Genomic DNA, 144,179 nt, shown 5'->3' on the forward strand with positions numbered 1-144,179 from the left:
ATTTGGACATTAAGTTGGAAGTTTCTGAGAATGTTAAAAGGGGAAGATCATCTGACCAAAAGGCAATATATGCACGCTACTACGAATACCACTATAACTGCAACATTTGCTACTACTGCTACAACTTCTATTGCCAAAAGGCAGTATATGCACGACACTACGAATACCCCTATCACTGCATCATTTGCTACTACTACTACTACTACTACTACTTCCATTGCAACTGCTTGTAAAGGCGATACGTTAATACTACGGCTGCTACTAGTACTACCACTAAAATTACTAATACTACCACTAGTAATACCAATACTACTGCTGTGACTACTATTACAACTATGCCTAAGGATATGAAGGTGAAAAATTCAAGAATGTTTTTTTGGGGGGGGGGGAGAAGGGGAACTCAATGACAACACACTATCTGTACACAGGTTGTCAAAAAGGCGTAACAATAATATCTTAGGAAAATTTTGGTGTCTAAAGTTGAAACTGACGGGACTTGTTTTTTTTTGGGGGGGGGGGGTAGTGCTGAACTACCCAAAAGCAAAAAATTGCATCCTAATGATACCACTTCTACTCGTATTAATGCTACTATTATCACTATTTTTACTGCTGCTACTGCCACTAAAGATAAGGCTACTGCTACTACTATTAATTCTACTGCAACTACTACTACTGATGCTACTAAAACTAAGGGTATTAAGGCGAAAAATTTAGGAAATATTGAAATTGTATGGAACTAAATCAAAACTCACTATGCCCACACAGATTGTCAAGAGGACGTATCAGAAAATGCTTCAGGAACGGTGGATTTTCTCAAGTTTAAACTTTCAGTGTGTGCTGAAGGAGATGTCGAAGAAACCAAAGGTATATGCGCATACTGCTACTAATCCTACTGCAGCAATTACTATTGCGCAAGTGAAGACAATTAAGGTGAAGCTTTCAATGAGTATTTAGGCAGAGTTTGACCTAAATCTAAAAGTTCTAGTGCCCTTTGCCGTTTTGTTCAGCGTAGTAGAATGGTTCAGTAACTATGTCTCTACAAATATTGGGTATGTTCACCCCCCACAATTATTTAATTTGCCCATAATTCTTTAAAACTAAATGTTGCTTTAAAACTAAATCAAAAGGCACTGTGTGTATGGTTGCCTCCAAGACACCTCAGAAACATATCAAGAACGATTGAGGGTATTAAGTTGAAACTTTCGGAGCTACTACTAGAACTACTTCTGCTCTTAAAAATTGAAATAAATCAAAAGAGTGTAAGTGTATCCAGGTTTCTAAAGAGCATAAATAGAATTTTTAGGAATTATATTAAGTTGTTTTTTTTCAGATCAACTTGAGGAGGTATTTAACTTAATTTAAACAATACTATTTGCGTCAGGATTAAACATTGATGAAAAAGTTTCTCCAACATACAAATAGCAAGCCCAACTATGGATTCTTATGAAAAAAAAACGAAAAGAAAGAAAAAATTCCACGAAAAAAACTATACCAATAAAAAAACGAACAGAAATTAATTTAAAAACTTTTTCCACAAAACAAGTTTTTCAAAAAAAAGTAAAGAGCTCCATTAAATCAAAAATGAGCAAAAATAAAGTCAAATAATCTTCTAAGCGTAAAACCACCACAAATCACTATCAATAAATAAATAAAACTCAAAACGAACAGAAATTAAAACAAATAACGGAGTCAAACTCAAAACCAGCAAAAATTAACATGAGTAGGGCTGACAACCCCAATGACCTCTCAGGACCAAAACATAATTTGCACTTTACTGATAACAAAACACATTTTAAAGGTTTTCACTTTTCTGACTTTATTAAATTATTTTTTTTTAGCTTTAAGGGATAGATATCAGTATATGTAGGCTCTATTAAACTAACAATCCATCGTTATTTGTTTTTTTCAGTAAAGTGCAAATAGTGTTTTTTTGCTAATTTTCTCTGTCTCTGTTTTCAGCGTTTTCATATGTTTGGCCTCTTCACTGATTCTATTTTTTCAGGCAAAGTCGCTAACAGTGACTTTCGCTAATTTTCAGCGCGAATAGTATTTTTTGCTAATTTTCTCCGTCTCTGTTTTCAGCATTTTCAGCTGTTTGGCCTCTTCACTGATTCTATTTTTCCAGGCAAAGTTTCAAACAGTGTTTTTAGCTAATTTTCAGTGCAAATAGTGTTTTTTGCTAATTTTCTCTGTCTCTGTTTTCAGTGTTTTCAGCTGTTTGGCCTCTTCACTGATTCTATTTTTCCAGGCAAAGTCGCTAACAGTGTTTTTCGCTAATTTTCAGTGCAAATAGTGTTTTCTGCTAATTTCCTCTGTCTCTGTTTTCAGCGTTTTCAGCTGTTTGGCCTCTTCACTGATTCTTTTTTTCCAGGCAAAATTACTAACAGTGTTTTTCGCTGATTTTCAGTGCAAATAGTGTTTTTTGCTAATTTTTTCTGTCTCTGTTTTCAGCGTTTCCAGCTGTTTGGCCATTTCACTGATTCTATTTTTTCAGGCAAAGTCGCTACAAATGGAGTTGCATCTATATATATTTTAGATTTGACCTATTCTTATCGCGAAGGTGATATCTAGAAAACAACTTAAGTCCGATCGCAGATTACAGCCGTGTAATAGAAATTTATCCCTTGATTTCTGACATTAGTGACGGGACTTTCCTTAATGACAATATTTTCCTTTATAAGCCTTATCCTATCCATTAGTCCTGTTTTATGAAATTCTGTAATAGGAGCGCAGATCTGTAGGCCTAGTGTTAAAAATGATGTTTATTTTCTTCAGTGACTTTTACTATAACCTACTGAAAATTTTCTGACTCTTTTTATGTCCCAACCTCCTCTGGTCTTCCACCCCTGTCCCTTGCTGGGATTGCTCTGGTCAAAAGTTCTCCTGGTGACGGATGTTCTTCGCGAACTGGCTAGCAAAGGCGGCTTAGCTTCCCATCTGATGTTCGCCGCTATAGCGGAAAGCCTGCTACCGGAAAGCTGATAGGCCGATATTCGTGGGGTAAAAAATATAAACAATAAAGATCCCCCAGAGTTGCTGGCACACAGGGCGTAGAATCGATGTCTCAGTTGCTCCGCCCTCTTGCACGGAAAAGTAGCAAACCTAAAGACTATTAATTGGCTAACTCATCAGCAGCGTAAGAATATCCTCAAGTACATATTTACGTGAGGTTTAAAGGTAAAGAAACATCATGTGCCATTTGAACGATCCAAGTTGAAAACGGGATGGGAACAGACAAAACACTGGTCGCTATAGGTCTAAAGCTAGAGGTTAAACTGAAGGAATTATCAGTTTAATTTTATTTATTATTCAAATGATCAATCCTTGGTGAGAATTGTCTTTTTTAAACAAACTTTACTTTGCATGCCAGGTGCCTAATTATAAAGTAAGTCTGTGCAGCATCTGGAAGGTAATCAATGACATATGTCAAAAATGAAAGTAAGTAAATTAATTACCACCTTTTATTTCAAAATACTGATAGGAGTCTCATTAAGTGCTCTGATACTCTAAATTTATGTAATATTTAAAAGGTTAATTCTGGTGCAGAGCAACACTATTCCTTTCGCTGTTTTATTGTGATCGGTGGTCTCTAGGGTACTCACTGAAATCAGTCCTTTGGCAACGGGACGGGTGCTCCCTGGCATCTAAAATGGGATGCTAATGTTGGAACCCAAAAGCATCTAAAGCTCGGATAATAGTTTGTTAGTCCTGGTGGTGTAGAAAATGCCGTAGAGGTTTGACCTCCAGAATAGCTCATTTTTTCTATGGAAGCAAACAGTTCAAAGATGTGTTTCATAGCCTGGTGAAGAGAAAATAGTCACAAAGTTGTCTACTCATTCATGACATTGTGGATTCACGAAATGAGCCAACCCTTATAAAGCCATATTCGCTTGAAAATATCGCTTTGAAAATGTTCCTTCAAATAAGCAAGCTTGTAAAAATGAAGAACTATAAAATAGTTTGCGTGATATTATTTAATTGTACTGTTTTTAGTGCAACCGTGTTTGCTGCTTGGCAGAAACAAATGTTTAGTATTTATGGTTTTACTGACTGGGCTATTGGGGCGGGGGGGGGGGGGGGGGTGCTACATGCTATACATAAAAAAAGATTGGTCCATAGTTTCCTTCCATCAACTTTATTGACTTCTACAAAATAGTTTGCTTAAGCATAGCCTACTGTAAAAAAAAAAACAAACAAAACAACAACATTTCGCCCAATTAAGCCCCAATAAACAGGTTTACGCGGACAAATGACATTTTTAGCTCTGGTCATCCATCCTGGAAATCCATGAGGCTTAGTCGGCCTTATCAAAGATTAAATAAAAAAAACAAGTTTTTTAAACTGAAAGTAAGGAGCGACATTAAAACTTAAAACGAACAGAAATTATTCCGTATATGAAAGGGACTGTCCTCTCCTCAACGCCTCGCTCTTTACGCTGAAGTTTTTTATTGCTTTAAAAAATAAAGTTGTGAGACAGAGTCAAACTTTAGCGTAAAGAGCGAGTCGTTGAGGAGAGGACAGTCCCTTTCATATACGGAATAATTTCTGTTCGTTTTAAGTTTTAATGTCGCTCCTTACTTTCAGTTTAAAAAACTTGTTTTTTTTATTTAATTTTTGAACGTTTTTGAATAAATGCAGGTTTTGATCTTGGCTCACCGTACATGAATAATAAAAAAAAAAATTCATATTAATTTAATTTTATTTAGTTAAATGGATTTCTCGAAACTTTTTTGATTTTATTTACGAACGTTTTTATTAGTAATAAATATACGTATATGAAAGGGACTGTCCCCTCCTCAACGCCTCGCTCTTTACGCTAAAGTTTTTTATTGTTTTAAAAAATAAAGTTGTGAGACAGAGTCAAACTTTAGCGTAAAGTGCGAGGCGTTGAGGAGGGGACAGTCCCTTTCATATAAGGAATAATTTCTGGTCGTGTTAAGTTTTACTTTCGCTCCTTACTTTCAGTTTAAAAAACCTGTTTTGTTTATTAAATTTTTTTAAGTTTTTTTATAGATTCAGGTTTTGAAATTTGCTAAACGTAAAAGAATAATTAAAACAAAATTTTAATATTAATTTACTTTTATTTATTTAAATGGCTTTCTCGAAACTAGTTTAATTATATTTACGAACGTTTTTATTAGTAATAAATATACGTAACTTACGAATTAACTTACGTAACGAAATTCTATATTCATATATTTTTAATTTGTTTATTAGGGGGTTCGCCCCCTAGTCAATACCTTGCTCTTTAAGCGAAAGTTCGAATTTTGTTCCAATTCTTTAAAAATGACCGCTTAATCACAAAGGCAGTTAATTAGAATAAATAGCTCTTATGAAAGTACTAAGAAATCTTTGGCTTAAAGAGCGAGGTATTGACTAAGGGGTAAACCCAATAATATATGTAGTATTTTCTGTTCGTTTGAAGTTTCGATGTTGCTGCTATTGCAGTTGAAATACTTGTTTTTTTATATTAAATTTCTGATCTTTTTTTAAATAATGCTGGGAAGTCCGGCGTCCCCTTTATAGCAATGTCCCTTCCCCCGTGAAAACTTCCTTCATGGAAAGATCCTCCCACATACCCCCCGATCCCCCCCTCTCCCACACGACCAGTAAAAATCTCCCCTGAAAATGTATGTATACTACCAAATAGCGCAGAGTATATGTTATCAGTGGGTAAGATTATTAAGTTTCAGCCCTCGCTCTGGGCCTTTAGGGTGATAAGGTCATTCTCAAACACAAACTTATTATATTTTCGAACATTTTTAACAAAATGGCCATCTCAAAATTTCAATCAGGTGACTTTGGGAAAACATTGTGCGTGGGAGGGGGCCTAGTTGCCCTCCATTTTTTTGGTCACTTAAAAAAGGCACTAGAACTTTCAATTTCCATTCCATTGAGCCCTTCCACTATATTCTAGGACAACTGGTTCGATACGATCACCCCTTGTAAAAAAAAACAACAAACAAACAAACAAATAAACACGCATCCGTGATCTTTCTTCTGCCAAAAAATGCAAAATTCCACATTTTTGTAGATCGGAGCTTGAAACATCTACAGTAGGGTTCTCTGATACGCGGAAAACGATGGTGTGATTTTCATTAATGTTCTATAACTTTTAGGGGGTCTTTCCTCCTGTTTTCGAAAATCAGCCAAATTTTCTCAGGCACGTAACTTTTGATGGGTAGAATTAAACTTGATTAAACTTCTATATTTGAAATCAGCATCAAAATTTGATTCTTTTGATGTACCTATTTGTATCAAAATACCGTTTTCTAGAGTTTCGGTTAACATTGAGCCGGGTCGCTCCTTACTTTCAGTTCGTTACCACGAACTGTTTGGTATGTACTATAAACTTAAGAGTCACGTCATGACTTGTGAAGGTCTTACTGACAGTTTCTATACGTCCACGGAAGTCTTTCGAGGATGTTTCCTGTCTCCAGAGCTTCGTCTGACAGACAAAATAGTCCATGCCGACGAAATCCACAAAATAGCTGAAACGCCTGATGATCTACAAGCTATGACATCCATGAAGTGACTAGCTCTTTTGCAATAGCCGTAAATTTATCAAAAAAAGACTATTTGTTTCTCATGAAGACCACTTGAAACAATTAAGCCGGACCTAAAACTTAACGGAGAGAGTATTCAGTGGTTCGGCGAGTTTCCCTGTCTTAGCAGTCTGATTACCACTGACGCTTACCACCCACAAGATATGAAAGGGAGCTTGGCCTTGAGAGTTCCAGTCTCAAAGTTCTCATACTCATATAGCGTACAAGGATGTGTCCATGCGGCTTAAGATCCGACATCTTGATCACCCATACCACAATCCTCTCATATCAAACATGGACGCTGAAGGCAGATGATCAGTGTTAGACCTTAGTATGTGAAACCCCAAGATTAAGTCAAGACAGTAGTAATGAGAAGCAAAATGAAAAGCAAACTTCATAAGCATCATTTAGCGTCTGAACCGTGTAAAGGAAATAAAATTTTCTCTGTAAGTCTCAAGTTCGAAAACTCTGTATCTCTTCTATATTTCTTAGAAAACATTTAAAATAAAGTCAAACCAGAATTCTGAATGATTGTATTTTCTGGAATTTCCTAAACGTTGAAGACCCGGTTGAAGAAATAGCCTAAAACAAGTAGATCTGTGATTTATTTCATAGGGAGGTAGCAGAGGGAGGAGGGTTTCTAGAATCTTGGCATTTGTACATCGATCAGGATGGATTATCATAGGGAGTAGGGAGTAAGACTCCTTTGATAGGGAGTAAAAGCTAATGTTTTAAGTGTGTCTCTTATGGTTCCGGACCCGACAGACTTCTATGGGGTATGGCCGGGAAAAGGAGTAGTCTGATACCTTTTCATCTGGATGCCTAACCGAAGACCAAGAACCAAGATGAACCAAGCCCCCAGGATTAAGTCAAGACTTGAAAGTGAAAATTAAGTGTCCTAGCTGCACATAGATCTTATATATCTTATCTGAACTCTGTGGAGGGGGATGGAGGTAGACCGTTAAATCCTTATCATTAGAACATCTAAAAAAAGCCGTTTTAGGTAAACAAAGGAAGGTGTCCAAGTAGTAGGGCGTTTTGTGTTTCCATACACAATTTATACTTTGTGGAGGGAGGGTTAAGGTCTCTAAATTGGTTCCACTAGGACACACGATGGACAGAAATGGAATCAGAAATTCTTTTAGTCAGGATGTTTGGCCAAAAATGTCGTCAGACATAAAATATACTTGGTGAAAAATGTCCTATTTAAATTTTTTGAAATTTATATTGGATAAGAACTCTATGGGAAGCGAAGAAGGTAGGCTCCTAAGTTCTTGTCATTGGAGTATCTAACAAAAGCGGCTATTAGATTTTGATTAAAGTTTGCAAGAGTGAGTGTCTCAGTTGTCCTTTTTGTTTTTACGGACACAGTTCATCCTTTGTGGAGGGAGGGGTAAGGGCCACTTTATGCATGTCACTAGAACATTTGAAAAACGAGATGATTGAATCTCAGCCCAAAGTCTTGGGAAGTCAGAGCTAATGTTGTTCTTATGTATTTTTTAGATCAAGAATTGTTCCAGATTTTCTAAAATTAACAATAGAACTATAATTCTATCAAACCATAAGAAATGAATTAGAGGACAAACCTTTAGCTTAGTAGGAAAATTTGAAGCACAAATTTATTAACAAAACTTATTTGGTTGCCATAGTTTCCAAGACTTGAAAATATAAAGTTTCCTTCGGCGCTTTCAAGCCGAAGCGCTTTCTCCCTTTTTCAACTGGAAAACAAAGACTTATTCATATAAGCGAAAATAGCATACCGAATTGATACATTCACTAATAAAATAGCAATGATATATAAGGTAAATTATGATTAGAATATATTAATTAACAGTGCAAAAATGAATAATAAATTTATAACTACCTACACTATGCCTAAAAGTCGTAGGTTACGTCCATAGTTTCGAACAGCCTCAAGTTTAAGCCAAAATGGCACTAAAGCTTGCAATTTTGGATCAAGTAAGCCCCCCTCTCCCATGTTTCCGTGACCCATCCTTTTATACGAAATGACTTGCCAGAAAATAAGATCCTTTGCTTTTTACTTGACGCTACTGCTACTTATATTTCTTCTGCTAGGTCACCGCTACTGCATTAACCATGATGTGTAAGTCCTATAAAAATATGACACTTTCAAAATCCAATAGTCGTTTATCACTGATAATTTGACATTTCCATTATAAGAATATGGCACTTTCAAATCCAATAATCGTCAATCACTGATTAAATTGCCCATGCATATCCGTGAGCATAGGCCTGGTAAATAATCAAGCGTTTAAATATATAATTCAACCAGGTACATGGGATGTATTTTTATCTGGGAGGGGGTGGGCCGGCGTGACATCCACTTACAGAGGATGTTATGGAACAAACTGTGGACACAAATAAAATTTCTCTAACAGTGGGTTCGATCAGAGGATTCGATCAAACAGTTCGTGGTAACGAACTATTTGAAGGAGTGACGCGGCTCAATATTAACCGAAACTCTAAAAACGGAATTATTATACCAATAGATATATGAAAGGAATTGACTTATTATGATGATTCCATATGTACAATTTCTTTGATAGGTATTCAGTGTTACCTATCAAAGACTACGAGCCTGAGAAAATTTGTCTGATTTCCAAAAAAGGGGGACTCTCATTCCTATAAGTAAAAGAATGCTTGCAAAATCAGGGGCCTTAAAATTTCATTATCTTTTTAATCAAATTTCGCAGTCAAACTGCAGATTTGCAATAGTTCTTGATGATAGATAGTCCCGTGGGAGAATTCACTATTGGGCCCTTTGTCTTTGAGACATTCAGCCGACGCTGAGGTTCGAAAACTGATTTTAAGGTATCGAATCTTAAAGAGAAGAAGACCTTCTCCTGCGAAAAAAAATATGTTCCCCCATGAACCAAAAGCCCGAACTTTGCTCATTTTGTCTATAATTATTTGAGTGTTAGCAAAGAATGAGAAACAGTGTCGACATTTTTGTACTGAATTTCTTGCATCTTATGTTTGCAGAGACATAAAAAGTCGCATTACCGCCATCTCCCCTTTGTTTGTTTTTCTATTAGGTTTATGAATAAGTACATATACATTGTTTGCATTCATATATAAAGACAAGGACATTCAACCTCCAGAAATTTTGAAGGACATGATTCCTTTCAAAATACGTGGGCCATAAGTTCAATGTTTCACTTCTAATAATATCGATAATTTTGATATTAAGTAAAAAAAATATCAAAGAAATAAATCAAAACATAATGTCCCCATGGAAAGTAAAGAACGAATTCTGGACTATAAGTGAGCATAACCTAGCCTATGTAAGTTATTAATTTAAAAAGACAAGTTTTTTCAACTGAAAGTCAGGAGAAACATCATCAAAAACAAACAGTGACATCAAAACTTCAAAAACAAGGAGAAACATCAAAACTTAAAACAAACAGAAATTATTACGTATATGAAGGGGATTGTCCCCTCCTCAACACCTCGGTCTTTACACTAAAGTTTTTTAGTACTTTAAAAAAGCTTCTTATTGTTCTATTTAAGCATCCATTTCATTTCTGGAAAAATTCTTAAAGAATTGGGACACAATTCAAGCTTTAAAACAAAGACCAAGGCGTTGAGAAGGGGGCAATCCCCTTCATATACGTAATAATGTCTGTTGGTTTTAGTTTTTAGTGTTGCTCCTTACTTTCAGTTGAAAAAACTTGTTTTTATATTTGATTTCTGATCGTTTTTTAAATAATGCCAGGAAATCTAGGCCCACCACCAGGGATAAATCCCCCTCCCCTCAGAAATATTCTCTAGAAAATTCGATCCCGTTTAAAATTTACCCTGCAATTACCCCTAACAATTCCACGCGTAAAACTTCCCTCCCAATGAAAAATTCCCACGTGGAAAAACCCCCTGCAGAAAATTTGCTCCTCCCCCCCATACGAAAAGGTATACTTACTTCCCAATAACAAATACTGTGCGTAGGTACTGGGGAAATTTTATACCTTAAAGACCTTTACCCTGGGACTATAGGGGGGGTAGCTTTATATTCAAACGCATAGTTATTGGGCATTTCAATAATGATGAATAAAAGGGCTATCTAAAAATTTTGATCGGACGATTTCGGGAAAAAAGGGGGCGAGGGAGGGGTCTTAGTTGCCCTCCCTCGTTACTTAAAAAGCGCTCTAGAACTTTTAATTTCCGTTCGAATGAGTCCTCTCAAGAAATTCTAGGACCACTGGGTCGATACGATCACACCTGGGGAAAAAAACAAACAAATTAACAAATAAACTCACATCCGTGATCTTTCGTATGGCAAAAAATCAACAAAATCCCACATTTTTGCAGATAGAAGCTTGAAACCTCTACAGTAGAGTTTTATGATACACTGAATCTAATGGTATGATTTTCATTAAGATTCTATGAATTTTAGGGGGGTTTCTCCCTTTTTTCGGAAATCAGTCAAATTTTCTCAGACTCGTAGCCTTTAACCCTTCATGGCCCAAGGGGGGGGGGGTACAACTGTATCCAAGGGTGTAATTTTTGTTATTTTTGTACGTTTTTTGGGAGATAAGCGCAATTACTTTTAGGACTTTTATTTATTTATAATCACGCACAAGATACATGTAGTTATAACCTATACCGGTCCTTAGGCCACTCCCAGCGGACATAGGAAAATACGGGTTCCAGTCCTTATAGGCCGGTGAGAGCGGATATAATATTTTGACTGTATTAGACACTGTCGGTTAGGAGCGTCCAAACATACATCACTGTCCTCATGTGTTATCACTCCATTCAGGTTGCAGGCTTAGAAGGTTATAGCTATAGTCAGACCGCTACCCTAGAGGCCTACAACTCCAGGCCCTCGTGCTCTCGCTGGCATGTCACTTGATTTCTAGCAGTAGACAGCGGAAGATAACTATATCGACAGTACTAACCTCGTCATATAGATGTAGGCTCTATTTAGTGTTTATTTAGCTATTTACATTATATCAATCAATCAATGAGGATTTAACGTCCGGTTCCTCACCCGAAGGCGATGTCAGGGGCGTCATCTCTTTACCTCTCTCTGTCTCTGTCTGCTCTCTCTCTCTCTCTCTCTCTCTCTCTCTCTCTCTCTCTCTCTCTCTCTCTCTCTCTCTCTCTCTCTCTCTCTCTCTCTCTCTCTCTCTCTCACTCTCAGTGTACTGCCTAACGGCCGGTCCATGGCATATAACTTCTCCATTTTACTCTTTTACTCTATCCATTGCTTTTTTTCAGATTAGCAATGAATAAAAATCGTACATATAGTGCAGCGGAAGCACTGCAAATGTTGAATTTGGCAGAACACAGAGAGATAGGCAGAACACAGAGAGATAGAGACAAAACTGTAAAAGGTGTATCAGCATTTAGATAATAGGCATATTAACAAAATTTAGCTTTCAAACGATGTATTTAGCCTAAGAACTGTGAAAAACAAATGGGGTACAATTAAGTGGCATATATTTGACTTTGGGTTTTGAAAGGTTAATGGATAAGACTAAGCTTAATGAGATTTATATATTTGAAATCAACATAATAAGCCGATTCTTTTGATACATCTATTGGTATTAAAAATTCCGTTTTTTAGAGTTCCGGTTGGTATTGAGCCGGGTCGCTCCTTACTTACAGTTTGTTACCATAAACTGTTTGATCAAACCAAATATGATAGAAATTACTATGAATGAAAATTATGAAACCTGAAACGGACAGATGAGCTGGAAATCTGTGTTAACATTTGTAAAGACAATAGCTTCAAGAAACATTACGGCTGTCGTGCGCTCTTTACTAGGTTACAGCTATGCTTTTTTCGGCGTGTTCTACTAGTCATGTTTGTAGCAGTATCGGAATCATCAGAGCGAAAAATTACCCATAGTAACCGAAAATTTAATTTGAAATAAATTGGAGATCGTGACTGAATTTAAGAAACTTCAAAATGAAGCTAATCTGCTTCGAAGGTATTATATTTACAAATACTATGGAGAGAAATTGAAAATAATAAAAGAAACACTAAAGTTACATGGAAAGTAATTGAGGAAGCGCTAAACGTAGATACGTAGAAACGTAGATTGAAAATTTGACTAGCCTGAAAGTTAATGATAGCGTAATTTTTGGAAGTGAGAAAATTTCTGAAGGTTTTAGTGACTATTATCCTAAAATGGGGGAATCAGTAAGTGGAGTCCCATGAAATAAATTAAAATTAAACCGTATAACGAACTGAATTAACAAAATTATTGACGCTTTTGAAGATGAAATTGACCAAAATGGCGAATGTCTTTTTTTGGTCAACCGAAAGTGATCTTAGCACGTATTTACACTCGACAGTGTCCTGTGCACCTTTAGTGACCTAAAAGGATAACAGCTGTCAAAATAACTGCCATATAGTCTGATGCTTGCCTTTTTTTTTTAAATTGAATATGTCCAAGACCAAACTTTATTACACCACGGTGCGTGATCTCATGTTTCCCCTCTAAGTTTGTAAGCCCTCAAGAAACTTGACTGAGTGCCTATGCTTCCCCCATCACCTGCTCCGGGTCTCTCAATGACGAGCTAAAGAATTCTTCAGGTATCTTGAGAGTTTCTTTAAAAACTCGCTTACTATTTCAGTTACTATTGACCGTAATTTTCTCCATAATAAATCGCAGCTGTAGCTTCAAACATGATATTTTCTTCACTGCTAAGGAAATTGGATCTTGCCGTCTGCTCCTTTTTTAGTAGTGATATTGGAAAATTGGCCCGTGGCAATAAAATGAACTTAAGAGCTAAGGTAGTTTTTTTCTTCGTTTAAGACGGATGAATAATCCAGAGTGAATTAAGCTTAACACTTGACATGAGTTTTTTCGTAAAAAATTTCATTCACCACATAGGGACCAAAGGCCCCTTAAACATTCCGTACAACTTTCTAGTAGAAAGCTGCGCATGTTTTGGTATGCTTATACCAGAATCAAAACTCTCAATCTATGTGATTAAAGAAGTAAAGTGGGCCATTGCCCCCCCCCCCCCACAGCTCCTACCCCTCCTAAACCGGCACTTTAGAAGAAAAATATGTCTGGTGCACCTAGTTAGATAGCAAGCGTTGTAAAGAAGAAGGCAAGGGTTGATAGTCTGTGTGAGTAGCACAGACCAACAGCTGCCCAACAGCTTTTTAGCAGAAAAGTGGGCATTTTCCAACTAATTTGATTGTGCCTTGTTTGAAGCTATTCGAGCCACGATTTTTAATATGTATCACATGATGAATAAAGTGGGCCTCTACCATCTTCCATACTCATTCCCCCGACCCTTCTGCTACTGACTGTTTAGTCGAAAGCTAGGCATATTTATCTTCATGGAAGCAGAATCACACAAGGCTGTTATTCTGTACGTTTGAAAAGTAAAGTGGGCCCGTCGTTTCGGCCCACAGCCCCTCGTCCCTCCATCCAGTAACGTTTTAGAACAAATTTCTAGTGTATGTTGCTTTGGCATTATTTGTATTATTGGAGCTATAAAGTGGGTCACGGGCCCTCCGACATTTACCACTCTGTTACTTCTACCACCTCCCTTTTTGTAGAAAGGTGGCCATTTTGCACCGTGTTCGATTTGGAATAACGCCAGGAATATCATTTCTTCCGTTGGAGGAGGATTTGCCTACCAGGGCATCTGCCTTTTTCATTTTCATCAAGATTTTATAGTACCTAAAACTTCAAGATATCTTCTACAGTTATGAAATTTCCATTATTCACCAGTTTCATCTGAATATATGTTATTACTGAAGCTGAGTTTAAAACCTTAATAGGGATCTTCAAAATATTCCGTGAAATATTAACTTAAAGTACTTGCGAGAGTTTTTTGGCAAAATAATAAAAGTGATCGATACCATGGCAGTCCAAAGGTCAAACAAAAACACTAATAACTAGTATTTGAATATTAGGAAAGGATATTAAACAGCAGTATTCAAATATTTGTAGTTTTTTTTGCAATATTTTTTGTAGCAACAAAGAAAACAAATTATCGTCATCTTACCATGCTCGTTCAACTATTTGTTTCTGTTCTTTGCTGCACGTTTATACTATTTACATACATTTGCAATGGCAAGGGCACTTAACCTTCAGAAATAGGAATGCCAAGGTTTTTTAAGAATTTTCACATACGCCATTTCGACTGCAGGAATTAAAAACTTAGTATTTTAATAAAATAAATTTCTAGGACAGTGCTGTAAACTTTGGAGATAGGTTTTTCTTGGTGAAAACCAATAATTAAGATTCTAAATATATGTCGGAGATTCGTATGTGTAATCCTTCACATGGTCACTTCAACCCGGAATAACCCCACAATCTAAAATGCAAACATTGCAAATTGTCAACAATCAACAACCCCACTTCTTAGAAATTCTCTTTATCAGGGGTTTACAGTTTGTCAAGTGGCCACATGTGTATCCGAATTTGGGTTACCAATTTGGATTATTTGAGCAGTTCGAATTCTGTATCTGTCCTCGCCATATGTACATTCACTGTATTATATGTATGAATAAACATTTTATACTCTAAACATAATCTATGTGATGGTTAGAGGTTCTAGACATCCTCCACCGGTAGAACCCAGATAATAGGCCAACGCTACCATAAGGCCCTAAAGAGAAGAAGTCTCACTGTACAGAGAAATAGACAATTCACAGAGAGGTGAACAAAGAAACTTTACAAAGTGGTGGCAGCGGTTTTTTTTTGCCGGAGAGGATTGCAGTTAACATTTTCTTTTGAGGCCCGTCACCTACAAGATTGCAGTAAACATTTTATTTTGAGGCCCGTCACCTACAGTGTCGTCGTTCCAACTTCAGTTCCAGGTTCCAGTTCAGTTCCAGGTTCCAGCTTCAGTTCCAGGTCCAAGTTCAGTTCTAGGTTCCAGCTTCAGTTCCAGGTTCCAGTTCAGTTCCAGGTTCCAGCTTCAGTTCCAGGTTCCCGCTCCAATTTAAGGTTCCCGCTCCAGATTCCAGTTTTTGAAAAAAAAAAAAGGGAAGAACGTCGAAGGACAATTTAAGAAAGTAAGTCATGCATGTTAAGTTCGCACTAGAGTAGGAAATCTATTAGGAGTTTTGAATAACGATCTTACCTTGTTTTTACACCGTTGAATTAATTAATTTGTTTTACTAATATTTTTTTTCTCGTTGAAAATGAGCGCAATTCCAATTTTAGATCCTTCGGATCCTGAATTTGAAAAAGATATTGCTTCATCCTTTTTCAAAGGAATAAGAAGCAAAGGTTTAAATATCCCTTTTAATTTTGATTCTTCAAGTCGGGATTATAATCCCACTTCAATCGTAAAATTTTTGACTACTGTGGATAATTTAATAGCCAAAGAAAACGCCACGGTACGAAGTAGTGTAAATATGGGGGATAATTCTGAGGATGATATAACAGATAAAACTATTGAGGATAAGAACAAAAATGAGAATTTGAATCAAAGAGTAATTGGGTCAGTAATGGATCCCCTGGGAAATATTCCAGTTCTTGAAAATGCAAAATTTATAAAACCTTTTTTAGCCAATTGAGAAGGGTAAAAACATTGCTAGGCTGGTCAGACTCGCAGGTGATAGATGCAGTACCGCTTAGAGTAACATGGCCATTACTTAATTTTTTTGAGGATAGAGCCTATTTTTGAGGATTGAGGATTGGAGTAATGGATAGAGCCATTACTCCAATATTATAAATTTAGAGGAACTTGAAAAGGAAATGACGCAGGCATATTTACCAGGAAAGATAGCTGGAAAAAAATTCAAAGATTTAGCTGAATTGAGGCAATCATCCAATGAAACAGTGTATCAGTTTTATAAGAGGGTGGAGATTGCCACAAAATCACATCGATCGGGGTATGGCGGATTAGTAGGTTTTTCTGATAGTATAGGCCTGGATCTTTCTACTGATGGCTCGAGACTAAATATTAAGAGATATTTATTAGAACACCGGGATGATTATAATTCCCTTTCTGAACCGTATAAGATAGCGCAGTGTTTTGAAGTTATTGAAAATGCAATTGGTGAAGAAAAGCAGGAATTTTTATCAGCCGCGGTAGATACTGAATTTCGGTGGACAGGACAGAATGAAGAATTCCGTCAGAACTGGCCTGACGTAAAACATGACCAGGGGAGGGGAAAGTATTTTAGTGCAGGAGATAGGGGTCAAAATAGAAACATAGGTAGAAATTTTAGGGAAAAAAATATTTATAGGAACTCAGATTTGAGTAAAACCTTTGGTGATATTTCCCTTCGAGATAATAGTGTTGTTCCCGCCAATAGACAATGTTACAACTGTGAGAGCTCCAATCATTTAGCGGCCAAGTGCCCCAGTAGAGTATGCAACAGTTGTGGAAAAAGGGGACATAGTGCCAAGTTTTGTTACAAGCGGAATTACAAGCATGAGAGAGGTGCCTGTTTTATGTGTGGTAGTTTGGATCATAGGGCCTATGAATGTATGAATCGTTTTCAAGCTCAATCGTCTGGAGCCTCCTCTGTGAAGCCGAGTATGTTACAGGAAAACTAGTAGGCCAGATTGACCAAGAGGGAGCGATTTCTGGCAAAGTTGAAAATTCCCCTCATTGCGAATATTTTTGTTATATGGGATTAGGTGAAACTGAGTACCCTATTATGAAAAAAGTTATTGTGAATAGTATTGAGTGTCAAGCTTTCGTAGACCCTGGTTGTCATATATCTTTGATAGATGAAAGACTTTTTGAGATATTTGACAAACAAAAGGTGAAAGCTGAGCCGTCTTTGGCTAGAATAAAACCCATTGGTAGAAATTCAAAGGCAATTCCTACTTCATTAAAAGTAGCTTCGGATGTTACAATTTTTGAAGGAAATAATTCACGAAAAATTTCTTGGGAATTTTTGGTGGTCCCAGGCTTAGGCTATGATGTTATTCTTGGCTGGGATATATTCCGAGATAGGCTCAAATCTTGATTTCCAAACTAATACATTGACTTTCTTGAATGGTGAGAATGATAAGTCGATTAGTCTGTCATTTTCTGGAAGTATAGTAATGCCCAAGAAAATAATTGTAGACCCATTCTCAATAAAAGCGGTAGAAGTTCTTTTTAGGTCAAAAGAAGGGATGCCTTTACCGGATGGGATAACGGTCATTACAGAACCTGCTGATAAATGTTCTGAATTTTTTTATGCGGCCTCTGTAAAAGTTGTAGAGGATAAGGGGATAATTTTTATTTTTAATAATAGTGAAATTCCTTTAAAGTTGAACCGACGAGAGGTAATTGGCAGTTTTATTGAAGTGTCCGATGATGTAATTACAGCCTACAGAGCTGAAATTATTAATAATGAGGGAAGGGTTGATGAATTTGAAGATAGGACAAATATGGAAAACCCTTGGACGGATGCAAACCTTTTAGAGAAATTTGACCTAAAATATTTAAATCGAAAACCTGAGTTGTGTGAAAAATTGAAAGATTTGCTTAAAAAGTATAAAACCATATTTTCGGTCCATGCATATGATATAGGTCAGAATAGCCTGATGGAGTTTAAAATAGATATTGACAAAAGTATACCACCGCCTAAACCTAAGTCCTTTAATTTACCACTGAAAATGCAGGAGGTTCTGCAACAGCATAGTTCTGCTATGACAAAAGCAAGTATTATAAAAACCGGTAGAAGTAAATATTCCTGCCCTATATTTGTTATTGAAAAAAGCTCAGTGGGAAAAATACCCCCTAAGCAGGAGTGGACTATGGAGAATACGAGGGTTATCTATGATTGCCGGGAGATTAATAAATTAGTCAAGGACAGTGCCTGGCCCATTAGGAGGATCCAGGATGTGCTGAACCAACTTAGCTCAAAAATAAATTTTAGGATTTTTGATTTAAAACATGCCTTTTTCGATGTATCATTGACAAAGGAAAGCCAACAGTATTACTCATTAAGCGGACCAGATGGTGTACAATATGTGTATCGTAAACTACCCCAAGGTAGTAATGTGAGCCCCAAGGTGTTTTGTCAATGGGCCTCAATTTTATTTCAGTCGGAGATTTTTCATTCTATTATTTCGATGTACATTGATGATTTGGTTGTGACATCCAAGGGAGATGAAAGTGAGCATCTTCGAGATTTAGAGAAGGTCTTTTCCAGATTGTTGGAGTGTGACGTGAAGATAGGCGTAAAGAAATGCAAGTTTTTTGTAGAAAATTTTGAGCTGCTGGGTTTTTCTGTTTCTTCTCAAGGTATTTCACCTCTAGCTAATAAACTTGACAGTATCCAAAAGATAAGTAGACCGCGTAATGTCAGTGAGCTACGTAGCTTCATTGGCTTGGTCAACTGGTATAGAATATTTTACTTTAATTTTGGGGAGTTGATTTACCCTTTGAATAAGCTTTTGAGGAAAGGAGTTCCGTTTGAATGGGGCCCTGAGCAGGAAGAAAGTTTTTTAAAGTTAAAACAGGAATTAAGTAATCCAGAAACAATATTTTTGTCATTCCCAGATTACTCAAAAATCTTTTATATTGCAGTCGACACAAGTGCAATCGCTTGCGGAGCATTGCTTATGCAAAAGGATGATCTTGGTCGATTTAGACTTATATCAACCTTCAGTAAAGTTCTTTCTTTAAATTTTGGGAAAAATGGATAATATGTCAAGAGAATTGTATGGTGTTGTCCAGGCAGTTAAGTACTTTGAGTACTATATTTGGGGCAGAGAAACACATCTCTTAGTTGATTGTAAAGCTCTAACTTACTTAAGAAGGAGTAAAGATCATTCCTCTAAGCTATATAGAATAGCTTTAATCTTAGATAACTAGTTATTCCATTGGTCACATTTGCCTGGAAAATATCACCCTGTAGATTTACTATCGCGTCCGGAGGTAATTGAGGAATGTCGCCCATTAAATTTTACAGAAGAAGAAGCAGAATTTGTAGCAGCTGGTGTTGAAATAGACTATTTAGGGTTGGAATTGTCAGAGGTAGCAAAACTTCAAAGAAAAGATCCCGAATTACAGAAGGTCATCAAGTACCTTGAGTCGATAACTGAGAATTTATTAGGAACCAACGTAATGAGGCGTTGTGTCGAGAGAGATGAGGCTGGTGAAGGGGCGGACGACGGTCGACCGACGGACCAGCGGTTAACGGGTTCAGAGGATCCTGGGAAAGGAAGGTCTGAGCGGTTAACGGGTTCAGAGGATCCTGGGAAAGGAAGGTCTGAGCTCACATGGGCGAAGAGAAAGGTAGGCGGTGGATCACCGAACCTCGAAAACCCTGCAGGTTTCGTACCAGATGCAAAATAGTCGACAGGGCGGAAAAGAGTCGTGCCAGAAGTCGACAGGGCGGAAAATAGTTCCGTGCCAGAGAGGAAAATAGTCGACAGGGCGGAAAAGAGTTCCGTGCCAGGAGTCGACAGGGCGAAAAAGAGTTCCGTGCCAGGGGGAGTGACAGATAACAATTTTGTGTCTTGGCTGTTGAAAATTTTTGACAGCCTGTTTCTGAAGGAAGGTGTTCTTTATTGTTATCCGCTAGGAGGCGTTGGCAAGGACCAAGGGTACCCTAGAACAGCTAAAATAGTCTTGCCAAGTGTCCTGGTAGATTCGGCAATAAAACTGGCTCATGATCACTTACTCATTGGTGGTCACATGTCTATGAAGATGACATTAGATCGAGTGAGCCGTATCTTTGTATTTGATAGAATGAGTGCAAGAGTTCGAGTGTATTGCGAGAACTGTAATTTGTGCTTGCGTAGGAATAAAATGCATCAGAAAGTCAAACCTAAGTTAGGAAAAAATGAAGAGCCGAAATACCCATTCCGTGTGTTTAAACTTTTGGTTGTTCAAAATTGTCTTGAGCAACCAGTAATAACAAATAAATCAATATCGGAGGAATCAAGAATTGTAGAATTGGAGTTAGAGAATTGTGGGCATAGGAGAATCGACTCAACATCATCTGTATGCCATCTTCCAGTGGAGACTCCAGTAGTAACTTCTGAAATAATGGAGGATAGCTCCGTTTCTCGCGAATAACCTGAGGTTCAAATGGAGCCTAGTCTAGTTAGTGTAGAAGTAGATAAAGGAGAAATAGAGGTTAAGGCAGGCTCGAGTGGAGAATCAAGTAGTCTTAGGAGAAGCAATAGGAAAACAAGAAATAAACTTCCAGGTTATTATAGAGAGTATTGAAACAATTATAGAGATAAGTAGAGTAAGATGATTGTAGAGATTAGTATGTTATTGCAGTACAAACGGTGTTGGGAATTGATGTTAAGTGAAAATGAGGATGTAGCTGGGTTTTATGCTGATTAACTGGACAGGAGAAATGCTTTCTTTGAAATAGGAAAAATAGAAAGATAAAAATGACAAGCGAAAGATGTTTGACCAACCTTTTTCAAATGATATATTTACTTTCTTTTGATATCTTATGGATAGTAAAATAACCGAATAATTTGGAAAAAAAAAAAAGAATTAAAGCTTTGGTAAAGGGAAAATAAAAGAAAATCTCATTGTTTCTGTAGAATATTATAATGTTTGATTTAGTTGTATGTTCAAATTTAAATTGTTTAAAAAGATATTCTGACAATTTGTAAATTTTTCTAATAAGTGTAGCTATGTGAATTTTATGCAAAATTAGTATGACAATATAAACTGAAATGAAAGTGTCGATTGGGAAAATATTTTCTGGTGTCTTGTTGATTAAGTTTTAGTGTCAGTATTTTATTTTATGTTCTTGTTAAGTGTACCTTTGTTTGAGGATAGAAAATCGTTTTTTTTTTTGGAAAAAAAAAAGATTTTGAAAACCCCGGGGAAAATCTGTAAAATTTTGAAATAGGTTTTTATTGGTTAAAACCAATAATTAAGATTCTAAATATATGTCGGAGATTCGTATGTGTAATCTTTCACATGGTCACTTCAACCCGGAATAACCCCACAATCTAAAATGCAAACATTGCAAATTGTCAACAATCAACAACCCCACTTCTTAGAAATTCTCTTTATCAGGGGTTTACAGTTTGTCAAGTGGCCAGATGTGTATCCGAATTTGGGTTACCAATTTGGATTATTTGAGCAGTTCGAATTCTGTATCTGTCCTAGTCATATGTACATTCACTGTATTATATGTATGAATAAACATTTTATACTCTAAACATAATCTATGTGATGGTTAGAGGTTCTAGACATCCTCCACCGGTAGAACCCAGATAATAGGCCAACGCTACCATAAGGCCCTAAAGAGAAGAAGTCTCACTGTACAGAGAAGTAGATAATTCACAGAGAAGTGAACACAGAAAGTTTACAGTGCAAAAAATGAAAAATTTGCTCCGGATATTTTGACTGTTACCTGGGGACAAAGGGCATAGAAATATTTTTTTTTTAGCCTCTTTACCATCTTAGGTTTATCCATACTCGAAAGCTTTCAAGTTTCTTTTGGTTCTTTCAAAATTACGACGTTTTTATGGCGGTAACATATTTCAATTAATGTTGCAATACTGAACCAGGAAGATGAATCATTACTACTAATAACTCACTGCAGCACCAAGCCGTCTGAATCCAAAACAGCGGCGCTGCTCTTCCTCCTCCATTCCAATCTATTCAAAGCCTCCATCTTTACACCTTCCCGAGAACCCCCCGTTTCCCTTATATTTTTCCTTACGACATCCTCCCACCCCATTTGAGGGTGACCTGCTGTTCGTTTGCCCCAGGCCGGTTGCCCAGCAAGGGCGATCTTGGTCAATCTGTTATCCTTCATCCGCAGAACCTGTCCTAGCCATCGCAACCTTTTTCTCATTATAGCCCAAGGAAGTGGGATTGACCCATATTTTTCGTAAAGCTTACTATTTTTGATACGGTCAGTCAGTCGGGTGCCCGAAACAATCCGTTGGCAATTTCTCTGGAAAACATCTAGCAAATCTTCGTCTATTTTTCAGAGCATTCATGTTTCAGAACCATACTTGACCACTGAAAATGAATTAGCTAAACTAATATTTAAATTTGACAGTGCTTTCCCCCCGAAAAAATGTTTAGTAGAAGAATCTAATAATTCCCAGTTCTTGAACCGTTTGGTGCCATCTATTTTGTGCTTATTTTTTTGCTAATTCCCATTCCTTTTTTTCCAATTTGGCTCCCGCTACTATCAAAAACTACAAATGGATGTCTTTTTAATTACAACGGAATTTCTGATTTTCCTTGTTTTTGGAGATATATATGTTTGTTACGAACAATCAGATCTAATTTTCACTGCCCTTAGTACTTTAACTGGAAATTGCCTGGCCAAGTTTGAGGTTCTCTTTACAACTCGTTCGGGTTGTGAAAGTAACTTCCAACGTAAAGAAAGGTACTTGTGCATTATAGCGACCCCACTCAAGAACTGAAGTTAGGTTAATCCTAATGAGATACACTAAAATATGATGGAGCTATGATACTTTATGAACAAAATTATGGAGACTACAGAAGAAAATTATAGAAAGCAGGCATACTACATGGCTTAGTTGCAGGGGCGTCCCGAGGCTCATTTTATTGGGGGACGATCTTCGTCAATTTTACCGAATCGCTACCTAATTTATGCCGAATTTTCTGCAGAAATCAAGAATTTTGCTAAATTTCTGCCGATTTTGCAAAACTTCTGCCAAATTTTTGCCTTCAAAACAAATGAGTATAATATCAAAAGAGTATAAATTCGTGTTGTGTCCACTGATAGGAGTGAATCTCCAGCATTTCTATTGTGGGGGGGGGGGGGAAGAGGTGTCCGTATCTAGATAGTCAAGGGGCATGGGATATAAAATATTTTTTTCTCCACATTATTGAGGGAGCAACTGCCCCCCCAACGACACCCCTGCCCACTGAAGCACTTTTTTGTTTCTGGAAACACCCCCTTATCCTGGAAAAACCTAATTGCCTCTTCTTCAGTCCTTGGTAAATCCCAAATCTTCATTTTAACATCAATGGTCAGACACTATTCTCTATCACTACACATAACATGTCACAAACTAAATGAATTTCATCCATTGTCGGAGAAACCAGTTCTATTAAGATCAAGAATTTGAGTGGGGTCGCTATAATACACATGTGCCAAAAAAAGATAAAGAAAAGACAAGACCAGGAAAATGATGGAGATTTACGAAGCAAACATTTTTAAGAAGTTTGGGTGTTTTGACCAAACAGTATTTCCAATGTAATTCGTTTCTTAGCTTATTACTGCCTAGCTATGCTTCGACACGGCTAAGGCCTTTTCCACTAACGAACACAATTGTAAAATCACAATGTGCATTGTAATTCTGCCGCTCTAGGTCATAAATAATCCAGATCATGAAAACAATGTTCCTCTGGCAATCAGGACCGTTAGTTCATAATCTAGGTTGTGATTTCAATAACGGCGCTCAAAAAGAAAATTTTTATTATTCATTTTGCCTGGTCGTCGGTTTAACAACAACCTTGTTGTTCGAGTTTGCAATTCGACAATCATGTTTTATAAACTCCTTTGTTAAACTGTTAATGCAAAATCGATCTTGTTTTCATAATCTGGTTATGTTATGGTTGTTATGATCTCATTGTAATCTGGTTGTTATGGTTTGATTCTTATTTGTCTGAAAGTGTTATTTCTACTTATTTTTGAAATGATACTTCTAATAATTGAATATTTTAAATCTTATTATAAAAGTACTAAATATTTTCGAATTCGGAAAAAAACAACCACAGGTTCTTTTGTGATAAGAAATTTCGCTCCCTGCGTATGGGATATAATACCGGCTGCGATAGAAAAGCAATTCATCAGGTAGCCTTCAAGGCCACAGCCAAAAGCTTTTTTCTTGCAAAAGAATAGAATTTATGTGTGTGTTTTATGTAAGTAGGGTGGTTGTTGTATATGTGTGGATTTAGTATTGTTACCATGTAGAATAATGTAAAATAATATTATTTTTTTGAATATCTAGAATAGAAGATTCCCACTTGCTCCCAACAATTCCTTAGTGGTTTCCTTAGCAGGTGCAACAAAAATGCTCAGTATTTTTGTTTGTTAAATAAACTTATTTATCTATCTAATTTTGCATTTTTCTAGTTCCTCAACCACCTTCAGTTTAAACATCCCCCATTTCCTCTCTCCCTTAAAGCTCCAAACTTTGTTTCAATCTTTTGGTATGACCTCTTTCATCCTATTTAAGGACGCCATAGTCCAAGATGAATTGCAAAAAAATACAATTATACATCTGTAAAATGTGACCTAACAATCTCAGCTTGCCATTCGTTTTAGATCTAGACACCAAGGCCGTATCCAGGGGGGGGAGGTTACCTGGTTTGAACCCCCCCCCCCCCCGAAATTTTTGACCGACTCAAAAATAAGTCGAAAATTAGTAAAACCTAGGTAAAAATCAGTAAAATTAGTCGAAAAATGAGTCAAAAATTAGTAACCCCCCCCCCCAAAAAAAAGGTCAAAAATTAGTACAACCCCCCCTGAACAAAAATCCTGGATACAGCCCTGCTAGACACTATCCTTGAATTTTTCCACATTTCTCGAATTTTTCCTCGATTCAAGAAATTACCAATAGAAAATTGGTTTCTCCGGAATCTTACCAAAACAAACTTTCATAGACACCCAAACGCTAACACACACAAACAAAAAAAACAAACAAAAAAAACGAATCGTCATTTTCCTTATCGTTTCTTATCGCGGAAATTTTGGCAAATTCTTTTTTTTTGGGGAAGTTCGAGCTAGTGGAAACAATGGCACTAATCTAGATACAGGCAATTTAAACAGAACAATTTTGTATAGATCTTCCTGTCAAACCAGGAGAGTTGCTTTCAAATCCTTAGGACAGAATTAAAACAGAAAAATAATTTTGAAACTCACTCTAATAGCAATCTTCGATTATAATCGTATTCCTGTCTATTTTGGCTACTGCTGTATTGTAGCTACTGTCTCAAATCAGTACCAAATAAATATACAAAAAAACGTAAGAATACAAGATATTTTGTATCACGACCAAAGTCGTATCCAGGGGGAGGAGGTTGACCCTCCTAGAGAAAAAAATTGTCCGACTCTAGAAACTAAAATGCAAATATAAACAATTTATTGATGCATTTTCAATTTAATTTTGCCCCCCCCCCTCACAAAAAAATCTTGGCTACAGCTTTGATTACGACATATTCAAAGCCAAATCCGCTAACTCCAATAGTTAGATTTGATAAACTGTGCCAAAGCAATTAATTGATGAACAGTTTGATTATTCATTTTTTTTCAACAATTAATTTATTCAATATAGATTTTTCCTTTTTAAGTAGTTTTGCCGATAAGTATATTTTCCAATCTAGAAATCTTACAATAGTATTTGTTCAAAAAAGATTTCCAATAAGGGAATCTTAAACCAAAGATTTTTTTCCGAAAAATATTTTTTCCAACAAATACATTTTCCTACTGGGATTTGTTCCAAAAAAGGACTTTTTCCAGCAAGGAAATTTTATAACATGATATTTTTTCCCAACAAGGAAAACAAGAAATGGTATCTTGTATAAAAAATCTTTGTTTTAGAAACCAATTTGACTAACTCTATCCTAAAATGATATTGAAATTTAATAATAGTTTATAATTGAGAGATTCAAATTGTTTTATAAGTCAAAATATAAATAAATAAAAAAACATGTGATCAAAACTTACAATATGTATTCTTTCCTAATTTCCCCGTTTCCTTTTTGTCGATTTGACTGATATTGAAAATGACTTGATCAAATTAAACTAAACCGTCTTAAACTAACTTAGGACCAAAGTAAGCCTTCTAACGCTAAAAAAAAATCTGCGATTGCACCAATGGCGATGCTCAGGGGCAGAATGTTTGGGGGTGTACCGACAAAACTTGGTTTCCGTCGTTGGTGTTGTATGCTCAACCACCGCTGTTACCATGTCAACCATGCTACCATGTCAAAGATAGTAAGTAATTTAGTAGAGACCTACTTTCAATTTTACCAAAATGTACCTTTCTCTGAGATTTAGATTATGAAACGCAGGGTTGCATCCGCAGTCTGGATTGTTAGAGTTCAACGTTTTTATTGAAAAATCAGCCAAAAATTTATATTGCCGATAGCCAAAGGATCATAGATTTTAATTTCATTGTCGCGAGACAATGAAAACTGCTAATGATGCTCTATTGCGTCTGCTTTTTTTTTGCGTCGTGTAAAACAAACAAAATTCGATAAGAGCATAGCAAACAGCACATTTCCGCTGAAATTAAAATTAATGTCAATGCCTCCAAAATTTATTATAATTCTCACGACTACTAAAGTGTCAGTTGCAAATAATAAGACCACAAATAATGAGTAATGATGTGAATGGTCTGTGAATGACAAAGAACAAGGAACTATTATAAATTTTTTAATTCATTGGCGAAAAAAGTGCCGAAAATGAGACTTTTTAGTCGGGACCAAGTCTCCCCTCGGTTTTTTCTTCCCAGCTATTGAAATCTAGTTCTTAAATACTTACACAAATAAAGGTTATTTCGCTATAGCTTAAAGCACTTTTTTTAAATAGAGGGTTACGCGGTCTACTAGGTTACTTTTTGCACACTAAAGATATCAAGCCGTGGAGCCGAAGCAAGTCTGAGGCAAGGCCGTATTCGGGAGGGGGTGGGGATTAGGGGGTTTACCCCCCCTGAAATTTTTGTCCGACTCAGTGTAAACAAATTTGTTATGTGTTCTTTGTTTTTTTTGTGACCCCCCCCCTCCAGAAAAAATCCTTTTGTACCCCCCCCCCCCTAGAAAACTTAAAACTTTAAAGAGCATAGAAAACTTAAAAGAGCAGAAACTGGTGATAGTTTAGGAAAAAATCAACAATGTCATCTAACGTTCCGTGACTTTGTTTGACCCAAAGACTGATAGTTCAATTGAAACAAATTACTTAAATAGACAAGAAAATCTTCACCAATAGGCAATTAACATGTAAATACAAAATTCTTCCAACGTTCGGGGACAACGAATCAGGGGTGTCAATTGGAGCTGGCATGTTGCCGTACTATATTATGAAATTTAGCTCTTTCTCTGGTATGTTTACTAAAAAATTCTTTTTTTCTTGGTATTTTCACTGAAAAATTAAAAATAAACAAATCCCCCCCCGTTTAGATTTTGAAATAAATTGATCTCCCCCTCCTCCCGTATTTTCGTGAATTGGTGCCACTGACCCTAATGCTGTCGAAGTTTCAACGTCATTTTCGCAAAATAATATATTTAGAGAAAAAAACACATCGAGCAATTATATTGAATTTAATTAAACTTTAAACTTTATTAAAAAAAACACCGTTTATTAATTTAACCAGTAGGAGCCCAAGAAGAAACAAAGCTCTGAGGACGGACCGCTAAACAATCAATATCAATAAATTCAATTAAATAAGTAAAACAAGTATATATATGTATATATAATATATAAATAAAACACGCATCAAAAATCAATCTATCTCGTCAAAAAAAAAGAAGAGAGAAATGGGCATATAGGTAGATTCTTACATATAAATGCCCCTGAGATTCGTCCAAAGGACTTCCTTCCCGTAAACCCCACGTAAAAATACTCTTATCCCCTTTCCCCTCCCTGCATTAGTCTATGGGTTGGACTTTTCTATGACTAGAAACGTATATCACTCCTAGTAGTCAGTCCGCTGTATCAATTGCTGCTACATTTGTGAAATTCCTTAAGTGTAATCCCTAACTTTAAAGTGTAAATCATCAAGACTTTTTTTCCAGGCGCCACTTTTGATTTTGTGCGACTGTCCTAGTAAAAATTATCATGAGTAATGCTGACAACCCCCATGCTTTCTCAAGACTAGGACATAATTTGTAATAGTATTAGTCTAAGAGTGAAAGTTTGGTCGACACATCCTCTTCCCTTTAAAACTTTATCTTAAGCATCTGTAAGACTAAAAAGTATCATCATACCTGTGTTATTTCTGGCATCTCTTGCACCCCAGACAAAATCTTGATTAGCACCCCCAACCCTGTCTCCCAAAAAATTTCAGCCCATATTTTAATTTATAAACAAAATTTTCATTTATTAACAACGTTTTCCATTTGTTTAAATCTGACTTTTGTTACTTTAGTCTCTGCAAAATTATTAATTATTTCATCACAATTGATTACTTCTAATTCTCCGTATTCTACGCTCATTTAAGTTTGATAAACAACCGCTAATTACTGCCTCTCTCATTACTAACCGCTAATAAACAACCGCTAATTACTGCGCATCAAATAATATTTGATGCGCAACTCTTACGTTTGCGAAGACCCCTTCATCTCTATATTGCACAATTAATTCTAAAAAAAATAAAATAAATTAAATTGGGGATACTTACTTTTATTTTCAAGAAACGGGGATGAAGAAATGAAAAAAAGAAGAAGAAAAATTGCGGATTCAATTTGCTTATACTTGCTGCCAACTGCGCCATCTACTTTATTTTAATAAAAATAAAATTTCAAAAAAAGAAAAAAATGTTATATATACTATATGCGATAGTAAATAATCGGATTAACGACGCTTCTTGACTACTAAGGTCCCTGCGTCGGTGCTGCAGTGTGTTCCTAAAGCCGGGTTCGATCTCTGGGTACAGTATTACCAAGGTAAGGTCAAACCCATTGTGCCACTGCAGGACAAAAAAAGAAGAAGGGGAAAAAAAAATTACAAAATGATTATAACCATTTTTTATTTGAAATTTGGGCCTCTAAAATTTCTGCTCCCGGAGCAAGTGCCACCTTTGCCCTCCTTAAAGCCTCCTCTGCATCATACTAAGTTCTTTGCTTCCTACAGAAACTAAGCTAATACCTCTATAATTACCACACTCACTCTTATCACCTTTCTTATAGAGGAAAGTGTTTAAGAATCGCAAAAGACCTTAAGGGATATGTTCGCTTCGAATGAAAATTTTATTACAATCTTGCAGCTCTAACTTGCACAAAAAAGAACAAAATACTTATATCGTTGGGTTCGTTAGTTTCAGATCTATCCCCTCACTTCACATCTTGAGCAAAATCTGTTGAAAGGAGGGAGGGGGGACAGGGAAAGAGGGAACTTAAAAATATGGGGGGACCCATGACCCCCGGCCCCCCTGGATTCGCCAGTGGCTAGAATTATGATTCTACTTTGACTTTTTTAAGGTGGATCCTAAGTGTTTCAGAATCGCAAAAACCCTTAAGGAATATGTTCGCTCCGAATGGAAATTTTACTACAATCTTGAAGATCTAACTTGCACAAAATGGACAAAATACTTGTATCATTGGATTGATTAGTCTCAGATCTATCCATTCACAAGCCAGAATTCTGATTTTACTTTCACTTTTTCTAGTGTAGATTCTAAACTTGCTTAAAAAATAGGGAAATTGTCCTTTTTTCAACAATTTTCAACGCATTATCAATCTACAATTCGGCAGATTCACCAAAATACAATTCGGCAGATTCACCAAGCCAGAATCAGGGGCCGATCTTGAGCAAAATCTGTTGAAGGGAAGGGGGACAGGGAAAGAGGGAACCTAAAAAATATTGGGGGACCCAGGACCCCCGGCCGCACTGGATCCACCAGTGGCCAGGATTATGATTCTACTTTGACTTTTCTAAGGTAGATTTTAAAGTGTTTAAGAATCGCAAAAACCCTTAAGGAATATGTTCGCTCCGAATGGAAATTTTATCACAATCTTGAAGATCTAACTTGCACAAAAAGGACAAAATACTTGTATCATTGGATTCATTAGTTTCAGATCTATCCATTCACAAGCCAGAATTATGATTTTACTTTCACTTCTTCTAGGGTAGATTTTAAACTTGCTTAAGAACTAGGGAAATTGTCCTTTTTTTCAACAATTTTCAACGTATTATCAATTTAAATAATCCTGTACACCAAATTTCAAAGATATAATTTGGTAGATTTACCAAGCCAGAATTATGATTCTACTTTGACTTTCTAGGGTAGATTCTAAACTTGCTAAAAAAAATAGGGGCGACGTATTTTCAATCTAAAAATCCATGTACAGCAATCTTCAAAAATATAATTCGGCAGATCGATATAGTTGAATGTCAGCTATGGAATGATATCCAAATTGTCTTTTTTCGTTGATATATGAAGACCATAGGAGATCAGAAAAATAACATACATAAAATTACCCAAGGAACATAAACCTTAATTAGCCGTAGGAAATAAAAACTTACTTATAAGGCTCCCGATAATCTTCCATTGGCAATGATATTAAAACTTTTGGTATAGAACTGCCGCCCACCCGGACACCACTATGGGGCTATGCACACAAAAAAAAGTAACGGAACAAACATTTATTTTGATAAAACAGAATTGTCTAAATAAAATATGTAAGAAAATACGATATAAAATGAATTGTGAGAAAATCATAAATACGCTTAATAGAGTAAATAGGCACTTAGGCTAAAAATGGATATAAAATGACATACATGCTTAGAAGAAAAAGATATCCGAAACAAAGTAGACAATAGAAAGGAGAAAAACAAGCTCGAGAATAAATGTTAAAAGTTTCATTTACGAGATGAGTAGTCAATTCTTTGTTTTAAAATAATATTTAAATAATAATTATTGTTTAATTTGAAAGATAATTAAGAATTAAATATTTAAATTATAACTAGTTATAAATATTATAATTATAATAACTGTTATAATAATTTTAAAATAACATTTTATACATATTGAGATTGAAACTCCTAGCTTTTAAATACAATGGGAACAAAAAATAACTTGGAAAAACACTGAAGAGTAAATAGAATCAAATTAAAGGGCTAATAAGGGCTTCAAAGTTGCACAACCGGTTTTCCGAGATTTTCTTCCGTTAGAAAACTAAAGCGACTGCTTTGCTGGATACCAACGGCAGAATCGATAAGACTAATTTCCTCAGGTCTCCTGAAAAATGAAAAAAAATACTAAAAAATACTACTACTAACAACTTATGAGATCGAAGAGACGCCTGAGATCAACACAATTGCAAACATAAAACTGATAACATCATTCCTAGCTTCTAACAAAGCTTGCTCAAAGCTTTTACCTTTCAACTAGTAAAAAACTGGAGCTGCGGGGGATCGAACCCCGGGCCTTTCACATGCAAAGCGAACGCTCTACCACTGAGCTACAGCCCCTTGTAATATGATGTAAGCAAAATATATGTAGAGTATATAAGAATATAAATAATAAATTCGACCTTGTCAACACATCAGCGGCGTAATTTACTATGCGTTGACTGATGTGTTGACTAGATCGAATTTATTACTTATATTCTCTTATATATTCTTTTGCACTATATTCTTTAGGTACTGTTCAATTAGCTGGAACCCACGCGATATATTGTATAGGGAAGTTGCTTAAGAAACTAGTCAAATGGGTGTCTTTCAACAGAGAATTGAACTGCAAACCGTGGTTTTTCATTGCGTTTACAATATTTAAACTTTTATTTTGTTGGGGTTTAGGGGAAAAAAGGTACCTAGGTTAGGTTACAAATTTAATATATGCTATGTTTTACCCCTCATCCCCTAATGTGCAAATATATAGCTCAAATTTGGGTAAATTTCTACCAAATCATTTTATTGAGTTAGGAATAAAGTGAATACACCATTCGATGCCTTTTTTTATGCTGATTACGAATATAGGCTACTAATCATTTATATTGGAAATGAATTTCAGCCCCCTATATATGCCAATTCACGGTATAGCTTATATTTCTACATTTGGGGGGTGGGGGCAAATTTTGTTTCTGATTTAAATGGGAGGTCAGTTTAAACTTTACCCCCCCACCCCCTAATGTCGAAATGTATACCCGGAAGTGGCATATAGAGGGGGGGGGGGCTAAAATTCATTTCCGATAGAAATGATTATTATATTCGTAATCAGCATAAAAAAAGGCATCGAATGGTGTATTCACTTTATTCGTAACTCAATAATATGATTTGGTAGAAATTTACCCAAATTTGTTTCTAAACTATTATATTTTCATCATATTTTATTTCATTAGCATTAACCAAACTTGACTTCTTGCGTGGGTTCCAGCTAATTGAACAGGACCATCCTTTATACTTTTTTTATTTTAAACGCATCAAACATAAGTTTTTATGCATTTTATTACGTTTTTACAAGTCAAACATTTCCACCCCTCATTGGGCCTTCGGGTAAATACAGTCAGTTCTGGTTCTTTTGTTGCCCCTTAGGGCGTCTGATCGACATTTTGAGGTACGTATTTTGAACTTTCTCTTTGGCAACTCAATTTTGCGTGTGGGGGAATTTTCTGTGTGTGGGGGGGGGGGAGGGATCTTCCACGGCGGAACTGTTCGTGGGGAGAATTTTCCTGGGGGGGGGGGTAAACGACAGCTTCCGTCTTGGAGAAATTCAGCCTTAGCAACTTTGGTCACGCTATATAATACGGCGGAAATTAGATACGAAACTGTATTATTTATTAGATGCGAACTGTAATGAATGGCATTACACACTTGCTTCAACAGATGGTTTAAGTGTATGCGCGTTTTCAGCCTTCCGATTTGCTGCGGTCTTTGATTTTACCTTTTTTCAATTGTAATAAATTTATTATCGCTTATAAAAACTAAAATAAAGTAAATATTTTTATAGCAACTATAGTTATGAGACAAAAGAATATAGGCAACTGAAGAGAAATAAGACATGGCTTCCATAGGAGGGACATCAGCTGGTGTAGTACAATTGTGAATTGATTACCACAATTGTGATACAAGGGCTCCAATTAGCAGTGGCTGCATTTCGTGAACTGAAGCTACAATTACTTGAAGATAGACCCTCTAAGTTTTTTTTTCTTTTTAATCAACAGTTAGGCTTCAATTTTAATATAAAACTCAAGTTTGTCCTCTTTAGTCTGTTTTTATAAATTGAAATTTATAAAAATTGTCATTTTAAATTTTGCCCCAGCAAAGCCTGTAGCAAAACTTTATCTCTTTCAATTGGTTATCTGTAAGTTCTAACCAATCTAATCCGAGCTAATATTCTAGCTTATCCACATTCTCCCCCAGCCTATTAATAAGAAACCCAAATAATTCTCCCCAAACTTCCCTAAGGTCTTGGCGCGTCTTTCTCCGTACCCTTCTGGAAAATAAAAAGGACATTTTTAAAACATGCAATGACTTCAGCAAGATTATATACCGCCATTTTAACGTCTGCCGCTTCTCAGATTCTAGTCGTAATTTCAATCCTTGCATCCTACTCTTTAATGCCCATGCCTTTCCACCATCAACTTTTCTACAGATTGAAAAAGTCGAATGTGATACGTATCATCGTATGGAGGACATGCATATGAATCGAAAACATGATCGAACTCCCACGGCCTCAAGCATTCCCAACAGGATCCATGACCACATTTGCAAATCATCTTATTGAAGCCTTCTGCTCTTGAAACCGTTCCAAAGCACTTAAAACAGGTCATGGTCTTCCGTCTCTTCCAGGCTAGGGTTTCTGCATCGTCTTCGAAACCCGCCATAAAGCGGAATATGGAACAAGGTATATCGACAAAAAATAAACCTTACATCATTTTTTTCAACCAGATCTGCAAATTTTAATTTTTTTCGATGCGTAGTTGTTACGATCTATGTCATTTCTGTTTAATTTTGACGACGAAACAATAAAAGTGTCTTTGACATCATTCCCCCCCCATATCTGCCAATTTTTGTTTTTTTTGACGCTGCGTTGTCATGATCTATGTCATTTCTACTTCTTTTTGATGATGAAACAAAGTTTCTTTGAAATTATATATTTTTCCACCAGATCTACCAATTTTTGTTTTTTCGACGGTGTCGAAGTAAGAAGTTTTCGAAATTTTTGACGTGGTAAAACAATCCTTTGCATCATTTTTGTCCAACAGATCTGCCAAATTTTGGGAGGAAAAATTCAAGCTGTATGCTTCCAACTGTTTCTCATAAAACAGGTAATAAAGAATCTTTTTTGGCAAGTTCAAACTCTTCATGCATCCATATAAGCATACTCTCAAAGGATCAGTATCTTCCCTGATTTTATTTGGACATGTTTCTTTTAATATTTTTCATTGTGCAAAAGGGCATTATTTTTCTTCTAATTTTGGCTTTTATTGGTTTGTTTTGACGTTGACTCTCGCGTTGTTTGGTTTTCTTTATTGTTTTTTATTGTTTTGTTTTAGACGTTGACTCTCCGCGTTGTTTGGTTTTCTTTATTGTTTTTTATTGTTTTGTTTTTGACGTTGACTCTCCGCGTTGTTTGGTTTTATTTATTTTTTTATTATTGGTCTTTTTTTTACGTTGTCTCTCCGCGGTGTTTTGTTTTCTTTTTTGTTTTATTATTGGTCTGTTTTTGCCGTTGACTCTCCGGGTTGTTTGGTTTTCTTTATTTTTTTCTTATTTGTCTGTTTTTGACGTTGACTCTCCGCGTTGTTTGGTTTTATTTATTGTTTTCTTATTGGTTTGTTTTTTGACGTTGACTCTCCGCGTTGTTTTTTTTTTATTGTTTTATTATTGGTTTGTTTTTGACGTTGACTCTCCGCGTTGTTTGGTTTTATTTATTGTTTATTATTGGTTTGTTTTTTACGTTGACTCTCCGCGTTGTTTGGTTTTCTTTATTGTTTTCTTATTTGTCTGTTTTTGACGTTGACTCTCCACGTTGTTTGGTTTTATTTTTTTTTTTCTTTTTTGTCTGTTTTTTGAAGTTGATTCTCCGAGTTTTTTGGTTTTCTTTATTGTTTTCTTATTGTTCTGTTTTTGACGTTTACTCTCAACTTTTTTTGGTTTTCTTTATTTTTTTATTTTTGGTCTGTTTTTTGACGTTGATTCTCCGCTTTGTTTGTTTTTATTGATTGTTTTCTTTTGTGTCCTTTTCTTAAGTTTACTCTCCGCTTTTTTTGGTTTTCTTATTGTTTTTTATTGGTTTGTTTTTTGACGTTTACTCTCCGCGTGGTTTGTTTTTATTGATTTTTTTCTTATTAGTCTGTTTTTGACGTTGACTCTCAGCGTTGTTTGGTTTTCTTTATTGTTTTTTATTGGTTTGTTTTTTTACGTTGACTCTCCGCGTTGTTTGGTTTTCTTTATTGTTTTATTTTTGTTCTTTTTTTGACGTTGACTCTCCGCGTTGTTTGGTTTTCTTATTTTTTTATTATTGGTTTGTTTTTTGACGTTGACTCTCCGCGTTGTTTGGTTTTCTTTATTTTTTTATTATTGGTTTGTTTTTGACGTTGACTCTCCGCGTTGTTTGGTTTTCTTTATTGTTTTCTTATTGGTTTGTTTTTGACGTTGACTCTCCGCGTTGTTTGGTTTTCTTTATTGTTTTGTTATTGGTTAGTTTTTGACGGTTAATCTCCGCGTTGTTTGGTTTTCTTTATTGTTTTTTATTTGTTTGTTTTTGACGTTGTCTCTCCGCGTTGTTTTGTTTTGTTTATTGTTTTGTTATTGGTTTTTTTTTGACGTTGACTCTCCGCGTTGTTTGGTTTTCTTTATTGTTTTTTATTTGTTTGTTTTTTGCCGTTGACTCTCCGCGTTGTTTGGTTTTATTGATTGTTTTCTTATTGGTTTGTTTTTGACGTTGATTCTCTGCGTTGTTTGGTTTTCTTTATTGTTTTTTATTGGTTTTTTTTTTGACGTTGTCTCTCCGCGTTTTTTGGTTTTATTTATTGTTTTATTATTGGTCTTTTTTTGACGTTGTCTCTCCGCGGTGTTTGGTTTTCTTTATTGTTTTTTATTGGTTTGTTTTTTACGTTGAGTCTCTGCGTTGTTTGGTTTTGTTTATTGTTTTGTTATTGGTTTTTTTTTGACGTTGACTCTCCGTGTTGTTTGGTTTTCTTTATTGTTTTCTTATTGGTTTTTTTTTGACGTTGACTCTCCGCGTTGTTTTGTTTTATTTATTTTTTTCTTATTTGTTTTTTTTTTACGTTGAATCTCCGCGTTTTTTGGTTTTATTTATTTTTTTTTTTTTGTTTTTTTTTTTTCGTTGACTCTTCGCGTTGTTTGTTTTTATTTTTTTTTTTATTTTTGGTTTTTTTTTTTACGTTGACTCTCCGCGTTGTTTGGTTTTCTTTATTGTTTTTTATTGTTCTTTTTTTGACGTTTACTCTCAGCGTTGTTTGGTTTTCTTTATTGTTTTATAATTGTTCGGTTTTTGAAGTTTACTCTCCTCTTTTTTTGGTTTTATTTATTGTTTTTTTTTTTGTCTGTTTTTGACGTTGATTCTCTGCGTTGTTTGGTTTTCTTTATTGTTTTCTTATTGGTTTGTTTTTGACGTTGACTCTCCGCGTTGTTTGGTTTTCTTTATTGTTTTTTATTGGTTTGTTTTTTGACGTTGACTCTCCGCGTTGTTTGGTTTTCTTTATTGTTTTCTTATTGATTTGTTTTTGACGTTGACTCTCCGCGTTGTTTGGTTTTCTTTATTGTTTTCTTATTGGTTTGTTTTTGACGTTGACTCTCCGCGTTGTTTGGTTTTCTTTATTGTTTTTTATTGGTTTGTTTTTGACGTTGACTATCCGCGTTGTTTTGTTTTCTTTATTGTTTATTTTTGTTCGTTTGTTTTTGACGTTGACTCTCCGCGTTGTTTGGTTTTCTTTATTGTTTTTTATTGTTTTGTTTTTGACGTCGACTCTCCGCGTTGTTTGGCTTTCTTTATTGTTTTTTTTATTCCTTTGTTTTTGAGGTTGACTCTCCGCGTTGTTTGGTATTCTTTATCTAAACACATTTTTTGGCATTTTCCTTGAAATGTTTCTTTTTGCGCTGAAGAAGGGAGGCAGTTGTCCCCTCGAAATATTCGCTTGGTTTTTCAGTATTTTCGTTGGCCTTCAAACACCCCATTTTTGATCGTTTTCCTATATAATTTTTTATTAGAGGGGTGGGGGTGGGTATTGCGAATGATTCTTAATTTCTTGACGAAAGATGAAAATGTGAGCTCTCGTCTTTAAGGAGGAGAGGATGGTTGAATGTTTAAGAGGAATTCACTTCAATTTTTGGCACAATTCTAGAAGAGAGGCTGTTTGCTATCTTGGAATGTAGTTGATTTACGTGAAAATCTAAATTATACCCTGGAAAAGTCTTTCAAAGTGTCTATCTCTGCACAATCCCTCTCCAAAGGGCACTGACCTTTAATGGCGTTGGTGGCATAAAATTGAAACTTTCAGAAATAACTCTACAGCATAAATGACGTCCAAAAAAGTATTTTTCAGCTTCATATCTTTGCTAAATCCAAACAAAAATAGACGAGAACTTCTTAAATATCACCGAATTTTAACATAAGTTTTCATGCCTTAAAAGTAAAAGTGAACTTCGGAGCTAAGACTTTACGAGCTATGCACGACCAAACTACGGTCATGGATGAATGCCTTGAAATCCCATCAGCCTAAGGCAGCTGCAATGCTACTTCCAACTTCGAATTTGTCAAAGCTGTAAGACCCAGCCAAACGACGATAGTAAAAAAAATCATGAAAAAAAGACAAAAATCGTGTTATTTCATACAGGACCCCAATAATAACAGATCAACATATCCGCACCTCTGCGCAACCCTGCACACACAATGCAACTTGATCTTATTCTAGTGTACTCTCTTAATTCAGTGTTTGGAGATATAACAAGGGGAAAGTAACAATATCAAAATTTTACACGGCCATCATCAAGTAATTCGAAATCTGGGCGTTTAATGCAGGGAAATTAACAATATCAAAAGTTTGCACGACCATCATCAATTAACTAATAGCACTACCTACCTAGCTATAGAGGACATAGACTTTCATGAGGAGACAGAGGGGGAGGGGTTTTAACTTTCCAGCTAAATCTAAGAGTTTAATAGTTTAATAATTCTATAATTTAAATAATTAAATAGTTTTATAATTTAAATAATTTAAATAATTTAATAACTTATTTTAAATAAATAATTTAAATAATATATTTTAAATAATTCAATAATTTAAATTAATAATAATTTAATAATTTTTTAATTATAATAATTTAATAAGAGTTTAATAAGTTAGCTTTCTAGCTATATCTAAAGAGTTCACCATTTTCTCTGGAATTTTCAATATGTTTAGATAGTTCAGCCTTTTATACATCCTTGCGTGTATACAGAACCTTTTTGTTCCAATTCTTTAAAAATGACCCCTTAATCACAAAGGCCGTTATCTAGAATAAATAGCTCTTATGAAAGTACTAAAAAATCTTTGGCTTAAAGAGCGAGGTACTGACTAGGGGGTGAACCCAATCATACACGTAATATTTTCTGTTCGTTTTAAGTTTTGATGTTACTCCTTATTTTCAGTTGGAAAACTTGTTTTTTAATATTTAATTTCTGATCTTTTTTTAAATAATGCTGGGAAATCCGGCGCCCCCTTCATAGCAATTTCCCTTCCCCCATGAAAACTTCCTTCACGGAAAGATCCTCCCACATATATATAGCGTATATATGCGTATATATATGCATATATATGTGTATATATAGAACCTTGCGTATATACACAACCTTCGTAGTCCGAGTTTCTTACATTACTGCTACCCTACATAAAAAAAATTTGACTTACTGGCCCCTCTTTCTTGACAACGCCCCAGCAATGGTGGCTCGTATCATATCTTTTGCAGCTAGTTTCCACACCTAGAAAAAAAAAAGTGTAAATAAAAGCAGGTGTTTCCAATTCTTTGCGCAGACAGCCTTGGTTGTGCGAAAAAAGGCTTTTGAGGGAGGGCTTATTTTAGAAAGGATTTGAAATTTGTTTATACAACTAACTAATAGGGTATACCCATATATAAGGAAGTTACCTAGGACAGTTTTATCCGTGCCCTTTTTTCTATAAATAGAGGATACTCTAATCAAGAGGATTCTGAGGGTACACAATGTTTCGAAGCCTTAAAAGGTTAATGAGAGAGGAGAGTGACATTAACTGATATTTTTTTTTTAATTCTATTTTTCTGATATTTGAAAAAACGAAAGAAAAGCTATTGACGTACTGTTCCCTGAGACGAACTTGTTTTGTACATAAAGAATTCGATTAATCGAGAATGTTATAATACACAAAGTGGCTTAGACTCACTTCTTAATAACTAAATAGCCAAAGATAGATTTTCGTGACTATTACTGATTAAAAACAATTTAATATGCATTTTCATTTCCATTCGTCTTTATTATCGTCTCCATTAGAGAAAAAAAAGGAAAAAAGATTTTAACAATGGGCATCTTAGGTTTTGTACAAAACAGTTATTGGGGTATAGGGTATAGGGGTATAGCTGCATAAGACAGTCTTGTTGCTCCTGTTTTTTTTCCTGCCAAGATAATATTCTAGTCAAGAAAAATTTTCCGAATATAAAAAGCCGTAAGTAAAGAGGAGAGGGTGATTTTTAACAGTCAATTCTTTTTATCCCGTTTTTTTATATTCCAAAAATGGATAAAAATAACTATTGGTTTATAGTAAGCACGCAAGAGGATTTTTTTCGGACTCGGCCCAATAATAACAAATAATATCAGGGGGGTGGGGGGGGGGGTGGTTGGTGGTGGAATACCTTTTTTTTATAATTTGGAATAGAAGTGCCTAGAAATTAAATAAAATTTTGCCTTTCAGGGGGAGGGCGTCGATGTGTATCTACTGCATATGACCTGGTCTATAGCTACCCAAAATAGCCTTACCCCTTATTTTATTCATAGACGTAGAGAGCACTTTAGTCGAGAACGTATATGAACAACTTGGGCTCAAACTGTAGGCTGTGTGAAGAGTGTGGTTCAATCCCGCTTTCTAGGGCTATAATGATAGAAAGGCTAAGATAGATAGGGCACGTTCCGCGGATGAAGGATGACAGCTTGCCAAAGATTGTCCTTTTCGGCCAACCGTCCAGGGCTAAACGGAAAGAAGGTCGTCCACGGTTGGAGGGAGAGGATGTCGTAAAGAAAGATTTAAAGGAAATGGGAACTTCCTGGGAGGATGTAAAGAGGGAGGATTTGAACAGATAGTGATGGAGCAGGAGGAGCGTACCTAGCTGTATTAGCCTCAAGCGGATTGGTACTGCAGTGAGTTGTTAGTAGTAGTAGTATTGGTTCACAATATCGGCTAAACTGGCTTATATACATGGTCGCTTAGATTGACTTCTTAGAGACTAAAAGAAAAGATTAAATTATCATTTCGAAAGACAGCTAAACCCGTTATTTTTTATTCTCTATCTCCTCCAAACATTTTCATCTCATAAATACAGAAATGCCTTCATCCGTGTTCTTGTTAGGGTTAGTTTGTTTTTTTCTTATCACTATGAATAAAAAATCACAAAAGAAAAATTACAGCAAAAACGGTTCTTCAGCCAGTTGAAAAGACAAGAGCAAAATAACAGTAATGTTTGACCTGCATCAAAACACGGAGTCTTCGGCACGGATGATAGCCAAGAAACGGAAACGACAATAAGTCAAAACGTAGAACAAGAAGAACAAGACAAAAAAAGAAATAAGGAAGAAAAAAGAAAAAAAACAAGAATTGGAGATTGAAAAGATAATAATAAAATAACAGAAGATTCACCACTTTCTAAATGTGACAGAAATTACTCAAATTGCAAATTTTTTTAACATACGGATTTGGAGCGGTATGTGTGTGTGTGTGTGTGTGTGTGTGTGTGTGGGGGGGAGGGGGGGGGGTAACTGTTGCAATACTTCTTTCCGGTATTTCTTCCTCTTACTGTGTTTGTTCTATCCCAATTGATTGGTAGAACGGGCCTCAATTAGTGATACCGAAAGGAAGAAAAAGAAGAAGAAGAAAAAATTGGAGCGAAAAAAAGACAAACAAAGACCAGAAAGTAGCAATATAATTTTTACTCACCCCCCCCCCACCCCACCGAAATATGCATTTAAAAAAATATAAAATTTGAGTTATCACTATCGGTTCTCGGCGTTAACCCCCCTCCCCCCCCCGTCGGAAAATAAGGCTTTCCAAATATGAGAATTTTATTTGAGTTTTTTTTTTAATTTTCCGTAGGGAGAAGAAATTTTGGTACTTATGTCTTATACGCTAGTCACAAAAGTTTACGCTGTGTAACACTTGAGCACAAACCGTTTTTTTCGTTAGTTTCTTTCAACTTAGCACGAGACAAGACAAAGACAAGTGACAGAATAGATGGTAAATGTATAATTTGGGCTATATATTTGCATATTAGGGGGGGGGGGGAAAAGTATAGCGGGTCTGCATGCAAAATGCAGACCCGAGGTTTATTTTTTCCGAGTTCCCATGAGGTTTATTTTTTATTTATTTATATGATTGCATTTTTTTCAATATATACGTAGTAAGTGAGTAAAATATTGAGTCCTGCCGCAAACAAATCTGGATAAATTTTCACGCGGTAGGTCTGTTTGATATGATTTTTTTGTCAATATTGGTCTTTAATAAAAATGAATTTCTCTCTCTAAAAAAAATGTGTTAGGTACAATTATTCTGCATATTATGAAGTAAGAATTGTTTTCTTGCTTACCAAATAATTTACCCCCCCCCTTATGTGCAAATATATAGCGGGGTAAGTGGGGTGAGTATTCAGATTCTGAAAAAGACTAATACACACATTACTTACTTCTTTTGGCAGGAACCAGACGAAGAATTGCCCTGCCTGGCACTAATGGACTTTGGAATTACGTCCGACCACTGCTTCGATCTGTCGGTTGCAGCTTCCCCAGTGATCTTCAGCTAATCTCTATCCCATATCCTACAATGCCTACGCATGGTACTACTGGCTCGCAGATTAGGACGTTTCGACATATCTTACCTTTGGGTCCGCGTAAGGTGTGGCCAAGAAGTTTGATGCGACGTCTTTTGATCATAGAGGATAGCTCTTCAGTCTCCTCCATAGTTCTTCTCTGACAAGGGAACCAAAAGCAGCATGATATCAACGAAAGCAATAAGTAATAGTAGGTGATACCTGTTGTACTGTTGGTGGATGAGCCGGATCGGAAGTGACTGCTCCAGACAGCCCCTCCCTGGTCTGTAGCCTACCTGTTCAGGACGGATTAGTTTGTTACGCACATCATTAAATCTATTCAAGAGAACGACGCAGAAGATTTTCATTGCATGGTCAATTAATGAAATGCCTCAGTAATTTCCGCAAACAATCTTGTCCCCTTTTTTGTAGACTGGAACGAGGACTGATACTTTTCAGTCTTTTGGGAAAACTTTTGTTGTCTAAACCTGTACAAACACGTCGGTTAGGCGGCATAATAGGGTTGGCTAAGCCTTGTACGTTTCACAAGGGATTCCATCATCTCTTGATATATTTTTACTCTTCATACACTTAAGTGCTTTTAGTACTTCCACGATACTCGATGGGTCCAGATTAATCGTGTAATTCCCTAGCAGTACCCGAGAAAGGAGGCAGATCACGCGAGGCTTTGATGGGGTTCAGTAGCTCAGAGAAGTGTTCTCGCCAGCGTTCCAATTGTTCTTCTTCGGATCGGATGATTGCCCTGCACTTGTCTTTCAGCGTATCAGCTGTTGAAGGGGCTTTTCCCGTTGCTTCTTTTAGCAGTTCAAACACTTTCTCGCTATTATGATGTTTAGCCGCATGCTCGAGCTCATTTGAATCTTTGACAAGTATTGTTCTCGGCCCTATATATACATTCCTGGAACTTTTTTAGGGTTTCTTGGACACTTCTATTTATTTTCAGACTTTAGAAATTATTAATGAACTTAATTAATACAAATTAATAACAGTTGATACAATTAAACTAATACAAATATCAAATTAATTACCTTTACTAAAATCGCCTCAACGCCCCGTATTTCTATATGTGTGCCATCTGTCTCAAATAAAGACTCAAAGGAATAACCAGTTACTCTCAAATGGGAAACCAAAAAGTTAGCCAGAGTTCTATCTTCACCAGATAATGTTTCAACAACTTCTGAAGCCTCATTTCTTGTACAAATTTGAACTAGAAAATAAAAAAAATACAATAAGTCAAAAATTCTTTTAATTTCTATGAAGGTAATTAACAGTGCCATAAGAGTTCACCAATAGAGATACGTTGGCCATGTACTACCGAATGCTGCACTCCACTGACAACCGTCGGGTACACGCCGTAGATGGAGACACCGTAACACTATGCACCGAACACAGCAGACAGATCTGCGGAACTTAAACACCCCAATCCTCAGTGGGAGGAAATACTGGCAGTAGCAAAATTGTGGGAAGATTAGCAGCTCCTTCTTAATGACCTGGGTGTCTCTTGAGGTACAGGGGGTCTAAGGTAAGGTAATTAACGTTGCTTATTACATACAGCCTATATAGGGAACAGGCTTTATATAGCCTAAAAACATATATACTCCAGGATATCATTTTGAAGCTCTCTCAGAGCCAATGTGGATCCCGAAAAATTTAACGTGTTGAATAAGGACATGTAAGCGCTACGTTACTTCTTTTCACGCTGATTTGAAAGCATGTATATTTAGAATTGGGTAGATTTTGGGTAAGACTAGGGAGGCACACAAAATAATTGGGTGGAACATAGTAGGGAGGATTTTATTTAGGGGGTGGGGCAAGTTTGCCACAGGCAAAACAGTAGGCAAGTTATCCAGAAACATTTGACAATACTGAAAGGGAGATTTCGAAGGGTAATATTCTTGTCCTTGAAAAACTGATAAATCTAAAAACATCGTATTTATTTCGAAGAAATTATGTTTAACGTGGGTAAATAGCCAAACAAGCGGGAACTTCACCCGGGGGGGGGGAGTGTCCGTCAAAAGTTAAAATTGCAGATACAAACCATAAGAAAGCGAAAAAATCATGCATTTAGAAAAGGCTGAATTAATATCGTTCAGATATTTAGTTGTTTTAAAATTACACAATCCTTTTAATATTCAATAATTTAAGACACATCGAAATTGCCATTTTAGCATTCAACTGAAAGCAATACACGAATAGGTGTATTTTCGCATTTTTCACCAGTCAATGAATTCCTTTCATGCCAATATACATAATTGCTTTCAACAAATTTTGAAATTTACCACCAATGCATTTAACATTGATGACATTATTTATTATGTCGTTTGAACACATTCGCACTATGATTTTTTATGACATTTCACCTGTGACAGTTTTACCAATGGAAATAATTCCTTTCATGCCAATATATTTAATTCCTTTCGACAAAGTTTGTTATTTACCACTTAACATTGATGACATTTTCCATTATGTCATTTGCATATATTCTCACTATGATTTTTTACGATATACATACATACATGCGTGTATTTAAAAACCCGGGGCCATATACACAAAAATAAATAAACAAAAAACAATAAGGAAAGAACAATAACACTTAACAAATTTCAACTACAGCTTCTTTCCGCGCCATCACACTACTCTCTATAAAACAACCTAACGCAATAATTAGGTCCCTCGAAGTAGTCCACAAAACACCCGACAGCAGCGGTACATCCCCATGAAAAAATTTATCCCTAAAATTCACCAAACTTTGGCATCTACTCAGAAAATGGTCCACCTCATCCCCAAACTCCCCACAGAGGGGGCAGGCACACCTACTTCCCGAGCTATCCTCATCATAAGACTCACAGTATCCTTTACGCAGTGGTATGCAATTTGCCAGCGCCTGCAACTAATACTGAAGGGTTCTCCACGGTAGATTCAGCTTCAAATAAAACTCCTCTCCATACACATCTTTAATCTGTCTATAAAAAATGCAGGCTATTAAACTTTTCCAGACCCGTTAGCCAAACCTGAATCTCTTGGTCCCGAAGGCGCGATGCAAACTTACCGAGAAAATCTTCAGGTTTACCTAGAGGACCCTGCCTGATAACTGCGACATTTTTACCAGTACATATAATTCCTTTCTGTGAATTGAACATACTCCAGGCTATCACAGAGTGAAACAAATGACCAGCATCCATGCTAAAAATAACAAAAAGTATTTTGCAGAAAGTATCAGGCAGAACCCTGCCTGATAACTGTGACATTTTTACCAGTACACATAATTCCTTTCTGTGAATTTAACATACTTTAGGCTATCACAGAGTGGGACCAATAACCAGCATCCAGGCTAAAAATAACAAAAAGTATTTAGCAAAAAGTATCAGGCAGAACCCTGCCTGATAACTGTGACATTTTTACCAGTACACATGATTCCTTTCTGTGAATTTAAAATACTTTAGGCTATCACAGAGTGGGACCAATAACCAGCATCCAGGCTAAAAATAACAAAAAGTATTTTGCAAAAAGTATCAGGCAGAACCCTGCCTGATAACTGTGACATTTTTACCAGTACACATAATTCCTTTCTGTGAATTTAACATACTTTAGGCTATCACAGAGTGGGACCAATAACCAGCATCGAGGCTAAAAATAACAAAAAGTATTTTGCAAAAAGTATCAGGAAGAACCCTGCCTGATAACTGTGACATTTTTACCAGTACATATAATTCCTTTCTGTGAATTTAACATACTTTAGGCTATCAAAGAGTTGGACCAATGACCAGCATCCAGGCTAAAAATAATAAAGTATTTTGCAAAATTGATGTAAGAATAAAATATAGGACAAGCTTAAATCGTCAGTTAATTATGAATTGAAAAGCTAATAATTAACCCTCTTTCCTTCTCCGTAATTGTTAATTTTTTACCGCAAAATTTTTCATAGTAACATTCTATTATTTTAATTATACAATTTTTTAATATTATTTAATTGTAATATCTTGCATCCTTTTTCCAAGAGCTTACCACGCAATATTTTCTTAGAGGGAGGAGGCAAGGAGTAAAACTTAGCCTGTAAGGAGTTTGGATTGTCAGTTTATTACCAAAATAAAAATCAAAAGTCTAAAAAGGTATGAATAAACTAGAAACTGGTTTCTATTTTTTTCAAGAAGATTTTTTAGTTGTTTAAATTTTTTCTACTTCTTGAGTACAGCCACTGGTCGTATTTCGTTTAAAGTCCCCAAACTCAACTTATTTTTCACTGGAAATTCAAAACTGTTTAACCAAAATGCCCCAGAAAACGTCACGCTACAACAACTACAAAACACCCATGTAGAACATGTACTTTCCCTCTTTGTTTAATCAAAGTTCAGATCCAATAATGATAATTAGAAAAGCAATGTGAGCAAACAAAAAACCTTTTACAACGGTCAGCAGACTTATCAGGCATCTTTTGTGCGTTCATAAGGGCATTCTCGAATCGTATATTGTCTATATATGTAATTTCTATATACAAATTTACCACCAATACATTTAACATTGATGACATTTTTTATTATGTCATTTGCATACATTCTCACTATGACTTTTTATGGCATTTCAATTGTGACAGTTTTACCAATGGATTAAATAAAAAAAACAAGTTTTTTTTAACTGAAAGTAAGGAGCGACATTAAAACTTAAATTATTTTTTTACTATTAAATTATTTTTTTACACAGTTATCGACATAAAAAACTTAAAGACATTAAATTAAAAATTATTCCGGATATGAAAGGGGCTGTCCCCTCCTAAACGCCTCGCTCTTTACGCTAAATTTTTTTTATTGTTTAAAAAAGTAAAGTTGAGTGAAAGAGTCAAACTTTAGCTTAAAGAGCGAGGAGTTGAGGAGGGAACAGTCCCTTTCATATCCGGAATAATTTCTGTTAGTTTTAAGTTTTAATGTCGCTCCTTAATTTCAGTTAAAAAAAACTTGATTTTGTTATTTAATTTCTGAACGTTTTTGAATTAATGCAGCTTTGATTTTGGCTCACCGTAAATGAATTATTAAAACGAAATTTGTATATCAATTTTACTTTTTTTGGCTAAATGGCTTTCTCGAAATTTTGTTCAGACGTAATTTACGAATTAATTTACGTAACGAACGTCTATATATTCGTAGGTTTTTATTACGTATATCAGGGAGTTTGCCCCCTAGTCAGTACCTCGCTCTTTAAGCTAAAGTTCGAATTTTGTTCGAATCACAAACTCCTGAATCACAAAGGCCAATTAATTAAAATAGATAGCTCTTTTGAAAGTACTAAAAAAAAACTTTAGCGTAAAGGGCGAGGTACTGACTAGGGAGAGAACCCCCTCATATACGTTATAATTTCTGTTCGTTTTAAGTTTTAATGTAACTCCTTTTTTCAGTTGAAAGAACTTGTTTTTTTTTATTTAATTTCTTATTTTTTTTTAGAATAATGCTGGGAAATCCGGCGCCCCCTTCATGGAAATTTCCCTTCCCCCAAGGAAAAATCCTCTATTGAAAGATCCTCCTCCGTAACACCCTCCTCCGACCCCTTCACCAGAAAAAATCCCTCCTGAAACGTCTGTGTACTTCCCATTAACCAATACTATATGTAAACAATGGGCAAAGTTCATAACTTGCAGCCCTTCCCCCGGAACTGTGGGGGATTAAGTCATCCTCAAAGATATTTTAAATATATTTTCGACTATGCTGAATAAAATGGCTATCCCGAAATTTTAACTGGGTGAATTCGAGGAAAAAATAAGCGTGGGAGGGGGCAAAATTGCCCTCCAATTTTTTTGGTCGCTTAAAAATGGCACTAGAAGTTTTAATTTCCGTTCGGATATGCCCTTTCACGATATTCTAGGACTATTGGATCGATACGATCACTCCTGGGGAAAAAAACAACAAAAAACAAACAAACAAATAAACTCGTATTCGTGATCTTTCTTCTGGCAAAAAGTACAAAATTCTACATTTTTGCAGATAGGAGCTTAAAACGTTTATAGTAGGGTTCTCTGATACGCTGAATCTGATGGTTTGATTTTCATTAAAGTTCTATGACTTTTAGAGGTTGTTTCCCATTTTGTTCGAAAATAAGGCAAATTTTCTTATGCGCGTTACTTTGATGGGTAAGAATAAACTTAATGAAATTTATATATTTGAAATCAGCATAAAATTCTGATTCTATTGATGTATCTATTGGTATCAAAATCCCGGTTTTCAGAGTTTCGGTTACTATTGAGCCGAATCACTCCTTACTTACAGTTCGTTACCACGAAATGTTTGATATAATTCCTTTCATGCTGTTGGGGTTCATGCTGTTGGGGTAAGAGTCAAAAGTGAGTATGTAGCCTGACAACACTAAACGAATCTACAAAGCTTTTATCAGTAACTTTCAGTATACAACTAAAATTATCTTAAAACATAAGCGTAAAACTAAATATTTTTTAATAACCGCGAAGTAATTGAACAGCATATAGAAATATTGGATTGATTTATCAAGCAGCACTTTGCTCTCATCAGCTATAATACCAATAGTGGGTAATATACAATCTTAAATTGTAAGAAATATGCTTTAGTTTTACTTGAAATGAAGATCAAATAAAACATAATATGAACTCTGGAAATCCGATTATTTCTCTTTATACAACAGTAAATTTCAAGCTATGATACAAATTCTAAAGTAATATACAGTCCTAATACTATCAAGATGGCTTTGCTTAGAACTTGTGTACAAACTAATCATGACAACTCTTGTTTGTTGTGATTTTTGTTCGTTTCAAACTTGATTTGCATATTCAATTTAAGTTTAACTCTTTTTAAGATTTACTTACTTATTTACGTCAATACATTTTGTATGTTTGTTTGTATTGATTGTTTATTTAATTTCTTTTCGTTTTAATTTTCATTTATACTTCAATAACAAAATTACAGTGAAATAAATTCTTGAGCTGATGTATCTTTTAACAACTATTTTGCTAAAAAGCAAAATTGCAAATGATAGTTTTTTTAAGGTTGGAAAATTACAAATTTACACTTATTTTTCAGTAATGATTGAATAGATTTTCTTTTTTTTTTAGATTGCTGTATGGAGAGCAAGCCAAATATTTTGAAGGTGTTGTTCTATTTTGTTTTATCTCGAAACCTTTGAGGAGTTTGACTTTTATGATGCTTTCTATTAGCGCATAAAACTGCTTTTTTACTTTCTTTTTTTAAATCATCACCCACGCCCTAAAGCTGACTTGGTTAAGACCAGTGTCGTGCAATATTCAATATTGCAATATCAATATTGCAATATCAATATTCAATATCAGTACAGGAAACTAAATATCGGTATCGAATATCAAAACGTTATTATAGGCAATGAATACAACATTTGAAAAATATTGAATGTATACGAATAGGGAATATAATAACGCGCGGGAGATTTAAGAAAAAAAATTGTCCTGTCACACAAGCTGTGAATGGTGCTATTGTAACACTTTAAACACATTATTACAAGGGACTCTTTAAAAAAATTTGCTGGAAACATTACATTAAATATATACTGAACACTTTTAATGCATCATTTCCAGCCATTTCATCAAGAAGCTCGAAAGTAGATAAACCTTATTTCTTCTTTTTCTTCAGCTAATTTCGTTGTGTGAAATTAATTTTAAAAGTATATTGGTTATGGTGCCTAAATTTACTCCAGAGAAGCAACGTTCTGGCGGCGTCTCTACATCGTTTTTTTTCAATCCTTAGCGACGTTGAGTTTGTCTGAATTACTTGTAAAAAAATAAATAAAAATAAAATAAAAGAGAAGGTTTCCGCAGCCTAATATTTTAAGGGATAAATATCAGCATATGTATATTAAACTGACAATGCCCATTTTTTTCATTAAAGTCATTTTAATTTTTTTTTTTTAGTAAAGTAGAATTTATAATCTGGCTTTTAGAGAGCATAGGGGCTTAGAACCTTTCCACCCCTGTTTCTTTTCCTTTCAGATAAATGACCTGTTTTCCTTTTCTTAATTACATTTGCTTATAGTATAATTTCAAAAGACAGGTTAAATTCCCGTTACTAAGCGATAATGGTTTTGCAATAGGGAAGCTTTGAATCAAGTTTATTTTTATACTTCCTGGTTTGGGAGTCATTGAAAAATAAATCTAAGAGTTAGAATTGGGTTTGAATGGGGATGTAGCTGATTGGCTGGGCCAAGCGGAGGTCCACCCATACAAACAGTGCTGTAAAAATTATTATTATGTTTTAGTCTATGTTTTGACCCCGTTTGGGGAAAGAGTGCGTTTTGACCCCGTTTGGGGAAGGATCTTTCTATGGTTGTATGTGACCCTTTTGGTAGAATACAAGTAAGGTATTTTCTACAAACTGTGTACTGGTTTCCGTAACCCAGGCAGGGTAGGAATAGATCTACGAGGTATCGTCATTATTATATTGACAGGGAGGTTTGTTACCTCCAAGGAGAGATTTAAGAGATTTTCAAGCCCTAACCCAAGGCGGGTACATTTGGCTTTAGAAAGTGACCATTTGACCACTCGATCGCGTTATCATACCCTGGGACAGGGAATACTGTAAATAGGGTAGTACCAAACCCGATATTTGCAGAACCGTTGGGGTAAGAGCGGGAATCCCACTAATATTTGGGCCGACAAGGGGTTCTCCCCTTCGAGTAAGTGGCATAGCAACCCTTTGCGCCATTTTTGCATCAATAAGTGGCGACACCAGTACTTACACCCCAATAAGTGGTGCCAGCGGTAGCTAGCACTACGAACACATGCCAATATATTTAATTCCTTTCGACAAATTTTGACATTTACCACCAATGCATTTAAGTTTATTGACATTTTCCATTACGTCATTGCATACATTCTCACTGTGATTTTTTACGACACAATAACTGTGACATTTTTACCAATCCATATAATTTCTTTCTGTGAATTTAACACACCTTCGGCTATCACAGGGTGGGACAATGACAGAGTGGGACAATCGAAGCTGGGACAGATCCAATAATGGTAATTAGAAAAGCAATGTAAGCAAACGAAAAACCTTTTACAAGGGTCAGCAGACTTATCAGGCATCTTTTGTGAACACACAAAAGATGCCTGTTCACAAAAGATGAACATAAGGGCATTCTCGAATTATATATTTTCTGTATATATATATAATGGTTTGATATTTTTATTTCTATTGTTTTAATTTTAAATTTTATCCCTTTTCTGTTTTAATTGGTTATGTTTTAGAATATTTCTGTCTTTAATGCTGATGACGCCTAGCTTTATATCCATTATTGTCGTCTTTTCTTTTCTTTCTTTCTACTTTCTTTCTTTCTTTTCTTTCTACTGGTCACAGACCCGCTGTTTTGTTTTTCTCGAAATTTTTCACTCTTTGTTTTGCTAGGCATCAGAACAAACTTCAAAGATTCAAGTGTCGTAAGAACAGAGTTGCAAACTTCTTCGGGCGTTATTTCGTTAATGCATTTAACAACTGACCCTTTTTGTGTTTTCTTTGTAATTGTGAAAGCAGCATAATTTAGAGTTCATTTTTGAGTCCAACGATAACTATTCAAATAACGAATACGAGTAACGCTGAAATATTCGCTTAGAATTTATTCTAATTACTACTTTCGCATAAAGTCCTAACTAAAAAAAAAAGAAAAAACAAACTCTATTTACTCAGTCCAGCCAATTTTCCAATTTTTGAATATAAATTTATAGAATTTCAATCTTTGTGTAATACTAGAATAATAAAAATCATGAATTGCTATATGCACCAACATGAATATCGCTCTTTTAGAAGGTGCAGGGGGGGGGGGGGGTGATGGTGGAGCTCTCTAATTTTAAAGATGGTGTTATTACCTCAAATGCTTTTAATTTAATTTATACAAAAAAAAAAAAATTTTTGATTATTCAATCCATCCACCTTATTCGTACCTTAGACTACGATTTTCTAAGATTTTTCTTTCGGGTATTTCAAAATTACCATGTTTGAGTAACTTACAAGACTGGGAACTGGCGCTAGTGCCGACAAAAAAAAACTCTCAACGCCATTTAGCGTTTGGCAAAACTTAGCATTTTTTCAGAGATATAATTAATTTGTGTAGTTGGTAAACTTAGTGTAGCAACAAGTGTCTAATCTCAGTTCCTGATAGAAAAATGACTACAAAACTTAAAAAATGCCAAGTATCGCCGAACGCTAGATGGCATTGATGTTTTTTCCGACACTAGCGCCAATTTCCACTCTTAAAAGTTATTCATGCTCTTTGGGCAGTAACATATTCTCTCCAGTGCTACCACGTTGACCCGTGATATTGAATAAGTAAAATTGATAATTTTTAACTCATTAACAGAAAATTGATTCCAAAAGGCATCTACATCTTCTTAAGCTGGTTGGTGCTATATGTTTTAGCTTATTTTTGGCTGATTTTTCATCTACATTTCTTTTTTTCGAAATTTGGCGCCAACTACTACCACAAATAGCATAACTGCATATGCAGTTTTTTTTTAATAAAAACTGAACACTGATTTTTCCTAATTTATTAAGATGCGAGCAATATATTCTTGTGCAAGTTTCCACTGAACCCATTCAAATAATGGGATTTAATTTTCACTGTCCTTGGAACGTGAAGTTTTCTTTTTATTCTAGTATGAGGTTTTTTGTTCCTCAAATTTAACTGAGTCTCAACTTCTTAAATCCTTGAAAAATACCAGGAAGCAAATTAGAAGGGATAGACATTACCCTTTGGCTTGACTCTTTTGTCCATCTCATCGGTTCCAGTTACGTCAATTATTTCTTCTTCAATGCCACCATATTTTTGGAAAAAATTTATTTCATCTGGAGCAACTGTCAGGGAGCTAAAGTTTTTAACGCCTTGGTTGTCCAATTTCACAAGCAGACCTACAAAGAAATAGGAAAAAAAAGAATGAAGCAAAATACAGTTTAGAAAAAGAATTTAAAAACCAACATTTTTATTGGAGAACTTCCCTAGGAAATTTTGATATTTTAATCTGAAAAATCTTTTGATAGCAAACAATTTTTTTTAGATTGAAGTTTTGAAATAGAAATTATACTATCACATTCAAAGTACTTTTTTGACTAAACTTGAAGATGTCTTTATCTTGATGTGCTATCTTGCGGAGATGCTTTTAAGGCTGCTTTTAAGATTTTAAGGGTGTAAATTTTGACGGATTCCAAGGGGCAAGATGCATAAGCAAATATATCCAAGATCTGCACTAGATCCTTGCATTTACTAAATTTATTTTTATTTAAATTCTGATCATTTAGATAATAGTGGGAAATCCGACTCCCCTCCATAGAAAATTACTTCTTCCCACAGACAATTCCTCTAAGGAAAGATATTCCCACGCAAAATTCCCCCCCTCCAGGAAAATTCCTCTCAGACAATTCCATTCTAGCTGAAAACTTTCACGAAAAAATTTCTTGTGGACGGTTCAAGGTGAAAATGTTTTCTTAGCTTACCTTCATCTGAAAAAGAATTTAATTTGAAAAGATTGTTTTTAAGATCTTGCCGGAAATTCCCTCCTCCGTGGAATAGTTCTACCGAAAATAACCCGCCCCCTAGTAGAAAGTTGCTCCCGCAGAAAATTCTCTCTGGAGAATTTATCCTGTGGAAAATTCCCCCATGGTGAATCTCTCCGTAAAAAATCGCCCTCCTACGGAGAGATATTCTAGACAACTCAAACCCGTAAAAATAACCCCCCGGACAATGTCCTTTAACATCTCCACATTAAGATGTGTTATTTTGGCAATAGTCCTCTCCTTGTTTATAAACATAGCTTTATGTTCACGGTAAACATACTCACGGTTCTGCAAAACAACCAATTGCTAACAACCCAATTAACCCATATTTGCTCAAGAGAATATATTATTTCGATTGAATTCTTTCAATCTTTCAATTTCTTTCAATTTATGTATTCTTTCGATTGAAGTTTCGAGTTTGGTCATCAAATTTAGAAGTTCAATTTAAGGCATTGTTCTTTTTTTCATAATTGATTAAAAAAAATTTCCAAGAAAGAGGTTCTTCCAAGAACGTAAAGGCCATATTAAACTTAAGATGAGCAGAAATAAATTCAAAGAGCAATTCAAAATCAAAACGACTAGAAATTACTGCTAAAAATAATATGAAACCCAAAACAAACAGAACTGAAATAAACAGTCATAGCAAACAAACACACATCAGGTACTAATATAAATGAAGAAATAAATCTTAAAACGAGTAAGACTTAAATTGAATATGCAAATCAAGGTTGAAACGAACACAAATTTCTACAAAAAAGATTTTGGGTATTGCCTCCTTCATTTACTATAAAAGTCTGAAACCTGATGCGTCATTGTATGCTTTTTTTGCTGTGATTGTTTATTTAATTTCTGGTCCGTCTGAGTTTCAATTATTCTGGCAATTTATTTCTGATGATGTTAGTTTTAATATGGCCTTTACTTTTCTTTGAATAACTTCTTTTTCGGAAAATTTTTCAATGAATTTCTCTTCATTTTTGATTGTCAAAGTTTCAATTTATTTCAACACCCCCCATTTCAAAATCAATTTTTTTTTCAAAATTAAAGTTTCATCGAAGTATCAAAACAAATATCAAAGTAACTAAGTAGCCTACCGGAGTAAAAAATATCAAAGTAAACAAAGTATCAAAGTAACAATAAGCAACTGGCATAGCTTACACCCCTTTAACCGGGGGATGGGGGGGAGGATAAACCCCAGAAGCATAGTTATTTGGCCTTTAGACTATTTTGAACACAATGGTTATTTCAAAATTTTAACCGGATATATGTGGGGGAAAGCGGTTGGGGGTTGGTAGCCCTTATATTACTTTTGACTCTTAAAAAGATACTAGAAACTTCAGTTTCCAATCGAATGAGCCCCCCCCTAGAGTCAAAACGACAAACCCTTACACAAAAATCTTATATGGTGGCAATGGGCAAGGTGCACAAGTTAAAGCCCACTTTTAGCCCACTTGCACTATATAATTTTAAATTCTCCAATTATATTTTTAACTATTCTTGGAACCTAATTAGGTTTAGCTACAGATTAACTTAATGTTCAAACTGTATTACTGGGAGCTGACTCTCCTGAGCCCTCCCCCCCCCCCCTTTTACATTAAAGCTTAGCTTTTTGTCCTATTTTGTTTGTAAAGAATGACTACTTAAATCGGAATAAGAAGTATTTTAAAGTCAAATAAAACTAAAGTCAAATAAAACAAAAGTCAAATAAAACTAAAGTCAAATAAAACTAAAGTCAAATAAACTGTAAAGAGCAGGGAACTAAGGAGAGGGCATGTCCCCTCATATACGGGATAATTTCTGTTTGATTTAAGTTTTAATGTCAGTCGTATCTTTCATTTGAAAGAAATTGTCTTTTTTTTTTATTTCTGTTCACCTTTAAAAGTATCAGTACGGTAGCCCTAAATGCGAGGAGGGCTGCTTCCCCCTGAAGCCCGACCCTGTAAATTACAGTTCAACTTTCGTACAATAATGTTATATATATATATATATATATATATATATATATATATATATATATATATATATATATATATATATATATATATATATATATATATATATATATATATATATATATATATATATATATATATATATGTATATATGCCTAAAATATAGATTTTTTCTAAAGAAGGGAGATCACAGGTTAAATCTGTAATCATCTGAATAGTCACTTACTTCATAAGACAAATAAGATATTTTATATTTTGCAGATAGTCCCTTAAGGGTTATCACATACATAATGAATTTGTAATTGTACCATTTGATAAAGCTAGCAATAATTTTGCCATAATTTGTCCGAAACTCTATTGTGATATTTTATCAAAAGAGTTACAAACAACAAATACATACGAAAAGGCTCATATAGAGGAGAATAGTTTAATCGAAAATATAGAAGACAGAATTTTGAAAACATTCAATATAAAAATTAATGATAATGATAAAAAGTTTCCTTTCTTATATTGGACGGTAAAATTTCATAAAAATCCACCAAAACCACGTTTTATTGCTGGGGCAGCGAGGTGTCCAACCAGACTTGCGGCCACTGACCTATCTTTAATTTTAGGAGAAATTAGAAATAAATTTTAAGCATATTGCTCTGGAATTAAAAAAAATTCTAACTTTAATCCATATTGGATTGTTAGTAATTCATAACAAGTGATAGATTCTTTGGCTATTGTTTCAGCTAAAAGATTCGATTAATTTTACTTTAATATGTATAAAAAATTTTCACTTAATTTATTATTAGAAAAATTTAAAATGGTCATAAATAAATCATTTATTTTGTCTAATATCGGATTTTTGAAAATTGATACTTTTAATAAAACAGCCCGATGGACGAATTTCTTTAGAATTACTATTAATTCAAGATTCTATAGCTTGGATAAGGTATGTGATTTATTAGAAGGTGTTCTATTTAATACTTTTTTAAGATTTAATGGTAATTTATATAAACACACTGTCGGCATTCCTATGGGTGAGAATGCGAGTCAATTTATAGCGGACCTGTTTTTAAGTCAATTAGAATATGAATATATGATAAATAAAAATAGCTCAAGCAATGTAAAACATAACCTTTCAAATAACAAAAGATATCTGGACAATCTTTTAGTAATAAATTGTGCAGACTTTTATGAACTTTCAAAAAATATTTATCCATAAGAGTTAATTCTGGAGCCTAGCTATGGGACAGGACACTCTGACTATTTCTTAGATTTAAATATTAATATTTCAGATAATAATAATTTAGTTTTTAAAATATATAATAAAGCGGATGATTTTAGTTTTGGAGTAATTAATTTCCATTCCTTGAAAGTAATATACATTCAAATATTACTTATTCAGCTTATTATTCCCAATTATTTAGGTATGCAAAATTTGCAGTAATTACACAGATTTTAAAAATAGATGTAAAAAGCTTAGCGAAAAACTGATCTTAAGAGGTTTTTCTGCCAAAAAATTAGTTGGCAACTTAAAAAATTTAGTTTTATGTATCATGAACTTTTAGGTAAATATACAAAAATTATAAAGAAATATTGAATGAAATTTTAATATAATTTCTCTTTCGCTTTTCTTTTTTTGAATTTCGAATTTGCACATTGTTTTCAAACAAGCTTGAAGAACTTTAAATCTGTAATTGGTTCCGGATACCAATAAAAGACTTGTTTTTATAACTCACATCTGGACCAATCTTTATTTTTTCCAGAATGGTCTTTGCTCAGTGACCTCTGGGATTTTATTAAGGAAAGAATGAAACTCATTTTGTATGTAATTTTGAATAGCTTTACCAGTATTCATGTATTTCACAAGTTTTATTTAACATAGGGATACCATAAAGATCTTATGGTAGAGGCTCCACTGTGCCAGGTAAAGAAAGTAAAGCCTCGAAACCCGTTAAGGCAGGTGGTATTTCTTCTGATGAACCCTAATGAAAAGTACTACTTGGAAATATTTCAGTAGATTTAAGGTGCTTTTGCTTGTAAATTTACGACGAATTACATTTATTGATGACGACTTTGCATGGATTTGAACATTTCTATTTGGTTGATGGTTCGGTTATACTATTTGGTCCTAGGTAGTTGTATAGATGAGTAAGGTCAAAACCTCGTTCAAGTGCACATTTGTCTCAATTGCTGGATTAGGATGACAGTCTTTTTCTTCTTCTTCTCTCTCTCTCTCTCTCATTTTTTTTTCTGTAATTACCTCTAAAACATTATACATGTTGACTTTTACTGCACAATTTCAATCTAAACCAACTTTTTTTTCTTTGTGGGGGAGGGGGGAGGGGGGTAATTCCTATTTCTAAAACTGCAAATTTTCATGTGCTAATAGCTTTTAATGAACAATTTTATTTCAGAGTTTTGGTTCCTATTGACAAGGATCGGTGTTTACTTACAGTTTGTTACTAAGACCTGTATGACCCAATGCACTCTTAAATGTCAAGGAGAATTACTACTTCCTTTTAAAACCCCCTGTTTTTGCAACCGATTTTAATATTTGTAAAACAATACTTCGAGAATGACAATCATTGCTGAAAGAATGCCACTCTCCAAAAATTTATTATGAGACGAGAGTCTAAAATATTGAAAACTGATTGTATTTTCATCATTTCCAGATTTTAAAGGCGAATTCTTTGGAAAAATATTTTGATTGGGATATTTCCCATGGACGTCAGTCAGAGGAGGGGGGGGGGGTAATGCCTCTCCCAGGAAACTAGAAGACATTAATCGTGCATCTAAATAGGAGAATAAAAAATATTCCCATTCAAACCTCCGTGAAAACAAAGCTTCTTTTAGCACTTGAAGCACCCGCCCCACTTCCCGAGAAATTTCCTGGCGGTGCTCATGATCCCTTCCGCCCATCTTTCCAACTTTACGCCAGTATGCATTTTAACAAAAGTATTTATATTTAATAGAAAAATACTGCCAAAAATATGAGGATAATACCCCCCCCCCTGAGACACACCAATATTAAAGGCAGTCTTAAAAATTTTCGAAAAATCAAGGGAGATTAGAGATTAACTATAAAACACCAATTCTTTTATTGTATGTATTGTTACCAAAATCAGTCTTTTTAGAGTTTCGGTTACTATTTCTTAGAGTAGCTCCTTAATGACTGTTTTCTACATTGAAGTGTTTAATCACACAGATCTTTTCACAGACCCGCTTATTACTACTCTTACAACCACTAACAACTAACTGTAGCCCCAAAGTACCTGGGGCCAACACAACTGTGCACGTTCATCCTCCACCCCAACCTATTAAAAGCTTCACCCATTATCTCGCTCCCACGAAGTTTCAATCTCTTTTAAATAATTTCTTACGAGCCTTTCCTAGCCCATTAAGGGATGACCTATTTATCGATTGGTACCGTATGGATAGCATCACATAGGGGGAGGGGAGGTGCTGCATGGGGCTCTTTTTTTATGTGCAGGGCATATGCATATCGGAAAGAAAATCTTAACTTTCCTGTCCTCCGGCTTGTTGGGTATTTTAAGAGTAGATTGAATCTTAATAGGTGATTGGAACCTTCAGCGGCAACTTTTCGCTGTTGTGCGGTTAATATACACTTCAATGTTACCAGATGTCTGGTTTAAAGTTGCGCCGCCATAAAAATGAAAATGTGCCGATAGCTCCATTTCCTAGTAAAAATGCACCAAATGAACGATCCCCCCCCCAAAAAAAAATGCGCCGGTTTGAAAAATACAATGCGCAACCTAATAAAAAAAAAACACCAAAATGGCGCAAATGGGCCCTATCTGGCCACTCTGATATACTTGCGTATCCTGATAAACTTTTTGGTGATAAGGAAGCTGAATTCTCAAAATACTTTTTACTCACGTAACAACATATGGATAGCAAAATATTAGGCAATAGATCTAAAATGGAACTATCTATATTAATTCCTCTTCCATAAGCTTCAATTAATATGAATAGACAGGGAGTAATAAGAGGCACATGGCCCAAAAAGCTTTACTTGCTTTTAATCGTTTGAAAGAACACGGCCCATATATTGAGATTGAGGAATAAATACATCAACGAATTTTCTCGAAATTAGTTCGATTATATTTTATAATATCAATCTAGTTCCATCAGGCTGATAAACCCTAAAGATCTATTAACAGTTTCTTCATTTTAAACATATTCTCTTAAAATGCAAATAAGAGCCGAATAGATTTGTCATTGCAAATTTCACATCAAAGAACAAAATGAATTTCTTCAAAAACTAAAACTATTCATTTTCAAAATGTAATTTAGGCACCATTGCTCTATATGTTTAATATATATATATATATATATATATATATATATATATATATATATATATATATATATATATATATATATATATATATATATATATATATATATATATATATATATATATACAAATTCATATATTATGAATTTTATAAAATGACAAAATTTTCTCCTCTTTTGTGATAAAATGACGCTTCTAAATAATTATCCTGTGGTAGCACAGTGGATCGAAGCTCTAATTGGCAACCCGTGATCCCGGGGTGGATCCCAACTGCCACAAGATTGGGCTATAGACTTGCTACCACTCCCTGGACAAATAGACCTGGCAACTGATACATCAGTTTGACGCCACATGTACCATCAGTGGTTCAGCAGGACCTTTGGCCTTGATCAAGGAGGCACACTTGTGCCTCTTTAAAGAGGCGACCCACCACAATGTTAAGCGATTTCCGGTCCTAGCGGTCGCAGAGAGACGGCGGTGATCGCATTTTGCAGCCTAAGCTCAAACTAAGAAACATGCAAAATTTCACCACCCTCCGACTTTATGTTCATGGGGGAAAGTGGGCCGGAATTTTCGACCCTCCCACCACAGCCCCCCTTTAACTTTGTTTGATCGGGCTGAAATTTAGAGGATAAGCTTTCCTAGGGCCTAGGAGCTTATCCTCGAAATTCCAGCTCAATCCGATCACTCCTTCCCTGTTTTCCAAAAACCAAATATAGCCACTTAATATTCATCAAGTTTTTTTTTTTTATCTGACACGCCTACAGGCCACAGTTGGCAACGGACCCGGGTGAATGAGGACTCATTCGAAGCGGAATTCGACCTGTAAGGGCCTTTGATATTTTCAGACCGAAAAAATTATCCCCCGAATTTACATTTACAAAAAACCTCGTTTTCCTATAAGAGCCCATGTTAATTTTTGAAATTCCTAAAAGCATAGTATTTCACTATTAAATTAGATCAAAATAGTCCTCTTAACTTGACAAGACCGACTGCAAGCTTCCAAAAATTCCAGCTCTTTCCCAGAAGTTTTTTTTGTCGAAAAACGAAAATCTTACTTTGTATTTGCTTGCGTCGAAAATAAACTGTAGACTAAAAATAATTTAACAAGAGTCTCTGATGGTACAGTGGTCACTATTCCTGTCTCTCATACGGAAGACCTGGGTTCGATTCCCCCTCAGAGTAAATTTTTTATATATTGAATTTAAAGTAGTATCTCTTAAATTTAAAGTTTAAAAAAGAAACTCAATTTCTTTTTTAAATCCAACCTATTAAATCCTTCGGCTCAACAGGCGTCTCCAGAAGAATATCACAGTCAGCTTTCAGCTTAAAGGTAAGTCTCCACTGCTTTGATAACATGCCGTATACTCGCATGCTCGAAGAAAAGTTTAAAAAAGAAAATCTTACTGTGCATTTGATTTGAGTATTCAGGAATTAAAAGCCTTAACACAACAATCTTCAAGAGCGGGGGGTTTGGGGGGTGGCCGCTCCCCAACTTTTACTCCTGACACGATCAACTAACAGTTAGTCAAGCAATAATAAGTAATAGACTGTACAAAAACGTGGAAAAATTATTTGAAAAAAACAACGTTTTCTAAAGAGTTAAAGAGGCTGAGTCACAAGCTCAAACCTTAAAACGTACAGGGATTAGGAGGTACAGTTGGGGGGCGGCCGCCCCCCCAAACTCCCCGCTTTTGCAGCCTCTTTTGTTAAGATTTTTACTTTCGGGGTCTCCCGCCCCACTCAACCCCCACTTTTTCCCTTGCAAAGAAATGCTTTGCAACACGAACGAAGTCTGCTTGAATTTTTTATCGTAAGAACATCCTATTGCATCTCTTTGATTAGAAACAGTACTGAGCCTGTTTGCTGGATTTTTTACAAGAGATTTGTCCCTAACCGATAACAAGCTATAATGTGATAAACTTAACAATTTTGAACTGAAAAAACAGGGAACAGAAGAAGGGTTCAGCATAAACAAGCAGTTTAGGTTCAGGTAGGTTCAGGTTCATCTATTTTCCTATCATACATAATCACACTGAATACATAACTATACCTGGCACAGAGAGAAGTTTGTAGTTATAACTGTAACAGACTGAGTTGTCATTGCCAAATTCTCCGAAGATTAAAAAAAAAATGCCATTGAAACAGTTTCATTCGTGTTGGTACGACCAACTGATTGCAGGCTACAGGACTTGCAAAAGCGGGGGGTTTGGGGAGCGGCAGCCCCCCCAACTGTACCTCCTAATCCCTGTGCAGCTTAAGGTTTAAACTTGTGACTCAGCCTCTTTAACTCTTTAGAAAACGTAGTTTTTTTCAAATAATCTCAATAATGGTCAATGAATGATTTATTCGTTTGTCATTTAATTTTGCATTTTTTAGCCAGTTTTAAGTGTATTGCTATTTTTAAATGTTTTTACAGTTTGATGTTTTCGTCCTACTTTTGTTTTTGACCCCGAAGCACAAATTTGAACCTTCGGGGCTTGTAATACGATTTTTAACAATAAATATCCAATCTTATACTAAACTTAAACAAAAAAAAAAAAAAAAAAAAAAAAAAAAAAAAAAAAAAGAAAAAAAAAACCTTCGTGAGAAAGTGGCCAGGCATGGATTGGTAGGTATCCATTTAACCGAGACCATCTAATGATTCTCTGTGTTGACCAATTTTCCTCTTGGCTAGATGCATCAACAATCTTCTTTATCATCTTTGCTCTATACAACTGAAAAGAAAAAGAAAATAGTCTCAAACAATTAATTTTCAAACTATATGGTGACGGTTCAACCAAAGTTCTTTGTGGGTTTCCTGATGACATAAACTTAGATACCCCCTCCTCTGGTTAAAAAGGATTGTATGAGGGCAGCCAAAAGTGCAAATAGGACAGTTACTTTCTACAAAGTTTAACTGAGACTTGATAACCTGTTCTTTTTATATGATTTGATGAAAATCATATAATAAAAAATTCACTAATAAAAAATTAGTGAAGAAAGATAAGCATAGGCAAGGATATCTAAGAAGTGCAGCTAGATCCTGTACTTTTGCTTCTCACCAATTTTGGTTGAGATCCAAAAACCTCATCTGCTAAACTTACTGACGACAATAGCCTACAGTGGTTAAGTTTACTTCTGATCCACAAAAGATAGACCTGGGATACCAACTCTTTAACTCCCCCAAAGCTTCACAGAGCTACAATAATCCCATCTGGTACACGTCCTCATGAGAAAAATGATGGACCTTCTCCCCCGCAGAGGTCAGATTGTGTCCAGATACCTCAAAGGCTAGGCTGAGGTCAGAAAAATATTCTAGTAGAAGGTTAAATAACAGGAATCTCTCCCTAAAATTGAAACTGCTCCAAGCGATCAAAGGCAGCAGTAAATATCATGTTACCTTATCATTACGACTGGTAAAGTCATATAACGACCTTAACATAGATCCTGTAACTCTGCCAGACACTAAAATAAAATTTATTGGTCAATCTGCTAAGCGTTCGATTAACTGCAAAAAAGCATTTAATTAATCGCACAGCTTTCCTAAGTTTTCCTTGTTTCATTGAGCCCCTTATCAGCATCGTAAAACGCCGCTTTACTAAATGCTTTGTATGTATGACTAACAACATGTTAAAGATATTGTCATATTGTATGCCCTGTTCCTATCACACTTGTTGTCAAATAGTATCACACTATGATACGCGTTATTAATGAAAGCATTATTTGGAGTGTTTCATACCCATGATATTCAAGATCTAGAACGGCAGGGCGTCTAGACTGGTCGGTTCAGAATGGCGTCTAGACTGGTCGGACTGACGTCTAGACTGGTCGGTTCAGACTGGCGTCTAGACTGGTCGGACTGGCGTTTAGACTGGTCGGTGTTAACTGGTTCAGTTAACAGCCACTCAATTCAACAGTCTGGTTGTGCCAATTGCTCTCTAGGTGGATAATTCCCCAACCCTAAAAAAAAGAAAAAAAGAGGACAACCTCCTCGCGTTCGAGTTATGGATTACAACGGCCATGTGACAAACGAGGCACTGCGAAAAGTGAAATCTCACGACGCAATTTTAAGTAAAATCAAGCTGCAGTGGCATGTTCAAGAATGATCCCGATTGTTTCTCAAAGCCAACTCCCAAAGCAAAAGGAGTGGCCCCAACGCGTCCCCTGACGTGACTTAAGTAATCATCTCCTGGTATCTTGATTTGTTTTACTGCTCTTAAACTGAGCCATTATGTTCAACTTATCTTTCGCTTATATTAAAAATTACATTATAATTTCTGATAAAATAGAAAAGTAAAGAGATCAGTACCTCTAAGATGAGTTTTCCAAGTTTCTCTGAAGAATTGGCAAAAAACTCAACCAATGACTAAATCACACGAATTAAGTATTACATAATGAATATAATATATTATCCAGAATATAAGGACATAATGCAATAATAATTCAACATGAATATATATTAATGATGAATATTATATAATATATACCGGGGGCTAAAGAGAGAAGACCTATGAAATTTTGGGCTGAAGGTTTACAAGCAATTTCAATGCCACCTATAACCAGACCTACATATGTCTATTGACAGAGTGCATTTTCATATGTGTCATGACAGCCATTGGCGGATCCAGCAAAGGTAGGGGTGCGCCCCATATATTTCTTCTAGCGCCCTTATTCCGTGTTTTTCTCAAAAATAAACTTGTCAATTTGGTCAATTATTGGCACCCTTGGCACATCCCTCCCCCCAAGAATTTGCTCTAAATCCGCCTTTGATGATAGCTGTTTTGATATAATGATTCCAATTCTTTCAATTCGGTAATTAAGCAGCGTTTGCACAATAAACCACATTTTAATTCGAATAAAGCTTTCTCGTTTTGTAAAATCTTGCATCGAAAATTGTCGATACCCTCTTTCAATGTAAATATTTATAGTTTTCGTTTAAACTATTACGTTTTTTCCCGGTTGGCTACAATGTACGAATTATAACTAAAAGCGATCGCTTATAATTGGCAATACTAGGATTCAGCGACAGACCTGTTCGAACAAAAATTCTCTTAAATTGGTTACCTTACAATTCAACGACAATAAAAACCAACGAACTTTTTATTGCAACGATAAATTTTTAAAATTCAATGACAAATGTTTATAACTGGCAACCCTACGATTCAACGACAATAAAAAGGAGAAAAAGATTATAACAGAAAGAGTTTTTAGTCGTATTTTTAAATACTCTCAACAAAAGGTATTTGGTTATATTTTAAATACAAAACAAGGTATTTAAATACTTTCCAAATACTGTCAAATTATCTCTGCCACTCAAACATTGCAAATAGAATTTGGCATGGTATATCGAGCAGTAAATATTCAGATGTTGTAAGTACAAAAAAAGTATTTAAATACTATTAGGACGCAGTTACATTAATCTCTGCAGATTCAAATTCAAAAATAGATCAACTCGAGGGTTTTTGACCAGTAGATGCTACAAAGGACCAATCAGTCTAAAGTTTGTGCGTACAAATAGGTGTCCAAAAACATTTGTACCGTTTTAACAACAGGATTAGGAATAGATGCCATTGCAAATGTTTTAGTTGAAGTATAAACAACAAATTTTTTACTTCGTCGAATACGGCGAATTTTGTACCGAACAATATGTTTTTGCGGAGTTTTATTTTATTACTTCACTATGAAGGAAATGATCCCAAAAGCCATCATATTTAGTGGAAATACATGGTGGCTATGCTTTAGCTGAATGAACGTTTCGGAAGTAGTTCGTATGATTTAAAAGTGGCAATTTTGACCTGAAAGACGAGGAACGTGCTGGAGCACACAAAAAGTCTGAAGATGAAGAATTGAAGTAAACCCAAGATGAAGGCAAACAGAAGAAGAACTTGCAAAAACGCTTGAAGTCACTCATCACGTCCCGTTGTTTAACAGAAGCGGAATGATCTGAATGGAAGGGAATTGGGTACCGTATCAATTGAAGCCAACAGACATCCAAAGCCGTTTTTTCACGTATGAACGAATGCTCCATTGACGAAAAAAGAAAGTTTTTTTTTGCATCAAATTGTGACAGGCGATAAAAAATGGATCCATTAAGATAATCCAAAGCGTCGGGCAACGCATGAATATCCCAGCCATACCTCATCCTCGACATGATCAACGGCTAGGTGTGGTGTATTATATAATAATAATAATTTATTTTTGCCCTCTTTCGATACATTAAAAATGGACTAGAGGAGTACAAACAAAGAGAGAAAAAAAAACTCCCGTTAAAATATACTTAGAAGGTTTGGGACCCATCTAACTATACTGCAGCCTTCAAGGATCTAGATAAATTCCACATATTTTTACGGTCATGTTTCCCTGACCTGAGCTGAATTAATTTACGACAGGAGTAATTTATTTCTGGTTTTTGATACTGTTGTTTACCTGGCGTTACCTTATTGAGCTTCAGCTCGAGATCCAAAACATAAATAGTTAACGATTATACAGTACCAAAATGTCTAACGAAAAAAAAAGACAAACAAGTGGAAACTTAAATCAACACTAAAATACAGGACCAATCGATCTACCCAACCGTATACAATAAAGGTTAAAAAGAAAGTCTAATAATTTCTTACATCGGTCTTCAAATGGCGTAAAATCGCATGGCTCATAGAATGAATCCTATGGCTTATGAAATGTACATTAAAAAACAACGAGAGGAGACATTAGAGGCTTTTGATCACTAGTATCGTGAACTACTGGATTGAAGTGAAACGATCACGGGGGGGGGGGGTCTACAAACGACAATTGGTGCGTTTCAGCCGAGAGTTGCAACAAAAATGCCCACAATATAGAAACAACAAAACTATTTTGCAATATGACAATGCTCAGCCATATGTTGCAGCTCCCGTTAAAATATACTTAGAAACGCTCAGATGGGGACTGAGAAACGCTTAGTCCTACCCCCCCTCCCACAATGCAGCCCATGCATTACTCCTTCTGATTAATGTCTCTTTCGGTCAATGCAGCATGACCCTGTTGGCCAGCCCTTCTCCAATTATGATAAGGTCAAAAATTGGATCAATTCGTGGATAGAGGCCAACCGGTCAAATTTTTCAGAGATGGGATCTGTAAATTGCCATAAAAATGAGAAGAAGTTGTGGTTAGCGATGGAACGTACTTTGAACATCGAATTTGTCACCGATTTTTTCACCATAAATTTTCATTTCTCGAAAAAATCGGCACGAAATTAATTGCACACCTAAAAAATTAATGCAAAACTAAAATGAATTTCTTGTAGTTTGGCCTCTTTTAAGTTCAAAAACAAAAAAAAAAAGCAAGGAGCGGATTAAAAAGAAAACAGATTTATAATAGAAAAATAGTAGTTAAATAGTAGTTATGAATACTCTCAACGAAAAGTATTTGAATATATTTCAAATACCGAAAAAATATTTAACAAATCCTAGGATGACGTTACCTCCGTCACTCTAATTTTGCCTATACATCAACTCAATGATATTTCTTGAGAGGTAACTATCACGTTACCTCTGTCGCTCTAATTATGCCTATAGATCAACTCGATGATATTTCTTGAGTAGATCTTTGCATAAGTTAAAGCATTCTTAAGCTTGTGCGCACAAAAGTAATGTGAAATTAGAGCAAATTTTTGCCCTTATTACGAATTAATATAAATTACGAATTGTTACAAATTACAAACTATAAAGCGAATTGTTCGTAATGAGTATTTTTAACGTTTAATACCAAAACTTCTACAACGCTGTCACATTACCTCTGCCGCTCAAACTTTGCCAACTGTCCAACTTGATGAATACGATAAAACAGCCCTTAGCTCGTGCGTACAAAAATAATATAAAACTATAAAGAATTTTTTCACTTATTACGATTTCCAAAAAACCACGAATCGTTACGAACTACAAAATAGATTTTTCGTAATTCGAATTCCTAACGTTTAACACCAAAATTCTATAGCACTAGCACATTACCTATGTCACTCAAACTTTGTCAATGGTCCAACTTGATGAATATAGTAAAAGATTCCTAAGGCCGTGCGAACAAAAATAATGTAAAACTATAACAAACTTTTCCACTGATTACGAGCAACAAACACATGGGAATTATTACGAATTACGAACAATAAAACGAACTTTTTGTAATTGCCATTTTTAACGTTTAGCACCAAGAAAATACCATGGAGCAGATTAAAGAAAAAAAAAATGGATTTAAAATGAACAAGAAGAATATGTTATTTTTCAAAAAATTAATATCAATACTAAATTAATACAAATTAAACTTAATGCTTTAAATCAATAATTGATACGAATTAAAATACAATAAAAATTAATATTAATATAAAAAGATAAAACAAGAAAACGTATTAAGCAGTATTTATAAATACTCTGAACAAGATGTTATTTGGAAAATTTCAAACAGACTTTTGCAACGTTGCAACATTACCTCTGCCGCTCGAACTTTGCCAATAGTCCAATTCGATAAAATTTCATGATCGGAAGATGCTGTGTATGGTAAAACAGTCCTCTGCGCGAATGTCTTGCATCGACTATCAACTAGTGGGAAACGAGAAAATAAATAGTAAAGCAGTTGGTCAGTTGATTGCCATTTTCTTTGTTTGACTTTAGTCGACACTGACCTGAAGAAAAAGATCGACTTAAAACGAAACATTTTTGTATGCTAACAAATGATCTACGTAGCGCAAGTAATCATCTCCCGATTCTCTGTCTGCGGCCGGGAGTGTAATGCGTGGTTGAAGGCAACCATCGACACTTTCCGTGCTTTTCCAAAAGATAAGAAAAAGATAGTCAGGAAAAAGAATAAGAAAACTTGACAAAAAAAAGTATAAATAAAAACAAATTTTAAAAAGTTGGAAAGAGTATAAAAACAAACAACTCCTAAGAAATGAACAGATGAATAAATTTGGGGACATCGTAAAATTTCAATATTTCGAAAAGTGGTAAATCTATCTCTCTTTTTCTGAAAGAAAGAAAGAAAGAAAGAGTAAGAGTAAGAGAGAGAGGGAGAGAGAGAGAGAGAGAGAGAGAGAGAGAGAGAGAGAGAGAGAGAGAGAGAGAGAGATAGAGAGAGAGAGAAAGAAAGATAGAAAAATAAAGAAAGAGAGACAGAGAGAAAGAGAGAAATAGAAAGAGAAAGAAAGAGAGAAAGAGAGAGAGAGAGAGAGAGAGAGAGCGAGAGAGAGAGAGAGAGAGAGAGAGAGAGAGAGAGAGAGAGAGAGAGAGACGGGTATAGAGCGGCAGCTGAACCTTAAAAGCTGTCCTGTTACAAATATGAATTTTAAAGGGGGAACAGAAATAAGAAAAAAATGTTTAAAGCTTTTTTTTTCAAAATTTCCATCAAAGCTCCATACCTCAACTGTTTCTCAATCAGTCAACAGAACTCTTTAACTTTGGCGGAATGTGCTGTAAATCTACGCTTTACGTATCAATTTGGAATTACCACGACCACCACAAATTTAAAAAATGTCAAACTTACTTGATTTCCTCGAGTAGCTTCGTCCTTTGCTTCATACTTTCATTGTTGTTGGAAACGTCGCGAACACTACTAGAATTAGCTGCAGGGTTCTGCCAAATCTGTATTTTATTCTTTACTGACGGAGCAAGTCGATTATTCACAATCATTGCTTTGTGAATCAAATATGTCATGCCATTAGGAGCTTTGCATTTCACAAAAGAATTTAAGTTTGTTTCTTGAACTTTATGTATTTCTGTCGGCAGCTTAACCGCAACGAGACTCTTTAAAGTTGCATTTTCTTTTTCTATCAGGTCCAACAGGTCACGTTTCGGTAAGGTAGATTCAAGATGAGCCATATCAGTGACAACTTCACATTCAAAGTCGGTTTCTTTTCCATTTTCAAGGGAAAATTCTGGTGGAATATATGAAGGAAGATCTATATCTGGTTCATCTAATTCTTCTATGTCCAAGTTGAAATTCTCGTTTATTCCATCAGTCATCTCGCTTGATGCATCAAATGAATCTACATCTCCTTCATGCACCATTATATCATATACGCTTTCGCCACCTGAAATACATAACCTATTTAGATTTGGCGCATCAAATGATAGACTTTAAAAGACTAATTTGAAATTTTGAAGAAAAACTGAATTTTTTTTTATATATTGAAAACAAAGGTGTCAATAGATATACGGTAAATATGTAGATATAGTAGACAAATATGTGAGATTTTTCGAAGGCCAACTAGCAGAAGACATTAGGAAGCACTTTACAGGATATTTCAACTGAATAAACACAGAATAAGCCTTATAAACTGAATAATTCAACTGAATAAACTTCCTGGTGTATTCAGTCGAAAATATTCAACTGATTAAACTGACTAAGTGTCTATGCCTGGTATTTCAACTGATATTTCAAATTTTATGCCTGAAACAATAAACAACAAGATAAACAACAGTACTGAACTTCAATAACAATGCTGAAGTGCAAAACCAGGAGTTTCATTGAACAGGTTGAACTTCAACATTAGGAAGGATTTGGAAATTGCTATTTACATTAAGTTTCAAATCCTGGGCCTGAATTTTTTTTTTTTGGGTTTTAATAACTAACAGATGAACAACAGCGCTGAGCTAAAGAATTACAAAGTTCATTGAAAATACGGGACTTAATTATTAGAAAGTCTCTGGGAAGTTTAGCATGAAATTTCAACTGTCTTTCTGAAAATGCACTATTTCGCACAGCCTGAAAACCCCCATCACCCTTGTATAAAAGTTCCATGAAAAAAGTTTACAAAATTGCTGAAATTTATTCAATAATTTTCAGACAAATACGAAAAAATGGTGTAAAAATATTGTGAAAGAAAGACAAATTTTAAAGTAAACGTGATTTTTTGACAGTTTTTCGATACAACTAGACCAAAACAGTACTGAACCTCAACATCAGTAACTTCAATAAGTATGGGCATCATCAATTTAGATAGTAATTTGCATTAAATTTCAAGTGTTTATGACTGACAGTAAACTTTTTTGTCCCATAACCAGATCAACAACAGTGCTAAACTTCAATATTAGGAATATGTACACATTCACATACATTGTAGTGAAAAGTACTGTTTTCAAATTAACAACAGTGATGAGCTTCAGCATCAGGACCTTCACTGAGTATGTTAAACTTGAACACCACGAAGGCTTTTGGAAAGCAATTTGAATGAAATTTCAACTGTCTTTCTCAGAAAATGCAGTTTTTTTAGACAGCTAGATCAACAATAGTGCTGAACTGCAACATCAGAAACTTTCTCTTTTCCCCTGTTGTGCAGGCATACTTTTATGTCGAAAATATGACAAAATACGTACTTCATCAGGAAAAACTGGTGTCCAACATCATCCTCCCTTTGTCCAACATCATCAATCGAGGGCACTGAACTTCAAAACCAGAAATTGCACTGAACATATTAAACTTCAACACCAGGAAGGCTTTTGGGAAGCAATTCGAATGAAATTTCAACTGTTTTTCTCAGAAAATGCAGTTTTTTAAGATAGCTAGATAAACAATAGCGCTGAACTGCAACATCAGAAACTTTCTCTTTTCCCCTGTTGTGCAGGCATACTTTTATGTCGAAAATATGACAAAATAAGTACTTCATCAGGAAAAACTGGTGTCCAAGCTAATCCTCTCTTTGTCCAACATCATATCTAGCGGGTGCTGAACTTCAACACCAGAAATTTCACTGAACATGTTAAACGTCAACACCAGGAAGGTATTTGGGTTCAATTCCAATGAAATTTCAACTGTATTTCTCAGTAAATGCAGTTTTTTTAGACAGCTAGATCAACAATAGTGCTGAACTGCAACATCAGAAACTTTATCTTTTCCCCTGTTGTGCAGGCATACTTTTATGTCAAAAATATGACAAAATAAGTACTTCATCAGGAAAAACTGGTGTCCAACATCATCCTCTCTTTGTCCAACATCATCCATCGTGGGTACTGAACTTCAAAACCAGAAATTGCACTGAACATATTAAACTTCAACACCAGGAAGGCTTTTGGGAAGCAATTCGAATGAAATTTCAACTGTTTTTCTCAGAAAATGCATTTTTTTTTTAGACAGCTAGATCAACAATAGTGCTGAACTGCAACATCATAAACTTTCTGTTTTATCCTGTTGTGCAGGCATACTTTTATGTCGAAAATATGACAAAAAAAGCACTTCATCAGGAAAAACTGGTGTCCAAGCTAATCCTCTCTTTGTCCAACAACATATCTAGCGGGTGCTGAACTTCAACACCAGAAATTTCACTGAACATATTAAACGTCAACACCAGGAAGGCATTTGGGTTCAATTCCAATGAAATTTCAACTGTATTTCTCAGTAAATGCAGTTTTTTTAGACAGCTAGATCAACAATAGTGCTGAACTGCAACATCAGAAACTTTCTCTTTTCCCCTGTTGTGCAGGCATACTTTTATGTCGAAAATATGACAAAATAAGTAATTCATCAGGAAAAACTGGTGTCTCTGGGAAGTTTAGCATGAAATTTCAACTGTCTTTCTGAAAATGCACTATTTCGCACAGCCTGAAAACCCCCATCACCCTTGTATAAAAGTTCCATGAAAAAAGTTTACAAAATTGCTGAAATTTATTCAATAATTTTCAGACAAATACGAAAAAATGGTGTAAAAATATTGTGAAAGAAAGAAAAATTTTAAAATAAACGTGATTTTTTGACAGTTTTTCGATACAACTAGACCAAAACAGTACTGAACCTCAACATCAGGAACTTCACTAAGTATGGGCATCATCAATTTAGATAGTAATTTGCATTAAATTTCAAGTGTTTATGACTGAGAGTAAACTTTTTTGTCCCATAACCAGATCAACAACAGTGCTAAACTTCAATATTAGGAATATGTACACATTCACATACATTGTAGTGAAAAGTACTGTTTTCAAATTAACAACAGTGATGAGCTTCAGCATCAGGACCTTCACTGAGTATGTTAAACTTGAACACCACGAAGGCTTTTGGAAAGCAATTTGAATGAAATTTCAACTGTCTTTCTCAGAAAATGCAGTTTTTTTAGACAGCTAGATCAACAATAGTGCTGAACTGCAACATCAGAAACTTTCTCCCTTCCCCTGTTGTGCAGGCATACTTTTATGTCGAAAATATGACAAAATAAGTACTTCATCAGGAAAAACTGGTGTCCAACATCATCCTCTCTTTGTCCAACATCATCCATCGTGGGTACTGAACTTCAAAACCAGAAATTGCACTGAAAATATTAAACTTCAACACCAGGAAGGCTTTTGGGAAGCAATTCGAATGAAATTTCAACTGTTTTTCTCAGAAAATGCAGTTTTTTTAGACAGCTAGATCAACAATAGTGCTGAACTGTAACATCAGAAACTTTCTGTTTTATCCTGTTGTGCAGGCATACTTTTATGTCGAAAATATGACAAAACAAGCACTTCATCAGGAAAAACTGGTGTCCAAGCTAATCCTCTCTTTGTCCAACATCATATCTAGCGGGTGCTGAACTTCAACACCAGAAATTTCACTGAACATGTTAAACGTCAACACCAGGAAGGCATTTGGGTTCAAATCGAATGAAATTTCAACTGTATTTCTCAGTAAATGCAGTTTTTTTTAGACAGCTAGATCAACAATAGTGCTGAACTGCAACATCAGAAACTTTATCTTTTAACCTGTTGTGCAGGCATACTTTTATGTCGAAAATATGACAAAATAAGAACTTCATCAGGAAAAACTGGTGTCCAACATCATCCTCTCTTTGTCCAACATCATCCATCGTGGGTACTGAACTTCAAAACCAGAAATTGCACTGAACATATTAAACTTCAACACCAGGAAGGCTTTTGGGAAGCAATTCGAATGAAATTTCAACTGTTTTTCTCAGAAAATGCAGTTTTTTTTTTAGACAGATAGATAAACAATAGTGCTGAACTGCAACATCAGAAACTTTCTGTTTTATCCTGTTGTGCAGGCATACTTTTATGTCGAAAATATGACAAAACAAGCACTTCATCAGGAAAAACTGGTGTCCAAGCTAATCCTCTCTTTGTCCAACATCATATCTAGCGGGTGCTGAACTTCAACACCAGAAATTTCACTGAACATGTTAAACGTCAACACCAGGAAGGCATTTGGGTTCAATTCCAATGAAATTTCAACTGTATTTCTCAGTAAATGCAGTTTTTTTAGACAGCTAGATCAACAATAGTGCTGAACTGCAACATCAGAAACTTTCTCTTTTCCCCTGTTGTGCAGGCATACTTTTATGTCGAAAATATGACAAAATAAGTAATTCATCAGGAAAAACTGGTGTCTCTGGGAAGTTTAGCATGAAATTTCAACTGTCTTTCTGAAAATGCACTATTTCGCACAGCCTGAAAACCCCCATCACCCTTGTATAAAAGTTCCATGAAAAAAGTTTACAAAATTGCTGAAATTTATTCAATAATTTTCAGACAAATACGAAAAAATGGTGTAAAAATATTGTGAAAGAAAGACAAATTTTAAAGTAAACGTGATTTTTTGACAGTTTTTCGATACAACTAGACCAAAACAGTACTGAACCTCAACATCAGGATCTTCACTAAGTATGGGCATCATCAATTTAGATAGTAATTTGCATTAAATTTCAAGTGTTTATGACTGAGAGTAAACTTTTTTGTCCCATAACAAGATCAACAACAGTGCTAAACTTCAATATTAGGAATATGTACACATTCACATACATTGTAGTGAAAAGTACTGTTTTCAAATTAACAACAGTGATGAGCTTCAGCATCAGGACCTTCACTGAGTATGTTAAACTTGAACACCACGAAGGCTTTTGGAAAGCAATTTGAATGAAATTTCAACTGTCTTTCTCAGAAAATGCAGTTTTTTTTAGACAGCTAGATCAACAATAGTGCTGAACTGCAACATCAGAAACTTTCTCTTTTCCCCTGTTGTGCAGGCATACTTTTATGTCGAAAATATGACAAAATAAGTACTTCATCAGGAAAAATTGGTGTCCAACATCATCCTCTCTTTGTCCAACATCATCCATTGTGGGTACTGAACTTCAAAACCAGAAATTGCACTGAAAATATTAAACTTCAACACCAGGAAGGCTTTTGGGAAGCAATTCGAATGAAATTTCAACTGTTTTTCTCAGAAAATGCAGTTTTTTTAGACAGCTAGATCAACAATAGTGCTGAACTGCAACATCAGAAACTTTCTGTTTTATCCTGTTGTGCAGGCATACTTTTATGTCGAAAATATGACAAAACAAGCACTTCATCAGGAAAAACTGGTGTCCAAGCTAATCCTCTCTTTGTCCAACATCATATCTCGCGGGTGCTGAACTTCAACACCAGAAATTTCACTGAACATGTTAAACGTCAACACCAGGAAGGCATTTGGGTTCAAATCGAATGAAATTTCAACTGTATTTCTCAGTAAATGCAGTTTTTTTTAGACAGCTAGATCAACAATAGTGCTGAACTGCAACATCAGAAACTTTATCTTTTCCCCTGTTGTGCAGGCATACTTTTATGTCGAAAATATGACAAAATAAGTACTTCATCAGGAAAAACTGGTGTCCAACATCATCCTCTCTTTGTCCAACATCATCCATCGTGGGCACTGAACTTCAAAACCAGAAATTGCACTGAACATATTAAACTTCAACACCAGGAAGGCTTTTGGGAAGCAATTCGAATGAAATTTCAACTGTTTTTCTCAGAAAATGCAGTTTTTTAAGATAGCTAGATAAACAATAGTGCTGAACTGCAACATCAGAAACTTTCTCTTTTATCCTGTTGTGCAGGCATACTTTTATGTCGAAAATATGACAAAACAAGCACTTCATCAGGAAAAACTGGTGTCCAAGCTAATCCTCTCTTTGTCCAACATCATATCTCGCGGGTGCTGAACTTCAACACCAGAAATTTCACTGAACATGTTAAACGTCAACACCAGGAAGGCATTTGGGTTCAATTCGAATGAAATTTCAACTGTATCTCTCAGTAAATGCAGTTTTTTTAGACAGCTAGATCAACAATAGTGCTGAACTGCAACATCAGAAACGTTCACCTTTTCCCCGATATGTAGGCATGATTTTATATTTAAAATATGACGAAGGACATCAGTAGGAAACAAATTGGTGTCCGAACTCATCCTTTACAGGTGCTGAACTTCAACATCAGAAACTTCACTGAACAATTTAAAATTAAACCCCAGGAAATGCACCTTTTTTTTAAAGAGAACCATATCAACAATATTGCTGCATTGCATCATTAGAAACTTTCACATTTTCTCCAGTATGCAGCCATGATTAAATATTTAAAATATCACGAAGTACTTCAGTAAGAAAAATCGGTGTCCAACAGCATTCTCCACCGGGGGGATTAGCTCAAAAGTTTACCAAAATCATGCAAATGCTAATAAGCCTTCAGTTTAAAAAACTTCATCATACTCCTCACCAGCCGTTCTCATTTAGAATGTATTTTATAAATCTGGTGCATCAGCTTTATACTGAGATATCTTAAAACACAAATCTTGGACATAAGTTGAAGGAATGTAGTTTTTTTTCAGCATAACACCGTTTATTTATTCCAAACTGCTCGTCTTTCCGTGAAGATTTTAACCTCCTTACAGGGCAGATCAGACAATACTTAGAAGTGAAATGAAGGAATACGTAATAACCTACCTAATGTTTGTAATCCAGTGTATGTTTTATCCAATTTGATATGATGAACTATTTCAATTGGTCTATCACGTGGGTGTCTAAAATGAAGCTGCGCTCTCATAGGAAACTCACCCCAACCTCTTCGCGTCAAGTTAAAAGGAGAATTTCTAAAAAGAATTCAAATTATTTCAACGAAAATCGGATAACTCATAACTTCAAAAATTGTGCATAACCGAAACTTACTTTCTTAGATTCACCAGTTCTTCCCCTGCTGACTGGCCCATAAGCCAGCAACAACGCCTTATGTGCTGTTAGGCAGCAACAGCGCATTCCGTGCCGTCTGTGCCGTAAGACAGTAACAAGTGTCTTATACCACGGTAATCTCTCAAGTGCTGTAGATTGAAGTTAATCCAGGGACTGAATCACGTAGCATCCTTTTCGAGGGATTCTGCTATAATTCTAACGTTTTAGAGGGAGGAAAGGGTATGACGATATTTCTAACTATTGGGGGGGGGGGCAAAGATGCATTAGGTACATTTATAGGGAAAAACAATGTCAGAAGAGGGTCCTTCGGATGTAAGTCTAAGGGGTATTTTTTGGTTTGGCGTAAGATTTTTAGAAGAAGGGAGTAACACAGAATTACGATGAGAAGGCAAGACAATATTGAACTTCGATCATACACACGATCTTGAATTACTTAAGAGCTGAACTGAGGTGGGTGATTGTACCTATAATGATTTTAATGAAAAAAATTGAAATACTAGAACTTTAGTTAAGTTGATAAAGGCACAGCATAAGAAGTTTTCAGAAAAGGGGACGTTATGATGTTACTCGAGATGCTATAAAGGTAGGTGATATAATGGTTGAAGTTTAGGATACATTCTGTACATGAGCAGTGTTGTAAGTAAAGAAAAAGGTTCTAAATAGAAGGTACAATAGTAAAAGCCTAACGTTTTTGCATAACTTAGGAGCATAAAAGAAAGCAAAAGTTAACCAAGTAAGGTTAAAAATTAGGGTATTTCAGCCAAGGGTAATTGATCTCACTGGGTTTGGCGCACAAGCATTGGCTCTAAACGAAGAAGAAGAGAATAGACTCGCCATTTTTCACACAAATTTTTTAAGAATTATTTGGAAATCAACCTTGGCTATGAGGTGCGAAACATAATTCTTTATGAACGAAGAAGTTCCGCTTCAATCGGTACATTTATCAGGAACAATAGATTTTGGTGGCTTGGGCTGGTCCTCCCTATTGACTAAGACCATATAGCTAGAACAGCTCTGCTGTGCTGCGAGGCGGTAAAAGAAAGAATGAACATTGAGTGGGACAAGACTATAAGACTACTAAAATGATGATCTGAAGGGTGGCCAAAGCACAAGCTTTTAACAGAGTTGGACGGAAGAGAAGTGATCTCTAGCATACCTCTCTGGGTTAGCTTAAAACTACGATGAGTCTGTATTAGTAGTAGTTAATCTTTAATCATATCAAGGTTTACCCTTCACTTTTGACTAAAGATAACCGTGAGGAGAGCACTTGGTTGTCGTGAGCCCGTGACTTTGGGGAGCTTACAGCTAAACATATTTCTGTGAAACATCCAAATGTCAAATATCAGATGAGGATGGAGAAACACCTGCTCTGATTGAAGTTCAAGTATTAGCAGTAGCATTAAAAGAACAAGCTGAACCATAAGCTATAAAGGGGAGATTCCCCAAGATCAACGAGAAGGATCATGAAAAATTGGAAATTATACTGTGAGTGTTACCTATTCATATCTGCACCTATTTCGAAGCCACGCCCATAGCTGATTGTTAAGGGAAACGAAATATGGCTAAAGTATATAACAAACTTGGACCTTCCGACACTGAAAAACCTAACTGAGCAAAAGGAAAAATGAAAATAAATTTAAATAATATAAAATGTTCCATTTTCATTTACTTGTTCAAAACCATTTGACACCACTTGTGGCGTGATACCACAGGGAACTGCCAAAGCGGTTAAACTGTCCAAATGATAATTCCCTCGAGCTAATTTTTAGCGTTTTCCTACTAATAAACTAGAATAATTTTAGGGACTGCTCTTATCAGAACTTTAAAAAGCAAATTCTGCTCCATTCAATAAAAAAAAAACAAAAACAAATTTACTCTTTCTGACGATGTTTCATTAAACCTGAATATCTCTATATCTGACACAAAACACGAGAAGTTAAATGTTTTTCTAAGATTTCTGGGAAAGTAAGTGTCGGCTTTTAGCTTTCTATCATTTATTCTGGGAATTTCTGGGAAAGTAGGTGTCGGCTTTTAGCTTTCTATCATTTAGCCGAATCTCTTATCCAAGCTCTACCAATCACTTTAATGTATTTGTGTAGTATATCACACAAGGATCAGTACTTTAAGATAATATAGGCTAATGAATATAAAGCTAGTGGAAAATTTTAAACACTGAATACCAATAAATTATAATGACAAAAACCATGGCTATGGGGTCGGAGTCAGAGTCGTAGAGTCGGAGTCTTAGTAAATTTTTGCTGAATGGAGTCGGAATCAGACTATGATAAATAATGTAAGACCCTTTGGAGTCGGAGTCATGGAAACATATAAAGGCTGGATTCAAGCTAAATACTTTTAAATGCTACTAAAAAGTGGCACAAATAAACAAAATTGACATTGTAGGCTAATTATAGTGAATAGGATTTTTTGCAACATACACTACAGTAGAGTACTACAACAGACAAAATTTATTCAATTATTTCTATCACCACTGATAGAAATAATTGATTGAAAATGGAGTAATGGAAACATATAAAGACTGGAGTCAAGCTAAATACTTTTAAATGCTACTAAAAAGTGGCAAAAATAAACAAAATTGACATTTTAGGCTAATTATAGCGAATAGGATTTTTTGCAACATACACTACAGTAGAGTACTACAACAGAAATTTTTTTTTCAATTATTTCTATCACTATTGAAAAATATGCATATAATATAGGAGCTGGAGTGGGAGCAATTATATTTAAAGTTTCAGGAGTCGGAATCAGAGTTGGAATCGGTATATAGAAAGTGTCTGGTGTCAGAGTTGATCGTAGCTGCCAAAGTATAACGACTCCCCAGCCCTGCTTAAGACGTTAAAAAGTTAATATGCTCTATCGCCATGGAACAATCACAAGTTAATAAATGGTGTTTAAGTTTTATGTTTCGTCTGAGACGTTTGACACTGCAATAACCTCGTCACTTGCACCCAGGATTTTTTTTTACGAGGGGGGGGGGGGTACAAAGACATTTTTTCGGAGGGAAGGGTTACGAAAGAATTTTTTTTCAGGGAGGGGGGTTACAAAACAAAACTTTTAAAAGAAGCATCAAAAATTTGCCTGGATACGGCCTTCCTTGCACCATAAGAGATACTGTAAACATTGGATTCATTAGTTTAAGATCTATCCTTTCACATAAGCTAGAAATTTGATATTACTCAGAATTTTCTTATAGAATCATCTAAAATGCTTCAGAAGATTTTTTTAAAATTATTTTCACGTGCTTCTGAAAGCTTTTAAACATATTTAAAAAAAATGAGGAGGAGTATTTCAAATATTTGGCTCAAAAGATAGCAACCGACTGCCCCCCCCCCAACATGGAAGTTGAGCCGCCAAAAGGAAAGTACGACAAATAGAAAGAATGGAGTAAAGAATATATTTTATAATAGTGTACCTATGTTCCAAAATATTGGAAGAATACATGGTTTTAAATATCCTATAGCATTTTGTTTTTAATTTGAATTTCTTTGATTTTTTTTTGTTTTGAAATATACAAACGATTTGCTTGCTTATTTAAAATAAGAAATTTAGTCCATTTTCAATTTCTTTGGTTCTGACTTAAAAGTTCGACTCCCTATTATTTAACTTATTATTTATTATTAACTTATTATTCCCTATTATTTAAAGAACACCCTTCAAGGTAGTTCAGACCTTTCTGATATAAGCCTAGTATAAGAGTTCCCGATCTCCAGGGGAGAACCTTTATGCACTATAGATGTCAGTCCTCGACCAAATCCAGGGGAAGTAATTACTCGCACGTTTTAGTCCCATTTGGTTTTGGGTGAATCATATTGATTTTTGTATGTAAATTTTTATTAAAGTTAATTAAATATATATCAATATCAAGTCTGGTATCTCTGTGCACTTCGATCATAGGGCAACCCCTCTATAGTTGGTAATAATTTCATATTTTCAAATTATTTTCTTTATCTTACCCTGCTATAACAACTCAAGCCCCAAAAACACAAAAAGAGAATTAAAAGAAATATAAAGCGCTATAAGATAATTTACATCATATATTATACATGTATTGTGGAATATAGGTAGGTAGAATGTACCAGAATCCCTTCTATTCTTTATTCTTTAATTTGTCTTACTTTCTCCTTGGCTGCTCAATTTTATGGTGGAGGGAACTACCCAGGAGGGATTTTACAGGGGGGGGGGGCAGGGGAATTAACCTAGAACCTAGCAGATGGATAAAGCTATCTCTTAGCTATCAAATGGTAGTAGAGTTGTCGTCCTGGGCTGAGAAATTAAAGCCAAAGGACTGTAACAGGATAAAACACCAATACTGGCAAAGGGAACATAAGCCTTAGCAATTTAGCATAGGTCTAGCAAACAGGGATACTTCAATCTTAACTTTGAAAATCAATAAATTAGAAAATACTCCATATGTGCTATTAAGTATAGTTATTATGTATTATATGTAATTATTACATAATATAGGTATATATAGTTACTACATTATACAGTTATTACTTCATATAGTTATTACAAAAATATATTTTATCAAGAATAATATTAAAAATAACATTATTAATTATTCAAACGAAATTTTTGCCATATAGGATAATATTGTGCTGATAGAGACTGAACAATTTTTACCCTCCCCCCCTATATTTCTCCGTTCTATAATCATTTAAAGTTAATACAGGCTGTTCAATATGAAGCCTTTTGACCAACTCTGTTCTTAATTATTTTGATTTGTTTAAAAAACACACCAACCTTATTAATCAACAAGAATTTTTACAGCATTGCAGAGTAAAGAGAATTCTTCCGAATTCTCCTCGTTTCCGCCTAAACCTAGGTACACACTCCGAAAGGCAATTTAGGGATAGGATTCATTTTCAGTCTTTGATTCACATTTTAAAAGACCAAAAACAACGACGTTTTTTTCTTAGTAATACAATTTCAAAAACTCGAAATTTTCTACAGCAAAACCTTTCACCGACAGATTTCTAGAATAGCTCAGAATACTTTCCGCCACGACTTTTGTTTGGCTAAGGCTCGTTTATCAGAAAAGTTTGAAAAATTAGAATACGAAAAATTTCAGAATTCCAGATATTTTCTTCCTAGATTTTGTCCTGGTTCGGCCATTGAGAACCTATCTTTTAAAGTTCTTACTCCGGAAGAAACCCATGTTTTGTCTAAGGAACCGAAATTTTGCCTACCTCAAACACAAGTGAATTTCGCAGATATACTCTCCAATGTGGAGGCGGGTATATTTGGTTCACGTGGTGCTGTGGAAAATCCAGATTTACTTCGAGGAGAGGTGGTTAAGAATATGTTTATATCTGGCAGATATGTTTATATCTGCCAAAACGGAAATAAAGCTAATGCAGAAACAAGCTAACCCCGGTTCGGGTTTTTATAATGGGTGAGATAGAGAATGATCATACTGCTAATTATGTAAACTGTGTTCAGAACTGAACTATATTAAGGACATTTTATTTTGCAATGGCTACTTTATAAAAATACTTGAGACCATTATAGACAAAAGACGAAAAATGGCAGAAAAGAATGCATCAAATCCACAAACCCCAACAGATACCGTCCCATTGGTGGATGATAAGAAACTTTTCACTGTTCTACCCTACATTCCAAAATTGAAAAGAATCCTTAAAAAACATAAACTTAATGTCGCCTTTAAGAATTCAAATATTACACAGAAATTTTTTAACAACGGCAAAGATAAAACCAGCCCCATTCTGGGTAGTGGTGTTTATAGAATTCCTTGTTCTTGTGGCTGTTTTTATGTTGGTAGAACCCAGCAGCAATGGGGGGAGAGGTAATTTGTACATAGGTTCTCAATCTAAAAGGACACGGGGCTACGCCAAAGGCCTCAAGTTTTTGAGTCAACCTTGGTTTAAAGTACGTATAAGAGTCCATATCATTTGATTTTGTTTGATGAAACCTCCATTGTTGCCACCGTTAAAGGTCACACGCAGGTTTTTAGGGAGGCAGTGGAAATAAAAAAGCACATTCACCAAAAGGTAGCTCTCAATAGAGACACTGGAAAAACTTTTCTAAGTCCCATTTAAGACAAAATTATTAATTCTGATCGTTTTTACATACATCCACAAAATTATATTGTGCAATCCGATTAAGAGTGGAGTGCTTTACGTGAAATGAAATCATGAAATGCCATTTAGACTTGTGTTTTTTATTGAGTTACCCTTTCACCGTTACGAAGAGAGGGTAGAGAGAGAGAGAGAGAGAGAGAGAGAGAGAGAGAGAGAGAGAGAGAGAGAGAGAGAGAGAGAGAGAGAGAGAGAGAGAGAGAGAGAGAGAGAGAGAGAGAGAGAGAGAGAGAGAGAGAGAGAGAGAGAGAGAGAGAGAGAGAGAGAGAGAGAGAGAGAGAGAGAGAGAGAGAGAGAGAGAGAGAGAGAGAGAGAGAGAGAGAGAGAGAGAGAGAGAGAGAGAGAGAGAGAGAGAGAGAGAGAGAGAGAGAGAGAGAGAGAGAGAGAGAGAGAGAGAGAGAGAGAGAGAGAGAGAGAGAGAGAGAGAGAGAGAGAGAGAGAGAGAGAGAGAGAGAGAGAGAGAGAGAGAGAGAGAGAGAGAGAGAGAGAGAGAGAGAGAGAGAGAGAGAGAGAGAGAGAGAGAGAGAGAGAGAGAGAGAGAGAGAGAGAGAGAGAGAGAGAGAGAGAGAGAGAGAGAGAGAGAGAGAGAGAGAGAGAGAGAGAGAGAGAGAGAGAGAGAGAGAGAGAGAGAGAGAGAGAGAGAGAGAGAGAGAGAGAGAGAGAGAGAGAGAGAGAGAGAGAGAGAGAGAGAGAGAGAGAGAGAGAGAGAGAGAGAGAGAGAGAGAGAGAGAGAGAGAGAGAGAGAGAGAGAGAGAGAGAGAGAGAGAGAGAGAGAGAGAGAGAGAGAGAGAGAGAGAGAGAGAGAGAGAGAGAGAGAGAGAGAGAGAGAGAGAGAGAGAGAGAGAGAGAGAGAGAGAGAGAGAGAGAGAGAGAGAGAGAGAGAGAGAGAGAGAGAGAGAGAGAGAGAGAGAGAGAGAGAGAGAGAGAGAGAGAGAGAGAGAGAGAGAGAGAGAGAGAGAGAGAGAGAGAGAGAGAGAGAGAGAGAGAGAGAGAGAGACTCAGGAATGCAGTCAAGACTAAGATGCAAAAATTCCCTATAGTAAAACGGATACAAGTATTCTGAACACAGATTGTCAATAATTTAATAGAAAATGAATACGTACAGTACTTCAACAACATCGTTCGGAGCATAAGAAGAGTGTAAGAAGAATTTAACTTTAGAGATGTAGGTGCTAATATCTGGCTCCCCTTTACCACTGCGGATATACACCATCCATTTGTGAGAAATTGACGCTTCATCACGTTCATCTTCGCGTAACCAACGAGAAATGTTTCCGATAACGAGTCTTACATAAAAAATACAATTATAATTAAAAATAAAGCAATATAAAAATGCAGTCTATACGGTGCATATCTTAGAAATATTATTGTCGATAGCTCAAGTCACACAGAATATGGTCCACAATAATTATAGTCTGAAATTCCAATTAAATTTCTTCAAAGATCTTATACTATTAGGTTTCTAATACTCGTGAAATTACATTACAAAAACTAAGACCAGATTGATTTTGTATGGAGGGAAAGTGCAAAATTAAAGTGTCAGAAACATCGAAAGAAAAACATTTTTTGTCCCCTAACACATCTTAGGTCTACTCACACCTGAAGTCATAAGGATAGTATCATATTTCAGTCAGTGTTGCCACGCTGAGCCATTAAAATAAGTAAGAAAAACTAATCAGTTAGATTTGATAAAGCTCTACGTCCGTATAAATTTATAAAAGTAACTGTCTATTCCAAAAGACAACCAATGTTCCAAAAGACAACCGTTTTTGGTTGTTTTTTTGCTGAATTTCATCAACGTTTTTTTTTTTGAAAAACATTTTTTGTCCCTTAAATTCCTCGTATGGCTATTGACACCTGAAGATAGCGACTTTATGAGAATTTTATTTTTTTTCAAGTCATGAAGTCATTATGACAGTATCACACTTATGTCAGTGTTCCCACGTTGAACCATTAAAATAAATAAGTAAAACTAATTAACCTGTAGTTAGCTTTTAACCTGTTAGCATAAAAACTACTTTTGATTCAATAAGATTAATACTTCGCCAGTGTTGCCAAAAAAATAATTAATTTTACAGAGAAGCTAATTAGCATTTGGATGTTGCTGAGAATTTCCCTTGGAATTGCTGTTGAACGTGGCATAATCAACGGAGGCTTAGCAAACCACACGCTTTGAGTCGGCGTGGATAAGTAATTGACTTTCTGGATAAACTATTTAAATTCGGCAGTAATATCTATCAAGATGATAAAATCCAGCAACTGGCTTAAACTGGAAATCCAGATACTGGCAGCAACTGGCTTAAACTGGAAATCCAGAAACTGGCAGCAACTGGCTTAAAAGAAATAAATTGTAACGTCACTAGAGCTTTATATTATTAACAGATATAAAAAAGAAATATCCAAAGAATTGGCGTCAATTTTAATATTCTTGAACAAGAAAAAAAATATGAAGTGGAAAGAAAGGTCAGAAAATATGGAAACATAAATTTGAGAACTTAGAATGAAACTTGCAGTAAATAGAAAGGTTACGGATAGAATTGAGAAGGACCAAAAAAAGGCACATACTTTCCTATTCCAAGCCAAAGATAAGAGGCACTATATCTGAAAGAGGACATTCTTAGATACCCAAATGATAGATGCCAGCTAGGCCATCCTGAACAAGTGGTTAGCACACTAAACTGGAAATCCCAATTAGTGTGTAGGGTTGGTAGGAATTTGTCTAGGATAGTACAGTACAAGCCAGGAGTGGAGCAGGAATGTTACCTATCGCCTAAGCTATTTAGTATTTGTGTAAGTACTTTGGGAAAGTTTAGGGATGAGAAGGAAGTGCCAATATTGACATCAGATTTGTCTAAGAATATTAAATGAGAAAGGTAAAGAATAAAGGTAAGAAATACGGCTTTGTACTTTACAGTCCCTACCGCCGGTGCTGATCTCCGTTTCTTGGCTCTTCAGCCAGGAAGTGCAATGGGGGGCTGGGAGCCAACCATCCTGGGCTTTCGGACACCCTTCCTATTTACCTTCCCCAGATTTCTCCGGGTACCCATTTAGAGCTGGGTCGACTCTGGCTGAGCTTACAGAGTCACGCCACTGACCCCCGTCCCAAACCAAATAATTGGGTACACTAGGATTCGAACCCTCGTCCTCTTGGACAAAAGATCCTAAATCCAGCGCACCAATCAGCTTGGCTAGGACGGCTTTGAGAAACTTCAGTTAAATGCTAGTGAAACAGTAATTTTAGTGTTTTTGGGAAGGAGCACCAATTAAGTTTGGCCGACAAATTTATTTTAGGAGGTAGAGATACAAACTATGGAAGAAATGACATCTTTAAGAGTGGCGCTCAAGGCAAATGGTAAATTATTTATTAGGCCCATAGGACATAGTGAGGAGGTGGGTAGGAGATATTTCAATTTAAATTTAAGGAGTCAGGTAAATGATATAAGATATATTAGGATACAAAAGAAGATTCTTAGAAATCAAATGCCATCTGTGATGCATTATGCATTGGAGATTTGGGGTTCTAGAAAAGTGAAAAATTAGACAGGGTTAGGATCAAACAGTTCGTGGTAACGAACTGTAAGTAAGGAGCGACCCGGCTCAATGGTAACCGAAACTCTAGAAAACGGGTTTTTGATACCAATAGATATATCAAAAGAATCAGATTTCAATGCTGATTTCAAATATATCACTTTCATCAAGTTTAGTGCTACCCATCAAAAGTTACGCGCCTGAGAAAATTTGGCTGATTTTTCAAAAAAAGGGGGAAAGACCCTCTAAAAGTTATAGAACCTTAATGAAAATCACACCATCATATTCAGCGTATCAGAGAACCCTACTGTTGAGGTTTCAAGCACCTATCTACAAAAATGGGGAATTTTATATTTTTTGCCAGAAGAAAGATCACGGATGCATGTTTATTTGTTTTTTTTTGTTTTTTTCCCAGTGGGGATCCTATCGACCCAGTGGTCCTAGAATATATTGGGAGGGTTCATTAGAACGGAAATTAAAATTTATAGTTCCCTTTTTAAGTGACCAAAAAACAATGGAGGGCAACTAGGCCTCCTCTCATGCTTATATTTTTCCCAAAATCACCCAATCAAAATTTTGAGATAGCCATTGTGTTCAACAGGTTCAAAAATATGATAAATATGTCTTTTAGGATGACTTAATCTTCCGAAGTACCCTGAGGGAGGGCCAAGAGCTATGAACTTTGCCCTATGTTAACATATAGTATTGGTTATTCGGAAGTATACAGAAGTTTTCAGGAGGTTTTTTTTATGGTAGTGGGAGGAAGGGTGGGTCGGGGGTTATGTTGGAGGAACTGTTCGTGAAGGAAGTTTTCATGGGGGAAGGAAATTGCCATGAAGGGGGCGCCGGACTTGCCAGCATTATTTATTGGTTATTGGGAAGTATACAACCATTTTCAGGAAGGATTTTTTCTGGAGGGGGGCTAGAGGAGGGGGTGACTCTGGAGACTATTTCCGTAGAGGATGTTTCTTTGGGGTAAGGGACATTTCTATGAAGGGGGCGCCGGATTTCCAAGCTTTATTTAAAAAACGAGCAGAAATTAAATAAAAAAAAAAGTTTTTTCAACTGAAATGTAAGAAGGAATATTAGAACTTAAAACGAACAGAAATTATAACATATGTGAGGGGGTTCTCCCCCAAGTCAATACCTTGTTCTTTAAGCTACAGTTTTTTTTAGTGCTTTAAAAAGAGCTATATATTATAATTATAAGGCCTATTTGATTCAGGGGTTTGTTAATAATAAATTTTTTTAAATTTTAACTTAAAAAGCATCTTATTGACTATGGGAAGAACCCCCTCATATACGTATTAACATATAATTAATAAAAAAAAAACAATAAAAAAAAAGCGATACGGCTCAATAGTAATCGAAACTTTTAAAAACGGAATTTTTATGTCAATAAATGTATCAAAAGAATGTGTTTATAATAATGATTCTAAATATATAAATTTTATTAAGTTTAGTATTACTCATCAAAGGCTACGAGCCTGAGAAAATTTACTCGATTTTTTAAAGAGGGGGAAACATCCCCTACAAGTGAAAGAATTTTAATGAAAATCACACCGTCAAATTCAGCGTATCAGAAAACCCTATTACATAGGTTTCAAGCTCATATCTGCAAAAATCTGCAACTTTGTATTTTTTGCCAGAAGAAAAATATACGAATATAGAAGTTACTTACGTAAGTTAATTTGTAAAGACATCCATTTAGCAAAAGAAAAGTAAAATTTTTATGCAAATAAAAGCTGCATTAACTAAAAAACGATCAGAAATTAAATAAAAAAAAACAAGTTTTTTAAACTGAAAGTAAGGAGCGACATTAAAACTTAAAACGAACAGAAATTATTCCGTATATGAAAGGGCTGTCCCCTCCTCAACGCCTCACTCTTTACGCTAAAGTTTGACTCTGTCTCACAACTTTATTTTTTTAAACAATAAAAAAATTTAGCTTAAAGAGCTAGGCGTTGATGAGGGGACAGCCCTGTCAAATACGGAATAATTTCTGTTCGTTTTAAGTTTTAATGTCGCTCCTTACTTTCAGTTTAAAAAACTTGTTTTTTTTTATTTAATATTTTAAAAGCCCTGGGTATTGAAAGGGTGTCTATTAACAGTATTGTTAAAACAACAAGAGAAAAAAAGTCATTTTCTGCACATGACACATTGAGAAGAAAGGGTTTATTCAGAAAAGGTATACGATTTTTTTCATTAGTTTGTGCTAAAAATCAGCACTTAAACTTTGCCTCCTATCTCTAAAAAAAAACAAGATTTTCAAAATTGTTCTAAAGTTTTCCTTATTTTTGATATGGCTCCTCATTTTCCTTTATTTTTTTGAGGTTTGGAGTCTTTTATGACAAGATTTTTTCGAAAAGGTTTACATTAAAAAAATATGGAAATTAAATCCCAAAAATTATTTTGACATTTAGCGTAGCGCCTCCTCCCTAACCCCAATAAATTTTTCAAGAGGTGCAATTCTCCAGGAAAAATTATCATACTCAAGGCCAAGCTGTATAACAAGGTAGAACGCGTCTAGTTAAAGAACACACCATACCTTTTCCTTGATCTAAATCTTGAGCCTCTTATTTCTCTGTCTATTTCAGACCTTCCGGTTTTAGGAGGGACATACTGAGGCATGACCGCAGCCACTTCGTTTTTAACTTCCACTTCCTCATTTAAACTACTGTTGCGAGGATATTTTCCAGCTGTCAGGTTCTTAACTGTAGGGTGAATATGGTTCTTTTCTTGACTAGGTGCCATACCCTACACAAAAACATAATTATAATCCATCTTTTAAGTCTGTTCAATATTAACAATACAAGTGCTAAAACAATGCTCAGACAGTTGCTCAAAAGGCTTTTTGGGGAAGTAATTCTTAAATAATTTGACCAGGAAATAAGTTTTATTTCTTTCACCCATAAATTTATCAAAAAAAAAAAAAAAAAAAAAAAAAAAAAAAAAAAAAAAAAAAAAACGGGTAAAAGTGGACCTTTTTTGAGAAAAATGAACAGATAGAAATGCATTCTAAAATTTGAAAATAAATTTCACTTCTTCCTTCATCTGTAAAGTTGTATGAATAAAAGAAAAAAGAAAGAAAGAAAAAAAATTTTCAATAAAATGAAAACAGATAGATTTTTAGACAAGAAATAAAAATAGGAGACAAGTTTTATTTCTTTCAGCTGTAAGGTTGTGTAAATAAAAGAAATAAGAAAAATAAAAACAACAAAAATAAATCATTTTTTAATAAAAATGAAAACAGATAAATATTTAGACAAAAAATAAAATAAGAAACAAGTTTTATTTCTTTTAGCTGTAAAGTTGCATAAAAAACGCAAAAAACAGCACATATATGTGGATCAATTCTTATAAAAATAAAAACACATACAAATTATACAAAAATTGGAAAAAATTTCGATTTCATAAAGCTGCAAGGTTGTATAAATGAAAAAACCCACATAGATCTGGATCATTTCTTAGAAAAACTGAAAACAGATAGAAATTAAGACATTTCCATTGTAGCCTAACTCACATAAAAGCATTTATTTCAAAAGCCTTGATGACTTGACTTGACTTAAGGCTCCTGCCGAGGGTTTGGCGTAGAAAACGATGAGACCAGGCGCCTTCAAGTTGACCTATCGCTTGCCAGGCTCGCAGCTTCTTCCACCGGGATGTGGGCTTGGGCAAGGAATTCAGCGGCTTTGTCTTTCCACCTAGTGGGGGGCATCCTCTGGGTCGCTTCCATCCGTGAAAGGTGGGGTCGAAGTCGAATGCGACCCGTGCTGGGACGTCGCGTGACTTGCGAAGGAGGTAGCCGTACCACCGAACAGTACGCTGGGTGAGCTGCGTCGAGAAAGGAGTTTGTGCCGTACGTGATAGGAGGGTTTGGTTGCTAACGAAGTCAGTCCAGTGAAGTCCCTTGATTCTTCGGAGATGTTTTGTCTGTGCGACATCGACGGCGCTAAGGATAGATTTTGCAGCTCGCCACGTTGCGCTCCATGCAGCAGCAGTGCTGACTGACGTATTGTAAATGCACATTTTGGTAAGGCGGCTAATGTTTGGCTTTCACAAGATTCTGCTAAGCCTCCAAACAAGTGCCGACGCTTTGACTATTTGAGATGTAAGCTCTTTTCTGATCAAGCCATCCTTCAACAGAATAGATTCTGTCCAGAACTTGGAGGCAGCTAAACCGGTTAGATATACCGAGAGCATACTTCTGTTGCATCTCATATGTAGCCAGACTACTCAGATCGAACTTGGGAGGCCGTCTTTCTTGTCGTTGAGCTCTCAGGCGTAGACTCAGCGTGGCAACTACCATCCTATGGTCTGTGTTTCCAAGTTCGGCTGACCTATAAGTCCGGCAGTTTGTTATTGACAAGCACCAGCGACCTGAGATCATAACATAATCGATCATCTTCTTTGCCTGGCCGTCGTTACTATACCAAGTGTATTTGTGTATATCTCGTCTCTGAAAGAGCGTGTTTGGTATGACCTGATTATACATATTGCAGAGCTCGAGTAGTCTTTGTCCGTTGTCATTCAGTGGATCGGGAGTCACTGGCCCGAGAACACTTCTCCACACGCCCTCCCTGTCATTTACCGTCGCGGTAAGGTCTCCCAGTAGAGTGACGATGTCGTGGGGTTGGACTCTAGCCAAGGTCAGTGAGAGCTCTGCGTAGAACTGATCCTTCACTTCCGCAGGACTTGGATTGGTGGGACATAGCATACAATAATTGTCCACTTTCCATGCTTGTGCTGGAGCTGAGCCATCAGTATTCTATCTGAAATTTGTTAATAGGAGAGAAGGCATCTCTTGGCTCTGGCGTTCAGCACGAGGCCTACATCATTTGTCTTGCTTTTTGGGTCACCAGACCAGATGATATCCTTCACCAATATACTCGGATTCTCTTCTGACATGGCGGGTTTCCGTAAGACCAACCACAGCTACATTGAATCGTTTTAGCTCGAAGGCAAGCATTGATTTACCTCCAGGAAAGTTGAGTGTGAGTACGTTCCAGGTGGCAAGTCGTATTCCACCTTGGTCAATAAGGTTCATTCAATGATCTGAAATCGTTCCAGGGACATGCTGGGGTCGTGGAAGGTAAAAGGGTGGTAGGTCATCTGAGGCAGTATCATCGTTTTTCGTTGCGGTAAAATTTTCGGGTGGAGGGTTGCAGGCCCGATCGACCCTAGGCCTGGGATCTAATTAGAGCTAGGACTTGCCTAGATACTGAAAGTCCCTGGGGTGGGCTCCACCCACCTCCATTAACATGGAGCGTTTAGTTAGGGGAAACCCCATATCCAAAAAGTATTGATGATAATGTTGCTCTAACTATGCTTCCATTCCGCATTAATATTTCATTTAGTTTATATTATCTTTATATAATCTTTATATTTTTTAGTTTATATTATCTAGAATCTTTTTGTAATTTCATTATTACAAAATTCATGACAAAAGGCTGTTAAGAACTTGGGGCCTTATGTCCCATCATATATGCTCTAGAATGTTAACCATTTATCTAGGTTTTTCCCCAAGAACACTTTTAGCTTTCTTGGTTTAGCTAGAATGTTCAAGTTTATACATAGTAGTTGTAATATCAAATCACTGTCAATTAATATAGGAAAATAATAATGCAATTAATGTAAAAGATTTAATATTACACTATTATTAAACAATTTTTTTCAATTAAATTATGAATATATAGATATATATACATATATATATATATATATATATATATATATATATATATATATATATATATATATATATATATATATATATATATATATATATATATATATACACTGCCTTTCCATCGAAGATCACACCGCCTTTTCATCATAAACAATAAGTAGAACAACAGGGAAATTTTTATACAAGACAGTGGAACGCAACTTTAAATTAATATTTCGACCCTAGGGTAAAGGCATCGATGATTCGACAGTGCAATTCCGGAACCACTGTCGAAATTTTCCTTCAAAACGGGATAGCTCTGCTTAGCCGTGACTTAGAGCGCCATCTCTTGGAGCCGTCGTTATCTTTCGACAGCGCGAAACGTGGCCCCTCTATCTAGTAAGCCAGATAAGAAAAGAACATTAAATTTAGTCAGCTTCCTGTTTTCAACACGAAAGGAACTCCCAAAAATTTTTAAGATATGTAATGTCCAAACTGTCACTACTTGGTTATTTATTACTACAAAAAATTGGAATAAGCACCAATGTTTTAAGATATATTTTATCTTCTCTGAAATGTAGCTACATTAGCTTTTTCTTTATAAAATCGAACGAAAATGGTGACGGAAATTGCATTGTTGAAACTACGTTACAAGTGTCGAAAATTCTTGTTTGATGTAGTGGAATACCAGGCGGACTAAAAATGTTCCTTCAGCCACATTCAAGGGTAAATATTAGCTTCTATCAAGGAATTTATTTCTTTGGCGAATATCTCGTATTCACCTTGTCGAAATTTTGGACAGACACCAACAGGCCCTCTCGAGATATAGGTGACTTTGTCAAAACTTCACTAAACATGTAAAACAGATTAGAAATAATAGGTGTTGAAATTCCAGGATCCACGGACGAAACCATAGGCATCATAGCTGTTGAATTTACGAGTGCTTTTTGTGCAACGAGAGATTTTGATGATTATTATTTCTAATAATATTTCAGATGAAAGAACATTTAAACAAAAGGTTTTTTTTAAACTTTGAAGTTTTACTTACAGACACTGGATTTTTCCATCATCTGAGGAACTACCGCTTGGCCTCATACCATGCAGGGGCGTAAATTGCTATGGGGCAGGGGGGGCAGTGGCCCCCCAGACCTGATTTTGCCCCCCCCCCCAGATTTTTTTAGATTATTTCCATATTTAGCCTTCATTTAAATCAAAAATACAAACTATATTAAATACAAAATCTTTCACGAAATGAAACATAGGCTTAAGTTTTGAATAAAACTAAGAATCTGCATTTGAAAATAAAATCCATGAAATCAAATAAACTTCTTAAATTTCTTCAAATCCAATACCATTTTTCTGAGCACCGTCCCTTCCAAAATGCTAGTAAAACGAAATTGCTATATCGAATCTGCTACACTAACAGCTATTTGTGTTTAATATTGTATATTAAAATTTTTTGAACTAATTTTGTTATACCAAATAATACATACTTGAAACGATTTTGTTAGTTTTTATTACTTCTCCTTTTTGCATATACTTTTATAATTTTAAACATTAAATGAAGCTGGATAAGATTAAAGAAACAAGAATATACGTGTCAAATAGACCAGGCTCTACTATTAGACATTTCCCGCACATCTCGACGGGTGTCAAATTGGGTCCTAACATGTTATAAATTCAGTGACCTTTTTTGTTGTGTCAACTTAGTCGCTGGATATACTCTAATTTTGAACAACCAGAGTGGCGTATCCTCTCCAGATAAAACTTCAAACTTCTCCTCAAACAGTTAGATTCCTAGATGTTTTTCCTACACACTGAAACCCTTTTCAAACCGAAAGTCTTTAAATTAAGACTTCTGAGTAGAAAAACTGTTTTTTTACAAAAACTGTCGAATCATCGGTACCTTTACCCTATATCCAAGGGCCGTCCTCAGCAAAACAAACGAAAAAAAAAACAACCAATATAAAAGAAAATCACATTAAAATTCGATCATTAAAACTGAAAAAAAGTTTTTCTTAAATTTTCAAAACAGCCCTAGCATCATTACTTCAAGGAAGCTCAACCAGGACTTCTTTCGCTGAGGACGGCCCTTGGATATAGGGTCGAAATATTCATGTAAAGTAATATCAAATCATTGTCAATTAATATAGGAAAATAATATAAAATTAATGTAAAAGATATATATATATATATATATATATATATATATATATATATATATATATATATATATATATATATATATATATATATACTAGATATATAAAATATATATATATATATATATCTAGATATATAAAAGATATATCTAGATATATAAAAGATATATATATATATATATATATATATATATATATATATATATATATATATATATATATAGATATATAAAAGATATATCTAGATATATAAAGATACTGTATATATAGATGATGTATATATATATATATATATATATATATATATATATATATATATATATATATATATATATATATATATATATATATATATATATATATCTATATATCTTTTATATATCTAGTATATATCTATATATATATATATATATCTATATATATATATATATATATATATATATATATATATATATATATATATATATATATATATTAATCTAGTATAGAGCAATTAACATCAAATTAATAACAGTAATACCAATTTATATAAAAAAAAATCTGATAGGGTGCCAATTAGGTAGTACCCAAATGTATACGGACGCTAGTTAAAATGATCATTACATTCCTGTTGTTGAAAAACTACGTTTCAATTCGAATTTTTACCTCTCCTCACACCTTACAATCGAATGACCCAGTGACAGTTTTTAAGTGTCTGTACAATCCTGTCACAGGGTAGTACATAAATGGTTATAAGAATGTCTCTGAAGGAAAACGATCCCCCGTTGTCTCAGACCGTTAAGTTTTTTAGTCTTGGTTTGTTTTTTCTGTTTGAAAAAAAGCTTTTCCTCTCTTTCAGAAAGTGTTTTCTGGCAAAACTTGTTAGTTTGTAAAATTTCCCAAAATTTGGCAACTAAGTACTCATAGGTAGTGTAATAACACTGCCTAAGTGAAGACCAAAGTGGGTTCTATAAATTATGTTTACATGTAGTATTTGTTATTTAGAAAGGGAGCCATGTTTGATCCTTGGTGTCCAAAACGGTTAAGGGTATTAAGGTAAAGTTTCAAGGAAAGTTTAGGGGAGTGTAATGCAAGGGAATATCTTAGGAAGTGCTTAGAATAATAAATCTTTGAACGTAATTTTTTTAAATTCTTTATCATGCACAGGAAACAGCCTTCAGCGTTTTCTTTGTTGGAATATAGTAAAGAACAAACCAAAGGGAGTCAGGCAGCAGAATCAGTCAAATATGACATCATACTCAAGAAAAGTAATTTGAATCATTTATAAACCGATTAAAAGATACTATGTCTTTCCTCTAGGAGAGAGGGAAATGGCTAGGATTTTCTTCTTCTTTGCTTTCTTAAAAAGATACGAAAAAGCATTTTTTTTTTCGATTCTTAGGGAGGGGGGGCATTTTTTTTGTGAAGATGTTGAAAATTTACATCTATTTAACATGCTATATATAACTAAAAGGTCCCTTTTTTATTCTGTTTGAAAATTAACTTTTTGGAAATGGAAAAAACTCATCTTATAATATCTGTGTTGAGCTATGAAATAATAGGGTGATCTTAGTCTCTTAGAAATTATCCAGTTTTTAGAACAAAATGTCTATTGAGCTCCAAACAAGGCTAGCCAGCAAACTATGGAAGTAAGGGAGCAAATTTCTCTGGAAGAATTGTCCAAGACCCTTCTAAATTTTGGATGGCTTAAAATTTCACTACAACTTTTTCTCTAGGTGAGGGGCTTTGACACACTTATTAGATGGTTTTTTTTTTTTTAAAGCAAATTTAACAGTCTGCAGAAGTCTTTGGATTAATCTCAAGGAATTGACACAACCCCCTCCCCATCTACAGGAATGAATATTACCATACATCTGAAAAGTATATACCATGCATTTTGAATAATACTGGTAAGAGGCAGCATATCTCAAAAATTTCAACTGCTTCTGCACAAACAATATGGCGCCTTGAATATCTTCAAGAGTTTGTTCTTGCACTTCTACTTCTTCCTTGATGTGATTTTGAAATACACTGGAGACTTTTTTCAGAGTATCAGATCGGACTAAAAATAGAAATGATGAAAATAATAATAACTATTTAATTACCCGTCATCTATAAAAGATAGCAGCAGAACCTAACAAATAAGATAAGTTTGAATCAATGTCTACATTAGCTTCCACAAAAATAAATGGACAAAGATCTAATGGTTACACGTGAAGAACAGGGTTTCATCAGTCTAACATAGACCACTGAATGATTACTATAGCTTGAACATTGTTTGGACGGCTCTTGAAGACCATATTTTTCAAGTCAGGAATTCTGATAATACTTGGGTATGTAGCCAACAGTAGAAATTTGAAGTGCTTATAGTAGCATATTCTGTTTTTTTTTTTTATCTCTCATTGTCAGAACGTGGAATGCACCAGTAAGGTAGATTATAAGAGGTTGGCAAACTGAACAAAAATGGAGGCTGAAGATTACTACCCAATCAAAGTGGGCAATTCTCCAACCATGGCAACAGGACCCCAAATAGTAATCCCAAACCCACTACAATTTTTTCAAAGAATGCCGCTAAAAAGGCAAAGACGTTTGCACCACTTGCAACGAGAATCTAGATGAAGAATCTAAAGCAATGAATTACGATGTGTGTAAACAATGGCTGTACATAGATTATCTTAAAATCAGCCAACCTGAGTACAACTTTCTAACTAAAATGATAAGGGGGTTAGGCTGCAAAAAAAAAATGCCCTGTTTGTAAGGGTAATGCTCAATGTAGCATAAATGCAGCTAATAATTATAAAAAATTTGAATTTGAAAAAAAATGTGCAATGTCAATTTAATATACATATGCTGATATTTATTCCTTAAAATCTTAATTAATTTTTGATTTCTTAAAGTTATAAAAATGAAAACATTTAAAAGAGTTTTTTTCAGTAAATTACAAATTATATTCTACATTTTAAAAAGGATAGGGGTTTTGAACCCTACTCCTATTAATTTCTATTTATTGAGTTTGACTCTGTTATTTATTTTAATTTCTGTTTGTTTTGGGTTACATCTATTTATTGATACTGATTTGTGGTAGTTGTATGCTTGGTAGATTGTTTGATTCTAGTTTTGTTCATTTTTGGTTTAATGGAGATCTTTATTTTTTTTTAAACTTATTTTGTGGGAAATTTTTTTATATTAATTTCTGTTCGTTTTATATTGACATGGGAAAGTGATTGGAGATAGTGGGCATCTGTGAACAAGTGCTACATTGAGAGAGGAATTTGGGACAATATTTGGGGGCACCCAACCGCCCAGGAAAAAAGACTGAGCCTCTTCTAAAGTTAAACAACCATCCAAATGGTTACAAAAACCTTAAATACCTCCTGGGCATAACTAACAACCCTTGGCTCTAATTTCTGGGGTTTGTTTCAACCCCAAAAGCCTTGCTATATGATATTTAGACTATTTTGAATAGAATGGTTATCTCAAAATTCATATTAGATACATTTTGGGACAATACAACGTGTGAGTGGGAGGTAGCTGCCCAACAATCACTTTGACTCTTAAAAAGAGCACTAGAGTGTCTGATTACCAATCTAATGAGCCCCCTTCGAATTTTATATGACCATGCTTTCTATAAAAACCTTATATGCCCCCAGGGCATAACTTAAAACCCTTGCCCTGAGGGCTGAGGGAATTTTCATACTTAAAAACATGGTTTCCGGACCTTTCAAATACGTTTAACAAAATGTCTATCTCAAAATTTTGATTGGAAGTGTTTGGGGAAATGATGGCTGTGGGGGTGGGGGGGGAGGCATTTGCCCTCTGATCACTTTTGACTAATAAGAAAGGCACTAGTCTTCTCAATTTCCAATCGAATGAGCCCTTTTTAAAGCTTCTACAACAAAACTTTCTATAAAAACCTTATATGTCTCAAGGGCATAACTAACGACCCTTGTCCTGAGGGCTATGGGGGGAGGGTTGTCATTCACAAAGACATAATTTTCAAACCTTTCAACTACGTTGAACAAAATGGCCATATCAAAATGTTGAATGGAAATGTTTGGGGAAATGATGGGCGGGGGGTGATTCTCCCTCCAATTACTTTCGACTATTAAAAAGGGTAATAGCCCTCTCTATTTCCAGTCAAATGAGCCCTTTTTGTAGTTTTTACCATATCACTTTCAAGAAAAAACCTTATATACCCCTAGGTTACAACTTACAACCTTAGCCCTGAGGGCTGTGGGGGGGGGTGTCATACACAAAGAAACAATTTCCAGACCATTCAACTATGTTCAACAAAATGGCTATATCAAAATGTTGATTGAAAGTGTTTGGGGAAATGATTGGCGTGGAGACGGGGGGGGGGCATTTGCTCTCAAATCACTTTTGACAATTAATAAGGGCACTAGCCCTCTCAATTCCCAATTGAATGAACCCTTTTTGAAGTTTTTACGACAACGCTTTCTATAACAACCTTATATGCCCCCAGGGCATAACTTACAACCTTTGCCCTGGGGGCTGTGGAGGGGGGGGGGGTGGTCATCCTCAAATACCTAATTTCCAGAATTTTCAACTACATTGAAAGAATGGCCATCTCAAAAATTTTATTGCATGTGTTTGGGGAAATGGTGGGCGTAAGAGGTGCTTTAGTTGTTCTCCAATCACTTTCTAATATTACAAAGGGCACTAGCCCTTTCAATTTCCAATTGAATGAGCCTTTTTTGAAGTTTCTAAGACAACCCTTTCAATAAAAACCTTATATGCCCCCAGGGAATAACTTACAACCCTTCCCTTGAGGGCGGGGGGGGGGGTTGTCATCCTCAAAGACATACTTTCCAGAACTTTCAACTACATTGGGAAAAAATAAAATCTCAAAATTTTGATTGGATGTGTTTGGGGAAATGGTGGGCATGAGAGGGGGTTAGTTGCCCTCCAATCACTTTTGAATATTAAAAAGGGCACTAGCCCTTTCAATTTGCAATCAAATGAGCCCCTTCTGAAGTTTCTACAACAACCCTTTCCATAAAAACCTTACATGCCCCCAGGGCATAACTTACAACCCTTGTCCTGAGGGCTGTGGGGGGGGGGTTGTCATCCTCAAAGACATAATTTCCAGAACTTTCAACTACGTTGAACAAAATGGCTATCTCAAAATTTTGATCGGATGTGTTTAGAGAAATGGTGGGCATAAGAGGGGGGATCGTTGTCCTCCAATCGCTTTCGACTATTAAAAAGGGCACTAGCCCTTTCAATTTTCAATCGAATGAGCCCTTTTTGAAGTTTCTACGATAACCCTCTCTATAAAAACCATATATGCACCCAGGGCATAACTTACAACCCTTACCCTGAGGGCTGTGGGGGTTGTCATCCCCAAAGACCTAATTTCCAGAGCTTTTAACTATGTTGAACAAAATGGCTATTTCAAAATTTTTATTGGATGTGTTTGGGGAAATAGTGGGCGTAAGAGGGGGATTAGTTACCCTTCAATTACTTTTGACTATTAAAAAGTGCACTAGCCCTTTGAATTTCCTATTGAATGAGCCCTTTTTGAAGTTTCTACAAGAATACTATACAACAATTCCTTTGATACAAAAGGCCCTGGTCTAAAACCAAGAAAAAAAAATACATTGTGCCAACATTTTTCTTTACTTAGGCAGCACTATTGTGCTGCGCATGATGCAAACACGATACCCCCCCGTTAAAGGAAGTCCAAGAAGCAATCAATTGCCTTAAAAGCAATAAAGCCCCTGGTCCCGATGCCATTCCGGCTGAACTTTACAAGTATGGAGGGGCAGCACTTGTCAGCAGGACCCATAAACTAACTTATCGTATATGGGAAGAAGAGATGGTTCCACAGGATTGGGGAGACTCTATCATCCTTCCAGTCTTTAAAAAAGGGCTAAAGACAAAATGCAGCAATTATCGCAGGATTTCTCTCATATGCATTGCTGCAAAAATATTTACTATAGTGCTAAATAATCGTTTTCGTATCCAGCGCAACGCAAAGACAAGGCCCATTCAAGCGGGATTCCGAACAGGCATGGGAAAAATTGACCAACTATTTGTTTTAAGACAAACCCTTGAACACAGGGCAAAACACCAGAAACCAACAGTGTCTCTATTCATAGATTTTATTACAGCTTTTGATCTGGTTCTATGGGATGGAATCTGGAAGGCCATGACAGAAGATGGAGTACCAGCCAAGATAGTCAAGACTTATCCAAGCATACTACCAGCATACGCGAGCCCAAATTCAGATCGGTGGAGAACTCTCCTCGATGTTCCAAATTGATTTTGGTGTCCAACAGGGATGTACATTGTCTCCCATCTTATTTAATTTCGTGATTGACTGGATTATGACCAGAGTAATGACAACTTTTTCAGGCATTGAAGTAAGTCCCAATTTTGTGATCACCGATCTGGACTATGCTGACAATATGTGCTTGTTAGCTGAATCTCGGCCAGAAGCCCAATCTATGCTATCAAAGGTGGCTGAAGAATCCTCTCTGGTTGGCCTGAAAATAAGCTCCCTGAAGACAAAAGTCATGGCGTCCGGTATATCATCTCAAGACCCCTCAATTTTACTAGAACAGTCGCCCATAGACAAGATACATAAATTTAAATACCTAGGCTCTCTGGTAGACCCAATAGGAGGATGCAAATCAGAAATACACTCAAGAGTTGCTTCAGCAACTGGAGTCTTCACCCCGCTAAATCACTCTCTATGGAACCAGAAAAATATTTGTCTGAAGATAAGCATAAGGATTTACCAGGCCCTTGTTTGGTCTGTCTTACTATATGGCTGCGACACATGGACTATGAAAGCAACCAATACTCAAACCTCCACCGTATTTCACCATTCATGTTTAAGGAGAATAATGAGCCTCAAACCCTGTGACCGTTCCAGTAATAACAAATCCGACAAAATATGCTATCAATGTTAAGATTTGGTAACCATAATTAAACAAAAAAGATCCTGTCGGGTCGATCACACACTTCGTCGCCATCATAATATCTTTGTCAATAAAGCCCTTAGATGTAAACCTCTTTTAGGGATGGAAAAAGTGACATGGGGGACAAAAGAAAACGTGGCTCGCCTGTATTAAGGCTGACCTAGACCCAATTGGTGGCTTCAAGAAGTATGGAAAAAGATGGGAAAAGTCCTGGATCGATTTAATTCATCCACTCGCAAACGACCGAGACTATTGGCTTACTACAATGACAAAGCTACTGGGCGCCAGGGAGAGTGGAGATGCTTGAGTCCTCCTACAAGTACAAGTAGTAAGTAACCAACTGCAAAGTTTTTCTAGAAAAATGACCAAAAATATGAAGAATCAGTAGCAGCTGCAACAAAATATAAACCCAAGAAATTCTGGAGCCACATATCATCTAGTAACCCTGGTAGGCATTCTGCTGCCCAACTTCTACTAGATGACACAAAAATCTGTGACCCAAGAGAGATTGCCAATACAATAAATAAGCAGTTCATCTTGGTATTTACTTCCCTTGATAATACTCCAATTCCAGATCCCTAAAGGTAAGAAATTTTAAATGGCATGTCACCAATTAATATAACAAAACTGATGTAGAAACCCAATTGAAGAAGAGTAACACAAATAAATCTACAGGACCACATGGAGTACACCCCAGCTACTACATGAGACATATAAAAAAATGAACCTTAAGAAGGAACTGATTCATTCTTAGCCATACATCTTTGTAACATCTTCTCACTCTAATTTTTCAAAAATAGATTAGTACTAAATATATTCTGCAAGATTGGAAGGATGCTTACATCATGCCTGTATACAAAGAGGGCAATAGAAATGAAGCTAACAATTATTGACCAATTAGTCTTACATCAGCAATTGGGAAACTATTTGACGGTATAATCAATTCAGCCATTATGGTTCATTTAACACTAATAGTCTACTATCACCTAATCAACATCAAAACAGTCAGTTGGCACTAACCTCATTGACACATACAAGCATGCCTCAAAACTTATGGAGGAGGGATCTCCTGTTGACATGTTATTACTGGATCTACCCAAAGCATTTGATAAAGTTTGCCACTTGAGACTAATCTCTATGCAATGGGCATCCATGAGGATGTTGTTAAGTGGATAATGCACATTCTGACCAATAGAAAGCAGGTGATAAGGGTATTTGGAGGCAACAGATCAACCTTCTTCTCGGAATCAGCAGATGTAAAAAGGGGAGTACCCCAAGGAACAGTTTTGAGTCTAACTTTATTAAATATTTGCATCAACGATGTACCTTCAATCATAGAGAATAACATTTTCTTGTATGCAGATGATTCCTAAACAATTGGCGCTGTCCATGACCCTCAAAGAGCCATAGCCATCCAGTCTGATCTTGATGCATTGTCAAAGTTGGCAAAATCCTGGCAGCTTTATTTTAATATCCAAAAATGCAGAGTCATTCATTTTGGAGCAAATAATCCTTTTTGCCAGTATTTTATACTGGCATGAACCACCAGCAATGGTTCAAAACAACCACTCATATGTAGTCATGGTGAAAAAGATGTGGGATTTTTTTGCTCTTTCATAATTCGATAATCGCTTCTGGGGCTAATTGCATCTTGAGCCCTTAAAAGGGCCCCAAAGGTATTTTATATGAATTATGAAAGAGCATAAAAAAAAGCATCAAATGATGTTTTGCTTTCATCCTAGCTAAATTATATGGCCCACTGCAAATTTACCCACCTCAACCCCCTAATGTGCAAATATATACCCTGAATTGTTGAGGCAAAGTTTGGAATTGCAAAATTCAGCCCTATTTTAGTCAACAGCATTTGAAAAGCTTGAAATGGTTGGAAAATGGTTTATATTTGAGTTGCCTAATAAATGAGGTGAATTGTTATAAATAAGTATTTCTGGAATATATTACTCTTGAACAACTTATTTATAAACTAGTGAAAAGTTTTTAACAACTTTTCAATAACTTAACTAGTGTTGATAATTTCTTTGTGTGGTTACAAAAATGAAATACCTTTTGGGCCCCTTTAAGAGCTCAAGATGCAATTAGCCCTAGAAGCAGTTATTCAATTATGAAAGAGCATAAAAAAGCCATCAACTAACCTTAACACTTTCATCTTAGCTAAATTATAAGGCCCACTAGAAATTTACCCAAAATATTATGTGACCAGAGTGTGATCCCCAACCTCTTCTAAATAGTCAGTTCACCATGTACTAGAGGCCACAGTAGGGCATCATAACATCTAACTGTCAGGAGCACTAACATCAGGACATCAACAAAATCTGTCATAACATCAACAAAAAAATCCATCAGAACCACTAACCATCATAACATATTAAATTTTAAAACTTTAGTTTTTTGGGGTTTAGGGGGGAAAAGGTACATAGGTTAGGTTACATATTTAATATAAACTATGCTTTACCCCCACCCCCTAATGAACAAATATATTGCTGAAATTTGTTCCTAAACTATTATATACTTATTACTATTATATAAACTTATAAATTTGGTAAAATTCTACTTTAGCTACTTTTGGGTATCATGGAGAGGGGTTAGGTTAGGAAAATGAAACTTTCAGGGATGGGTCTACAGGCTAAAGTATGTCCCGGGAAGGTATTTTGAAGTACTTACCTCCACTCCTTCTCCCTCTAGAGGGTCCTGACCTTTGGTGACCTTTAAAAATCTGTGTGTTATAAAAGTGAAACCTTGCAAAATAGATCATCTGCTTAAATGAAGTACAGCAAAATTGTTTTCAGCTTCACAAATTTGCTCAATCCTAATTGATAAGTTTTTAAAGATATACAAACACATTTCCTAAATTTTGAATAGAAAATTTATATGGCTTAAAATTCTACTCAAATAACAGGAATTGCATTTCCAGAACTAAACCTGGAGAAAAAGAAAATGATAACTGAAAATTAAGGTAAAATATTGTTTTGTCAAAATTTCAATAGGTATAGACAGGTCATGTAGGCAAATTTCAGCACCCTCTAGTGGGAGAAGGAGTGAAGGTAGGTACTTCAAAATACCTTCCCAGGACATACTTTGGTACTCTTCTATTAACCAGACTCTTTTATATAGTGCTAGTTTGGTTAATACTAATGAAATAAAATAGGATGAATATGTAATAGTTTAGAAACAAATTTGGGCTATATATTTGTACATACATTTGAAAAGTTTTTTTTTTTTTTTTTTTTTTTAAGGATCAGCAGTTAATTAAAGCATACCATATATTAAATATATAACCTAACCTAGGTACCCCCCCCCCCTAAATCCCAAAAAAACAATTTAAATACAGTTCTTGCCTTTGTTTATATCCCAGTTTCCCCTGTTTCACTCAATTCTACTCTAACAACTGTTTTATGATTGGATATCTTTCATGTATCTGTCCGGTAACTGTCACATCTCAAGTTTGATATTCCATAAAGAGTGATAAAAGAGTCCGGTTAATAGAAGAGTACCCATACTTTAGCCTGTAGACCCATCCCTGAAAGTTTAATTTTTGTAACCTAACCCCTTGCCAAGATAGCCAAAAGTAGCTAAAGTAGAATTTTACCACAAATTTTTAGATGTTATGACGGTTAGTGGTACTGACAGATTTTCATTTTAGATGTTATGAGGTTTAGTGCTTGTGATGGTTAGTTGAAATGGTAGCACTCCAAGGCCACCCCTTGAAGCTTTATCAAAAATGTGCTAACACTAGGCTGCAAAGCAAATAATTTTCTAACTGTGTAGTCAGCCCATGGAGCTCCCTTAGCCAGAATGCCATTATGTTGCCCAGTGTTGAAGCCTTCAAGACTGGGGTTGACAAAGACTGGTGCAGGAAACCTTGGCTCACAATATAGGATTCACCTAACAAGTTGAGTTATCATCATCAATGACTGGCATTCACAGGACTTGTCCTTATTGCTGGCAAGTGTAATTTAAGGTAAAGGCAGTACTCCTGCACCAAATGGACTCTTTTATATAGTGCATTGAAACCAGTCACAAAAAACCCAAGGTATCCACTCAACAAAGGCAATGATAACACTTGTTTTTGATGTGTTAACCACTATAGAGTAGGCAATCATAGTGTATATAGTGTATGTTTTTACTTCTTGGGGTGGCCACTAAACTTATGTTAAATTGATTGTTTGTTTAAAATAAATCTCTCTCTCTCTATACAATATTAAACTGTGTTTTTTGGGGGTTTAGGGGGGGGGGAAGGTACCTAGGTTAGGTTATGTATTAAATATATGCAATGCTTTACCCCCAAATTTGTGCAAATATATAGCCCAAATTTGTTTATAAACTATTATATATTCATCCTATTTTATTTAATTTCATTAGCATTAACCAAACTAGCAGGGGATACCACCAGACGGCTAATTTGACAGTGTATATATATACAAATCTTTGAATTAGGCTAGCCAACCAACTAACCAGTATTTTAAGCCTAGGATTCCAGCTGGACATAAGAAAACATATTAAGAAACAATTTTCACTCCATAATATGCAGAATAATCCTAGTTAACACATTTTGCAGGGGGATAGCCTTTATCTTCACTTCTTTCCTTGTTTTTCCAGTTTTTCTAAGAAATTTATGAATTTCTTAGGACCTAGGGTAAGACACCCAGTAGTTGGACATTTTAATCACTTTGAAAACTTTTTGACATTTAAACTACTCTAATTACTGTATTATACAACCTAGAAACTCAATTTTTGTATCAAAAAATTTCTGAAGAATTTCTGAACAAGTAGGTTACTAATTCAAATAGTTTCACTTGTACAGCGCCTCCTATTTTTGAATTTACTAACAAGTGACAATTCTGCCTAAACTCGGACATACAAACAGCTCATTGTAAATTAGTGATTAAAATAGTATAAAAGATTCTGTCTCAGAATAGGCAGGTGGCCGACTACTGGGTGTCTTACCCTATATTCACAAAATATATACCCCCACCCCTCTAATGTGCAAATGTATACCTAGAATTGCATCCTCAATCTAAATATAGCATCTATTTGTATCCCACATAAACTTTACTCCCATATTAGCCATGTGCTGGATGTCCCTGTTTTATAAAAGGGTCCATTTAGTACAGGAGTACCATAATGGCTCCTCCCCAAGCCATGATACCCAGGGCAACTGCTCTGCCTGCCCTTCCTAGAAATTATTCAGGGTATTAGCCTATGGGGGCAGGGGGGAACCCAATTTGAGGTTTTATATTTTGGACACAATTTGAGTTTTGGATTTTAGTTTCAACTTTAAGAGTAGACTATATATAGTCCTATTAGCAGGGGGATGGGATGTTTACAAGAACAGCAGTAGCCTCTTGGAAAGGGCAAAGGCTGCCAAACATCATTATATTCAGAATAGCCTTTTCATCATTTAGGCTAGCTAGCAAAACTGGGCAATCTAAAATTAATAAATTTATTCTTTGTTTTAGCTAATTAAAATTTAATTACTTATGGTCAAAAGAACTCTTTGCAGCTGTGTGAAAGAAATAAACAGCATAAGTAGCTAAAAAAAATGACAATATCCTATCAGAGTTCTTACTGTTTTCCTCCATTTTTCTAAGTTTTGACGAGGGCTGAAACATTAAAATTTGACAATTGTTAGATCCATTTTACAAACAATCCTTTATACTCTGCTCCATAAAACTTTTTATTTTGCTCTCTTTCTAGAATTTGTATTTTGCTATTCACGTGTTACTAAATTTTAAATTTCGCGGAGAATCGATATATACTGGCAGCGTTTGGACTCCGTTGGTCTTACAATCCCAGAAAAGTGATATTTCTCAAAAACAAGCTTTATTTTCAAAAATGCTACATGCTCCTAATTAGTAGTGACTGCTCCTTCTTGGCTTAGGTTATATGGGACTCAGGTCTGTGTAAAATATGATTGGGTCCCGAGTTAGAAAGGGTCCCCCGCAGCCATCAAAATAAACAGTTGATTTTCGAAATTTTGAAATGTTCTTAGAAATTCCAGCAAGCCTTGGTTCTCGAGATAGATCATTTTCCAGGCCCAAACAAACAAAAACCTAAATGATATCAATAGTAAATCAGGGTAGACTAAATAGTTTAGCAATTATGCTGATTGAAAGTGAGGATGCAGGGAAAATAGATTTTAAAACCGTTTTAGAAGAATTTCCGGAAAAAAAATTAAGAAATATGTAAATTTAAGTGCCCGTAATCAGTGATGCAAATTTCAAAAGGTATTTTCAGCAGTTTCATAATATTAAGGGGACACTAACGCAAATTAAAGTAAGCAAAAAATGAGTACAAAAAAAACAAAAGAGGAAAACATGTAAGTTCAAAATGAACAAACTGAACCATCAAATGAAACAAGATCAAGAGAACGACTTAACCATTTCATGCCTGTGCTCGCCATACGGATACCCCTTGCCCCCTATTTTTTTTCTCTCGACTCGACAAAGTTACAACCGTGATTTCTTTTCCACTAGATAGCGCTTGCTTGGCTCTATCGCGTTTGAATTTATTATCCCTCAAGGCTTTACCCGAGCGGTGAAGAAAAGATTAAACCGGTTGGATAAAAGATCTTTTTCTTCAAGTAACAATTTTCTTGTGAGTATTGGTGATTGTTTGGATTTTATTAAAAAAAATTTTGGACTATTTAATAAATAAAAATTGACATTTGTGATTTTAGCTGAATGTTTCAGCTACCTGACCAGGTTTTACCTGGTCCCACCCAAAATTTTCACCCCCCTTACACTCAACCTATAATTGGTATCCTCCCCAATGGACAAAGAATAAGAATTTTTAATCCAGCTGATATTCAAGGGAGCTCAACTCAAACAAGTGTAACTACAAGTCATATCCCTAGCTCTGCCCCTCATAGTTATGTTTTACCTCCCACTTATCCTAACTACACCATCCCAAGAACAAAAAAATATTCTGTGCTCAATGAAGAGTGCTATCCAGCTTTACCCTCTTATGACAGTGATGAAGAGCTCAGAACAGCTGGAAATCCATTGGAAATAGAAGGAATTGCTGTGCATGAAAATGGATTAGTATTACCAAGACTAGGGCAGAATCCAAACATTGGCACAAAAAGGAGAGACTTGTCCCCAGACAGTGAAACAGGTCTAGCTGCAAAGTGTAAGCAAAGGAAATCAGCAACACCTCAAGCAAATTACATCAACAAAGATACACAGAGCATCATCCCAGAACAAGAACATTATAAAGTGTTATTAGAAATTATCATAGAGGAATGTGGAAAAAACTTCCCTCCTGATTATGAAATTGCAAAATCAATCCAAACAACATTGAAGAATTCCAAATTGGAGCTTGAAGTTAAGAAAGAAAGAAGGAACATGCTTTTATATCTACAAGGTGAAGATGAGGCTGAAAAGATTTTATCTACCAACACACTCTGCAACATCACCATAAAGACAAAAAGAAATTCAACCTATAGTAAGAGGAATAATTAAAGGTATCCCTCTTAACTTATCCATAGAGGAAATCAAAGAGAGCTTACAAACCCCAACAACTGTGAAAGATGCTATAAGACAGAAAAGATACAATAAGGAATCTAAAAAACTTGAAGATAGCCTTGCAGTATTAATTATTTTTCAGGGTAGGACCCTACCACCAAATATCTGGTGCTTTGGAAGAAAAAAGGAGGTATACCAATACAATCGAAGAGTCCTCCAGTGTCGCAAGTGCCAGAAATATGAACACACTCAAAAAGAATGTAGAGCTAAAGAGTCAATATGTTTGAGGTGCTCAGAGAAACACCTGTCAAACCAGTGCCCACTTAAAACAATAGACCCTGAAATCAGACCAAAAGCATACATGTGTGCCAATTGTAATGGAAGTCACTCATCAACATCCAATTGGTGCCCAGTAAGGCAGCAAAACCAAGGAATCCTCCAAGTAGCTGAAAAATATCAAATTGGGTTCCGTATGGCACAGGTAGCTTATAAAAGCTATGCTGATGTGCTAAACAAGAGGAGGCTACATCACAATCAGATCAATCAGACCTCGCAAAGCCAGATCACTGACAGACTTGTAAAATCATCCAAAACAGAAGCAGCTGAAAAGTTAGTAATTGGCCTATTATGCAGCCCAGATCTTATGAATTTATCAAGCCTAAGCCTACCAGTTCGTATTGAAAAGCTCTGTAAGTTGGTAGAAGAACTAAATTTAGGCTCCCTTAATCAACAAAAGATTTCAAGTGTTTGTCTGCTTAATAATGCTTCATTAGATATGCATCATGGTCCCTAAAATAATGTCATATTATTCTTGACCACTGCCAGGAAAATACTATTGATATAACCTGTATCCAGGAAACTTGGCTACAACCACATATAAGAATGTGGATGACAATTTGGATGACAAAATTTAATATGCCAATTTGTAGACTTGCAGTGCAGTTTTTACAAGACATAGGAGCAGATAAAAAGATATAGTCCAGTTTGTTACTTAAATTTGGTGCATCTTGAATATAAGTGCAGTGTAAAATTATAGTGAAAATTCACCCCTTACTTCCCTTTTCAACTTTCTAAAGTGATATTTTGAGAAACCATTGAATGAGGACCTAAGTGACATTTACTGTCAAGAAAGGTCCGAAATCCTGCTGCTGCTTTACCCGAGCGGTCGAGCGAGCGTCCAAGTTTAGACAAAGCATAAAATGTCGAAAAAGAGGAAAGGTGCAAATTTTGACCTCGATGACCTGGACGTTTCTGGTAAGTTCAGAACCTGATTATGATATTATTTTGTAGCTAAGAATGCGATCTTTCGAATGAGATATCACTAGTCTAATTCTGAACTGTAGTTTAGCCCCAAACAAGGTTGCTTAACGATCAGTTACCAAATGGTCACGTCAGGTATTCATTGCCAAACCACACCTAGGCAGATTTGTACAGCAAACGAGGCAGCAAGTCCTTTTTATGATCGGGAATAGGTACATTTTCTTTCTGTTCCTCCTTTTTACTGGTAACAAGGGTAAAAGAGCTATTTTGTGTAATGCCTCAAGCAAGTGTAGAGGCCGATGGCCTATTTTATTGCATTATATTATTATTATTAAGTGATGCACTTACCTTGAATTTCATTTAAGCTGGCCAAAGCACGAGCTCTGACTCCATGAGAGGTCATGGTCCTAAGCCCTTGGAAGAGAGACTGATCAAGGAAAGAAGTAGAAGACCTACCAAGAAAATGACTGCAGAAGAAGCAGTAAGGCTTTTATTCATACCTGATTGTGATTCAGATCTAGATATCTTGTCCGACGACGACGACCCAAACTGGGCACCAGACAATCCAGATCAAGAATTTCAGCCTCTACGTTCTCTCAACTGTTATGGCAATGAAGACAGAAGTGACGAAGAGGATATTGACCACACAGACAACATCCCTTTATCAATGCTTGGCAGGTTCGAGTTAGACAATGGCGATGACACGGATCAATTCAATTTGCCTCTCCCGAGCTCGAATGACACAGCAGCGTCAACCATTTCTTCAAGCACATCATCAGCACCAGTGGCAACTTCTTATGCGATGCAGTCAGCAACAGTTATTGCACCTGCTGAACCCTTTGTCCCTACAATAGCTAAAAAAAAATGCTCCTTCCCAAGCAGTGGCCGGTCGAGTAACTCCAACTGATTCTCTTCAGGTCACGGCAAAACCAGTAGCAGAAAAGAAGTTAGCAAAGGAGGCAAAGCAATACAAGTGGATAAAAACGGAGCCCGAACCTCGAGATATTACCTGGAAGGGTTCTATGGCACACTATGACGAGGTACAAACGCCCCTTGATCTCTACCGAATGTTTATCACAGAAGAAATTCTTTCAAACATTGTGGGCCAAACGAACCTGAATGCCATGAGAAAGAAGAATCTTGTTCTGAAACTTTCTCTTGAAGAGCTGCACAGATTTCTTGGAGTTCAAATGCTTATGAGCATTCTCGAGCTTCCGGCTATGAGAATGTACTGGGAGAATGGAATACGATATTCCCCGGTAGCTGATACCATGAGCAGAGATAGGTTCATCAGTTTGAGATCTTTCTTCCACATTTGCGATGACACCTTAATGATACCGAAAGGGGAGGCTGGTCATGATAAACTGTTCAAGATCAGAAGACTATACGACGCATTCAGGGAGAATCTGAAAAAAAATAGACCCTGAAGAGATCCAAAGTATTGACGAACAGATGATCCCGTTCAAAGGAAGAATTGGAGTTCGACAGCACTTGAAGGACAAGCCCCACTCGTGGGGTGTATAGGTTTTCACGAGAGCCGGCATCAGCGGAATAGTGTGTGACATAGAGATATATACAGGAAAAGGATCTGTTGAAATTTCTGAGCTTGGCCAAGGTACTGACGTTGTCCTTCGGCTTGTATAAAATCTGCCAAGGTTCATGAACTTCAAGCTGTTCTTTGATAACTTCTATACTGGCATCGATCTCATTCACAAGCTTCGGGTTGAATATGGCATCGAGTCATGTGGTACGATACATAGCAACAGAATGAGGGGGGCGCTGTTTTAGATACTGACGCCAACATGAAGAAGAATGGACGAGGGTCAGTGGACTTCCGTTTTAAAAGACATTCAGAAGTATCGGTAGTGAAATGGTATGACAACAAACCAGTCTATTTGACTTCGTCATACTGTGCAGTCACCTCAATTGATAAGTGTCAGAGATGGGATGGCACAGCACGGAAATACGTCGTAGTTGATCGCCACCAAATCGTCCTTGACTACAACAAATCCATGGGGGGCGTAGATCTTGCTGACATGTTCCTGGAGCTTTACAGGACTGACATTCGCTCGAAGAAATGGTATATGAGGATTGTGTACTACTTCTTTGACATGGCTGTGAACAACGCCTGGCTGATACACCGCCGACAGTGTAAGCAGACCAATGTTCAGCATATGTCTCTACTGTACTTCAAAATGGACATTGCTCGTGGGTTGGTTCTTACTGGCGTATCTCAAAGTCCTCGAGTTGAAAGACCATTCTTATTAGTGACGACGCGCAATATGTCTACCTCGCGAGACGGGATGCCTTCGGAATCAATGAGGTTTGACCAGACCTCGCATTTTCCGGATACAACTGAAAAGGGAAAGTGTCGCTATGAGAAGTGCGTTAGGGGTGGAACCAGTCAAATCATGTGTTCAAAGTGTAAAGATCGACTGTGTTTGAACTCAGATCGCAACTGTTCCAAAAATTTTCACCTAAAATAGTATCTGTATATACCTGACGTGACTATATGGTAACCATTCACAGTTTGGATTTGGAATGAAATAATTTTTTTTTTAAAATAAATATGTTCTAGTTGAACCTCCAGGATCACTCTCTGCTATTTTCAGAATTTTTACGCAACTCCTTCTTGGTTCAGGTCTGAAAGGGTTAAGAAATGTAAATGTACAGGTGATAATTAACAACCCAAACCATTAAAAGTGACAAAATCAGTCCAAGCAGCTGAGGCAAAAGGCACTGAAAAATGTCTGAAGCAATGATAAGCAATTATAAAGATCAACGAAATATGTAGTTAGAATATTAGCAAAACCGGCAATTCGAACAACTCAAACACGAAATTGAAGAACAAAGAAATATGCAGTTAAAAGAAAAGTGGCAGCGAGAATCACAACGACTCAAAAACGAAAGATAAAAAAAAAAAAAATGCGGTTACATGCGATAATGACGATCAGAACGATTGAAAATGAAAATGAAGAACAGAGAAATGTATGGTTAGAAGATATACGATAATGAGAACAAAGAGATATGGATTTAGAAGATAATCAGCAGCGAGAATTACAAGCAACAGTAGGAATCAGAACGTGTCAAAATTAGAAGTGAACAACAAAGAATTGTAGGGCTAGCAGACATGATAAAACGAGTATAAGAAAGTGTCAAAAATGACAGTGAAGAACAAAGAACTGTGCAGTTAAAAGACAGCGAGAATCAGAACGAGTCAAAAATGAAATAGCTGAAGAAAAAGATATTTCGTTAAAAGAGCAATACAATCGCAATATAAGATGTATCGCAGATCTATATATATATATATATATATATATATATATATATATATATATATATATATATATAATATATATTTATATACAGAAAATCTGTATTTCATATAGATGTATATAAATCTATATATATATATATATATATATATATATATATATATATATATATATATATATATATATATATATATATATATATATATATATATATATATATATATATATATATATATATATATATATATATAAATATACATATATGTCGGATTTGAATTTTACTTAAAAATTTATTATGGAGGGGGCCCTGCAAAAAATTCCAATCGGGCTCTGCACCTGGTCGATCCAGCCCTGATGGGACTTCGACTAAGCCACAAGCTACCAGCCACTTCTACTGAGGGAAAGAAGAGCTAGACTGGATACTAGCGTCTAGGAAAGACAAATAATGGCTCGAAAATGCAAAGTAAGAGAATAAACCAGACTAAATTATTTATCTGCTTGTCATTATTGCAATCGAGATTAATTATCACCGAATTTTGTTGCGTAAAAAATATTTCTGGAACATCAGTAAAGCCTATCAAAAGTTCTATAGCTGAAGTCTTTTCAAGATACAAACTTTGTAAGAGATCAATCATAGCCAGGGGTAAATCTCTAGCATTTTTATGGGGTAGGGGCAAGAGGAATCCATATCCGGATAGTCAAGGGGCACGGGATATATAAAAAATTCTCCGCATTATTAGGGGGGCAACTGCCCCCTGCCCTTTACCCCCTCCACCCCCGCAAAGGACACTCCTGATCCTAGCGTGATTTCTCTATTTTACATTGGCTTATCGTGTCTGGGAATGCTAGATTTCTCGAAATACATGGAGAGAGCAATTAATTAGAGTGTCAACTGCTTCTCCGTATTAACCAGCTAGGTCCAAGGCCTAGTTTCGAAAAAATTTTTGGCCCAAACAATCTGGCCCAGTTCTAGCAATTAAACTTGAATTTAGTGAAAAAAAAAACGCTGTGCATAAATCTGATACAAAGGAGATAGAGAGGCAACTCGTTCTGTCTCCTTTATAAGAAAAAAAAGAATAAAAAAATTTACATTTTCCACTGACTACTACTAATACTACCACTAAGAACTCACAGCAGCACCAAGCCACCTAAAGCCAATACAGCTACGCACGCTGCTCCTCCATCCCAATCTATTCAAAACCTCTCTCTTTATACCCTCCTAGGAAGTTTATGTTTCCCTTAAAACTTTCTTTATGGCATCCTCCCACCCCTACCACGAACAAAACCCAATGAGCCCCCCCCCCCCAAAAAAAAAATCAGTATATGCAGAATATCGTAGTTTCAGCACCTTTTCTTAATTTTCCAGCTAGTATATTTCCCTTGTTGTTCAAGCCAAGGGACGGTAGGTTTCCAATATAGGGGTTTTGGACAAGGCGGCTCTAATAGTTAAAGATTTCATAGAAAAGGTTTTATTTGCAATAATTGCAAAGTTTTGTTTTTCGGGCCTTCCTACTGACATAATATAACTGGTTGCGTTCAAACCTGTAAGTTTAATCAAGAAGCAAGAAGCAGTCCCCCACAACCCCCAGGGCAAGGGTTTTAAGTTATGCCCTGGGGGCATATAAAGTTTTTATAGAAAGCATTGTCGTAGAAACTTCAAAAAGGGCTCATTTGACCTGAAATTGAAATGGCTTGTGCCCTTTTTAATTGTCGAAAGTAATTGGAAGGCAACTAACACCCCTTCCACGCCCACCATTTGCCAAAACATATCCAATCAAAATTTTTAAATAGCCATTTTGTTCCACGCAGTTTAAAGATCAGGAAATTATACCTTTGGGCAGGATCCTCCCCCCACAGTCTTCAGGGCAAGGGTTTTAAGTTCTGCCCTGGGGGCGTCTGAGTTTTTATTGAAATCTTTGTCGTAGAAACTCGAAAAAGGGCTCATCCGATCTGTAATTCAAAGAGCTAGTGGACTTTTTAATGGTCAAAAGTGATTTGAAGGAAGGTGCCCCTCTTTCACGCCCACGTTTGCCCCACACACGTCCAATCAAAATTTGTGAATCGCAATTTTATTTAGTGTTTTGGATTTACAGATAGAAATTATGTTTTTCAGGAGGACACTCCCCCATAGCCCTCAGTGCAAGGGTTGTAAGTTATGCCCTGGGGGCATATAAGGCTTATTACTGAACCTGTCGTTGTAGAAACTTCAAAAATGACTCATTCGATTGGAAATTGAAATGGATACTGCCCTTTTTAATAGTCGAAAGTGATTGGAAGGCAACAAACACCCCTTCCACGCCCACCATTCTCCCAAACATATCCGATTAAAATTACTTCATATCCATTTTGTTCCACGAAGTTTAAAGTTCAGGAAATTATACCTTTGAGCAGGATACTCTCCCCATAGTCTTCAGGGCAAGGATTATAAGTTATGCCCTGGGGGCATATAAAGTTTTTATTGAAATGGGCAACTAATCCCCCTCTCACGCCCACCATTTCCCCAAACACATCCAATCAAAATTTTGAGATATCCATTTTGTTCAACGTAGTCAAAAGTTCAGGAAATTAGGTCTTTTAGGATAAAAACCCCATCAGAGCTTTCACTGCAAGGTTTGTAATTTGTGCCCTGGGGGCATATAAGGTTTATATAGAAAGTTGTTGTAGAAATTTCAAAAGGGGCTAATTTGATTGGAAAATTAAATTGCCCTTTTTAATAGTCGAAAGTGAGTGGAGAGTAATTAACCCCCCTCTCACGCCCTCCATATCCCCAAACACATTCAATCAAACCTTAGAGATAGCCGATTTGTTCGACATAGTTGAAAGTTCTGAAAATTATGTATTTGAATATGATAAAGCCCCGAGAGTCCCCAGCGCACAGGTTGTAAGATATTCCCAGGGGGGATATAAGGTTTTAAATCATAGAGTTGTCTTAAAAACTTCCAAAGGGGCTCATTCAATTGGAAATTGAGAGGGATAGTGCCCTTTTAGTTGAAAGTGATTGGACGGTAACTAACCCCTCTCTCACGCCCACCATTCCCCCAAACACATCCAATCAAAATTTTGAGATAGCCATTTTGTTCAACGTAGTAGAAAGTTCTGGAAAATAGGTCTGTGAGGATGACAACCCCCCCACCCAGCCCACAGGGCAAGGGTTGTAAGTTATCCCCTGGGGCATATAAGGTGTTTATAGAAAGCTGTGGTCGTAGAAACTTAAAAAAGGGCTCATTTGATTGGAAATTGAAAGGGCTAGTTTGTTTTTTAATAGTTGAAAGTGATTGGAGAAAGACTAACGCCCCTCTCACGCCCACCATTTTCTCAGACAGATCCAATCAAAATTTTTGAGATAGGCGTTTTGTGTAACGTAGTTGAAAGTTCTGGAAATTAGGTCTTAGGGGATGACAACCACCCTCGCAGCCCTTAGGGTAAGATTTGTAAATTATTCTCTGGGACCATTGAAGGTGTTTATAGGAAGTATTGTTATAGAAACTCGAAAAAGGCTCATTTGATTGAGATTCGAAAGACCTAGTGCCCTTTTTAATAGTCGAAAGTAACTGGAAGGCTTGACATTTTTATAGTAAAGATCGATGTGGATATAATGTATTATTTTGTTGTTGTTGTTGTTGTTTAGACCAGGGCACTTTGTATCAAAGGAGTTGTCGTAGGAACTTCGAAAAGGGCTCATTCGATTGAAAATAGAAAGGGCTGATGCCCTTTTTAATAGTCGAAGTGATTGGAGGGAAACTAATCCCCCTCCCACGCCCACCCTTCAATTTGCCGTTATGTTTAAAAACTAAATGTTGCCTAAAGATTAAATCAAAATGCACTATGTTAATGCTAATTCCCAATAAGGCATCTCAGGAGTATCTCAAGAACGACTGAGGGTAATATGTTCAAACTTTTGGGGCTGCTTCTGCTCTTAAAATTTAACCAAATCAAAATAGCGTAAGTGTATCCAAGCTATAAAAGAAAATAAACAGATTTTTTTGCGAATGGTATCAAGTTTTCCATTTCAGGTCAACCAGAAGAGGTATGAAACTAAATATTACACAATACTATTTGTGTCCAGATTTTTCAAGAGGGTGTATGTTGCTAAAAATTGCTGAAAATTTTTCTCCAGCATACAAATAGCAGGCCAAACTATAAATTATTAAAAAAACGAAAAGATTTAAAGTATTATTTTCTTTTTCTCTGAAGACTATGCCAATATAAAACTAATAAAAATTAAATAAAAAAAAACTTTTGCCACAAAATAAGTTTTTCAAAGAAAAGTATAGAATTCCATTTAACAAAAAATGAGAAAAAATAAAATAAAATAATCTACCAAGTGTGAAACTACCACAAATCAGCATCGATAAATAAGTTAAACCCAAAACGAACAGAAATTACAATAAATAACCAAGTCAAACTCAAAACGAGCAGATATTAACATGAATTGGGCTCAAAACCCCTATGCCTTCCTAAGGCCAGAACATAATTTGCACTTTACTGAAATAAATACAAATGAATGTACATTGTGAGTTTAATACAAATATACAGATATTTAGTAATCAAAATCTTAATATTATTTGATTTATTAAAGTTATAAAAATAAAACCATTTATATTTTTTTCAGCTTAAATAGAAATATTATGTTTCTCGCCAGCAATTTGTTGCATCATCCTTTTTCAAACTTAATTTTGAATTGTTAATTACTTACGGATTATTACACAAAAGAATATTTATACGTTTACTAGAAGTCAAAAAGCTTAAATATAACATTAAATCATAGTTAAAACTTAAAGTTACTTCTAAAAAAAACACAGTATATACACGAGCATTGTGTAATAAACTTACACGAGCGTTGTGAAGTAACAAAACTTAGATAGAACATTAAACTACTGGTTAAAACTTAAAGCATTTGGGAAAAATAAAACACGGTATACACTAGCATTGGAATTAATTCCAATTAGTGCTTTATTAATTGCTTATAAAGTATTAATACAGAATACTTCTTGAATGATACAAAAAGCAAAAAAAAACAACAAAAATACTCACCATATTAATTCAATATACTTATACTGATAATTTAAAATGACATAAGTTATGTTTTTACATAACTTTATTGGTTAAACACAAAAACTTATTATGTACCCTTACAATTTATTTATTTTCTGCAATATTTATTCGTTGCACAAACTTTAAATAAATCCAATTAGACATATAATCAGATAAATCTCTAGCGAAAATACAGCCTAGAAATCTATTGTTTCCTCTTTCTCTTATACAGCTAAAAACAAGGCTTTTTTTGGAAAGTGGGTTAAATACAGTTCTTAGGGGCTATTCACTCTTTTTGTAACATGATTTTACAAATATTGTATCATCTATTTATATATGAAGAAAAAATGTACCCTAACAAATAGATTTATACCTTATCACAGAGAACTGTGACTAGCCACTACTTAAAGGCTTAGCAACAGTTCTTACAACTAAAATTTATACAGTTGCAATTCTATACGATAAAATTCCATATTTATTAAAGGTTAGCAAAATTCATTTATAACTATATATTTCCTCACTAACATTTGTTACCGCTATATACATTTCCATATACGATTATACATTTATTTTTCGCGTTTTTTTTTAATCTTTGTTTTACAACTTTTCTTTTGTTCTACTTCGAAAAAAAAACTTGTGTTAGTAACTGTTTTTTAGCTTACTCTATGTCGGTCTGTTTATTCAAACTTTTGAGCATTTTAATTTTTGTCGAATTTCAGGTACTTGAGACAGTTTAATAACTCCTTCGCCTGTAATCTCTTTTTTCAGCTTTAATCCACTTAAGCCAGAGTATCTACAGGAAGTACAAAACCTGGGCCTCCCGACGAGGTATGGAGACGATAATGAATTCGCTGTTTCCATTCAAATTCTATCTGTTCTTGCAATAGTGCCCTTTCCGTAATTTCATTCTGCATTCACGGCTGTCGTAAGCAAGCTTACTGACAATATACTTGCGCCAATCATCGCCTACTTTGAAGATAGCTACATTGGTAGAATGATAAGATAAGATAAGATTTTATTGCTGAAAAATGGCTATCACAAGCCCAAAAGGGCCGAATTCGCACTTTAGCGTCAAATACAGCGAAAAAAGAATAACAAAAACAAACAATCACAAAACAACAGCAAATTATAAGAGGGCCAATGTCAAATACGTAAAAATGTTAAAAACAAAAACAACTTACAATTTGAACTAATAAAATTAGAATGCCAATGTTGTCAGAAAAAATATAACAACGTCAAACGTCAGCAAAAAAAAAAAAACATTAGTTAGTTGGTGACTAACAAACATAAATATAAAACCCCCAAATTTGTAAAATGGGCATTAAATTAATAACTAAAGGTAAGGAGCGAGTGAGGGGGGGGGGGGGCAGCGGAGATTCAGTGGTTGAAAATGTCAACTATGTAAGGGATAAAAGTTCTTCTATATCTTTTCGTGCAAACTTTTATTGGGGCGAGAAGGAGGATTTTTGTTGACACAGAACGCGGGAGGCGGGGTCGAAGGGGTGAATATTGAACGGGGAAAAGGGGAGTTGTTCAAGGGGTATGAAGGGCATTGTTAGCAAAGTACAAGGTAATTTTTGATCTCCTTCCCTTAAGGGTGACAAGATTAGCTCTCCTAAGAAGGGAAATATAAGGTACTTTACCCTCGTTGAAGATAATTCTTAGGCACCTTTTTTGTACTGCCTCTATTCTATCCGACAATTCAATGGAAATGCAAGGATGCCAAACAGGACAGGCGTACTCAAGGGTTGGGCGTACAAATGACAGGAATATCCTCAAACAGTGCTATTTAGGACATTTAAACTTTTTGAGGAGTTTAAGGAGGGAAAATGCGGTATTTGTATGTTTTAAGATGTTATTAATATGACAATCCCATTTTAAGTCGCTTGAGATGGTAACGCCCAGTAATTTCATAGTTGTAACGGAAATTTCAGGGGGGATTGGACAGGAGAAAGAAGGAGGAGTTTTAAGGAAATTAATAGTAAGAACAGTTGACTTTAAAGGGTTGACTTTCATATCATCAGTAAGAGCTTCGGCTGATATCCATTCCAAGATGTACATTGGGTTGCTTTTGGAATTTTGGGAACATGTCTCTAAGACAGTAAGATCATCAACGAATTTCCATCTATCCAGGAAATAAACACCAAGGTTATTTATCATTGTAAGAAATAAAATTGGACCTAAGAGGGTCCCTTGGGGCACACCATTATAAATTGGGAGGGGATCAGAATATACATTCAGGTATTTCCCGACTTGCGTTCTATTAGAGAGGAAGGACGCAATTATTCCAATCAAATAAGGGTCATCTTGAAAGTCATTAGATAGCTTTTCTAATAGTATATTGTAGTTGATTAAATAAAAAGCTTTTTGCTAGTCAACAGGAATAACATCGAGCCAGGTATTGGGGTTTTAGAGTGTGTCACATATTGTGTCCATAAGGTGAACAAGATAGTGGGTAGTAAATGTAGAGCGTAGGTTTCCGAATTGTCTTTGGTCAACATTTAGGATTATTTTTACTTTCAACCACTCAGCTAAAAAGCTTTCATATAACTTCGAAAAAAACTGGAGTATGAGTAATGGGACGGACACCATCAAATCTTGATTTTTACCTTTCTTTTTTACGGGAGTAATAAAACCTAATTTCCAACAATTTGGAAATTTACCAGTAGAGGTAATTTCATTAAAAAGTATAATGTTCTTAATTTTTGCCTCTACATCCGAGGGCGAAATAACGGGAAAATTGAGAGAGCACAAATTATACGGAGTGTCAAAAGAAAGGGGAGGGAGGTTCTGAACTATGGAAGAAAGAAACCTGTTCAGATCGCGTGGAAGTAGGAGAGTACCTTGCAACTTTCCGCCCCGTGAGTGGAATATGTTTTACAGAGGGAAAGATGAACTCCCCAGGACAAACAACAATGTTGAAGGTTATCATAGAAGATTGCAGTCTTCAGTTTCGGCTCATCACCCTAGTCTTTGGAAGTTCTTGGACATCCTCAAGTGCGAACAGGCCCTTAACAGGGCGGTTGTGATTCAATCAAATGTGGTGAACCAATGAAGAAAAAGTGTGTGGATTTAAATGCCAGAATTCTACGACAGATGGAAAACTACGGGAACGTCGGGACGCTGGAGTACCTGAGGCTTATTGCAAGAAATATTAGTTTTAAAATGTACCGTTTTAACCGTGTATGTATTACCGTGTATAACCAACTATTTACTTGGCAATTAAAAAGTGTACTCCACTCCCTCTTATATTTTAGGCTGCCGAGAAACAAAAGAATCTTGCAGCAATTTTCGAGCCATGGGCGACATCCGATGCAAATAAGTCTGAGGCAAGGGTAGTCTCCGTTGGCAATTATTTCCGAGAAGGGGGGGAGAATTTTCAACGGGGAAAAATACGGAGGGGGACATCTCCTAGGAGGGGATCTACTAGGGGAAAGTCTCCAATGGGGAAAAATTTCCGGGGGGGAATTACCGGGGGTAATTTTCTCGGAGGAAAATCACCCAAACCCGGGAGTAACTAAATAGTCAACCACTCCTTAAACAATGTAGTTGTTACAATACCTTATATGCAATATTATTTTATTTTTCAAAAAGTAAAAGCAACAAGCTATATTAAATGTCTTTTCTTTTTTCTTAGGAGTCAATTGTAGTGGACAGATTGATTCAGCTAATGATATTTTTTCTAAATGAAGAGAACTTTGAACAATACTTTAGACTCAATTAAGTGAACCTAAAGTGAGCTTGGGTGTAGTGAAGTAAGACTTTTGGTCGGGTTTTCTCGTATTAAAAGCTCACAGGAACTTGTACTTGCGTGGTATAGGACACGAAGTTGTGATAGGTAATATTGAAGTTAAAATTACCAGAAAAGCTTACCCCAATTCTAATCAGTCTTGAATAGGCCAGACAGTCATGCCAGGCCAGCCAAGATTCATACAGGTAAAGAAAGCCCAGGTCAGGCACACCTTAAGCAATACAGCTCTTATATGGCTTTTTGTACAAAGTGACTGTTTTTTTTTAAGTAATACCAAAAATCAACATTAAAAGTTTTTTTTAATAGTGCTGTCTATGATAACAACACCCAAGGTATAAAAAAAAAGAGGAACATACAATAGAAAAATGAACGAAATGGGACAAAAAAAAGTAATATAAAATGAACAAAAAAAATACAATAGAAAAATGAACGAAATGGGACCAGTTTCCATTGGCCAATCAATCAAAAAGCTTCTATTTATCCTGAATTTAAATTAGAATTCATCCCTTGATTATGTGTCTTGCTACACACCTAACTCATTTCAGCTTTTTATCCTCATTCAACTCTAGTCTACACAAACTAAAATATTCGCCTTTACTCAGACATGTAGTTAATTTCTTTTTTTTTTTTTTTGTCCTAACCAGAATATTCACCTGATATATGTACTTTCACTTCTCTGGAATATCTGTCTGGCTCGTGTTGCTCCGACCAACTTTTGCCGAAACAAACTATCTTTATAAATATATTATTTGTTGTTAGCACTATTAAAAATATACATATTATTATGCTTATGAATCTTTAGATTATAGAAAGTATTATAAGATGCAATGCAGTCTTTAGGCTATATATGAGCAGCGTATTTCTATCGATTTTTTCAAACAGTTCATGGTAACGAACTGTGAGTAAGGAGCGAACGGGTTCAACAGTAACTAAACTTTAAAAAACGGAATTTTGATAATATTAGATATATCAAAAGAATCAGATTCTTATGTTTATTTCAAATGTATGAGTTTTATTAAGCTTAGACTCGCCCATCAAAGGTTTCGGGCAAGAGCAAATTTGCCTTATTTTCAAAAAATCGGGAAAACACCCCTTAAAAGTCATTCAATCTTAATAAAAATAACGCCATCAGATTCAGCGTATCAGAGAGCCATTATGTAGAGGTTTCAAGCTCATGTCTGCAAAAATGTGCAATTTTGTATTTTTTTTTGCCAGAATAAAGATCACGGAGGTGTGTTTATTGGTTGTTTTGTTGTTTGTTTTTTTTTAGTTTTTTTTTCAGGGGTGATCGTATCGACCTAGAATATCGGGAGAGGGCTCATCCAAATGGATATTAAAAGTTCGAGTGCTATTTCTAAATGACCAATAAGATTGGAGGATAAGATATGCAACAACCAAAAAAGGAGAACAATAACCAAATAACATACAAGATAAAAAAGAGAACATACCTAAGGCCTGGGAGTCAAGGCGTAGAGAAGAGAACCATACATCATGAAATAAACACTCAGGGGACATCAACTCCTCAGAAGAAAAGGAAAAAAAAACATTGTTTGTTTTTTAAATAAAATTAATAAATAAAAAACCAAATGCTGTTCTGTTTGATTCTTAACTGAATGGTCTTTAAGAATCCTTTTAAAAGTCTCAAACGAGTGGCATCTCTGTACTGAAGAAGGTAGGGAATTCCAGACCTGTTGACAAGCAATGAGAGGATTGAAATCTGATCGCATAGTATGGGTAGGAGAAATGCAGGTATTAAATAAAGAGCGAAGGCTATATGAAGCTTAATCAGAGATAAACGCATGAGTTTTTCAAGAGATTTTGGTAGATTGCCATGGAGCTGATGAAAGACAAAAAAAGCAAAAGAAAGAATGTGAATAAACTGAAAAATTCAGAGCGGTGTTGGTGAGGAACGGTTGTTGACCATAACCAGACACCGTGCTTTATCATGCATGAAAGAAAGCGACCGCAGTGTAGAAGGAAAAGTAAACATCCATACAGTGAGGCAATAGGAAACATATGACTGTACAAGGCAGAAAAAAGAAGCTTCAGAATAGATCCAGAAAATGTGTGTCCAAGTTTTCGAATGATATCCTGGGTCTGTGAAACCTTAACCCTACTCATGGCTATATGGTTTTTAAACGAAAAATTGTCATCAAGAAGGATACAAAGAAACCAGACCATCCTGTTCTCTGGTCTACACAAAAAGCCTTGTGACACCTGAAGTTGTGTAAGCTGAGGAAAAGCTATACCAATTCGAGAAAAAATAAAAAAATGTGACTTACCTTTCAAGGCCAAGAAATCAGCATCAAACCACAAAATAACTCTCTCGAATATTGCCACAACTTTAGACTTGATATCATATTTCGTCTTCCCAAAAGTCCCAAGACTGGTGTCATCAGCAAAAGCAACGAAAAAAATCTTCATTAGAAGTAGTATTAGAACACGAACGAACATCAGGATGACACAGCTAGCAGCATGCCACAGGCCTGTTGTTTTTAACTGCCGAAATCACACCATTAACATAAATCAGAAATAAAACTGGGCCAAGAACAGATCCTTGAGGTACGCCATAATCTACTTCAGAAGGGCTCCGGAAAAGCGGATCAATTGAAATAGGCCTACCAGAAAAATAAGATTCAAAGCAAGAGAAAGCATTTGATCTTATACCAATATGGTATAGTTTCCAAAGAAGAATCAAATGAGTCAAGGAATCAAAAGCTTTACGAACATCTAAAAATAAAGCTGCCGGTATATGACCAGAATCTATTGCCGAATGAATGAAACCCAAGAGAGCTGTGCAAGCATGCTCTGTAGAGTGATTCGCTCGGAATCCGAACTGGAAATCATGCAAAAATTCTTTTGCATCCAGAAAACTAAGAAGCCTGGATACCATAGCTTTCTCAAAAATTTTGCTGAAAACAGATAAGAGAGAAATTGGCCTATAATTAGAAGGATCACTCCGAGAACCACCTTTATACAGCACTATAACCTTAGCTCGCTTTAGAGATTCAGGGAAAATTCCTATCTGGAAAGACAGATTGACAATCTTAGCCAATGGTGACCGAATAGCTTGCAGAATGGCACGGATAACCCTTGTAGGAATTCTGGCTGACCCCGAAGAGGATGATCCTTTAAGATTATCCACGATACGAACGATCTCAAACTCAGAAACAGAGTTCAAGACCATTGAATTTAAACATGAGGGTCCAAGATAGGCTCTGAAATCACAACGAGAAGTAGAAGATCTCGCAGAAGAAACACTCGTCTTCCGTATGATAGCCAAATAAGACGTAGGCTCTATCTGAACGACTTGTTGTCCTGGAATAGTTTCATCATTGACTATCGGCGTTGTTGGAACTGAAGGTAGAGGAAGAGAATACCATGAGAAGAGAATACCATGTCTTCCTAACATCCTTTTCACATTCAGAAAGTTTCCTATGATAATACTGAGACTTAGCCTTCCAACACAGAGAATTAAATATACTCCTATATGAACCTTTGATGATGAGCTACAGATGATGAAGCCTTGTAAAGCTTCCACAAATAATTTTTCCTTTTCCAGCTTTTATGGAGACCTAGAGTCATCCATGGATTCAGCGGTGCTATCGGTCATGAAGTATGGGGCGCTGGACCCTGATGGCAAACATCTAGAATACTTTATTTCACTAAATCATAAAAGATATCAAAAGAGTGGTTAAAATCTGAGTCAGAAATCAAACTATCCCATGGCTGATCAGTCAGACGGGAATTAAGTAGACTCAGCTCAGTATAACCAAAACGGAAAAATGGGAGATTAGATGGTGATGCTATACGCTGCGCTTGATCAGCGCTCTTATATCGGGAAATAGCGGGAAAAAGATCAGAAATACCACTAACCAGCACCGAATTGTCTGAGACATCCAGTGACGAAAATATATTATCAATAAGAGACGCGCGCGTCTCAGTAACTCGGGTTGGTATACAAACTGAAGGTAGAGCTCCCGAAGAGAGCATCATCGACAAGAAATCTATAGCTGAAGCAGAATTTTGATCCAGCAGGTTTAGGTTGAAATCGCCCATAAGGATTAGTTCACAAGGAAGCCTTTGGACTGAAACGAAAACCTCTTCCAGAATTTTCATAAACGAAGGAATAGATCCACTAGGAGACCTGGAAACCAAACCCACAGCTAAATCCTTACACCCTGTCTTAATCTAATAAAAAGGGATAGAGATTCCTTCCTCAGTTCTGCTCAAATCACTTCGGGCATTGTATGCAAGACGGTCAGCAATATAAAGGGCAAGCCCACCTCTCACCATCTGTTTCCTGTTCAGCCTCTCAAACACGAAAATACAATACATAACATTTAAAATGTTACGTATTGTATTTTGTTGGCTTAGCAACGCTTCCTGACTAATTAGGTCCTTGCATCTGCAGTGTGTTGCAACAGCTGGGTTAGAACTCCGTATTCTGTGCTACCAAGCTGAGATAAAAAAAAAAAAAAAAAAAAATTATAACGTCACTTATATCACATTTTCCTTCCTGAGAAAAGGAAATTTTCTCTTCTTTTGAGAATAAAACAAACGCTGTCCTCTCTGAATCTTCTCGGTCCAGTGAGGGTCATCCATGCCAAGTTATAATCAAATCATTTTTTTATACGATTTTGGTATTATACTTCAATTTTTTAGTCCTCATTATTCATCCCTTGATTTACTCAGACTTGAAGTTAATTAAAAAAAAAAATTGTAATAAAAACCTCTAGATTTTCCCCCCTTTACAGGCCAAATGTGCTATTTTCAGCAAAAATTGATGCATTTCCACTTTTTATTATATTATCATTTAAAAGTTATGACGGTAATTCAGGTAAAACAGCTCTTCCAGTGTCGAAAAAAGGGAGAAAATAAAACTATCTTTTAGTCTTTTTCTTGCCAAGACTGGTATGATTTGGGAGTCTCTCTCCCACAAATATTTTAGCCCAAAAGCATATAAGTTGGTATGTGTACAAACTGGGATCATGCAATGATTGTCAGTCTATGTGAGTCGTATGTCAATTTAGACCCGTGTATCCACAAAAACATCCCTAAGTTTCGCTTGCGTCACTGCCAACGTTTAAACAGAAAGGCAAGAATATTTCAGATTATTTAAACCGGAGTTATGAAGGGATCTTTGATCCTTACGCTTGGGGGCAAAACGTAAGCCGAAGTATCATCCATAGTACTCCCTCCATCTTTTTGCTAAATTTTTGCTGAAAGACAAACAGTTTGTACCTTGTTTGAAGCAGTCTGTCCAGATTCTTCAACTTTAAATTTTTCGTGATTTATGTTACATGTAACAAGGTGCAAAATATCTGCTCTTCTACAGAAGCTTGCGGTGGGATGACTAGAAGGCGATGGGCAAAATTTATACCTCCACCGATATACATCGAATATATCTCTACGATTCCACTTAGAACAAGGTGAGCTTCCAAACCTAAGTCCTTCATGATTATTGTTCAAACAAAATGCAACAAATGTGCCTTTCAACTGAGAAGTTTACGGTGGGAGGGTTGAGGGCTATGACCCCATGAGCCCAGTGGGAGGCTAGACTGTATTTCTCCGATAATATAAGTTAAAAGCCTTTACAATTCCGCATCATACAAGGTACAAAAAGCCTGCCTTTCTGCGACAAAATCATCAGAGATGGGTAGAATGAATAGGATGTGGGAGGGGCAACAAGCCCACCTTGTGCCTTTAGCTTCTTTGCTGCATTCTTAATATACTTCTCTGCTTTATGTCTTAATTCCTTCATTTAAAATAAACACAGACACATACAGTCTCTGTACAGAGTTCATAATTTTGTTGATATACTTTATTTTGATTTGATCTGACATTTTTCTTAAATCAGGACCACAACTTGATTATTCTATTCAACTAAATACATTATTAGCCAAATATGATAAATCCCATCGTAAAACCCGATCACCGCTTCTTTGACGACCTAGATCAAGGTGTGAATTCAATAGCGACAGAACAATGCTAAATTCGTAATTTAATGCACCGTAGAAAAAAGACATAAAAAATTTCACAGCTTAACGACTGACCTCGTTCTTGGTTGGAACTGAACAGTAACAGCTTTCAAAAAATCTTCTAAAATGAGAATATCCAAGGCAAGTTTCAACTGAACCCCATTTAGTAGCCAATCTTTTTTTAGGGATCCATGATATTCCCTTTCATCTTCTTCCGTGAAATAGTTTCTTACAATCTAGATTAAAGTCGATAATCAATCGTCTTACTAAAAATCAAGAAATATGAAAAAGTGGAGTACAATAAAGAAGAAAAAACATAATAAACTGAACAGGAATGCAATTCTTCATTTTTTACGCAAGATCACTTCAGACCAAATCAAAAATAAATTATGCAGGTCAATAGACGTTAGTTTCAAACACATTTTATAAGTCACCTTTAAGGCAAAACCATTGACGTAGTAAATGATTAATACATGCTTAAATATAGGCTTAATATATGCTTAAATATAGGCTTAATAAATACACATAGTATAGGCAGAATCCATGCTGCAATGATCATTAATAACCTTTTGAAATTCCTATTTACAAAATCGTTTCTGCGATACGATTTTTTTTTTGTATCTTAAGAGCCATTATATATAGAGAAAGAGATTAAATGGGTTAATATGTTGAATGTCATAAGAACTTTACAATGACTTTACATTACAATAATATGTAGCCTTGGATATTAATATACAGCAAAAAGTAAATTAGCGCATGAAGTAGTCCTGCCACTCAAGACCATATCCAGGGGGAATGATGGTGGTGTTTCACCAAATTGACACTCCCCCCTGCAGAAATATCTTTTCCGTCTCGTAAAATGTAACAACAATGAAGATAAACTAATTTTTTCATACTTTTTTGGAAAAAATTGCAATCCCCACCCCCCGAAAAATGCTGGCTATGTTCCTATTGTCACCCTTTAAAGAGGAGGTTTATTTTCCAAAATCTAGGGGGGCAATTGTGTTGCCTTTTTCAATTTTCCAACGAGAATACAAAAAAAGGTCTTTCTCGATGAAAATACCTTAAGTATTTTTCAAATTTTTTGAGTGAAAGACTATACAGCATAGCGTGAAATCTGATCAAACCTTCAAGAGCTCTATTATGCAGGTCTTTAGTTCTTATATTCAAATTTTTTTAACTTAGGACTTCTTCCAAAAAAGTTGCTGACGGACATGAATTTATTTACTAGTGTTTCTATCATAGTTTAATTAATTACATCTTTGGACTAAGTCCTTGGGACTTTTCTTAAATCGAGCCCAGTCCTAGAGCATAAAGAGGTACAAGAAGCCAAGTCCTGGGACAAAGAAATTGACATGTTTCTATTAGTCCATTACGATTTACGAGGTTGCGAGTCAAACAATGGATCATTCAGTTAACACAAAAAGGTTGGAAGTAATATTCTATGCTGAGACCAATCGCAAAAAAGGGATGAAGGACAGTGAGGTTAGCTTAGAAGTATACACAGTCCTTCGATGAGACAAAACGACACAGATGGGCTTCTTATGTTTAACTACAGACCTCTACTTCAGACTCTTGGCTCGATATCTTATATTCTTAAGAGCCAAACCGTTATTAGTATGTTGAAAAATCCTCCCAAAAATAGTCCCAAAAATAGTACAGCAAGGGCACTAACAAATCTTATGGAGTCCATGCGAAGCGCTTAACAGCTAGACCAAGAGGGCAAGATGTCGGTACATCCCCCTCTGAATTTGATGTCTTTTTTACAATAAAGTCAGCAGGTTTACCCGAAGAAACCCTATATGAGTCTTCAAGTCCTTTACGGCGACCCAAAGGAACAACGACCTTCCCAAAACTAAGGAGGTTTGCAAAATAGCACATGCTTCAAATACACGTAAATATATTGCTCCAGATAATGCTTCCAGAACGGACTAAAATGTAACTCCAATTCGGCATTGAATTAATTTAAATAAAGGAAAATTTAGTAAAAGTTTTCCAAGTCAACTTTATTAGGTTTATTAATTAATAAAATTTCTATCACAAATGATAATAAAATAAGATATAATTTCGACAAAAAAAAAAAAAAAAAAGAATAATAAAGAGAGCAAGGGACAGAGAGAAAAAAAGAAGAGAAATGGAGAGGGGGTGAGAGAGAGAGAGAGAGAGAGAGAGAGAGAGAGAGAGAGAGAGAGAGAGAGAGAGAGAATGAGAGAGAGAGAGAAAGAGAGGAGAAGAGGAAAGAGAGAGAGAGAGAGAGAGGAGAGAGAGAGAGAGAGAGAGAGAGAGAGAGAGAGAGAGAGAGAGGAGAGAGAGAGAGAGAGAGAGAGAGAGAGAGAGAGAGAGAGAGAGAGAGAGAGAGAGAGAGAAGTCAGCAGTTTACAAGAATGTATTCTGATCACTCAGAAAATCTATCACTGCAACCAGTAATCAATAATAAATCAGAAACTAAAATTTAATTTTTTACAAGTCTTTTGAAGGTGCCTAACAGGTGTCATTCTCAAGTTGAGTTGTGAAATACTCAGTCTATTCCCGGACGCCAAGGACCACAATATTACATTTAAAAAATAATATACAGACTGCTCACTGTCCCTACTCTTAAAACAAAGTTTAATTCTTGTTTTTAACATAAATCACCAAATACCTTCTGCTCCACCTCAATACAAATATTCGAAAGAGTTTTAAAAGTGTTTCTGTCTTATTTCCGTTTCTTTTCTTAAAAGTGCTCCGTCGTCTTATTTTTGACTGTTTTTGTCAACAGAAAAATAAAATGCTTATGGTTTCCAGCAAAAATCCAAGTTTTAACCCACAAATTATGTGTTGCATCAATTAAATATTTACACAAAACAATGCTCAAGATTTTAGATTTTTTTTTTTATTTTTTTTTTTAACATAAACACTGTGCTGTTATATCGTAAGCATCTTATCACTTGTACTAGCCTATCAGCATCCCATCTATGCCAAACCAAACTATATTTTAGTACAGTGCAAATATTTTTTTTTTATTTAAAAGTACAGTGCTATATTTCTTGGTACAGTGCAAAGTTTACACCAGTTTTGAGGAGTGACGGTAGATGAGTGACGGTTTACCAGTAACGTCTATTTTAGGGGCTATTAAAGATGACAACATAAATTATATAGAAATTGCAAATTTTAAAAATCTACAGTGCATGCATCTTACAACAAATCATAAATATCGAATTTTATATTAACTGTAAATCAAACTGTGGTTATTTAAAGTCAAAACAGTGTACTAATACACTCACGCAAATCCTGGTAAAATAGACCAATTTTTATAAATACTAAGAATATTGTAGCTTCTTCAAATATTAATCCCCCTCCTACTCAGAAAAAAGTCTGAATTCACACCTAAGATTAGAACTGACTAACTAGGCAAAGCCACTTCAAAAGTTTGGACCATTTTTTACAAAGACTTATTTGTAAAATATATTTTTTTTAAATAACATAACTTACGTTTCGTAGTTTTGTAAAACATTGACAAATCCTGGTAGCTACTAACCAATCCCATAACCAACCAATACTGAACAACTTACCAGCTACTGACCGATAAATGAAGCGAAGCTTCATTTATATCTTTGGATTAAAAAAAAAAAAAAAAAAAAAAAAAAAAAAAAAAAATGAATATCCCATGAAAAAGGAACAAAACAAGAAGCTTCAATTTGAGATACAAACTCATGAGTATTTTTCCCCTTTGACATATTCCCCCTTGTCCTTAAACCTATTTAAAACTAAGACAATTTCATTAGTAGTATAGCTACAATTAAAGAGAGCGCACAGGTAGGAAATTACTGTGCACAATTAAAGAGAGCGCACAGGTAGGAAATTACTGTGTACAATTAAAGAGAGCGCACAGTCCCCCCATATAGCTATAATATAAGAGAGCGCACAGTCCCACCATATAGCTATAATATAAGAGAGCGCACAGTCCCACCATATTTACAAGCGGGGTGTCTCACCATAGGTGGATATAAAAAAGCCCGATACCGAGTTAGTATCTCAGTCAATAAGTTGAATTTGATTAGTTTACATTATTTCAAGTCGGAAAAATAAACGTTCAAAAACTGTGAAAATGAGTAGTTTCACGTTAATCCACCTCGAAGGAGCCAACAGTGATACTGTGAAGACAAGGGCCCCCAATGTAGCAGTTGAAATTGGAAAGGATTCCCGAATAACATTTGAGTGGGATGAGATGTTTGGCAGATAAGTTATATCATTGAGTAAATTTAAGTCAGATGAACAATTATGCTTTGCCGCAAAAGTGAATATAATGCATTTATCACGACTACAGCATGGATTGAATGCTATTATGAAGCACAATGAGGAAAATGGATTGACTCACCTAACGCAAAGAGAGTGAAAATATATTCTTCTATTACATTTCTGTCAATAATAATGTTTTTTTTATAATGTTTTTTTTTTGATTAGACACTCTAGATGATCGTTTACTCCACTCTCTCTCTATGGTGGGTGGTGGTGGTGCTGGTAGTGGTGTCCAATAGGTATTGAGATTATGCACAAAGTAGAAACTTGCAATTGTTATTTTAGTCTATAGTTGGTAGTGGGAGTATCAAGAATGATTGGATTTGAGAAACAGAAAATCTTACGGAATCTAGCCAAATTGGAAAAATGTTTAGTGTTAGATGATGACTTTTTGGAATTATCTCTTCAACGGAAAATATTTTCTCTAGAAATACTTACTTGTATAATGGGATCTGATTCTCCATGCTTGGATAATTGTATGAAGCTTATGCATTGCAAATCAAATGCATTTACTCAATTTATTGATAAATTAATTGAAACGAAGCAAAATGACATTGTGATTCTGGTTTTAACCACTACCTAGAAATTCATTCTTTAAAACAGTAGGAAGTAAGTTTTTGTGACGATACTTGATTACTCCCCCTCCTAGAAGACAATGTTATTTTTTTATTGATTTTGAGTCAGTTTCTTTTTTGGCAGTGAGACGGAAAAAATCGGAAAAATGTATTATACATGTTCTCTATGCTTATATACATGAGGCAGCTGGTCTTCGTGCTAGAACTATACTACAACTGATGACTACAATGCGATGTGTAGACTGTGTACTCCATGTAAATTGAATAAAGGATGTGCTGTACAAATTAATGACTGTAATACATGTCGTTAAGACACTTGCGACTCTCATCATATTGGATATTTATGCTCCAATTGTCATTTTGATAAGTGTGACCAGTGGGAAAATACTTACCCTGGTATGATTGGAAAAAACCCTAAACGTGACTTCAGTTTATTTCTAAGGGATTGGTATCGTCACGGCTTTAAATTGTATTGGGAAGAAAAATTTGGAGCACGTTTCAATTGTAAAAACATGAAGAGAGTATGGTTCCTGCGTCATCGCTGTGAGGACAATGCAAGTAATGATTATAAACCTAGCGATTTTTATTTGGCTGTGACAGAAAGTGATTCTTCATATGAGAATATTGTGTGCGACATTACTTCAAATAATCAGATAGAAACAGGTTAATTTTTGAATATGAATCGTAGTAGTATCATTGACTTCACAAGAAGATTTAATAAAAATGAAATTACAATATGTTGTGGAAAATGTGATCCGGACTTTGCACGCCAGGATCAGTACAAGTTGAATCCAAATGATCTGCCACCACTAATCGTTGTCGACGACGATGTCTATGATGATGATGATGACAATCTAAATGACTATGAAGAAGAAGAAATCTAAACAAATGAAGACAATAGACTTTTTTATAGTGCATATATATTTTATTAATAAACAAATTCACATACATTTTTAAAACACTTTGTTCTTAAGGCACTGAAATCAATACTGTACAGGTCTGAGAGTGTATATTCTACTAGAAAGTCATTCAAGCGTGGACTGTGTACATAAATATTGAGAAACTCACTGAAAGTATAATCACGACATCGAAAAAAGAAATAAAGTAATGCATGAAAACCACAGCTTTTGGTCGATAGATCCTGTACTCGCATCCGAATTTGAATAATTGTCTTCCCACTTCCTTCAAGGTAGTTTTTGATGTTTGGTGTGTAAAATGCATATGGTAGACCAAGAAGATCAAAACATTTTATATTCTTCGCTGTTTGATAGATGCATAACCAATGACCCGTCTGCACAGTTGATGGACTACTATTAACAATGATAATGGTTTTGTTAACAGTATGAATATATTGAAGGAAATCTGAGGGTATACAATAGGATTTGTATTTGGTCATAAAAGGGTCCATGTCAAATACATTGATTATTTGATTGGTGTTCATGGTGCCAAGTCTAAAAGAACACTACCATCGGACTAATTTCCCAGTAGGTTTCAAATTGAGTGAGGGAGATTAATGTTACACTCTCTGTCAATGGTTTGTCAAAGTTACACTCCAAACGTACAGTAACCGTTGGGACAATACTCATATCTTGAGTACAAGACAAGTCCAAAACAATGATACCATGACTTTTTGCGAACATTGAATCGGTAATACCATTTCCATATATTTGAGAATCTCGATCTAGGGATTGCATTGTCAACTCATATAGGGTCCTATAGGATTTATTAAAGGATAAATTGTAGAGAGGAATTCCATTTACTTTACAGACAAGAGAGGAAAGTCCAAATAATTCAAATTCATGTGGCGAGCTTGTCCACGATCCTATGGCACTGGCACTTTTTACAAAAGCCAAGGCAAGTTTCGATGGAATTTCACCATTGATAAATAGAGAATCGGTGTAGATACTTGAACGAGTGACAATATGACGTTGATTCGTGATTGTGTGAGGAACGAGCAGTTTGATGTTATTTCCAAATGCTCTTAGTTGTTCAATTGCCAAAGCAAAATAACTCATAACTTGTTGATCTCGTACATGAAGTATTGTCGAAGTGAGATTGACGTTAGCATCCGGTGCTGCATCAAGTGTTTTTCTCAATATGAAATTGGACGGTGCAAGTTGTAACTTTATATCGATATATTGAATATTTCATGATTGAGTCTACCAACTAAATGATACTCCTTGCTCACTGCCCAAGTGAGTTCACCGTCAGTATCAACATTTGTTCTATAGTTATAGCCCATTGGCAGACCTCTCAAGTTCTTATAGGCCATTGGAGTCATCAACATAAATTGTATGTAACTAGCATAGTTTGATAGATTGTTGCTGGTGCTCACCAATGTTCCATTTATGTAGACACATATTTGTTTAAATAAGTTGTGTAATATACCATTCTCATAGGATAGACCATCGACGTTGGAGGGAGGTGAATTGTTAGACTTTTTCCTCACCACAACTTTTAAAGTAATAAATGTGGACGATAAATCTATGAAGTAGTCTTCATTGTAATAAATTTGGAAATGTATGTTTTCAGAGAGGGGTTGCTTTGGATAGAATTGTTCATAGTACCCATGTTTTACACTGACATCCACACTTTCTGCATTAAAAAGACTTAGAGATGTGACAACAGTGGGATGAGATTCCTTGTGGGGTAGATATGCCATCCAGGAAAATAAATCTCTTTTCGATCTAACAATTTTTCTTCTTAGTTTGCTTTTCTTACTTTTATTTGACAAGAGTGGCGATAATGTCTATCGCTTCTGACCTGAGTAAAGACTGATGAGTTATAAGATATTTATCCTACTTTTAAAACATTTTCGACGTTGTTGTGATTTCAATCGCTCGCCAAGGGATCATGCGCTGGACCTGAGATTTTTTGAAATACTTTCTTTAAAATCTTTACCATCCCCCCAATCGTGTAGCGTAGAGGATGCAAAATCTGCAGCAACTAGCACAATATATTGTTTAGCTAGCTGTATTGCAAAACAAAACAGCTTAGCAAACCAACTGCCAAAACCGTAGCCCGACATTGACGAAAGGCCTTTATAATAGTCCATTCAATGACACAATTGTCGTGGTTGGAGAGCAGTAACATAGCAATCAATATCAGGGCATACAAATATATTTTTCTATTAGCCATTTTGTTGTTGTTGTTGTTATTGTTGTCGTCGAATGGGTCGAAAATGACATGTAATCACGGCCAAACCTTTTGTTATTGCTAGAGGATCACCTAATTCACTTCTTCTTAGTGTTAACTGAAAGAGTTCCAAATACGAAGTGTTTACAGGAACATACTGAAGATGCTTTATATTATAGTGATGAACTTGTTCATGAGTTGTTTTTTGTTCAAGAACACGTAGGAGGGGAACATTTGAATTACCAACTCTCGATGTTTCCACAAAGGACGCGTAGAGAAATATGCAAGAGTCCGAGGCGAGACCTGGTGCATAATCAGCAAAAATAACTTGATCCATCCCGCTAACAGTTCCAGCGTTTTCCCCATTGATCATATTCTGTTTAAAGCCAAGAATATCTCTCAGATTATCATTGAGATGAATCAGTTCAGTGTCAACGGGTGAGGTAATGTAAATCCTATCATGTTCCATTGAATAATTAAAATGGAATGTACCATTCCTACGATATGAGATTTTTCTATTGATTGCACGACAAAAATCCGTCATAGTACCATATTCTTTATATCTCAATGTAGCATCCGGGTATTCACTAGATTTAAGTGCTTCAACCCATTCATACTCGACAAAGAGTGACCAATCGAAAGGTAAAATTTTTATATTATACGCGGGATCCTTTCTTAAAACATCATTAGGGTTTTTGAGCATATAGTCAACAAGAGCAACTTCACACTTTGCATCATCGATTTTCATGGCTTCGTCCAAAAATCACTTATTTTAATCAAATTGTTGCAGAGAGGATTGGAGACATTGGACATGAACGTTACATAAAAATCATTGGGCATTGTCAAAATCTTCAACACTGATCCAAGAATCAAAATCAGAGTCGTATCCTAGCCAACGAACAAGCAACTGTTTCATGCCCCTGTGAGTACGAGTCTTTAATATCTTTTCAATCTGATAGATTTCGGTGTTTTTAACTTTTTGTAATTCATAATCATAAAAGCCGCCTAGAATCTCATCATCTTTCATGTCACGTAGACGATACTTTATGGGTGTAGTGTCCAAGAGTTTGGAGACTTTAAAAAGTTCAGTGGACCATAAGTAATTACCCTTTTCAAAAACATTAGTAGTTCGATTGATTCGAACAGTATCACCAACATTGAATTTCTTCTTTTTCTTCTCATTACCAACACACATCACCACCACCACTGGAATATTGTTCAAGAAAAGTGTCAAATGTATTGACATCATGATGAACTTCTGTTGGGGTTGAGTTGGACAGGGATCGATGTGGACGTTGATTATAAACCAACATGATTTTTTCCAAATCATGAATAAAAGCAGAAGTATTTTTCAAAGTGCAATATCTAGAAATTAAAAGTAGAACAGTTCTTATCAGTCGTTCGGCCAATGATGCCTTTATTGGACAATGACTATGATACAGGATTGTAGTATATTTCAATAGAACCTTCTTTACATGAGAACTAAAAAATTCACTTCCCCGATCCGTTTGAATCTTCTTATAGCAATCCTGTTCAAGGATGATTTCAAGAGCTTTAGCAACCTCATCGCCGCTCTTTGACCGCAGTGGAATGGCACATGCGTAGTGACTAAAAACATTGATTGCAAGTAGAATATACTTGCAGGGGTAATTGTGACGCCGTTGAATCTCATCCAGAGTCAAAAGATAGGCGTGCAATATTTTTAAAGTGTAACAAGCTTTAGTTTTCCGATAGTAACTACCGTGGACTTAACGATAACGGTGTAGAGAGCAACCTGATTCATTCTGTAGATACTCTGTCGCCAGGTCCTTTTTATGTTCAGTGACTTGCATAAGTGTGGTGGGTGAGCTTAAACTTGCCACTGCACCAATATTCTCATAAATATGTTTCAATGCTTCAGCCATTTTGAACGTAATTACGTAGTGAAGTGTCCACTGCCCATTTGCATACTAACAGGTGATGGTGAGGGGGATGCAGTGATATTAAGACGTCTTCGCTTGACTCCCCCACTGATAACTATTGTCAAATCATTGTTTCCACTTGGCGTGCTAGTAGTAGTATTTTCCAAAAATGATTTAAAAACATCTTTTGATATTTGACTAAATTCCTTTAATCGTTTTAAAATATGTTTATTGGCAATAAGGCTTTTGGGAAAGTATGATGAGTTTAAAAATCTATGCAGGTGACTGTCAAATGATACAAGTCTTTTACGATTCGTGACCAAATCTGATAATAAATCAAGTAGAATATAGGTCTTGCCATGGATTACAACTTGATTCCCATTAGCATCGATTTCAAAATGCTCCCTTTCATTGATATATGTCAAGAGTCCTTTACACAGTTCACAATAGAAATGTGGTATTAGATCTGCACCACATGTCATAACTTTAGACAAATCTGCTTCTTCTTCTTTTGGTATTGTTGTTGTTGATGATGATGATGATGATGGAGTCATTTCCTTATTGGATTCAATGACATTTACTTTGAGGGATCTCTCACGATAGGGCTTGTGTTTGTCCACTCGGCGAAGTGCATTTTGAAGTAGAATTAATTTTTCATCGTAGTCAATTGTCTCATTGTTAATAAATTTATTGAGATTGTCCTTGAAATGTTCCTTTGGCGAAAGGGCGAGTTCAATTGGAGTCAATTTATAGGGTTTGGCCATTCTCTCTCTCTCTAGAGAAAACTGTTTACAAGTCCTGCAATGATTGGCAGTAAAAGTGTAAAGAAGTTACCATCTACTTGAAGAAGTAGTTTTCTTATAAAATCGTTTTCTTCATTTTTGCTTGCCGCTGATGCTAGGCAGCGTACAAGGGACTAATGTTGCTTTGTCTGCTGCTTAACACCTTCTTGCAGTTTAAGAATGCCTTAAGTTAGATTTAAACAAAATTCAGATATGAGATTAATTAATTCTCTGTCGACACCATGTTTGAGTATGGCCTTCCTAAGCCGTGGTTTCGAATTACCTAGGACGGTGAATAAATGTCAATTTTCATGTAGTTTCTTCAGTGTCATGATTGCAACTAACAACCTTTTTTACTGTTCACCGGCAGATATACAGTAATTTCATTGTCAAAAATATCGGTGACTACACGCAGATCCTCGGGTGTGTTCTGATTTAGGTAGCACGGAATATATTCGTAGGTTCTTTTGGTAGCCTGATTATAGGCGAAGTGTAGGAATTTCAGCTCACCCAGATGCACCTGTCGGTATAACGTTCTGACGAAATTTAAATCACAAAAAACCCTCTAGATGAGATAGTAGGTACAATTCAAAGCAAGTGTTCTCATACATTTGCTCTGCTGAAAGAGATTGTGCAGAACTAGGGTTACGGAGATCCGTTGATGATGAGATCGGACAGTGAACAATTGTATCATCTCCTGAGACCATTCTTCAATAGACTCAGCCAGATCGTCAATAATCAACCAAGAGTTTGATTCAATACTGTTGAAAATGTCAAGTCCCTGCATGAATTTCGTGTCTGGGGCAATAGTTTTTATTCTATCATAGGATTCTTGCATAACACTGTAGCAATAGTAAATTTTAGTTGGATTTTCTAAAAACATTCTGTCACGATTTTGAATTATTTTTGTTAAAAGTGTCGTTTTGCCGGACATTGATGGTCCACATAGAAACGATCTGAATGGTGTTTTAAATTGATACATGTTCCCTTCAACAGTTCACCTAGACAACTAACAGTAGACTATAGCTGTCTAATGACTAAATAATTTCCCTACTACTACTACTACAACTACTCCGTTCAAGAATAATAAAAATGAGAAGAAGACGAATAAAGAATCATATTTTCTTTTATTATACATAAAAAAGTAACAACACTTAAAAAAAATACTACGTTGAAAAAAGCAAATTAAACAAGAAAAAAAATACACTTTTTTTAAATTTATTTATAATAAAAAATACAACATTTACATAGGCACTAGAAAAAAAACCACTTTAATAGATACACTTTTTTTTAAATTTATTTATAAAAACATACAACATTTAATGAATGATGCACTTAAAATAATAATATCACTTTTATTTACAGAATTTTAAAAGGCCTCCCCCCGGGCCGGGCGCGCAGCCAGAAAAACAATTTGAACACTTTTATTTACAAAAAAAACATACGACTCTTCCTTGCTATAAAAAACTGCTGAGTTGGGAAAAAAGCTACTGCTGAGTTGTGAAAAAAATAATGCTGAATTGGAAAAAAAAATCTATTAAAAAAAAGAATCCCACCACCACCCAACCATTTAATTTTTTCCCGAGCGAGGCGATGTCTATAATCTCGACACACACCTCGGTCGGAAGTTAAGTAATGTCCATAGGGTAGCACCTTCACACCATCCGCGCACACATAGACTTTATCCGACACGGGACACGTGGTTATTGTGTCAACCGAAACTGTGTGGTTTTTAAATTTTAAAGAGCGAATCGCCGTGACCTTTACCCTTGGAACTATACTATTTTCCACAAAGTTTCTGTATACATTCATGTCGAAATTCATATTCACGTAGTGTCTAGGCACCCCTTTGCAGACTTTTTTGATTACCTCGTTGTGTGTTTGCACACAGTACACCTTCGGACCTGCAAGCAAACCACTGGAAATCAAGTCACTTCCCGTCTCTGATTTTAACATTAATAACTGATTTGGGGCCTGTCGCTTCACTAGCTCCGGGTAAATTGAATCTTCCAAATTGGTAAAGTCTATTCGAGAGCTAATGTGCGCGCCTTTTTTCAAATTTTTCAATAAATTTAGGGTTCTGGCTTTTGATAAAAGTGAATCGGTATCCCCATAATATACTTGGACTTGTCCCTCCCCCAACCCGTGGTACCTACAAATATCGTAAAAGAATGACAACTTGAGTTTTTTTTATATTTCGGCTATTGCGCTGCCACCTGCAGTATTTTATTTAGAATTATGTTTCTTTTTTTTTCTATTTAAGAGGACTATATTCGAGTCTATGATGGTGAATGAGGTAAAGTTTGGATCGGCAACGATTCGAGTACATTCTTTTGGGTCAGTCACAACGTCACAACGACTTCGATTACGTACATTCTGACACATTTTACCGAAGACTAAGCTCAAAATGAGTATACAGATTCCTTTTCCAACCTTTGTTTTTACTTTGGAAGTTTTACCGACAAAAGTATCAATCAGCATTTTCAAATAAGGTTTTTGATCAAATTGGAGGGCTCAATATATCGTTGTGACGGTGAAATCGTTGGCAAAGAACGTGATGTACAACGATATTCTCTTTCGGATGAAGGTCGGCGATAAGTTTTTGTTTTGAAGGTGGCCATTGCACACCACCATCCTCTACCTTAGAAATATTGTATGGACTCAAAGAGTCCCTAGTCACCGCTCTGTTTATGCACGGGAAAACAAAATCCTTCACCGAGTCATGATGCTCCACGGGTATTTCACCATCGATTTCAAAAAAACATCCCCGTGGTCCATTCTCCTCAACATTGGCATTGTTGGGGAAATTTGAAGAACGAAGATCATTAAGCGATTTGTAATTTCAACCCGGCAAAGAGTAGTGAAACATCGTCGACGCACAGAGGGAGTTCATATCTAATAAAAATGCATCCGACTTTACGCCAGTGTCATGTCCTGTCGGATCAGTTTCAAGGATTTGATCTCCATGAAAAACATACCCTCCCCTCATTGATCTCTCTACAAATAGATGCTGATCCACGTCGGTGATCAAGCCTATTTCCTCTTTACTGATTTTAAGAATTAAATCCATCACCAAATGAGAAGTGGAAAAATAATAACCTAAATCCAACCCAAATTCCCCATAGATTTTATCCGTGTTCTTACACACAATATCCAGAAACGTCAATACATCACTTGCCAGGTACAATCTACAAAAATCCCACCCGTTTTTACACCCTCCCTTAGCCCAAACCCTCTTGGCAAATTCATAGTCAACAGTAGTGCATTGACACTCGTAAAGTGAATCGTATAATGAGGTGATGGACGGCAATTGTTACTCAGAAAGCCTCGCGGTGGAGTTGTAGTACTCATACGGGTATATGCCCTTACAAGTTAATAAATTATACATTTCACCGTCTGAAAAGTGCTGCTGCTGTTTAAGGAGGTGTTGCTCAAGGAGGGGGAAACTATTAAAATCGTCACTTTTCTGTACTTCAATGAGTTGGCTTAGGGATTTGGGGAAGAAGCTAAAGGAATCTAAAAAACGGATCTTATTCATGCACAATTTATTATTATCTATTATCTTCCAATTGAATTCTAATAGTAGTAGCTTTTCAGGTGATTTGGGTATGACATTATAAGACAAAGTGTCGTCTACCCTTGTGCAATCTACCGATCCAGCTTATTGTAGCTGGGCCGATGTCGGAACAATAAATTCCATATCTTAGCGGGAATTGTGTTTATAAACAAGTAGAAAAAGTTGTCGACTAACATTGAAATTACATAATTGATGGGCCACTCGCCAAAAATTGCTCAGTCCCGAAACAATCGGGTTGCCCAAACGATCGTGGTTATGGACCATATTCTTAACCCCGTTCTCTGTACCCCCTTGCACGCGGTCTCATGATCATTCACACCGTCCCCCTTACACATTCCATATATTTTTTCAAGGTGTCTGTCCGACATGTTATTTTTATATAAATTTATTGGATAAGACTTATTTTTGAGCCATATTCCCAATGTGGTTGCCGTTTTAAGGAGGACTGTCGCGACTGAGAGTATACACTCCTCGCCACCGAATCTCTCAACTACCTCTACCAATTGCATGGAATTACACGAGTCTCTTTGTGCGTGAGCATAAGAGATTGCAATGACCTCATGTTTTTTAACAAGATTTGAAATCAATAGATCATACACATCTATGAGGGCGGCTTCGCAGTCTAAGGGCACCTTATCGCTCAGTAGGAGTGAGTTTTGAAAGTTCTTAAATCGAAAGATTGCGCTGTCACCGCTAACCGTATTCACAGATTGACATCATTGATGCTTGCAATGCTTCATATAATTGTTTAACTTAATTTCTGACCGGAATCTAGAAAGACATTTCGGACAATAGTAACAGGTACCCCCCCGTTGATTCCCTTTACCCTCACGTAAAACCAGATTTATCTTTGGTATTGGAAAAAAATGTCCAATCGAATCGGTATAACTAGCCGGCTTGTAAAGAAGCCAAACCCAATGTTCCACTGGCTCAACGGATAGAGCCATCAGTGGAAATACAACCCCCCTTTTGCGTTCACCCCCCTCCAATTCTGTTTCATATTGTAGCATAGTAACACCAAGTTTTAAATGTGCATTAGACCGCTCAAAAATAGTTATCCCATTAATTATTACTGGATATTGATCATTTAAACAAATAAAATCTACTTTAGGGAAATTTGGGCCCCCATTAACTGCATAATTGTCCAACAGTATCTTACTAGCTTCCTTTTGCAGAGGCTTGTGAGCTGCCACAAGAAATGCATATTTGAAGCATTGAAGCCCAGTATCGAAACGAAATCGTTATACACCATTACACCCCTTTAAATCATCATTATATTTTGGTCCCACCTTCCCCTCCCATCGTCTTAAAATAAAATTATTTTTAAATTTACCCACATTAATATCCAAACTCCAAATAAATAAAACCACCGACCCACTACCCAACTCAGTATAATTATCCAATTTTGTTACTATATTATCAGCCCATTCGATAAAAACACCCTCAAAATTATTCAGGTCCGGATGAAGTGGTAGCATTTCAGTACGTAAATAACGCTCATACACCTCATCCGCCTTTTCATTGAACTAAATTATTTTTTGTGCGATGGCAGCCTTAATCCCATCCCTCCCACCACCCTCCCGAATCACTCTTTCAAGAAGCGCTAGAATCTTGCCCACATAGGAGTGTACTATGTCTACCGGATCCGTTATGATGCTACCTGATGTTAATGAATTAAATGGATCCTCAAACTCAGCCCTACAAACAAATACATTGTGCAAGGCAGAGTCAACTAAATTAAAATCGGGCATGACAGAGGGCGTTACTGGGATTTCATTTCCTCCACCAATTTTCTCAATGATGGGGGAGTTGCGTGGTGTGAAATTCCCCGACTCACTCAACAACCCCTCGAGCGTATTAGAATTAACACGATCAGCCCATTCGAGGGTATC

The 144,179-nt window shown here is 35.7% G+C and overlaps 2 protein-coding genes and 1 non-coding gene across 4 annotated transcripts in view; all 3 read right to left on the minus strand.

Annotated features, from left to right (window-relative positions):
- Positions 1 to 30,762: 30,762 nt before the first annotated feature.
- LOC148942589 (uncharacterized) lies at positions 30,763 to 106,999 on the minus strand. The gene is made up of 12 exons (XM_089102138.1): positions 106,842 to 106,999; positions 96,200 to 96,372; positions 89,050 to 89,258; positions 84,077 to 84,259; positions 76,612 to 76,757; positions 69,411 to 69,957; positions 68,361 to 68,553; positions 62,503 to 62,638; positions 52,863 to 53,021; positions 43,167 to 43,345; positions 38,985 to 39,055; positions 30,763 to 31,366 (listed from the first exon to the last, which is right to left on the minus strand). Exons 1-12 carry the CDS (start codon positions 106,882 to 106,884, stop codon positions 31,258 to 31,260), a joined length of 2,148 nt encoding a protein of 715 aa, XP_088958264.1. The 5' UTR covers positions 106,885 to 106,999; the 3' UTR covers positions 30,763 to 31,257.
- On the minus strand, positions 31,528 to 31,599 carry TRNAA-UGC (transfer RNA alanine (anticodon UGC)). Its single transcript has one exon. It is a non-coding gene; the product is annotated as a tRNA-Ala (tRNA).
- Positions 107,000 to 128,028: 21,029 nt separating the features above from the next.
- Polr3C (RNA polymerase III subunit C) overlaps positions 128,029 to 144,179 on the minus strand; it is a 112,663-nt gene continuing 96,512 nt past the window's right edge. The window contains exon 10 of one of the 2 annotated variants that reach the window (XM_089102267.1): positions 128,029 to 128,275. In XM_089102267.1, coding sequence (XP_088958393.1) covers positions 128,096 to 128,275 — 180 coding nt within the window. In that variant the 3' untranslated portion in view covers positions 128,029 to 128,095. Of the gene's footprint in view, positions 128,306 to 144,179 lie in introns of both variants that reach the window. The other variant, XM_089102268.1, reaches the window with a different exon arrangement.

The sequence above is a fragment of the Artemia sp. Qi Xiang Cuo genome, chromosome 16, assembly GCF_049724085.1.
Source record: "Artemia sp. Qi Xiang Cuo chromosome 16, ASM4972408v1, whole genome shotgun sequence".
Taxonomy (NCBI): Eukaryota; Metazoa; Arthropoda; class Branchiopoda; order Anostraca; family Artemiidae; genus Artemia; species Artemia sp. Qi Xiang Cuo.

What these genes read in the sequence shown, in the direction of transcription:
- LOC148942589 (XM_089102138.1), bottom strand. Translation starts at nt 106,884, where the DNA reads ATGTTTCAGCCCTCGTCAAAACTTAGAAAAATGGAGGAAAACA. An exon ending in AGTATTATTCAAAATGCATG is followed by an intron (nt 89,259 to 96,199) that starts GTATATACTTTT and finishes GTTTTTGTGTAG; the next exon opens with GGTATGGCACCTAGTCAAGA. An exon ending in AAGCTACTCGAGGAAATCAA is followed by an intron (nt 68,554 to 69,410) that starts GTAAGTTTGACA and finishes CTTTTTCTTCAG; the next exon opens with GTCAGTGTCGACTAAAGTCA.